The sequence below is a fragment of the Solanum dulcamara genome, chromosome 10 (genome assembly GCF_947179165.1).
Source record: "Solanum dulcamara chromosome 10, daSolDulc1.2, whole genome shotgun sequence".
Classification (NCBI taxonomy): domain Eukaryota; kingdom Viridiplantae; phylum Streptophyta; class Magnoliopsida; order Solanales; family Solanaceae; genus Solanum; species Solanum dulcamara.
In genome coordinates this window covers 4,022,992-4,166,217 of record NC_077246.1, presented here as the reverse complement: position 1 = coordinate 4,166,217, position 143,226 = coordinate 4,022,992, and the positions used below count along the sequence as shown (strand labels likewise).

Sequence of the window (143,226 nt, the reverse complement as noted above, 5' to 3'; positions counted from 1 at the left end):
AAATCTTTTTCCTTTTTATATTTTTTAAAGTTTTAATGATTTATCTTACCACTTATAAACTTTTTTTTTTAATTGGAGCAGGACAGGGGCGGATCTAGAGGGTAGCACGGGGTTTACTCAAATCTCCACGGCAAGAATCAATTCACCATTTCTTAGTAAGTTACATTAAGAGAGCATATCGCACAAGTCAATCTCGCTAAGTCCTTGTGAGATTTTTGGATTTCTTGTTCTTCTTTGGGTTACGACAATCCATAAACTTATGTCCATTTTTTCCATAGTTGAAACAATTGTCCTTGAACTTCTTCTTATTTGGATAATTTGTAGTTCAGAAATTTCTTCAAATTGGCATCTTTAGTTTTGTATTTTTTTCAAACACATTCTTGAGTTCTTTCAAAGTACAAACATTACTGTAGACGTTGTACATATGATACTCCAACTATTTATTATTCGGAGCATTTTACGCCAAAATAAATAAGTATACAAAAACTAACGAGCATAGTCAGTTTATTAATAAAATTAAATAAATTTGTTTTTTTTCTTTTCTAAAATCGACCACATTCCTCGATTTTTTCAATCAAGTATCGATCAACACATTAAATGAAAACTAATGAATTGACTGACCATGTCTGTCGATTTTATGTTAATATAGGTCTAGGTAGATGTAATCATTGATTTTGAAACTTTGGATACATTTATATGCCTATTTTGGTGTTGGTTTCCTCTTACACGATTGTGAGCCAGGGTCACAACACAACTACAAAGGTTAGACTCATTAATCATCAAGAACATTAGAGAGGATGATCGCGATCGCGAAGGGCATTTTGGACAACTGTCTGGTCAAGTCTTGACCGCAAGATGTTATCAAATTTGAAAAATTGTTAATCATGAAAACTGAGAATTTTATACTTAAACCTTATTGAATTGACGTAAAAATTAAATTTTCATTATTAAATTGGACTCCATAGCTTAGGAGCAACACATTCACACAATCAATTTCGATATCGGATCGTTGACCTGAGGGACGAATTTGAGTTAACTTTGATACAACATATTGAATAGAGGCTATTGGAGGTCATTTGATATTTCAAGAAAGGTTTTGCATATAGGTTATAAGGCAAGTGCGACTTAAACTTCTTACATACTTATTTTTCGAAGTCCACGATTTAGAAATTGAATTATTGAACTTTCAAACATTTTGTGTTGTGGGAAGAGCGTGTATTTGGTCATGTATACTATTTTGTGATAAATATATTGCGATCTTGAATTGTTTTTGTATAGATTCTAGCTCTAGTATCGCAACGATTTCTCTCTCTTTGATTTGATTTGAAGCAGTTGCTAATTTCAATTGAGGTAAGTCAATATAAGGTCATTAGACTTTTTTCGTCAAATTCATAGGTCATTAGACTTTTTTCGTCAAATTTATTCTCTTATTCACAAATTATAAATTTAGCGATTTAAAAGGTAGTTACAAAATTGACATGAGTAAGAAAGATCATAAGTTCAATGATCATATGAAAAATGAACTTGAACTTACGATAAAACTCAACAATTAATTAATTAAGAAGACGAAGAAGCAGCAGGAGCAGCAGCAGAGGCAGAGCAAACGGCCGGGATCTGCTTTCCCTTTAAACTTGGCTTAATATTCTCACAATTAGAGTTTGCTGGTCCTTCTTTACCACTATATGAAATGTCAATGTCTCCAACTTCAACACCTTCACATGGTATAGCTTTACTGCAAAGTAGTGATACTGCACTTTGAGTTCTTGATGTACCTTTTATGTTTTGGAAAGTCACCTTGCTAATCTTCACTTGTGAAGGCAACTACACAAAAAAAATAAAAAAAGCGAAAAAGATGAGTATGATATATGAAATCTTGGTGCAACGATAAAAATTCATTGTTGTTGTTGGTACGTGTGACTAGGAAGCCTCAAAAGGTTTTCTATTGTAAGAGCTAGGAAATCCATGATTAGCTCAACCACCCCAACACAGTAATAGATAATTATAAGTGCGCGATAAATACTTACGGCTTTGTTGCATTTTCCACTTGGGCAATAAACTTGATCAATGACAACAGGGTTGCTAACATTTTGCACAATGATATCCTCAAAATGTATATCAGAGACAACACCAGGATGAGAAGCAGGCCATGTCTTAATCCTAACACCATTATCAGTGCTAAGGAAAGTGCAATTCTTAACAAAAACACCAACAACTGGCTTTTCATCAGGATTTCCACCAAGGCTACCAACACTAATACCATGACCAGGTCCACAAGTGACTTTAGTGATGTAAAGTTGTTCCGTTTCATCTCCAATGGAGATGCAATCATCTCCAGTAGCAAAGCTAGAGTCTGTAACATTCACAGAGCTTGACCTCGAGATGTGGATACCATCAGTGTTAGGGCTGTTGGCTGGAGCACTGACGTTGAAGTGCAAGAACGTTAAGTTCTTGCATTGGTTAACGTTAACGTGGAATGATTTGCTGTCCAATGTTGTTATGTCCTTGATTATGGAATTTGTGAGGGAGTTGAAGCTCAAGTTCTACACCATATGTAAATATAAGAAAAAAGTAGATTTTTCAGAATCAGCAGATTTTGAAAGTTTGATCAAACAGAAACGGGTCAGATAAAACTATGTTAACTTACATTGGGAAGCTTGTTGCACTTTTTGGATTCCTTGCATTCATATGCATCTTTACCTTGACCATCAAGGATTCCACCACCAGACATTGTGAAATGATCAAGTTTGTTGACTGTTAACCATTCACCAACCTTGATTTGGTTAGGGTCTGAAGGGGCTTTCAAAGTGGCTTGGATTTGAAGTTCAATAGGGCCTTTGCATGGTCCTTCTAGTTTCACTTGGTTCATTTGGAATGTTCCCTTTGGGATTACAATGATGCTTGGACTTGTTGATTCACATGCCTCTTTAAAAGCTTTTCCCACTGCCTAAATAACAAAGTAGAAAAACAATTGCAATTATTGCTTCTTTTTTTTGGTTTTGTTTCAATGACAAGTGGTGTTCGATCAGCTTGTACACATTTTGATTATTTCATTGGCGTATGCTACATTTCACTAGTACAAGAGTAATTTTTTCTTTTAAGATTTAGGTAAATGGAAAAAAATCATGTATTATCTTTTTCTGATGTAACTTTTTTTCTTCTTGTCAACCTAATGTCTAGTATAGCTCGACTTATCCAGATTCACAGTAGAAATTACTGTTCTCAATTTGAGGGTAAAACACTCTTTAACAAAGATGACTCCATGTTTTTGATGTTCTTTAAATGTAAACCTAGATATGTCATGATTTTCACTCCATTTACCACTAGACACAATAGTGACGGAGTTGGAAATTTTAACAAGGAATTCAAAAAATTACAAAAATATAACATGTGGGATCTGAATAAGCAAATCTTGAACCCCTTTCATGCCACTAGAATGTTTTAATCAACTATTCATGTGTATACAAATGAATTCACTTTCATTCTTTATAATTTTCCGACGAAAGAAATTTAATCAAATTATCTTATTATATCCATCTAGCTCCGCCCCTGGCTAGGTCACACCCTTCGGTACAATAACATGCTTATATTATACATCCTTTTTCACCCCAAATAACATTTCATCATATTTTTTTTCTAAGGTGAAAGTAGTTATATAGGTTAGAATCAACAAAGATAATGAGAGAAAAAAAATATGTATGACTTACCTCACTAATATCACTATTGGCATTGGCACCATATTTAGTTATATCAAAAGTTGCATTTTGAGATTCCCCAAATTGTGCTAGAAATAACACACCCAATACAATATGAACCAACTTGAATTTCAAATCCATCTTTTCAAACCCCTCCAACCTTCTTTTTTTTTTTTTTTGAAGTTTTTTGGGTGGTATACTTCAATGTCTTCTATCAATTTGTAAAAGTGAATGTTGAAGCCCTTTTATAGTGTAATTGTTTTTAGTATAATTGAAACTTTCCACCTATTTTAAACCATTCCTTGAGTTGCGGAGAAGAAGTTGGAAATAATTAGTTGTACATGGTACATGTTTTTTTCTTGTTTTACTTGGTCTAGTTTTCCTTACAAATTAAAGAAATAATTAGTGCTTATACATATACGTGTTTTTAAAAAAAAATTGAAGTCGCCCGACTAATTTGGATTGACACCGAATGAGGATATTAGAAGAAGAGTTTTTCTCGAAGAAAAGGTTTTACAACCTTGTTTTCGGATTGCACCGTTCTCTAATATTGTGAGCTAGTTCTTCAGTCTGTCGTTTTAACTTTTTTCAGTACGCTCACTAAGAATAATAATAAATATAAAGTATAATTTACTAAGTTATTCCTATTTGTTAGATTTTTCTTAAGAACGGGTAAATATTAAGGAGAATTAGTTCTTTAATGTTGAAGGTTAATGGTGAAAATTGACAACTTTGGTCTTCATCATAAAATGACACTTATTTTGAAATAATTTTTAAAGCTAAAACGATATTTAAAATGAGACGGATGAGAGGTATGATTATAAATATTACTCCTTTTGTCCAAAATACACGTCACTTTTCCGCTTTGAGAGTTAATTGATATTTAATAAATTAAATTAATTTAATATTTTAAAATTAAAATTTAGATATTTATAAATTATATTTTAATATATTTGATTTTTTTTTACATAGACCGTTAATTAAATAAAACTTAAAAGAAAGAGAAACGAGTCGTGGCAAGATTATATCGACTTTTCTTCCAAAAGTTTTATGGATAAAATATCCATAAATCAACGTGATTCATACTTCAACAATATGAAAACAACTCTTTGTCCTTTTGTAAAATGAAATATGCATGTGATAAGTGTCCAAATAAAAATTTTATACGAATTTTAAGAAACAATTAAAATGTTATCCTTATAATTTGAACATATCATCTAAAAATAATTTTTAATTTCTCTTTATCACCATACATAAACTCAAAAATAATAATCATGTTATTCTACTTGCACAAAATAAACTTTCAACGAATCGTGGCGGATTCAGGATTTTAATTAAGGAGGATTTGAGATATAAAAATATAGTGTTTGAGATCTCAAGGTGAATTTTGAACCTCTAAACCACTAAATCAACTTCTAATCTTGTGTTTATGAGATTTAAAATATATATATATATATATATATATATATCTAAAAAAAGAGCTTATATATATATATATCCCGTCAAGGGGAACCCCGAACCCATTGACACTACTTGGTTCCGTCATTGTATGGACCATCAATGGATGACTGAGATTCCTTCAGATTTAATTAGAGGTTTGAGTTTAAATTTTCAAAATATATAATTTTGATATAGAATGTTTCCCCTTTAATGGACTCTATGTAAAACAAATATAAATTAATTGAATCAGTAAATTTTAAATATTATATTTTATAAAATAGACAAATATGATAAAATAAAAAGAAGACAGTGATAGGTTTTGGTGAATTTGCGTCTATTTTTAAGAATTTACAAGTTACCAAACGTGTACGTTTGTTTCAAAAGTAGAACATTTTTTTTTTTTTGGAAATTTCTTATTAGTAGAACTTTTTCTGCTAAAACGTAATGAGAATTTCAAATAAAATTTTCAACATTCCGCTAACATCTATAAATAATAATGATCAAAATTCAATTTATTAATAGTGTTTATAGAAGCATTTTTCAAGATACAAGTGTAATATATTTGAAATGGGGTATAAATTAATCTAAAGATATTCTTAATAATAATATAATACTATTCATTTAAATTAAAGTTCGTAAAAATTTTCAAAAAAATCTCATATCATTAAAAATATATACATTTATATGTAAGATTTTATTTCCACGCGCAGTAGTCTCTTACTTAAACTTAACTAATATCCTTTTTTTGAACTAAGTTTCATTTGATTGATTACAACGATCGATCTGCAAGTCAATTTCTTAAATCCAATATGTACTACCTCATATGAATGAGGATCTACGACCACTGAAATCTATTGCTATCTTTTTTTAAGTGCGCCACTTTTATATTTATTTCGTTGAATTATTCGCTTTAATATTCAATTGTTTGGCTATGCCAATCAATTCAAGATACTTTTAGCATGAGGTAATAAATTATTCATTTTGATCTAAGGTCGGAATTAGTTAGCACTAGTTACAGCAGTGAACAGAGTGAGCTCACTCGGTAACAAACTCAATTTGTTCTCTCTATAATCGTTTTATTACGTCAGAATTACAGATATCTAGAAGGATATTTTCTGCGGTGGGTCATTTCCACTTGTTATTCCTTTGTTAGCGTTGAGGTAGCATCTCGAAACTTCAAGAGCAACAGCAACAAAGGCCAAGGAAGCAAGAAAAGCAATTGCCTTGAAGGTGTTCGACGAAATTCTTCAATGAAATATTGCTTCATTAAATGCTATCATTTTTGGGTTTTTGGCCCAAAGATTCGTTCAACCCAAGATCTGCTACCCACACAACCCAAAGGTCGTTGTCAATAACATCTTGGCAAGACGACGTGGACAGTAACTCCGAGTGAACAGTAACTCCAAAGTGAACAGTATTCCGACGTGAACAGTGTTTTCCGGCGGCAACCAGGTTCATTTCAACTGGAGTTGGTACCTCCGGTTTCCATACCTTTCCATATCTATTATTTGCTCATACAATTGTAATTATATTTTGCTGACTTTAAACCTTTGAATAATTTATTTGAATAATTTATTAGTTCATACGCATTTTTATGGCTTTGGATAGTGATGTAGACTAGGGTCATGTTCTCGCTCAGGGACGGAGACGGGGACGAGGACGGAGATGAGGGTAAGGAGGGGTAAGTGGGTTAAAGGAATGTCTAGACTGAGAGTAGGTTCTTGGAACATTGGGACGTTGACGGGAAAATTCATAGAGCTAGTTAAGATTCTAAAGAAGAGGAAGATTAATATAACTTGTGTACAAAAGACTAAATGGGTAGGTTCTAAAGCTAAGGAGGTAGACGGGTATAAGCTTTGGTTCTCTGGTAGATCGAAGTATAGAAATGGGGAAGGCAATTTAGTAGACAGTAATTTAAGGGATCAGGTGGTGGAGGTTAGGAGAGTCAATGATAGGATGATGTCGATTAAGGTGGTCGTTGAAGGGATCACATTGAACATTATTAGTGCTTATGCGCCGCAAACGGGCTTAGGCAAGGAGGATAAAAGACGCTTTTGAGAGGATTTGGACGAGTTAGTGGGAGGCATACCACCTACTGAGAAGTTTTTCGTGGGAGGGGATTTCAATGGGCACATCGGGTCTATTTTAGGAGGGTATGATGATGTGAATAGAGGCTTTGGCTTCGGGGACAGAAATGAAGGAGGAGTTTCACTTTTGAATTTCGCAAGAGCTTTTGGGTTGGTGATAGCCAATTCGAGTTTCCCAAAGAAGGAGGACCACTTAGTAACCTTCCAGAGTGCGGTGGCTAAGACTCAGATAGATTTTTTACTCCTTAGGAAGGATGATAAAGGTCTGTGCAAAGACTGTAAGGTCATCCCGATCGACAACCTTACGACCTAACATAAGCTTTTGGTGATGAATTTAGGGATCAAGATGACGAGGAAGAAGAGGGTCGGGGATGACCGACCTAGGATCAGATTGGGGGAGTTTAACCACGGCTAGCGCTCTGGAGATGGGAGACAAATTGAAAGATATGGGTCCTGGGATAGTAGTGGGGATGCAAATACTATGTGGAATAGGACGGCTAGTTGTATTAGGGTTGTAGCAAGGGAAGTGTTGGGAGTCTCGACAAGTATCCATGGCCGGCATCGAGGGTACTGGTGGTGGAATGGAGAAGTGCAAGGGAAAGTGGAAGCAAAGAACATAACGTATGCGAAGTTGATAGAAAGCAAGGATGAGGTGGAGAAGTGGACGATTAGGGAACTTTATAAGATAGCGAGGAAGGAGGCGAAGTCGGCGGTTTCGACTACAAAAACGACAGCTTTTGAACGCCTTTATGCTAAACTAGAAGAGAAAGGCGGGGATAGGAAATTGTTCAATCTAGCCAGGGTGCGAGAGCAAAGGGCACGCGGTGTGGAGCAAGTGAAGTGCATTAAGGACGAGCATGGAAAAGTATTGGTAGAGGAGACCCTCATTAAACAGAGATGTCAGTCATACTTCCATAAACTCTTGAATGAAAAAGGGGACAGAGAGATTGTATTGGGAGATTTGGAACATACGGGGAGGCTTCATAATTTTGGGTATTGCAGAAGTATTTCAGTCGAAGAGGTTAAGGGTGTTGTGCGTAGGATGCGCTGGGGAAGAGCGACCGGACCTGACGAGATTCCTGGGGAATTTTGGAAGAGTGCGAGCTCGATAGATTTGGAGTGGATGACTAGGTTATTTAATTTCATCTTTAAGACAACAACGATGCTTGAAGAATGGAGAGCGAGCGTAATGATCCCTCTATACAAAAATAAGGGGGATATCCAGAGTTGCAACAACTATAGAGGTATCAAACTTCTAAGTCATACTATAAAAGTGTGGGAAAGAGTGGTGAAGATGAGGGTTAGGAGAGGCGTGTCTATTTCAGAGAACCAGTTCGAATTTATGCCGGGACGCTTAACTGCAGAAGCCATCCATCTTATGAGGAGACTGGTGGAGCATTATAGGGAGAGGAAGAGGGACTTGCATATGGTATTCATCGATCTAGAAAAGGCTTACGATAAAGATCCACGAGAGATACTATGGAGATGTTTGAAGGATAAAGGTGTACCTGTGGTGTACATTAGGGTGATCAAGGACATGTATGAGGGTGCCAAAACCAGGGTAAGAAAAGTAGGAGGGGACTCAGAGCACTTCCCAGTTGTGATGGGGTTGCATCAAGGATCAGCCTTTAGTCCGTTTTTATTTTCCTTGGTGATAGATAGATTGACGCGACAAATTCAAGGTGAGGTACCATGGTGTATGCTTTTTGCGGACGACATAGTCTTGATCGATGAGACTTGTAGCGGATTTAGTGCTGGAGGATTGGAGACATACCTTGGAATCTACATGGTTTAAGCTGAGTAGGACCAAGACAGAGTACTTAGAGTGCAAGTTCAGTGAGACACCTCAGGAGGTTGGCGCAGAAGGTGCCACCACAACTTAAGGGAAAGTTCTACAAAGTGGTGGTTAGACCGGCTATGTTATATGGGGCGAAGTGTTGGCCAGTTAAGGTCTCTCACGTTCAAAAGATGAAAGTAGCAGGATGAAAATATTGAGATGGATGTGTGAACATACCAGGAGCGACAAGATTAGAAATGAGGCTAATCGAGACAAGGTAGGAGTGGCCTCGGTGGAAGACAAGATGCAGAAAATGCGACTGAGATAGTTTGGGCATGTGAAGAGGAGAGACACAGATGCCCCAGTGCGGAGGTGTGAGAGGTTGGCCATGGATGGTTTCATAAGAGGTAGGGGTAGGCCGAAGAAATATTGGAGAGAGGTGATTAGACATGACATGGCGCAGTTACAACTTACCGAGGACATGACCTTAGATAGGAGGGTGTGGAGGACTCATATTAGGGTAGAAGGCTAGTACATAGTCTCGTTATTCCTCTGTATTAGTAGGCGCATTAGCGCACTATAATTTCTTGTGCTTTGACTTCTGTTATTATCTTTCTATTATTTTCTGTACTTTGATTACTCTATTTTATCTGTGTCGCTTTCGTTATTTGCATTATTCGTTATTTGCTTTTCCATATTGCTTTGAACTTCTTAGCCTTATCTGACCTTTTTTTATGCTTGTTTTGAGCCGAGGGTCTCTCGAAAACAGCCGTCCTACCTTGATAGGAGTAAGGTCTGCATACACTTTACCATTCCCAGATCCCACGTTATGAGATCTTATATGTAGTTTTTCAATATTTTAGTATCACGTGAATGGAAACTTTTTTGCACATATTATTCACATCAAATCAATAAAAACAAGACATATGTCTATTAAATACACATTTACTACTTGGTCATAATTAAACAATAAAACTCCAAAAAAGAACAACAACTGGTTTTTCGAATATCAATGAGAATAAAACGAGAATGAAGGAGGAGTTGTTGGTGCTATTAATTACTAATCGCAATCTGATGATTTGACTCATACCTCTTGTACAGGGTGGTAGGGTGGTTTGGTACGCAGAATAAAATGGAATATTTGAGTATTAAATTTGAGATTAAATTGACGGTAGCGTTTTGTCAGAGAGATTTTTTTAGAAAGATTCTTTATTGGTAATTCAAATAAATTTATCTAGAACCAAATATAGTATAATTTAGTTAGGAATCAAACACAATTTAAATCTAATCTCAAACAAATATCCACTTGAACCACCTCTGCGACGTAGTCACAATCATCCTTCATCGAAAAATTATGCAAAATTTTGGCTTAGCCACCGTCCCATTACGATTCTTCAGCTTCTCATAACATACTCGACACGTTTAATTCTTTCTTTTTTTTGTCAATGCATTATTCTTTGTTAGGCCTTCTAAGAAGAGAAAACTTGTTATGCAGAGGAGCCTGTGTTAGAATCTACCCGAAAAGTAGGGATATTTGGAACGTATATCAAAATTGTTTACTGAAATATGAAGGCACGAACCTGCCAGAGGGGTACTAACAACAAATTGGAATGTTTGGTTATCAGTCGAGATCAAATTGAGGATTCTAGATGTGGACTTTTAAAATTGAAGTGCTTACTTGACCCAAGTATCCCCTTCAACTATAACCAAAATTGCTAGAACACATCTTAACTATACATGGGTCCTATTACCCTCCTGGATTATTTTAAAGTGTAATAAACACACCCTTTAGGTGGCACAAAAGAAGTATAAAATCTGACTAATTTGGACACATGTCCATTTTCATTATTAGTTAATACACATAAGTAGTTAACATTAAAACTTAATTTATATCTTTTTAATTAAAATTTCTTTCTTTCATTATGAAATAGAGCCCAATTTTATCATTTCTAGAAATATAAATATTTTTTTCACAACATACTTAAATTGTTGGTGATTTTTTTCCAGATATTTCATCAATTTGTATAATATCGAAAGAATTTTTTTTATTCTTTTTCTTTTTTACTCAAACACTTAACATGAAATTCGATTTATTTATTTTTTGCATATTAGAAATTTAGTTTAGGCAATATATGGTGAGCACAATTTAAATTAATTTTTTTTTTTGGATTTGACGATTTTTAATATTTTTTAGATCTGATAATGCGCTAACGTGGCACTGACATGACGCTGATGTGGAGGCGAGTGTAAAACACCTCTCTTCATGTGAGTGATTATATAGGTTTTAAGGTGTGTTTATTACACTTTGAAATAATTTAAGGAGGTAATAGAACTCATATATAATTAAAATGTCTCCTAGCAATTTCAATTATAATTGAGGAGGTAATTGTATATTATCCCATTGGTTTTTTGGTTTTGTTTTAATCCAACTACCAAAGAGTACACATAAAGTGCATTACTGAACAGAGTATCACGTATGCACAATAGTCCTTCACATTGAATTCTAACATATAGTTTGCAAAAGGATTGCTGATTTTCCTAATGACCTCTTCTTCCACACCATGATCAGAAAATTCAAGAAAGTAAAGTTGATTATTATCCACGTAAAAAATAAACACAAATTCACTTTCTAATAAATTGAGGGTATAATAGGTGCACGAGACAGGTGCAAATTCACAAGGATAGGATCAAAAGATAGGTTGTAAAATGATTTTCGAAGGAACATAAACTGAATCAGTAAAGATGTTATGAATTAAAATCAAAACAAATTTTCAACGACATTTGAGCTTTTTTCTTCTATAATCCAAATATCTTATGAATTTTCCAAATCCATAAACAAAACTACTATATTCCCAAAATTCTACTGATTCAGAGAGCTCTTCCCAGTCCCTTGTAAAAGGATTATACACATTTGTGCACAAGACTCTTGAGTTGTTTTTTCTAAACAAAACTACTATTTCAGAGTCAATACAATTGAATTACATCTCACAAATTTATTTGGACTGTAACAACATGATGTTATTCCTCCTGTATTAAGGTTTGTAAACCAGAAACTATAAAGATGAAAATAAAAAAATAGTATCCGAGTCCGCAGAATTCACTGTGTGTCCTTAAGGAATTTAATCTCTTCACTGTACCCGAGGTTATGGATTATTTTCTCTCAAGATAAAACGGATAAACTATTAAAGAAGTAGCGGTACCTCAAACTTCAATAATTTCAGCGAACTCAAAAGGCAGTAACAAAATCACACAAAGACTCAATTTTATTTGTAAGAAAATATATGCAGAAGAGGAAAAAATTCAATGTTTAAAATGAGAGAAAAATCTTCTATTTATAGACAACAAAGGTGTGACACCCCAGAAATTTTTTCGCAAAGACTCGAATATTTCTTCACGTGTGGATAGACTCGGACCGGAGGACTTTTAATTATACACATGAGTTAGGATTAATTCCTAAGTATTTGAAGTGTGTTAGATGTGTTTAGAGGTCATAAGGGATCTCTAACACCAAGTCGAGTCCAAAGAACTCCAATCGATTAAGTTTTCGGGCGAGTTGGTATAAGGGTCAACTTCAAACGACCATATCTCCTAGTATATAAAGAACTGGGTGGCCCACGACCTACCAAATTAAAAGTCTTTGAGTCTTCTTTCCAACGCCATCAAGATTGCAATTTTTGAAGTTTGGAGTCAAAAGTTATGGTCAAGCCTGGGCGAAATTTGGGCTTGGCGCTCCAGTGGTGCCCCACGCCACTATAGCGCCAGAAAACAGCCTCAGTAGTTTGGGGCTTGGTGCAATGCGCCACTAGTAGATGTACAGTATTTTAAGTCTATTTTGGCTTGGCGCTGCAGTGGCGCGACGCGCCACTAAAGCGCCATCAAGACTTTTGCCCAAATTTCCAGATTTTTGGAAGAGGGGCAACTTGGACTTTTTTCAAATTATATATACACCATCCTTGAGCATTTTGGACCATTATTTTCAGCTTCTCTCTCTCTCTAAAAAGCCCTAGAAATTTTCCATCTCTTCTTCTTCTTCTTCTCCAAATCCTTCTCCAACAAAGGGTGCCTTCAAGAGTTTCAACGATTCAAGTCTCCCATTGAAGACCCAACAACTAGGTATCTTCAAAGTCTTCATAAGGTATGTAAGGCTAACCTAAAATATGGATTTAGTTCTTCCATATGCCCATAGATGTGTTGGATAGGAGTTGTGAAAGAGTTGAACCTTCTAAGAAGGTTTTCTTGAAAGTTTTCCTAAACTATAGAATGTTTTTAAGTACTATTAGTTGATTGATGTTTTTAATGACTTGAGTTACTAAATAGTTATCTTTTATATTATTGATTTCAAATGTACCTTTGTATATAGATTTATAGATGTTGACGATATTCTTGAGTTGAGTTTTGTTGAGAGTATGGATTCATGTTTCATTCACATGAACCCAAGATGAGATTTCTTTGGTCATAATTTATCTTGAGTTGAGATGGATGGTTTTGTATATATGTGTATTGATTGGAATGAAAAGAATGAATTGGATAGTTAAGAATGTCTTTTTGCTTCTATAAATTGAACATAAGACTAAAATAAGAATTTTGGAGTAGATGTTTGACGATTGATGTGATGATGATATTTGATAATGATGTGATGATGATGATAATGTGGTGATGATGTTTGATGACGATGTGAATAATGGTATTTGACGATGTTGTGTGATGAAGTGGATTGGAGTCTAATGTGATTTTGTGGTATGTGATGTGCATAAATTGAGTTGATTGGAGTCTTACGAATATTTTGAAAATAAATAATCTTTTGAGAAAGAGTTTTAAATAAATATTTTGTGAACATTTTTGCATAAATTATTTACACGCTATTTTGAGTTTTAAAGGATAATTATTTTCATCTACGATTTAAAAAGAGTTTAAGCATAATTTGAGTTGGAGAAGTCTTTTAAATATTTTTGAACATGAGTATTTGGAGTATAAATGAGTTGAGCATTATTTTCCTTAAAAATGTAAATTTTGAGATTTATATAGATTTTTAAAGAGAAGAGTCTGATGATTGGAGATGAGTCGATTTGAAAGAGGGTCCAATGAGGCCAGATTTGATTGAGTTTTGAAGAGAGTCCAATGAGACTAAATGAGTATTTTAAATATTTTACTCACTTAATAGCTATGCGTGTATTGAGTCTTGGGAGGAGTATTGAGCACCGAATTGAGTAAGAGTATAGTCCATACTCGAATCTCATAAACTACGCTGCCAACGTAGGAAGGGATTGTACCGTGTCGGATGTTTCCCTATTTTATTGTCCTGAAATGATAGGACTTGATTGATTGACGGATCCATGATTGGTTTGAACTGTTCATACCTTGGCAAGTATGAGCGGACGGAGCAACGGTGTGACTCGTTGTGCATCACCTATATATAGGTGGTGGGATTATTGTCGGTTAGAGAAACTCCCAAATTGAGTGGTTTGTGCATGATATGATTGGTTTGATTGAGATTGGTTGACGATTGAGTTGGATTGAAAAACATTGCATAATTTAACTTGCATATTTATTGAGTTGAGTCCTTTGAGTTGATTGTTGAGTTGATTTTATATGATCGGATTAGGTGATGTGCGATGAATTGGATTATATGATATGTGATTGGATAGTGTACGATGGAAGGGCATATGATTGGATTGGATCGGATCGTATATGACCGGATTAAACCGATTGTATATGATTGGATTGAATCGGAGGATATACGATTTGATTGAACTATATTGTGTATGATTGGATTGGATGGTATGATGTGTGATTGGTCTTTGTCTACAAATGTATTCTTACTTTAGACTTATGACGCCTTATTTGAGTCTCTCTTATCTTTTGGATTTGAGATATTTGGACCGATGATATTCTTCCTTGAGGTATGTTTCATTCTGCCATATTACATACTCGTACATTCCACGTACTGACGTCCATTTGGACCTGCATCATTTCATGATGCAGAGACAGGTTTAAGAAATCGTCAATAGGAGCATCATTGGGGATCTATTCGCACTCAACGTATTGGTGAGTCCTTCTCTACATTCGGAGGACACCGTTTATATCATTCTTACATCGAGTTAGCCCTTTTTATTTTGGTTTGAGGTAGCCATGAACATGTCATTGGCACCAAATAGATAATAGTGATAGAGGCTTCATAGACTAGATAGTGATGGGTCGATTGAGTATTTTCTTTTTTTGAATTATTTTTATCGAACTATTTTAATGACAAACATCGGAGTTTGATTTGTTGGCTCATGGCCTTTCTTTCTTGAGTTAGAGCGTTAATTTGGATTGCCCGCCAAATTATTTCTTTATTTTTAAATCTTTCGCTGAATGAATGAATGAATGAATGAACAGACGTGTGATCAGGCTATGTAGTTCGCTTGGAAGCCAGAAATAGTTTCTGAGTGTCGGTTACGTCTAGGGTACCCTCTCGGGGCGTGATAAAAGGGTAGTGTGAACAGGTGCTTATTGTGGCTTATCGGAAAAGTCACAACACTTCACAAAAGTCACAACCTTTCAGAAAAGTCACAACTCTTCAAAAAAGTCACAATTTTTTTTTTGGAAAAGTCACAACCTTTCGGAACGGTCACAACCCTTTAAAAAAGTCACAATCTTTTATTTCTCATTCACACATTTAAAATCCAACATAACATACCTATGTAGTTCCACAAAGTGTATTCTAAGAAGGTTAGAGTGTATGCTGACTTTACCCCTTGGTTTAATTGGACTAATGTCTCAAATTTATAATATAATCCAAAAAATCCAATAAATTGTTAAATGCCAACCAATAACGATTCTCTATATTAAGTCTTGTCTGAATATGGACTTGTCAAACTTGAAAGATCAGAGTTGAATGGCATTATGATCTTTAACTTGACTTCAGTTAGTAATTATGACCTCTAATTTTATTAATGCACAAGTAGATATTTTAATTATCCAAAACTGAACAAATAGATACATTTGTCATGCATGATAATTTTGTGTCCTACATGGCGTCCTACGTGTATTGCACCACGTAGGACATGTATGTCTGCTTGTTCAATTTTATACAAATTTAAGTGTCTACTTATGCACACTCAAAATTAGAGGGCATAAATATAAAATGATGACAAGTTAAAGGGCATATTTATGTATTATGTCGAGTTGAATTGGTAATGTAGAGGCAAGAAAAATAAATGGTATTCGGAAATTGAAATTGTGTATAGACATGAATACAAATTAGAGTTGTTTTTGAAATTTTCTGGGTGATTTGAAGCGGAAAATTGTAACAAAGAATTTATTTTTTCGGAGTTCTCTGAATTCCGAGCAAATTGTAATAGTTCTATGTGCAAACAAAATAAAATTCTAAAAAAAGTGAATACTATCCTTAGACAAAGGGCACTTAAGATATAATAAATCAAATTTTGGATGTACTAGAACCCCAATAATTCTTAACATTATTAGCCATCTAGTTAAAAATTAATTAGTTTCAACCATGTAGCAATAATTTATAGAGTAATTTATATATTCAGTATGTAATCAGTGTATATATTGATCATGCACATATTAAATAGTAATTAACATATATTAATTATAAGTGGAATTCATCGGCATTCTGCTAAAGTTACATTTTTTTTATCCACCTCAGTAAGCTTTTCATATTTTAATTGCCTGTAATAGATTCCAATAAATGTTTTGAATGTTTGTGATTGCCTTATTTATTTGACCAACAATGATAGCATATGAGTGCTTCCATATTTAAGTCTAGTAAAAATGTGATTAATTCTTTTGATCAAAATCCAAAATTAATCAGAGAAATTCAAATATACGATTCTTCATCATTTTCAAATAATATTTATCTAACAGATTTCATGAATAAATGTTTTGAATATTTGTCATTATTTATATGACCAACAATGATAGCACATGCATGCTTCTATATTTAAGGCTAGTAAAAATGTGAATGTTTCTTTTTGACCAAAAATTAATTAGAGAAATTCTAGATTACGATTCTTATTCATTTTCAAATACTCCCCCACGTCTCTTTTTACTTGATAAATTTTAATTTGATATATTTATTAAAAAAATGATTATTGATATGATGAGTTTATCATTTTATTCCTGTTAATTGATAGGTCCCAAATTTTTCATTAAAGATTTTCAAGAAGTTCTACATTTTTCACTTAACTCTCTAAATAAATTGAGGGTATAATAGGTAAAAAAAAATTATACTTTCTTGATTTATCGAAAATAAAAAATTAAAAAAAATCAAATTAAAAAATATTTAATAAATAAAATGGAACGGAGAGAATCCATAATATTTATCTAACAGATTTCAATAAATGTTTGGAATGTTTATCATCATTTATTTGACTAGCACATGATGATTCCATATTTAAGGCTAGTAAAAATGTGATTAATTCTTTTGACCAAAATTAATAAGAGAAATTCTAAACGATGCTTATTCTTTTTGAAATAATATTTACTCATATTAATTGATCAAATTTATTTTGTACGGTGTTTAAAAAATTATAAATAAGAAGATAATCTTACTAATCCATTCCTTAAAAAAATTTCTTGGGAATTTTATAAATAAATGTGAACATTAAAAAAATTAAGGGTAATATAAAAAAAATAATTAATATTTTTTTGATTTAGTAAGGTGAACAACTATTTTTAATATACTAATCAACTAGTATGGAACGGAGAGAATATGTTACCGATTTCATGGATAAATGTCTTGAATGTTTGTCATCATTTATTTGACCAACAATGATACCACATGCATGCTTCCATATTTAAGGATTAATTCTAGATTTGACCAAAATTAATTAGAGAAATTCTAAAATACGATTCTTATTCTTTATGAAATAATATTTATCTAACAGATTTCATCCCCGCCCTCATTACTATATAAAGGTTGATGCTTCATTCATATCGACCACAACGAAGGAAAAATGAAGTCTTTACATTCATATTTGCCCATAATTTTCCTTGTTTTCACTGCATATTCATGTTTATTGGTACATTCATTCAATGTATCCATTTCCAATGAATTGATAGCTTCTTTAGGAACAGCTTGTATTGTTGACAATGCTGATGCTGGATTAATCGAGATTAAAACTGAAGATATCTATGATTTTCCATTGAGTGCCAACGCTAATTGTAACTTGTCTTGTAGTCCCTTAGGATTAAATGGAACGTTTCTTTTGTTTGATCTCAATAGAGACTCAGAGAGATGCGCCAATGTTACATGTGATTGGCATGTAAGGATTGATGGATTGTTTCTCAATATTAATGGCAATCTAGTTCCTCAGTTTCCTTGGACACACGGACAAAGATTGATTTAGTGAAGTAATCGTGAATTTTGTAGGGTCAGTTATTTTTCTGAACTATTAATAAGAGAATAATTATATAATTCGTTTGATTTTTTAAATAAAAAAGAAAGATGGATTTATACCTCTTTTCTTTGTTTATATTTTTGTTTTTTAAAGTATTGCATGATTTGATCTATATATATATATATATATATATATATATATATATATATATTGACCCCCGTAGAAATGTAAGATAGTCAAATACTATAAAACGCGTAGTCAAAAAGGGAACAAAATGCATAGTCAAAAAGGGAACAAAACGTGTTTTGAACGCGCAGTCAAAAAGGGAGGTCCAATACACGAATTTTACGCGTTTCTAGTTTCCTATAAATAGAGGGTTTCTTTCCCTCATTTAGATTATCCTACAAAAAATACAATCCAAAAGAGTAAGAACACAAAGAGAATTATACACCAAGATAAATATTGTAGTCTTGAATGTCCTCTTTAGTGAGTTGTTCCTTTTACAAGAGAGAAGTGTTAATTGTTGTTTTCTCCTTGTATTTGAGAGCAGTGTACTGCCATATTATCATAGTAAGATCCTTCTACCCCGTAGTTTTTCTGCTCTAACTGTTTGAGGGGTTTCTACGTAAAATTCTCGTGTCCAATTTATTTTCATTATTTATTATCATATCAAATTTTAGTTGTAGTGTTTTCTCCCCCAACAGTGTATCAGAGCCCTTAGTTATTCTGTCTATTTTATGCGAAAGTACTATCTGTGAATAGTAAATTTTTGTGAATAGTAAAATTCAGTGAAAAGTACTATTCATATGAATAGTAAATTTTGGTGACGGTACAGTTTGTCATGATTATTCAAAAAAATATTCAGAAATAATCTAGAAGGGTGTGTAGCAAATAATAATGTCGAGTACAACAAAGTTTGACGTTGAGAAATTCAATGGGATTAATTTCTCATTGTGAAAAGTGAAAATAAGAGCGATATTGAGAAAAGATAATTGCTTAGCTGCAATTAAAGGCAGGCCCACAAATTTTACTGATGACAGCAAGTGGAACGACATAGACAGCAACACAGTTGCTGATCTACACTTGACACTAGTTGATCAAATGTTGTCTAGTGTGGCTAAAAACGGACGACGAAGAAAATATGGGATACTCTTACGGGATTGTATGAGGCCAAGTCTTTGCATAATAAAATCTTCTTAAAAAGAAGATTGTATACTCTTCGAATGGCAGAGTCCATGTCGGTTACTGAACACATCAATACTTTGAATACTCTATTTTCACAACTTACAACAATGGGTTGCAAAATAGAGGGGACTGAACGTGCAGAACTTCTACTTCAAAGTCTTCCTGACTTGTATGATCAACTCATCATCAACCTGACAAACAATACGAATAGTCTAGAATTGCAGTCACTGTCTTAGAAGAAGAAATCGACGTAAAAATAAGGAAGAAAGACAAGCAAGTTCACAGCAAGCTGAAGCTTTAATGATGGTGAGAGGAAGACTAATGGAACATGGCCCCAGTGGGAGTCACAATCATGGTAGATCTCAATCAAGAAGTAAGAAGAATATCAAGTGTTACAACTGTAGAAAAAAAGGGTACTTTAAGAAAGATTGTTGGTTCAAGAAGAAGTGTGAACACCCTGAGTCATTAAATGCTCAAGGGAATGTTGCAAGTACCTTGGATGATGTCGATATTTTATGTAGTGAAACAATATCAAATAATGAAGGCAGAAAAGGTTTCACTGATATCTGGACATGGACACAGGAGCAACATGTCACATGACTTTTCGGAGAGAATGGTTTCATCAATATAATCTTATCTTAGGAGGGTCTGTGTTCATGAGAGACGATCATGCTTTGGATGTAATTGGTATTAGGTCCATCAAAATAAAGATGTATGATGGAACGGTACGCACCATCCAGGAGGTATGACATGTAAAAGACTTGAGGAAGAATCTATTGTCTTTGGGACAATTAGATGATAATGAATGTTCATATAAGACTCATGGTGGAGTCATGAAAATATCAAAAGGAGCTCTTGTAGTGATGAAAGCGGAAAAACTTAATGCAAATCTATATGAGCTTAAAGGTGAAACACTCCAAGAAGGAGAAGCATCAACCGCGTCAGCAAGTTCATTTGAAGAATCAACGATGATGTGGCATCGTAAACTTGGTCATATGACAAAATAAAATTTGAAGATTCTTGCTGAGCAAAAGTTTTTTCCAGGGCTCAAAAAGGTTTCACTACCCTTTTGTGAGCATTGTGTTACCAGTAAGCAACGTAGACTGAAGTTTAGCAGTTCCTTTGTTGAAAGCAAGGAAATATTAGATCTGGTCCACTCTGATGTCTGAAAAGCACCGATGGAGTCCATAAGAGGAGCAAAATATTTTTTGTTATTTATCGACAATTACTCTAGGAAAAGTTGGGTGTATCCAATAAAAAAAAGGTAGATATTTTTCCAATTTTCAAAGAGTTCTAAGCGCGGGTGAAACTTGAATATGAGAAAAAGATCAAGTGTTTGAGGACAGATAATAAAGGAGAATACACTATAACACTGGTGATGAATTTTATAACTTCTGTAAACAAGAAGGTATTAAAAGGCAGTTCACAGTGGCATATACTCTACAATAAAATAGAGTGGTAGAGAGGATGAGCAGAACCTTGTTGGAAAGGACAAGAGTTATGTTGGCAACTGCAGGGTTGGAAAAACCATTCTAGGCAGAAGCAGTCAAAACTGCATGTTATGTGATCAATCGGTCACCATTAACCGCAAGTGATCTGAAAACGCCAATGGAGATGTGGACAGGAAAACCAACTGATTATTATCACTTACATATATTCGGAAGTCCTACTTATGTTATGTACAACACCCAAGAAAAATCAAAGTTGGATCTAAAATCCAAAAATGTATTTTCTTAGGATATGCTGATGGAGTCAAGGGGTATCGCTTGTGGGATCCCACTGCCCGCAAGGTGGTAATCAGCAGGGATGTTGTGTTTGTTGAAAACAAGATACAAACAAAAGAAGCTAGCACTTCAAAACAAAAATCAGAGACTACCACAGTTGAAGTTGAATAAATAGAAAAAGCTCCAGTTTTTTCTGAGGCAACACCAGAACACAAAGAACAAGAGCAAGATGAGATCAATACTCCACAAGTTCGACGATCAACTAAGAAGAGAAGAGAACCAGCTTGACACTCAGATTATTCTATGAAGGGCAATGTTGCATATTGTCTATTAACAAATAATGGAGAGCCTTCAACTTTTCACGAGGCTATGAAAAGCCAAGAATCATCTCTGTGGATGGCAAAAATTCGAGAAAAAACTGAAGCTCTTCATAAATATAAAACATGGGATCTTGTTCAATTTCCACAAGAAAGGAAGGCCATTAGAAACAAATGGGTCTACAAGATCAAATGCAATGGTAATGATCAAGTGGAAAAGTATCGTGTAAAATTGGTGGTGAAAGAATTCGATCAAAAAGAAGGTATAGACTTCAACGAGATATTTTCTCCAGTAGTTCGACTCACAACAATTTGAATGGTCCTGAAGATGTGTGTTACATTTCACTTGTACTTGGAGCAGTTAGATGTCAAAACTGCATTTCTTCATGGAGAGCTTGAAGAAGAAATTTACATGCTCCAACCAAAAGGTTTTGAAAAATAAGGAAAAGAAAACTTAGTTTGCAGGTTGAACAAATCTTTATACGGTCTCAAACAAGTGCCGAGATGTTGGTATAAGAGATTTGATTTCTTCATTATAAGCCTTGGATACAACATACATAGTTCAGATCCTTGTGTTTATTACAAGAGATTTGGTGATGACGATTTTGTTATTTTGCTATTGTATGTTGATAACATGTTGGTAGCAGGCCCCTAAAAATATCGTCTCACACATTTAAAGGCTTGGCAAGGGAGTTTGAAATGAAGGACTTGGGACAAGAAAATAAGATTCTAGGGATGCAAATTCACCGAGACAAAAATAATAGGAAGATTTGGCTTTTTCAAAAGAACTACTTGAAGAAAATCTTGCGACGCTTCAAGATGTAAGACTATAAGTCAATTTCTACCCCACTTCCTATTAATTTCAAGTTATCCTCAAGAATGAATCCTAGCAATGAAGCAGAGAGAATGGAGATGTCTCGAGTACCATATGCATCAGTAGTAGAAAGTTTAATATTCGTCATGGTATATACAAGACCTGACATTGCACAAGCAATGGGAGTGGTTAGTCGATACATGACTAATCTTGATAGAGACCATTATAATACTGTTAAGAGAATCCTGAGATATGTCAAGGGTACCTCAGATGTACAATATGTTATGGAGGATCAGACTTTACCGTTAAAGGTTATGTTGATCCAGATTATGCAGGTGATCTTAATAAAAGCAAGTCCACCATATGTTATGTGTTTACTCTTGCTGGAGGAGCTGTAAGCTGGGTTTCAAAACTGCAATCTATCGTGACTATATCTATGACAGAAGCAGAATATGTAGCAACTACACAAGCTAGCAAAGAGGCAATATGGATGCAGATGTAACTGGAGGAGCTTGGGCACAAATAAGAGAAGGTTGCTCTATTTTGTGACAGTTAGAGTGCTTTGCATCTTGCAAAGAATCCGGCATTTCATTCAAGGACAAAGCACATACGAGTTCAGTATCACTTTGTTCGTGAGAAGGTGGAAGAAGGCAGTGTGGATATTCATAAAATTTACACTAATGACACTTAGCAGATATATTTACAAAGTCGATCAACAGTAATAAATTTATATGGTGTCGATCTTCTTTTGGCCTAACAGAAATGTAACATTGCAGGAATTGGGTAGAAAGGATGGTGTGAAGACTTAATTGATTCTCAATTAAATCTTCAAGTGGGAGAATGCAAGATAGTCAAATACTACAAAATGTGTAGTCAAAAAGAGAACAAAATGCGATTTAAAAACGTAGTCAAACAGGGAGGCGCAATATGCGGATTTGTAAGAAAGAGCATCTTTGCAAATTTGCAAAAGAATGAATAGGTTAGGGTATAAATTATAACAAATTCGAATTCCTCACTATATTAATAAGAACAGGACGGAACACAATTACATTTGCAGTTGTAATACTTAAACTATTGAATAATAATGAAAATATTAAAATTACAAGTAATTAAAAGATAAAGATAAAAATGGGAATGAAGATGGGAGGAATCAAGCTCTTTACTCAACAATTAACAGTATGCCTTATCCCTAAATCACATACAACACCTTTCATAGATCCCGCTGAGTTTGTTGTAAATCCTAAAATTGAAGTCCAATTTAATTTGAAATCTAACACCCAAATTTGAAACCATGGATGTTTTTCAAACGACAAAATGATTTATTTTTTTCAAATATAATGTATTTTAATTTTAAAATTTAATTTTATGTACACTAAACAATAAAATAATTGATGATCAAGAAGGGGGGGATTAAGGATATGAAAATAGTTTAAACTTAAACAAGTCAAATTGTGTAATTGCGTTCAAATTACGCCCATACTTATTAACTAATTATATATAAATAAATACTCAACAAATTCTGATGCCGTGTTAGGACAACCCAAAGATTCCATACTCTATGCCAAATTCTTGATATATCTAGTTTGCTTTAAAAATTCTTATTTTTCTAAAGACTATTTTTAAAGGGAAAATACTTTAAAATCCCCCTGACTTATATTCCTTATGCTAATTTTATTGATGAAATAAAAAATTAAACTTTATGCGTTCTAAATTGTAGGAAAATAACATTGGATGTTAATAATTGGGTTTTGAATTTAATTTAAGTATATATTTAGTCGACTGACCCCATACCAAATCTTCTTATTTCGTCTTTGAGTTTAATATTTAAACTATGAGGGTTCACAATATCCCTAATTTACATTAAATTCATTTATGTGACCTAGTGGTCAATGAATTGAATTGAGAATTGTGAGGCCTCATGTTCAAATTTCAGTAGAGGATTTAGTGGCGGAGTCAGTATTTTCACTAAGGGGATTCGAAATATAAAAAGTAGACACATGAAGATGTTGAAGGGGGTTGAACATTTATTATATATAACTAAAAAATAATTTTAATCATGTATAAACGGTATTATTTTTCGTCGATGGGGGTTCGGATGAACCCCTTGGTCCTTGCTAGCTCTGGCCCTAGAGATAAAATAAAAACACTAGATAATTTCTTCCTCTCCATTCTAATTTTGGTGGATAGAGCTACCTGACATTTGATGCTGGTGCGAGGTAGTAGGTATCATGTGGAATTAGTCGAGGGGCACAAACTAACCAAAATATCAGTTTTTTAAAGGCGTTTTCGGGACGAGGCTAAGCATAAACGCGAATATGCTTTTAGTTGTCCAAAAGAATATGCTATACTTCTTTGTTTCGAAAACAAGAAGTCCATAAAACTCAACAACTATTATAGTTCTTTTGTCAAACATTTTGATTTCCTCCATTTCCAAATTCCTTCTACTTACCTTTGTGTGCCTAATTTTCTCTGTTTTATGGATAGACAAATCAAGAAACACAAATTTCAATCTGATCAAACTTCTCCAATATATGGATTTAATTCCCTACCTAAAGAAATTGTCCTTGACATAGCTTCAAGACTCCCCATAACATCTTTAGTCCAATTCAAGTTTTCTTGCAAATCATTTTACAACTTGTTACATGACATAGACCTTTTGAATCAACACATGTTTCGCGCATTAGAGACCGATCCTTGTATTATTATACACGCGGATTACCCTTTAATGAATCAGCTTTGCTTTCTTGAATTTTTCGATCATCGCGGTGTTGTGAGGAAAATCAGGACACCTTTTGCAAACACTGTGCCTGAATTTAAAGTAGTTGGTTCATGTCAAGGACTATTATGCATATGTGATTCTCTGTTTAGTGATGCACTTTATGTGTACAATCCTTTTACAAGGGATTACAAACAGCTCCCTAGATCAATCGAATTCGAGGTGCAAAAATTGGTTTTTGGTTTTGGTTTTAATCATGTTACCAAAGAGTACAAGGTGATCAAGATCATAAACTATGCTAACGTGTATTATAATGACCCTGGTCGTTATCGTAGGTTTCGAGTTCCTTTCTTTGGTAAATCAGATGTTCAAGTACTTAGTCTTGGTAGTAGCAACAGATGGAGGAGTGTTGGTGAAGTTGTTTATCGTTTTGATCAGAGTTCAGAAGGAATTATGTTGAACGGGAAGATGCATTGGTTGACTCGATTTGGTAAGTATCATGGACGTCGTGATAGGCTTATCATTTCGTTTGATTTGGCTGACGACGTGTTTGGTGAAGTACCAAAAGTTGATTTTAATGTAAAGCCAAGAATTGTTCAGTATCATCTAGCAGTTCTTGGAGATTGTCTTGCTGTTGCTCTAACTTTGCCTCACTATAAAGGGGGGGGATTTGAAATTTGGGTAATGAGAGAATATAATGTGAAAGAATCTTGGATGAAAGAGTTTAGAATTGGGGCTTATACACCAAATCCAAATTCTGTAACACAACATGTGCAACCATTGGTGAAAGTTTTATGTTTGTTGAAGAATGGAGAGATCTTGTTGGAGTACAAAGGTGGAAATCTTGTTTCATATGATCCAAAAAATCGTCTCTTTAGGACTTTAAGGTTTCAAGGGATGCCTAATTTGTTTCAAACATTTGTTCATGTTGGTTGTCTTAATTGGATTGATATTCCACCTCCTGATCTTTTACAAAATTAGATCATCAAAATCTACCATGGGAAGAACGGGTTCGGCAGAACCCAATAACTTTGGTCCAAACCCTGTACATTTGCTAATGAATCCATTTGAATATGTACAGAAATAGATCATCAAAACTTTTTTTGGGGTTCTTTCCAGGGGTACGATACACGCGTTGGGGCCTGACTAAATCTGAATTCACGTCGGACAGTGTGGTAAAGCGCTTCCTAAAAAGGCAGACTTCGTATCCAGATCATCAAAAACCTTCATTCAAATGCTTAGTCATATATGTTTAATGACATTTCATTTTGTTCTTCAATCTTAGTACTTTGTTGCTTTGTCTTCTGAATTAGTCAAGTAGTTGTATGTAACATACAAAAGAAGGTGCTGATTCAGTGAATGTTCAACGAATATGTGATCTTCTGAATATATCATTCTATGTTTAATATCAACCTTGAACATATAGTTATGATTGAGGCACCATAAAGAAAAGGTCGTTCAGAAAGTGTTGGGGGAGGAAGCACCACAACTAAAGTTTGATATGACAATAAATATGAAATTAAATTGGACACGAGAATTTTACGTGGAAACCCTTCAAACAGATAGAGGGGAAAAACCACGGGGTAGAAGAATCTCACTATTAAAATATGGAGTACACTTCTCTCTAATACAAGGAGAAAACAACAATTAACACTTCTCTCTTGTAAAAGGAACAACTACTAAAGAGGATACTCAAGACTAAAATATTTATCTTGGTGTATAGCACTCTTTGTATTCTTATTCTCTCTTTCTGGGATGATATAAATGAGGGCAAGAGGTCCTCTATTTATAGGAGCAAAAACGCATTTCTGTCAAAAAGTGAAAACGCGTTAATTTGTCAAAAGGCAGAAAATGTGTTTTCTGCCAAGAAGTTGCATCCTCCTTTCACCTTTTTCTGCCAACCCAAGCCACCATTTTTGACCTCCTTTTCACTTTTTTCTGCCAATCCAAACCACCATTTTTGACTTCTTTATTTCAGAAAGTCCCTCAAGGGCGACTCCCATACAATTTTTGCGAGAGCTGGAGAAGTGTCTATGGGTAAAGCACCATATCCACATCCAGAAATAAGTAGAAATGAAAATTTGTCTGTTTGAAAAGGTAACTTGAATTAACAGTCAGACTGTGAACCATTGACGCTCGTTAGGCCTCCCATTGATATTTTATCCGGTAATCTGTTTCTTATTGTAATAGTCTTATAGCTTAAAGGGGCTGCTTAGTGCTCTCTATTTTGTTTTTTTAACTAATTGGCAAAGTCAAATTATGCACATCAACATTAGCAAGTCAATAGACCCCAAATTTTGATCACTATTCATCCAAATATCCACCCGATAAGGTAAAATCATCGGTGGAGAAACACGACCAGTGAAGATTCATAAAGCTAACTGCAACTTGTTTAGCACTGAAACATAGTTATTATTGTTGTATTCATCAATATGTCCACCACATTGTCGTGCCTACAATGTAGAAAAAAGCAAGAGATCTCAAAAACTTCGATATTCTCTGATCCCCTTAAAGGATGTTAGATGACTTAAAAATTTTGTCAATTTTCGTGTTCATTCTTTAACAAATAAGGCAGGCTAAGTGTAGATTAATTATATTACAATGATAGTATAAAAATTATTTACACTGTCAGTACATGAAAAGCCAACGAAGACACTTAGCCGACATAATATACCAAACCCTTCTTTCCTACAAACATAACCTTTCAAATAATGCTACACTCCTCCATTTGGACACTTCCCCTTACCATTTTCCTCTGCAAAAAATGGTCATACTGTTTTCTAACATATGCATTCTAACATTTTCTTTTTTGGACTTTGTTCCTTAGTCGCCCGTTCGGCTCCCTTTCTACATCATGGATGAAATTTCAATAAACAAAATGCCAAAAACTAGTCATTTTCTTCCTATATATGCACATTTTAAGCCCTCATAACAAGCAAAAAGAAGATCTCTCTTCTTCTTCATTCTCAAAAGCATGGCATTATAGAAACTGCCCTTCCATATAGATTGTCGTGGCATGAACTAGTTTGTTTGCTTCAATTACGCCTCTAAAACGAGCTCCTAGTCCTTCATGGGAAGCCAGAATAGTTCTTCAGTTGCACTGCTACAAGAAAGATTCAGGCAATTAGAAAAATCAAAAGAGCAGAGAGAAAACAGAACAAAAAAATTGTTCTCACAGCCTCAAGGGATGACACAAACCAAGAATTATGTCCCTATCAAGCCAGAATTCACACGCGAACTAATATTTCAACCGGAAATACTGGAATCTGATCAAGATAAGCTCTTTCTTGAACTTAGTTTGAACAGCAAAAACACAGGTTTTCAAGCAAGAAAGCCTCAGCCTTCATGGCGGGCGTTGAAACCTAAATTTAAATATGAGAATCCTGAGGTTGATACTTCTCTCCATCTATAGTAGGCACACGATACTTTTTTTGCACGATCATATCAGTGTAGTTTAACTTGTTATAGCAAGTTCGTTACCATTTCTGCCAGGTTCCTAAGTAACGCTTATCATGGAGATTTACGTATAATTACCTTATAAGCGACACAATTCTGTAAATACTTTTTTGTACTGAGATTTCATAGAACTTAAGCTCGTTCATGTTGATATCCTACGGAAGTCTAGTTCCTATTGTTTTCTGGTAAACATCAGATATTATATGTTTCTGAATTACCAAAAAGCTAGTTCTGTTTCAAGTCATAACTGATTTCTTCACAAGCAATGTAGTTTTTATAATCCAATCAATACTTCCCCTGTTTCAATTTCTTTATCTGGTTTTAACTTGACACGGAGTTTAAGAAAGTAAATAAATTTTTGAATCTTGTGGTCTTAAACTAAAGATACGTAGAATATACCAAAATGTCGATTATAAACATGTCACCTGGAAAGTTGGAATTAAAGAGTTGCCAAAAAGGAAAGAAAAATTCTTTTTGAAACAAACTAAAAAGAAAAATAAGACAAACAAATTGAAACAGAAGGAGTAATTAGTTTGAATCATTCTCAAATGTTGGTGGTATGCATAGTTTAGAATGATTCTACAAAATTATAACTCTAAATTAGAGGAAGCTTCTAATAATTTTCTTTGAGATAGAGAGACTGAATTGAAAAATATGTAATAGTTGCTTTTGCATATAATATTACTAGCAAGTTCATATATAATACATAAAAAACATGCAGTAGCTCCACATTTTTTACAGATTAGAGAGTAGTAAATTCATTTTCCGGGTACAAAGTTTGTGGCGTAAGCCCAAGCATTGTTGGCAACTGGATCAGCAATGTGGTCGTAAAGGTTCTCAATTGGTCCCTTTCCAGTAACAATAGCTTGAACAAAGAAACCAAACATCGAAAACATAGCCAATCGTCCATTCTTGATTTCCTTGACCTTCAACTCAGCAAATGCCTCAGGATCATCAGCAAGACCAAGAGGGTCAAAGGCGCCTCCTGGGTAGATCTTGTCAAGGCCTTCACCTAGTGGACCTCCACCAATTCTGTATCCTTCCACAAACCCCATTAGCACAACTTGGGCTGCCCAAATTGCAAGAATGCTCTGTGCATGAATAAGGTTTGGGTTACCAAGGTAGTCAAGACCGCCTTCTGAGAAAATTTGAGATCCAGCCTTGAACCAAACAGCCTCACCGAATGTAACACCATTCTTGGAAAGGATTTCAGGGAAGACACATCCCAAAGCACCAAGCATGGCCCAACGGCAATGGATCACCTCAAGCTCACGGTTCCTAGCAAATGTCTCAGGGTCAGCTGAGAGTCCAGCAGTGTCCCACCCGTAGTCACCAGGGAACTCACCAGTCAAGTATGTTGGAGTTTGCTCAGAAAATGGTCCCAAGTACTTTGGCCTGTCTTCTCCATACCTATTTCATCAAACCACAAATTTTAGTTATAACATCTATATCATCAAGCTCTTGATGTACCAAATTACAATTTTTCTTTCTCCACAAATATCTTAAGTACTCCCTCGCAGAAATGCAAGATAAACTTGTGTTTATTAAATCTAATGTGACCTAACCTTTTATTCAAATTTTACGCATAATAAACGTTTAGTGCACTAAATTATCTTTATATATAACTACATTTTTAAGTCACAAAGTGTTTGACATAATTATGTCAAGATTTTGCATTGTAACCATTTCTTTAAAACTTGAAATAATAACATAACTAAATGAACAATGAATAATTCATTGAAAATTAGCAATATGACTGAAAAAAATATATATAAGAAATTAAGAAACTACCAAATGCTTTGTGGTGCACTTTTGACAGTACGTCTCATGGTGATACGTCCACCATCAAAGCTACCAATTTTCCTAACAAATTCATTTTGTGACCTAAGTGCTGTTTGGCCAGCAAATGCAGATTGTTGAATTGCAGAAGTGGCCATTTTTATCCTTTTTTTTCTTTTCTTTTCTTTGAGATGATGCTAATTTTGCAATATGAAGAAGTGTACTATATATTAAATAGCTTGGGAATGAAGGTTTTTATATGAAAATTAATGGATATTGAGAATCAAAAAATATACACCTAAGCAGAAGCTTATTGGTTAATGTATTTTGGATTTGGATTTCCCTTGTGATTTTTTAATAGTTGAAATAGTGAGGTCTTTGGTTTGCCACGTGGCTGTCAAATATCTCTTGGCTGAGATTGTTTCTTTCAGAATGGACCATGTTCGTGTGGATCGGATCGAGTTATCTATTATATAGTATATATTATTAGTGAAAGATGACAGATATTTCATAAAATCATTTGATGAATGTAAAAGTTAACTCAAACATCATAATTATTAAAAATAAAAAAAGGACCATGTTCACGTGTTCAATAAGTACGAAGCATACAAATTAGCAACAAACTTCATCGTTAAATAGCTCGAAAGTCATGAACATAACAAAGATTTTGTTAATATGTGAAGATATCCCCACCAGGGAAATGAAATTTATTTCCTGGCTAATAGAGTCCCCTCTTCTTCTTCTTTTTTCTTTTTTCTTGGTCTAGTGAGTTTTTAAAAATTAAAATTTTAGTTCTTCATGGATACAATAGAAAGATGTATTCTATACATATACTTCCACATAAAATTTGAACTCATAATTCTATTGTTTGAATGGTGAATTTTTTGATCAATAATAAAATTATATTTGATGTAATTTTTAAAGTAAAGTCTGAAAAAATTGATGTATACACAAATTTTACTTTTATTTTATAGTGGATTTTTTGATCATCAAATTATTTTATCATCGTAAATTAAAAAATATTCATTACTATAATAGCTGAATTGGTCAAAACAAGAGTAGAATTACATCAAATCAAATTGTCACGATGTCTTTAATAAAAATTAAAATTTGTAGTAACAAAATTTTATTCAAAAATCACTAGCCATAGGACACTATAGCAAATTATTTGCTTTTTTACTTATTAATTATTATATTTAATAATAATAAAAATAAGATTTGAGCAAATTGTGGGATCAATCTCCACCACCATGGCCCGACCCATGTCCGAAACCAAAACCACTACCACCATTTTGACCGCCACCGCCACCACCGCCCCCTCCTCCGCCACCGCCACCATTTGCACCGGATCCGTGACCCCCGCCATATCCAATGCCATAACCAAATCCGCCATCACTACCTCCACCTCCACCGCCGCCGCCACCACCACCGCCGCCGCCGCCAACAAGACCTCCTACAATTTGGTTAAATCCATCATTTGCACCTGATCCATGACCCTCGCCAAATCCGTAGCCAGCACCAAATCCACCATTACTACCTCCACCGCCACCACCGCCGCCTCCACCACCGCCGCCACCAAGACCTCCTAAAATTTGGTCAAAACCGTTGAAGTTGAGTAAATCCCTCCTAAGAAGCTTCCTTGCAGAGGAAGTTTGCACTAAAACTCCCAAAATAACAACAAACATCAACTTCCATGACATTTTTGCACCTATTGTCACCACTGCATAAAAAACAATTGCACAATTTTTAGTCACGGAATTAGAAATTTTTATAAAAAAAAAATAAAAAATATACAAAAATGCTATACATATTTGATTTGTCTTATATAAAAGATGTAGTTATACTAATATTGTGTACTAGATCCATCCTATCTATATGGTACATCAACAAGATGTTAGGAAATAATAGATTTGGGAAATAAAGAACGTTTAAGGAATTTAAGCCCTCATTATATTATTGCATGGATAATTTATAGCAGAAATAAACTTTAAATTCCAACAAAAACAAATTTATAAACATGTGACATCATAGACACATTCAGTGTAATTTTATAAGTGGAATCAAGAGAAAGAATAGTGTGTACTTGTTTTATTCCTATCTTGTAAAGATAGAAAGATAGTTTCTGATCTACAATTATCAAAAACTAACTGATACTATCATATATTATAAGAAAGAAAAGGAATTAATATGTATCTTACTTTGCTTTCGTGGTCTTTGTTTTGTGAGGCTGAATGTTGGAGTAGCCATGAAAATGTTAAAATATTAATATTTGAGGTATTATGAAAATATATCCATAGGAAGGAAGTTATATATAGGTACCTTGAAGCCTCAAGGTATTAATGGAATATTGGTAAGTTACTACTATTCAAAGTACAATTAATTAATATACAAACCTAAAACGTTAAATAAAATATAATAATGTGAATGTACGTAGGTGAACATTAATTAATTAAGATAGGGAATTATATCTAGCGTTTTGCTTTATTAATTGATAGTAGAAAACATTATTTGCATATTTGTATCCATTTTTTAAAACAACTATTGAAGTCTTATAATAATAGAATCACTTAGATAATCAAGTTAGCAAAAATGAAGTTTTAGTGTAAATTTTAGTGGAGTTAAGTTTTTATAACTCAAAATTCTAGTGTAATGGAAAATATTTTATTCATTAACTCAATTATTAAAAGTACCATTAATTGATTAATATTTACAAAATTAATTAATGTAGTTGACCATGCATCAATATAGGAAAGAGGGTTACTAAAGGAAATTGCATCTTGCGTTTTATGTTATTTATATCACTATACGTCTGTCTAGTGAAAATCCTCAACAGAAATAAATACAAATAATGGGGACTAAATTTTACTTTACCAATCTTAATGAAGTACGAAGCTCTATAAATTTCACTTAACTCTCTTAATCTTTTAAGTGTGAAAAATAATAGGATATTCGCCTTTTAAATGGAATAATAAACTCTCTTAAATCATTTGCCAAAACTAAAGCTACTTCATGTATTTTTAAAATATGTCAACGAAGACCTTCAAAAATAATTAGTCCATATGAATTTGTATGAATGGCATGGGGACAAAAATATGTAATATAAAAAATTGGCTGGTCAAGGTGAAAATAATAATTGACAAAAAGATCACGACATATTTAAAAATTCGAAGCTCTATATAAGGAAATTTCATGAAACAAAAAAATTAAAAAGGTACAAATTTTACTTTAATATTTTTTTCATATTTGGTTGGTCAAAATATTTTTGAAAAATCAATTTCTCTAGAAAAATCAAGCTCCTTAAATTTTTTTCCTAATAAAAATAAAGAAAATCAAGTTCTATAAGTGACATTTTGAGCACATTCACCGAACATTTTCAATTACCACCACTTGACCTTCCAACCCTGAACCACCACTCCCCACCCCTTCTCGCCCATATATAGTTTTACTAGATTATATATAAATATTTTTGTGATAATATTTTCTTGTTTACTTATCATACACTAAAAAATAAGTAAGAAACCCTACTTATTTTCCAACAAAACACTATTCACTTTGTTGTTTTCTTGAGAGAATAATTGTTGGTAAAAGTCTTCAACAGCTTTGCCTCAATCCAATCATCGTTTCTTGATTAATTATGTGGATTTGAAGGAATTAGACTATTTGATCTAGAGAATTCAGGTATTTCTCCTCACTCCTCTTCAATTTTTTGAGATCTCTCAAGGATTAGATTTGGCATACACAATTGAAATAAACAAAGTTTGATTGGCATAAGAATTTTGCATACCTAGAGTACATTTCAATTTTAGTCTCATCAATGAAAGATAGGTACTAGAGATATAATTTTCTTTTGTTACTCATGTGATGCCTATTAGATGTAACGAACAAATGCCACTGAATTGAGCATTCAGACGACAAAACTCAAACTAAAAGGATTTTTGATAATTTATTCATATATTTTTTTTTATAGTGATTTTTCGTAAAAACCGTTTTATCAAATAGCTAGCCGCTTAACATAAACTTACTTTTGGTGTATATGCATTTTATTATTAAAATAAAATATTAAATGCATATGTTAGTGGATATTAATTGTGGTAAATAAAAGATGATTATTAGTTCTTATAACTTATATGATCATTAGTTCTTGTAACTCTCATGTTCATTAATTTCATTATCCAGGTTAGTTATATATATAATCATGTTGAGTCGATTACTAATTGTGTGTAGAAGTAAGCACTCTGGCCATCACTTCAGTTAAGGGTCAATCGATGCGGCTGCTATGCACGTGTGTTTTATGTGCTCACTCTACACTTGTATGTGCAGGTGAGTTTACAAGAACTAGCGGGAAATGGAGGAATGACACGAGGTGTGCCATTTGGAGTAAGGCTGCATACAAATCATCCTACTCAGACTCCATTTGCAGGATTAAATTGAGTTTGTTGTCGTTGTTTCAAGAAACGTCTTGAGGTAAGAATCTATCTAACTACCTATCCTATTTATAAATAATTAACAAAATATTCTTTGCAACGACCCCAAAACTCAGCTTCATACGAAAAGATGTTTGTAACTCAAATAGGTACGTTAAATAGAGATACAGTTGCCTCAACAGTTAGTTAGAGACAAGTTCGAGTCTGTGGAGAATAATAACAAAGAGTGGTATCATTGATCAGAGACCAAAAAACAAATGACGTGCAGGATGTATATCCTTTGTATGGTGCTTACTGTATGTGTGTATAAGTTAAAGCTGCTTTCTCTAAGAAAATATTTTGGTGGAACGTTCACTTTTAATCTCTGAATTCTGATAACTAATTAAGTTGCCCAAGAACAATGTTTTTTATAACAGTTTCTTGTGAGATATTAATATGGCCTCAATTCTTGATTTGTGACTTTTGCCTTCTTTTAGACATAATGATATCAACATTATTCTTTATGAGTAATGATACTTTTTTGGTATTGCATTTCCACCATATCTTGGCACTAAAGTATTCTGAAATTCCATTTTTGATCTAATGCCAATGATACTTCTTTTTTCCTTCTTTGCTCCCCTGAAGAAAGTTGGCAAAGATCATCTACCTTTGATAGATGATGATGATCTTTTGAGGCTGACAAAAGAAAGTGGATATGATCCCATTCTAGGAAGGTATTGAACATTAGACTTTATGCGAGAGGATAAAGCTCTTGATCCTTTCAAGAATGTAATTATCCTTAATATTAAGGAGTCAATTTAGAACCTTTATAGTAGATTAAAAGAAAGAACAGACTTATACGAAAGTTTCCCAAACAAAATGGCTATTGTTGAGTCACCTATGAAGTACGTGAAAGAAAGTCAACAAAGGAGGCCAACAGAGTCAAAAAGGGAGGCCAGTAAAGTCAAAAAGGCTGCCTCCCTAATGACTTTGTTGCAGCCTTCCATTATTGAATTGAACATACGCGTTTTGAAAACGTGTAAAATAATTTTACGCGGTTTTATTCTCCTATAAATAGAGGGCTTCTTGCCCTCATTTAAATCATCCAGAAAGAGAAAGTAAGAATACAAAGAGAGTTATACACCAAGATAAATATTTTAGTCTTGAATGTCCTCTTTAGTAGCTATTCCTTTTACAAGAGAGAAGTGTTAATTGTTGTTTTCTCCTTGTATTTGAGAGCTGTGTACTCCATATTATAATAGTGAGATCCTTCTACCCCGTGGTTTTTTTCCCTTCTATCAGTTAGAGGGGTTTCCACGTAAAATTCTCGTGTCCAATTTATTTTCATTATTTTCATCATATCAAACTTTAGTTGTGGTGCTTCCTCACCCCAACAGTGGTATCAGAGCCCTCGGTTATTCTGTCTATTTTATGCGAAGGTACTATCTGTGAATAGTAACTTTTCGTGAATAGTAAAATTTGGTGAATAGTACTATTCACGTGAATAGTAAATTTCGGTGACGGTACAGTTTGTCACGATTGTTCGCAAAAATATTCAGAAACGATCTAAAAGGGTGTGAAGCAAATAACAATGTCGAGTACAACAAAGTTTGACGTTGAGAAATTCAATGGGACTAATTTCTCATTATGGAAAATGAAAATAAAAGCAATACTGAGAAAAGACAATTGCTTAGCTGCAATTGAAGGCAGGACCACAGATTTTGTTGATGACAGCAAGTGGAACGACATAGACAGCAACACAGTTGCTGATCTACACTTGGCACTAGCTGATCAAGTGTTGTCTAGTGTAGCGAAAAAGTGGACGGCGAAGGAAATATGGGTTACTCTTATGGGGTTGTATGAGGCCAAGTCTTTACATAATAAAATCTTCTTAAAAAGAATATTGTATACTCTTCGAATGCTAGAGTCCATGTCAGTTATTGAACACATCAATACTTTAAATACTCTGTTTTCGCAACTTACAATAATAGATTGCAAAATAAAGGGGACTGAACGTGCGGAGCTTCTACTTTAAAGTCTACCTGACTCGTATGATCAACTCATCATCAACCTAACGAACAATACAGACAGTCTGGTTTTCGATGAAATTGCAGCCGCTGTCTTGGAAGAAGAAAATCGGCGCAAAAATAAGGAAGATAGACAAGCAAGTTCGCAGCAAGCTGAAGCTTTGATGATGGTGAGAGGAAGACCAACGGAACGTGGCCCTAGTGGGAGTCACAATCATGGCAGATCTCAATCAAGAAGTAAGAAGAATATCAAGTGCTACAACTATGGCAAGAAAGGGCACTTCAAGAAAGATTGTCGGTTCAAGAAGAAGAGTGAAAACTCTGAGCCATCAAATGCTCAAGGGAATGTTGCATGTACCTCGGATGATGACGATATTTTATGTAGTGAGGCAATATCAAATAATGAAGGCAAAAAATGTTTTGCTAATGTCTGGATCATGGACACAGGAGCAATATGGCACATGACTTCCAGGAGAGAATGGTTTCATCAATATAATCCTATCTCAGGAGGGTCTGTGTTCATGGGAAACGGTCATGCTTTGGATGTTATTGGTATTGGGTCCATCAAAATAAAGATGTATGATGGCACGGTTCGCACCATCCAGGAGGTACGACATGTAAAAGACTTGAAGAAGAATCTATTGTCTTTAGGACAACTAGATGATAATGGATGTTCGTATAAGACTCATGGTGGAGTCATGAGAATATCCAAAGGAGCGCTTGTAGTGATGAAAGCAGAAAAACTTGCTGCAAATCTATATGTGCTTAAAGGTGAAATACACCAAGAAGGAGAAGCATCAACCGCGTCAGCAAGTTCATTTGAAAAATCAACGATGATGTGGCATCGTAAACTTGGCCATATGTCGGAACAAGGTTTGAAGATTCTTGCTGAGCAAAAACTTCTACCAGGGCTCAAAAAGGTTTCACTACCCTTTTGTGAGCATTGTGTTACCAGTAAGCAAAATAGACTAAAGTTTAGCAGTTCCTCTGCTAAAAGCAAGGAAATACTAGATCTGGTCCACTCTGATATCTGGCAAGCACCGATGGAGTCTCTAGGAGGAGCAAAATATTTTGTGTCATTTATCAACAATTACTCCAGAAGAAGTTGGGTGTATCCAATCAAGAGGAAGGCAGATGTTTTTTCAGTTTTCAAAGAATTCAAAGCGCGTGTGGAACTTGAATCTGAGAAAAAGATCAAGTGTTTGAGGACAGATAATGGAGGAGAATACACTGGTGATGAATTTAATAACTTCTGTAAACAAGAAGGTATTAAACGGCAGTTCACGGTGGCATATACTCCACAATAAAATAGAGTAGCAGAGCGGATGAACAGAACTTTGTTGGAATGGACAAGAGCTATGTTGGCAACTGCAGGGTTGGAAAAACCATTCTGGGCAGAAGCAGTCAAAACCGCCTGTTATGTGATCAATTGGTCACCATCAACCGCAATTGATCTGAAAACGCCAATGGAAATGTGGACAGGAAAACCAGCTGATTATTCTCACTTACATATATTCGGAAGTCCTGCTTATGTTATGTACAACACCCAAGAAAAATCAAAATTGGATCCAAAATCTACGGAATGCATTTTCTTAGGGTATGCTGATGGAGTCAAGGGGTATCGCTTGTGGGATTCCACAGCCCGCAAGGTGGTAATCAGCAGGAATATTGTATTTGTTGAAAACAAGATACATGCAAAAGAAGGTAGCACTTCAAAAGAAAAATCAGAGACTACTATAGTTGAAGTTGAAGAAATAGAAGAAGTTCCAGTTTCTTCTGAAGCAGCACCAGAGCACGAAGAACAAGAGCAAGCTGAGATCGAAACTCCAGAAGTTCGACGGTCAACTAGGGAGAGAAGAGAACCAGCTTGGCACTCAGATTATTCTATGGAGAGTAATATTGCATACTGTCTACTAACAGAAGATGGTGAGCCTTTAACTTTTCACGAGGCTATGAAAGGCCAAGAATCATCTCTGTGGGTGGCAGCAATGCAAGAAGAAATTGAAGCTCTCCATAAAAATAAAACATGGGATCTTGTTTAATTACCACAAAGAAGGAAGGCCATTGGAAACAAATGGGTCTACAAGATCAAACGCACTGGTAATGATCAAGTGGAGAAATATCGTACAAGATTGGTGGTGAAAGGATTCGCTCAGAAAGAAGGTATCAACTTCAATGAGATATTTTCTCCAGTGGTTCGACTCACAATAATTCGAGTGGTCCTGGCGATGTGTGCTACATTTGACTTGTACTTGGAGCAGTTAGATATCAAAAATGTATTTCTTCATGGAGAGCTTGAAGAAGAAATTTATATGTTCCAACCAGAAGGTTTTGAAGAATAGGAAAAAGAGAACTTAGTTTGCAAGTTGAACAAATCTCTATACGGTCTCAAACAGGCACCGAGATGTTGGTATAAGAGATTTGATTCCTTCATTATAAGCCTTGGATACAACAGACGTAGCTCAGATCCTTGTGTTTATTACAAGAGATTTGGTGATGACGATTTTGTTATTTTGCTGTTGTATATTGACGACATGTTGGTAGCAGGCCCCAATAAAGATCGTCTCACAAATTTAAAGGCACAGTTGGCTAGGGAGTTTGAAATGAAGGATTTAGGACCAGCAAACAAGATTCTAGGGATGCAAATTCACCGAGACAGAAATAATAGGAAGATTTGGCTTTCTCAAAAGAACTACTTGAAGAAAATCTTGAGACGCTTCAAGATGCAAGACTGTAAGTCAATTTCTACCCCACTTCCTATTAATTTCAAGTTATCCTCAAGTATGAGTCCTAGAAATAAAGCAGAGAGTATGGAGATATCTCGAGTACAGTATGCATCAGCAATGGGAAGTTTAATGTTCGTCATGGTATGTACAAGACCTGACATTGCATAAGCAGTGGGAATAGTTAGTCGGTACATGGTTAATCCTGGAAGAGGGCATTGGAATACTGTTAAGAGGATACTGAGATACATCAAGGGTACCTCAGATGTTACAATGTGTTATGGAGGATCAGACTTTACTGTTAAAGGTTATGTTGATTCGGATTATGCAGGTGATCTTGATAAAAGTAAGTCCACCACAGGTTATGTGTTTACTCTTGCTAGAGGAGCTGTAAGCTGGGTTTCAAAACTGCAATCTATCGTGGCTACATCTACGACGGAATCAGAATATGTAGCAGCTACACAAGCTAGCAAAGAGGCAATATGGATGCAGATGTTACTAGAGGAGCTTGGGCACAAATAAGAGAAGGTTGCTCTGTTTTGTGACAGTCAAAGCGCTTTGCATCTTGCAAAGAATCCAGCATTTCATTCAAGGACAAAGCACATACGAGTTCAGTATCACTTCGTTCGTGAGAAGGTGGAAGAAGGCAGTGTGGATATTCAGAAAATTCACACTAATGACAACCTGACAGATATGTTTACGAAGCCGATCAACAGTAACAAGTTCATATGGTGTTGATCTTCTATTGGCCTAGCAGAAACGTAACATTATAGTAATTGGGTAGAAAGGATGGTGTGAAGACTTAATTGATTCTCAATTAAATCTTCAAGTGGGAAAATGAAAGACAGTCAACAAATGAGGCCAACAGAGTCAAAAAAGGAGGCCAACAAAGTCAAAAAGGCTGCCTCCCTAATGACTTTGTTGCAGCCTTCCATTATTGAATTGAACATACGCGTTTTGAAAACGTGTAAAATAATTTTACGCGGTTTTATTCTCCTATAAATAGAGGGCTTCTTGCCCTCATTTAAATCATCCAGAAAGAGAAAGTAAGAATACAAAGAGAGTTATACACCAAGATAAATATTTTAGTCTTGAATGTCCTCTTTAGTAGCTATTCCTTTTACAAGAGAGAAGTGTTAATTATTGTTTTCTCCTTGTATTTGAGAGCTGTGTACTCCATATTATAATAGTGAGATCCTTCTATCCCGTGGTTTTTTTCCCTTCTATCAGTTAGAGGGATTTCCACGTAAAATTCTCGTGTCCAATTTATTTTCATTATTTTCATCATATCAAACTTTAGTTGTGGTGCTTCCTCACCCCAACAGTACACTCTTGCTCACAAATCTGTTGTTCTAGCTCAGAATAAGCTATCTTCGAGAAAATAGGGGTCCCGAACGGGAGAAGAATAAGGCAAGCTTTCCTTTGACTAGTTTGTGATTTTTTCTGGGGAATTTGCTTGTCAACGAAATTCCACTCATAAGTAGGTTCATATCGTGATATAAGTTTCATTTTCCATCGAGAGGTTATGATACTGGTGACGATTCATATTCTTCTCCTTGGATTATGAAATAATTCAATAGCTCAGGGCTCCCTCACTGTATTCCAAGGCAAGCTCCTACTACATCCTATTATTCCTGATTTTCCTACTGGATTTGAGCAACTTGAGTATGAACAATGTATCTCTATGCCCCTCGCTTAGCCCCGCTCTTTAGTTTAGGATGGATCCAGACTGGACTAAGCTTGTGTTGGGTTTAATTGATAGGTTGAATGGGAAATGAAGGGAAAAAAAAGTGGAGGGAAAATGATTTGTTCTCTCTTGTTGTATGAAATAAGCATTTGTCCCACATAGGTGGTGGAAAGGAAAAGTCTCCTACTTAAAAGTAGAAGCACTCCTCCATATTGCTAAAGGGTCAAGAAGAGGGTCTCCCCTCGCACCGTCGTCGTCGGCCGCTCGGCTTCGGCCTTCGGCAATTGATATGATTGATTGATAATATTAATTAAAAATTTTGACCCGTGACCCGGCCCATTTCTTTCTTTTCCGGATTAATTTAAAATATTTTCCTCCATTTTCCTAACGGATTTTTTGAAAGATTGCAACCTTGTCCGAAAAGTTGCAAACATTTTTTCAACGGGCAAACATTTTCCCAACAGGTGCTTTTTTTTAAAAGGTGCAAACCGGCTATATATATCTGTTAATCCTCAGAATGCTCCATACGAAAATTCTGATAGACATCTTCTTCTTCTTCTTCTTTTCTGCACCTCTTAAAAACTCGTGTGATATACTGCCTTCGAGTGGTTCGCAGACACCAGAATTTGCAGTACCTCTATTTTGGTGAGTAAATCGTTCTATCTTGGGAGGAAAGATTCCAAAACCTCGGGTACGTTGAGGGAAATAATTTTCTTAAGGACACACTGTGTATTCAGTGGGCTCGATTTTTGTTCTGACATTAATTTTTCTAGTTACTATTATTATTTTCAGTTTCAGCCCAAATTCTGTCTTTTCTTACTTTCAGTAGTTATTATTACTGTTTTAATATTTACAATACAATTTACTATCAGCTTGAAGATCTAATTAAGGACTGAAATTGAAAATGCCATAATTGGCTTCTTTCTTCATGTTCTCGTGAAAGTAAAACTGCAATCCATCAAGAATTTTCGTAAGTTTGTGTCGTAATAATTAATACAATACAAAGTAATTAAATTCACCAGCTCCCCATCCATGAAACTTCATATCGTATTTCTTGTTAAGTCCGTAGGGATCACTAATTGGTTCAAAATGGAATAAGTGACTTATTTGTGCATTTTATCTTGAATAGATGACACATTTATCATAAAAAAAATAAATTACTACCAATTGTTAATAAAACAAATCTCTTCTAACCTCGTTTAGTTTAATGATGTAAACGTTAGCTTCACTTTCAGAAGGTACAATTACGATGTTAATATCAGCAGTGGCAACGACTTTGGTAGTAACTAATCCTTTCTTCTTTCCAGTTCCAACATCATTCTGCAATTCAAAAAATATTTTAAAATTTCATTTCTAAGAATGACAAGTCTATAAACAAACTAAGAGAATCACTAGTGTGTCAATATTCAGCCTACAATTAATTAAAAGAATATACAAAACTGAAGTGTTGGCTTTTCTTTTCACTAACCTAGAATTTTCTCTTATAGTCGATGAATTATTTTTATTTATATCTAATATAAAACACTGTTAATCTCACCCCTCACTTTGTCAATCATTTTTTTAAAAAAAAATAACAAGATTTTAAATATTAAATCGACCTGGTAATCCAAATAAAAGAGACCATGCATGTTTATAAGAATATTTTTTATATACTCAAAGAATTTCTTATTCTTATCAAATAAATTGAGAAAACGTTAATCTCCCTCAATTGAATTAATATTTCATAAAAGGAAATTAAAACTAAGAAATTTTGATTAGCTTTCGCTAAATGTTCAAACATACCAAAAAGTTGGGTCACGGGGTGAAAACATATATATATATATAAACATAATTTATTTGATAACCATAGGTCTAGCCAAAATAAACGAATTAATTTTCTCTCTATATATATGAACTATATGAGGACAAAATTCAAATGCCGTCAATACCAAGTGTAAATAAATGCCCAAACTTCTCAAAATTTCAGTACAAAAAGCTAAAGGTTTTTGGTTATGCAAGTTTTTCCTACATAAAAAGCTAATTAGATAAAATAATTTTCTTTAGAAGAAAAAAAAATTTAGATAACCCTTTTTTTTTGTAAGAGAACTTCTCTAATATCCAAAATTCAGAAAGAAAGAAAAAAATCTCATAAATCTTTTTCAAAAAAATTGATCAAACAATCCATGCATCTTAAGTAAACACAAAGCACCATTGAAAGAATAATATCAATTAGAAGGAAAAAAAATTAAGGCAACATACCATCATTTGAGTATTATTAATTATTGAAATTGGTGTCGTATAAGGAACTATGTCTCGACAAGTGTTCATTTCATATGAATAAGCCGTGTATGCAAGAAGATAGAGATTAGACATCTTTATAAGAAACAAAAAAAAAAACAATAATAATAATAGTTGAGAAGTAGTGTGGTTTGAGGCTGAAATATCGAGGACTATATATAGATAATTAAATTGAGAAGATGGAAAGTAAATTTGAAGATAGATAAGAATGAAAATAATTTTTAGCACTTTTAGAAGAAAAATAATCTCATTCGTGATATTTGGTCAACGCTTATTTAGTGTTTATAGAAGACGAAATGGCAGATGTCCCAGTTTGATTAAGTTTATGTGGCACTAATTTTGCTGAGTCTAATAAAGTGCGTAGTTATACATAGTTAAAAGTGAGGGAATCTGCTTTATTCTTTGAACTTTTGAACCATATATATAAATAAAATGTTGATTCCTTAGGCAACATTTTGAACTTTCTTGCTTATAAGAAGATAAAAATATCACCTTTGAGTTGTACGAAATTAGAAGAAATTGAGTTCTTCTGCAAGATTTTCCTTTAAAGATAAACCGTTTAAATTCCCATCAAATTAAGTTCTTCTAAAAGATTTTCCTTTGTGAATGATCTTAATGAGATTGAAGGTATAAAAAAATAAGACGTAATATCATTAGTGGCAGTGAATTTTCTGGTCATTCTGCCTTTGTAGAATGTATGTTGCATTTTGATCAATGGATAATGTTGTTGTTGTATATTAAAAAATATTCATTACTATATAATAGTTGATTTGGTCAAAAACATGAGTAGAATTACATCATGTCAACATATCTAATAATCAAAAAGTTGGCACTAGCAAAATGTTTATTCAAGAACCATTGATGAAATAGCATATACATGAAAAATAGTGGGATCAATTGCCGTCACCACCATGGCCCCATCCTCCTCCGGCACCAAAACCACTACCACCATTTTGACCATCACCACTTCCGCCGCCGCCGCCGCCACCTCCTCCACCACCGCCGTTTGCACCCGATCCATGACCCTCTCCATATCCAATGCCAAAACCAGATCCGCCATCACTACCTCCTCCACCACCACCACCACCTCCTCCACCACCGTTTGCACCAGATCCGTGACCCTCGCCATATCCAATGCCAAAACCAGATCCACCATCACTACCTCCACCACCACCACCGCCGCCGCCGCCGCCGCCACCGCCAACAAGACCTACAATTTGACCAAATCCATCACTTTCACCCGATCCATGACCCTCTCCAAATCCAAAGCCAGCACCAAATCCACCATCACTACCTCCTCTACCTCCGCCGCCGCCGCGACCACCGCTACCTCCACCAAGACCTCCTAAAATATTGTCGAATCCGCCGTTGAAGTTCCTTGCAGAGGAAGTTTGCACCACAACTCCCAAAACAACAAGAAGCATCAACTTGCATATCATTTTTGTATCTACTTTTAGCACTGCACACAAAAATAGCATTTTCTTCTCAGGATTTCTGTTAGTTCTAACAAAAGAATTGAATTAAATTGAGGTATCTGCTAATTTTAAAATCACCTATACTACAACACAAAACTTTTCGTTAATGATAAGGGAATTCAATAATGCAATGTGTATAAATACAAAATCATTTTATCTTATTTTACTCAATATTATTTCACAACGAACGAGATTCGATTAAATCCCTTTCAATAGTTTGCTCCACTTTCGACAACCACAACAAGAAATAAATTTTAAGTGACTTTTTTTGGCAACTCATGCAGTCACCAATAAAAGTAAGAGTTTTTGCGACGAAATCGCCACAAAATATGGAAGCTAACACTAGTCATTATGACTTCCATTGTTAGCTCAAATCATATACACGTTGTTTAATTATTTTCGTTTAGAAAACGATCTAATTATCTTGAATTTAGACTTACTGCAAAATAGCGGATGCAGTAATATTACGTAATTCGTATTGAATTCTTCAAAAATATATTATTTTTAGAATATCTGACATGAATTTGTTAGTATTTTTTAAAAAGTTCAAGCAACATAAATCTATATATCACATCAAGAAAGAAGGGAAGAGGAATGTATCTTACTTTGCTTTTGTGGCCTTTGTTTTGTGAGGCTAAATGCTTGAACAGCCATGAAAATGCTAAAATATTACTTAGAATATTGTATTAATACTTAAGATGCTATGAAATTTTAGAATAGGAAGGGGTTAAATACTATGGGTAATGGCATGGTTAGTGACTATTAATTGGAAGTACAATTGATTAATCTATAAATGCTTGCAAACCGTAAAATAAAAAGTAAAAAAAATGAAGTGAATGTATGTATAGTTGAACATCAATAAAGAAAAGGAGTTACTAAAATTATATCTTGCGTTTCTAGATATTTATTGGAAGTAGAAAAATAATACTTCCTCCCTTTCAAAATATTTGTCGTGTTTTTCATTTACACGTTCCGTAAATATTAATTAGGATTTAGGAGGGGTATTTAACTAATTTATATTTCTAAGATATAATATTTTTTAATTGAGGTGATATTTGTATTCTTCTATGATCAAAGGGTAAAATGGGAAAAAAATCTTGAACTTATAAAATGACAAATACTTTCCCTTCATTCACTTTTTATTTGTTCACTTTGGACTTTGCACATTTCATAAGAAATAATGACGAATATGAGTATTTTATCATAATATTTATATTAATTGATGAATAGTTTTAAGTCTTGAAAAATAATGTGAAAAACAAGTACTTAATATTGAGGATAAAATAGGGAAAAGTTTTTCTTTTCTTACTACGTTAAAAGTGACAAGTAAAATTAAAAATCTATTTTTAAAATAATGAATAAGTAAAAGTGAATGAAGGGGGTATTTTGAGGCAAATATTTTTAATAAATACAACAAATATTTTGAGACGAATCCGAGGGAGTATATGCATTCCATTTTGAACTTTGAAATCTTGAAATCCAATGACTTAATTACTCGAAAGATGATCAAATATTCAAATTCCATTATAAATTATGTAAAAAAATAGAGTCTTGAAAAGTTAAAATTCATTTTTTTCTTTCGAAACTTATATAAGTTATAATCTCAGTATCTATGTGGGATAATGAAATTATTTTCGATAGACCCTTTTATCAAGAGACCAGCTACCTTTGTGGAATAGTAAAATTATTTCCGGTACATCCTCTGATCAAGAGACCAAATACTGTAATCAATAATTCAAAAGTTAACTCCCCACAAATTCTTTAAATTGTTGGAGTAAATTGTAGTTTAATTCTTGTATGATTTCTCATTTACAACCAATGTTTAGATATTAAATAATCTAATATTGTAAATTTGCAATTGAATTTGGATGAAGGTTTATCTTGGTTGTCCAAAATCCCTAGTTCTTCCCTCTTTATAATTATTCCTCATGCAAATTTCTTGAAATTTTGTTGGGACAACTACTTAAAATAGGCATTTCCTAGCGAAAACATCAATCAAATATGATCGACTTTAAATAATTATTGATCTTTATTAAAAAAATTGACTGAATTAATCTTTTTAAATTACGTAATTATAAAATCGACCAGAGGTGTATAGATAGCCTTTGATGCTTGTTGTAGTTGGTTTAAAGCTTTTTGTATTTTAATTTTTACTCTTCAACAACATTAATTTTGTTTTCTTAGTAACATAAGTAACATTATATCAAGCATTATTATCAATCTCTAATTATCAAAAAGTTTAATTTAAATTAGCAAAATATTTACTCAAGAGCCATTGGCCATATATATATATATCAAATTGTTTGCTTTTAATTTGCTTCACTTATTACATAAAAGAAAAAGAAAAAGAAAAATTAAGCTAATGGTGGGATCAATTGCTACCACCACCTTGGCCCCATCCTCCTCCGGACCCAAAACCACTACTACCATTTTCACCACCACCGCCGCCTCCGCCACCTCCACCACCGCCACCACCACCATTTGCACCTGATCCATGACCCTCGCCATATCCAATGCCACTACCAAATCCTCCATTACTACCTCCACCGCCGCCACCACCGCCGCCGCCACCACCAACAAGACCTCCTACAATTTGGCCAAATCCATCATTTGCACCCGATCCATGACCCTCACCAAATCCGAAGCCAGCACCAAATCCACCATTACTACCTCCACCGCCGCCGCCTCCTCCACCGCCGCCGCCAAGATCTCCTAAAATTTGGTCAAATCCACCGTTGAAGTTGAGTAAATTGGGTAATATTGGATTGTCAAGAAGCTTCCTTGCAGAGGAAGTTTGCACTACAACTCCCAAAATAATAAGAAGCATCAACTTGCATGACATTTTTGCACCTATAATTGTTAGCACTGCAAAAAAATATATATATTGCAAATTATTAGTTTTTTAAAATGAGACGTATTAAACCACAATGAAAAGTATGGCGTAAAGTCGAATCTAGAGCGAGTTCAATAAGATCAATCGAAATAGAGATGAATTTAGAATTCGAAAATTTGTTAAGTTCAACCTTTAAGATTTGGATACGTACTTTTGAAATCATATGTTCAAATTTAATATTTATTGGAGAAAGGCTACATTAGCCCTTAAACTGGTGAAGCAATTGGATGTCCAACTCATGATAATATATATGACATAACCGATCAATAGATACATCTTTGTCATATAATATTCCATGTACAACAAACTAAATAGATATCATATTCATGAAACACGATTAATTCACTTTCAAGATGTCTCGATGGTGAAATTTCTGTTAAATAGTGTAGAAGTTCGAGTCCTCCTCAAATATTATTGAGCATTCTCAATAAGAGAACTCCGATCAAATCGATACATATTGGGGGAAAAAAATACTCATACATACATGTATATTTTCTATATGTACGTAGATATATTATACTCATTATGAATTCACGGACTATATCATATCAAGAAAAAGGAAGAGTATATATATTTCTTACTTTGCCTTTGTGATCTTTGTTTGGTGAGGCTGAATGTTGAAGTAACCATCAAAGTGCTAAACTACTACTTTAGATTGCTTGTAAAAACATTTGAGTTACTATTAAAATTAACCTGAACATAAAGAGGTTAAATACTATAGGTAATGGGCATGGTTAGTGAAAATTTAACCATTAATAAACACTTGCAAAACGGAAAATTAATTATAAATTAACTGAATGTACATAGTTTAACATCAATAAAGATAAAGAGAGTTATTACAAAAGCATATTATATCATGCGTTTGTTATTAAGAAGTTATTTGCTTCACAAAGATTATTTTATTAAAAATATAATACTCCTTGGGTCCCAATTTACATAAAATAGTACAGATTTACATAAAATAGTACAGATTTCGAGAGTCAAATTTCTCTACTTTAACCGTGCATTACAATTTTAATGTTTATTTTTTAAAAAAAAATAATGTACATATTTAGAAACTATATAAAAAGTACTAAAGTCGTATGAATAACAATTTCAAATATTTAAAGTAGATATGAATAAATTACAGTAAAAGATAGGGCTGTACAGGACAAACCGATAAACCGCACCAAACCGACAAACCGAACCAAACCGGAAAAAAAACCCGACTAGTGGTTTGGTTTGACTTGGTTTGGTGTTTGAAAAAAAAAACCGACCATTATAGGGTTGGTTTGGTTTTAACTAAAAAAAGTCAAACCGAACCCAAACCGACCCAATTATAGATATACTACTTTTAAATTATGTTATACATAAAAATATTTATTAAAATGTAATTTATAAATATTTTTTAAAATTTTTTCATAATTTTTGTTTTCTTTCTTACATTTAGATTTGGACTTAAGTAGCCCATCTAAATAATATAAAAAAAAACTTATCTTATAAAGTTAAAACTTCAAACAGTGTTGTGCCTCAATCTTATATGTTGATATTTTGTAGTAGAACTCTTTTTAAGAAGCACTGCTCTGTGCTTTTTATTAGATACTATGAGAGACCCAAAAAAATCCGAAAAAATCCAAAAAACCCGAGAAACCCGAAAAAATCCGAAAAACCCGAGAAAAATTGATATCGAAAAACCCGACTTTTATTGGTTTGGTTTGGTTTATAGATTTAATAACCCGACACAAATGGTTTGGTTTGATTTGTAAAAAATTCGAACCAACCCGGTCCATGTACACCCCTAGTAAAAGATATTCTTGTTTGATCCTCGAAATCTAAATTATGTCGTATAAAGTGAGAAAGAAGAAGTAATTAAACTTAAAAATCTTAAAAGTTTTATCCCCCATCGCCTCACTAGCCGACTTTGTCCTTGCTATTTTGAGGTCATATCTAGTATCCCCCATCATCACTAGCCGACTTTGCCCTTGTTATTTTGAGGTCATATCTAGTATTCCAAGTCGTGAACACAAGAGAGGGAGGGGAAGGGAGGCTGGAGAGAGAATCAAACATGTAATAGCAGCAGGAGTTCACATACATTCAATCTGCAGGCAGGTAATTGTCTAGTGCTAAACTTACAATTCAAGTTTAGAAACTATTAAAACATTACACATTGAAATTTACATAAGAGTCATCTATTTTCTTGATTTGAAACTATAAACATCACAAACTAAAATCAAAGAGAAAATGTAGAGACTACAAAGTTACGTATACATAAAATGCTTGGGCAGAAGAGGGGGAAAAAATTACAAGGGAAATAAGCAGAGGGAAGCGATTTTCCACTTCTCTCCTCTATATATATTATAACTAATGACACACACAGATGGCGTAGATGGCGTTATCAGTGTCTTAAGGTTCCAGCTTCAGTGAAACCACTCTACACTGCCTGTTACGCTTGGCTGTCTTCATGAACACTACGGAGAGACAAGACGGGGCCCACCATGGTCGCCGGAATTTTTGCTCTCCCTTTAAGCAAGCCACTGAAGACATGAATTTGAATCAATAAAGATAAAAGGAACTATAGGACAGCAACAGCAGATTCACTGGAGTATTTCAATAGCTTCCCATTATCTCGAGAAAAAAAAAATGAAGCATCACTAGCTATGATTTTACAAATCTGTTTAGATGTACTTAGTAAGGTAAGAGAGTTTTAGAGAATGTCGACAGTGCTTGACGTGACGATCAAGACCAGATGACAAAATGTGTGTGCAAAATCCAAGGAATTCAAAACAGAATACATATAACTAACGAGGTAGAGGAATATAGCGCCATGGAACCATCACACCGTATTGGCAAGTGAATAAGTCCCAACTTCAAGTTTTGCAAAGGGGTTTTTTCACAAACAAAGAAAACACGAGTGAGTCACCAATCAAAGCTGATTAAAAATAACATATAACAAAATGTAATCATATTTCTGGAAAGTCGGACAAAGAAAGCTATCAAACTAAGAGATATGGTTTCATTAGTGAGCCAAGAGAGAGAGATTATAGGAACCTTTTATCCGCCTCAACTCCTTACACAACGTTATGAAGTCTCCCCATTTCATGTGGCATCTTCTTATAAACCGGAGAATCTGTTCAGTCGTGAACATGGACATCCCCTCCAAATACTCCCCATTAACACCATTTTCTTTGAAAATTTGACGATAGCTGCCAAGATTTATTTCTTCTAACCATAAACCTACATCCTGGCAAAACAATAGCGGTAACAGAATGTCAGTCATTGTTACGTTCCCTCGTGAACATATCTTATTCCTCAACCTCATGTTTTTTCGTCTCCCTCAATTAACACCTTAATCAAATGGATAGAGGTCAGAGAACATAGGATAATAAGAATTTATCGCAAATTACAACTATCCCACTTAAGAATATGAGGCTCCATTTTTCACCCAAGGGTGCGGCCTTGTGGGCTAATGGCCAATGAAGCGGGTGATAACGATGAGGTCTCAGGTTCAAGAGACAGCTAGCCTTGGTGGATAGAGTGGACAGTGTTACCGGTCCTTGTTGTTGGTGGGAGGTGTCAGGTATTTGGTGGAATAAGTCGAGGTGTGCGCAAGCTGCCTCGGACACCGCAGTTATAAAAAGATATCAAGCTCCATCTTGTAATAGTGAATAAGTATGCCAACTTATCATACAAGGCAACTTGACAGAAGGAGGGACGTCTTCGCAAGCAGGTTATCTAAAACTACTAAATAAATTTTTTCACCTAATAATTACATGAGCTCAAAGCATTCAAAGTATTATCCATTCACTAATTCTTTTAGGATTTTGAAGAACACAGGGAACAGATGCTCCCATAAATCAGTCACTGGTTCCTCAAGTCATGGATTTGACATTAGCCTTGGCATATGTCGATGGATTTGACTCTGTTCCTCAATTCACAAAATATCTAACTAAAATGTCATTCATATCAACTTCAACTCATCAGTCTATACACACACTAGAGATAAATTGTTAATCCTAAGCAGTAGTAAGAAGAATGGCATATGTCTGCTGTAGCTCTACTTCACATGTGATTACTTGCTGATGAGCTAACTTCCTCAAAAGTCGACACATCATCTACAGCTCATGGATGACGAATCGACACAAAGTCATCTAAAAGGAATTAAACACTCTAATAGGCGGAGTCAACCAAATAAGCAATCAATTTTTTTACTTTAAAAAAAAATAAAAATTCTCAAGTATATTACCTTTTTGCAAAAGACACGAAAGCCTGTTGACCAGGTCTTTGCTAAACAAAATGAAACAAAAGAAGAGTGCAAAAAGAAACACGCATTTTTCTACAGATAAAAGAATAAAGCACACTTGCAGAGCAGATAGACTTTGGTTGTTATTCCCTATCTAGAACTTCTTCCACTTTGCAGATTAGAATGCTTTCAAGACCAGAGGCAAAGATATGATTGTTTGAAGGACCCGATAATAGGCCATGAGCTTCAAACCAAGGAGCTACTGACAGAGAGAGTTTGACTCCGAGGAAGGTGGAAAGGGAGCCAAAAACAGAGTGCTAAGCTTGTGCATGAACAATGCTTAACACCTCACCCCCACCCCCACCCACACACATACAGAGAAAACTCGAGGGGAAAAAGAAGAAAGGAGGGGAAAAAACTCATTTTATGATTTAGTTAATCTCTCGGGAGAAAACCTTGTTTAATTCATCAGTTCATCTCTCCACTTTAGCCCTCTTATGTCAAATTTCCGTGCAAGTGTACTTTTTCAGTTTCTCCATCATAACCACGAATTTTTGTTTCTTCCTCCCTCTATGAGAACTTATTGATCAATACTATGTTTCTTTTAGTCTTATTCTGGTGCATCTGTCAGATGGACTTGTTACGTGAAGTTGCGAAACGAACATTGAAAATTCATAACTGATTTTAGGGAACCTAAACAAAAGTCCTCAAACTAACTAAGAAAAAACATTTTATACAGTGGCCACACAGGTTGCAAAATGAGACACTGAACAGAAAGATGTAGCATGTAGGATACTGAATTCACCACAACAACATAAAAATGGAACATGCCATTTACTAAAAGTCAGATAAAAGGATTTGGCAAAGATGCTAGATTGAAACTAAGCCAAACTTCCCACATCTCAGAGATTCTAAGAATTCCCACTGAAATCGCGTGGAGTTTGTAAAATATTTTTCCTTTTTTTCTGGAGAACGAATTCCAATGGATGGAACTTGCACTTTTGTCAAGTCGCACAAGTGAAGGCATTTTTGTCACTCAAGAAGGATATGCCAAGAAACTTATCAACAAGTTCGGGCTGAAGCAAAGTAAAAAGTGTGCTACTTTTGAGATAAACACAAGGTTAAGGCGTGATGAAGGCTCACTCCTTGCAGATCCCAAGCCTTTTTGAGCTCTTGTTGGAAGTCCTCTACATTTGACTATTACAAGACTAGATATTACCTTCTCTGTTAAGATATGTCAGCAGATTTATTCAATCATTAAAAAAGCCTCACCTGAAAGCTGCGAAGAGGATTCTGAAATATAGATATGGCTTTATTTTTTCCTGAAGAAGAATGATTTAATATTAACAGATTATACTGAAGCTGATCTTAGTGGCGATTTGGATGACTGAAGATCTATATCGAGCTATATTGTACTCTGTAGAGGAACAGGTGTTTCTTGGTGCAACAAGAAGCAAGACTCAATCTTTATCAACTACGGAGGCGGAATATAAAACATCAATTCTTACTACTCAAGAATGTGCCTAGCCCCAAAGACTTGTTGAGGGCTTGCATCTATCTATATCAAACCCAACTATAGTTTTTGGAAACGATCAAAGTGTCAAGCTTGCAAATAATCCGATATTCCATGCAAGAACTAAGCACATTGAGGTGGAACATAATTTCATCCGAGAAAAAATTCTTGATGGAACTATTAACACTTTAGAAGTGCAGTGTCAGGAGAATATTGATGACATATTCACCAAGTCACTTCCTAAAGCTTCTTTGAGTTCCTCACTGTGGAGCTTGGAATAATTTCCAAATAATCACTTTAAGAGGGGAGTATGAAAAAATTAAAGTTGATCTTCTGGAATATCATAGATTTTTTAAGTAAAGTTTCTAGAATGACCTAGTGTAATATCTTGAAGAAATATCTAGATCTTCTAACGTCTTGCTAGGTTAAGTAGATCATTCTTGTAAATATATCTAGAATAATAGCTAGAACCATCCATAGACAAGTATAAATGGGGGTGGTCTTGTGCATTTGTAACCAAGCCAATTTCCAAAAAGCTTTCTAGCATAACCATGTTTTCCTATCCAAAAACACCCTTTTCTTTCAAAGTGGTCTCTTTAGTTGAATCCTCCAACCTTAATTATCGATCTTGAGCAAGCAGAAAGTGCTTTCGTCGCTATTTTCTTTTTTTACTTGGGTTTGATGCACTTCAGCCGATGGTCTTTCGGAAACAACCTCTCTACCTCCACGAGGTAGTGGTAAGGTCTGCATACATTTTACCCTTCCCAGACCCCACTTAGTAGGATTTCACTGGGTATGTTGTTGTGCTAAGTTCATGAAAGACTCTTGAATAAATACTCTTCAAATTCACTCTTGAGCTCCTCATTTTACACCTAATCGCGCACCAAATGACCTCCAGTATAACCTTTCTATATCCCATACCATCCATTGTTCTTGAGACTTATTTTTCATTTTTTTTCCAGGCATCATGTTCTGGGCAACTATTAACAGTCAAGATTTCTAATCCCTAGAGCCGTAGGCACTACAGAGAAAAAAAAAGCTTCAAATACTACCCAGATCAAAACTTCAACACCATAGTCAGAGGTGATGATCAAAAAGTTCATTTCTCGACCACACTCACAAGATTCGGATAATCAAGAATATTATCATACACCCCAACTCCTAGCAATACCCGAAAACACAATCGAATATTAAGAAAAAAGGCATCCCACATCAGAAATGAGAAGAACCCAAATACAAGAAATGACCAATAAAAAAAAGCAGCACCACACAACAACAATATACCCAATGTAATCCCACAAGTACAATCTAGGGTGGTGCCTCATGAAGTAGAAAGGTTGTTTCGATAGACCCCTCGACTCAACTGAAGCATACAAAAGAATAAAGTAAGGAAGGCAAAAGCGACAACATACAACAACAACATCCCAGTGTAATCCGACTAGGTGGGGTCTAAGGAGGAGAGTGTGTATGAAAGACCTTACCCCTACCTCGTGGGGTAGAAAAGGTTGTTTCTGAAAGACCCTCAGCTCAAGTAACTCATAACAAAGCAATGTTAAAAATAACATACAGACGCAAAGCAGAGACAACAAAAAATAACAAAATCATTACATAGCATTAAAAAAAGACACCACAACAACATCAAAATAATACGCTAAACCGAAGCAAAGAACAACAAGTATTAATAAAAATCGAAGGGCAAAAAACTACGAGATTAGTGCTAATTCTACTGAAATGCACGCACACAACACTTAAACTACCTACTAACCTTCTACCTTAATCTAAATTGCACAAACTCTTCACTTTCAATACTACACCCGTGTCAAATTCTCCAAAAATACACTACTTTTAAAGAAACCAACACACACCCATATAAACATTTTTGAAGAATCCGAGCAACATAAACCTTAATCCTCAACGTCCAAAAGCAGTAAACTCACAAGATCTACAAGTGCAATTTTGATAAATGCAAATAAAATAAAATAAAAAAGTACCTCAACTGTCCAAATAAAGAAATCAAGTGGTTCTGGTGGCTTTTCTTTGCTTATTATCATCTCTCAGTATCAAAATACAACTGAATTGAATTTTCCTAACATTTAAAAAAAACAAATAAAATCATAATTTCACCCAAAACAATTAACAAAATAAACAAAATCTCACATATAACAACCCACAAATTACTTACCTTGTAATGATAATTAAATGTATTGATTTAGGGTTTTAAATTTTCTACTGAAAAGAGAGAGAAGGAAAAATTCAGTTAAGTTTTTTTTTTTTTTTCTTGCTTTTTTTTTACTTTAAAGTTCTCTTTTTTTGTAACTATGTGGGCCCTATATGGGACCCATTTGTTTGTTTTTTATGTTATTTGCGGAATTATATGTTTGTGTCGCTTCCTTCTACTTCCACGCGATTTCTCTCTGAGGATATACCACGTGTATTCTTAAGAATATTGCAGCTAAAAATATTTTCTTCTTTTATTTTTATTTGTTCATTAAATAAAAAAATATTTTTTTTATTTTAGCATATTGAGAAGAAAAAAAATCAAGACTTTTAAAAATGTTAATAGTCATGAATATTATGATAAAATATGCATATAACATGATAACATATCATTTATTATTTTTTTTAAAAGTACAAAAATAAAAGTGAATAAATAGAATAATTATATGTGCCTTTAATTTAATTTTTATATTCGTAGCAGTATATATTTAATGTATAATAGATATATAATTGATGTATATTGTATTGAAATATCTTAAGATTTGAAAATTCTCGAATAAGATAACCTTTCGAATTACTACCAAATCTACTAACATGTAAGATATAATTTGATGAACTGAAACATCTTAGTAGTTTGAAGGAAGAAAAAAATAAAAGTGATTTTCATAATAGTAGCGAGTAAAATAAGAGTAGTTTAAATCGAAAAAATGGTTATTGTGAAAAAGAAATACAAGTGTCATCCTACTAGGCGAAGCAGCTCAAATATTATTAAAAATTTTCATATCTATAAATATTAATATTACTTAAAAAAATACTGTCTACGCCACTGTGACACACAATCTAGACAAGTATCCCATACTGAAAGATCTCAAAGATACGTACTGTGAACTTAGACAAGTGTTGCATTATCCCAACAAATAATTTTATATATAAGTAAAAATGAGATCATGTCAAAAAATAAAAGACAAGAGCATCAAATCATCTCATACATCTTATCTGAATTATTTCCCTAATATAATAAAAGAAAGTTTGTGAATAGTTACATAAGTTAATTAAATATTGTCCAAAGTAAAAATGAAGCAGTTTAATGCACAAAGTATTTTGCATTAGCAAAGTTCCGCACCTTACATAGCGTGATATAGACAATTTACCTAATATAAGTATTATAAGTAATTATTTTTACAGCTCGAACTCATAAATTATAGATTATACGTAGATAACTTTATTGTTGCTCCGAAGCCTCTCTCTGTATTGCTCAAACTGGGATACTTTACACTTCTTGATCCCTCAATTATTGATAAATTTTTATTTTAATCCTTCTAATATCTTACTAAACACATTGAACCTTTAATTAATTAAAGTATTTTAAAAAAAATCCAGGTCTTTTCAATAATTTCAAAAATCGACTACAAAAAAAACCCAAAAAGTTTGAGTTGATGTGGTTTTTCTTAAATAAATGAAAATGAATAGCAAACAACCCAACCCAATCCAAAACAGTCACACCAGCCTATCCAATCCACATCCTGACTTGACATTTATGCAAGAGCCTATTTTCGTAACTCGAACCCTAACCTGCTGATTATATGATAATAACTTTATCAATTACGTCAAAACTCTATTTTGATATAGTATGTAAATTTTTTAAAATTTATGGGTCATTTATCATGTTAAATTTGTCTATTGAACTATGTGTATACATATACTCTGATGTGATATTTTGTGAATTAAAAGCATAATTGGAGATCAATTGTAAAATGTATATCCTTTTATGACTGATACCTGAGTCGGCTTGTGTGCACTTGGACTATTTCATCGAGTACCTGCTTCAAGTATCTGAATTTTGTCCTCTAAGTGATAAACAGAGAGAGATAAAACCATCGATTCTATTTTAGGACCACGAGAAGTGGCAACGGGCAAGTTATCAATCAATCAACTATACCTCAATCTCAAAACAGTCGGGGAGGAGTGACAAGTTAGAAAGAACAACATTTCATTATTAAGATACTTTCCAAGTTTCAGGCTTCCATGATATGTTCCCTGTCATCACTCAATTCTGATGTAAAATGCATCTGCAAACTAGTTACAGAAAAGCTAAAACAGCCTGATCAACAGTCAATAATTTGGTTATTTATGGTAAAACCTAACATTTGTTTCCCGTTTGCTAAGAAACATAATTTATACAGTGAATCTACGATAACACACCTCCATCGCCAATAACGAGTTAAGAAGTGTACCTATAGAAATGTAACCTTCTTTTCTCCCCTTCTGGAAGAGAATAACTGAAGAAATTTGTGAGATTTGAAGACAAGTGCTGTAGGAACTCTACTTCTGGATAAATTGATTGCTTTGCATCAGATGGTTGATATTCAATTTGCACCAATATGAACAGCCATGTCAAGTCCAACATGTTTGTTTTCACCCGATTCAGGTATGGACTCTCCGACATGTTTGTTTCCACCTGATTCAGGTATGGACTCTCCAACATGTTTGTTTCCACCTGGTTTAGGTATGGACTCTCCAACATGTTTGTTTCCACCCAATTCAGGTTTGGACTTTTCAACATGTTTGTTTCCACCCGATTCAATTCTGGACTCTCCGACATGTTTGTTTTCACCTGCTTCAGTTTTGGGCTCTCTGATATGTTTGTTTTCACCTGATTCAGATTTGGACTCTCCGGCATGTTTGTTTTCACCTGCTTCAGTTTTGGGCTCTCTGATATGTTTGTTTTCACCTGATTCAGATTTGGACACTACGACATGTTTGTTTTCACCTGATTCAATTCTGGAATCTTCACGTACGCCTGCTGTACCGGTATCAGGTGCCGCTGAAATTTGGCCTATAGCCTTAGAAGTTGAGAAATCATGGACATGATGTCCTTCATATGTTGTAATGACCAATTTTGGATCATGGGATGCCCTCTCCACATGCTTCTTCACAGGGCAACCAGCAACTGAACATCTGTAGTAACTCCTACAGATGGAGAAGTTGGCATTAGAGAAAGAAAAAGCATTTCAGATAGAACTGGAGGGTTGAAAGCTGACAGACATGTTATCCAAAATACGAAACAAGTAATCAAAGCAACACACAAAATGGAAACCTCACGGGGACTACAAAATATCAAAAATTAGTTACTAGGTATGTTGTTGATTACTGGTTGAATTTATACACTTCAGTAGTGTTGAAGAATCCCACATCGGATGAAAAAGGGATGGGTGGTCACCTTATATGGCTTTGGGCAATCTTCCCCTCATGAACTAACTTTTGGGGTTAAGTTAGGCCCAAGATCCATTTCTTTACATGGTATCAAAGCAAGGTCCATCCCAGTTATTGTTTACCGATGTTAGGCCGTATTGAATTGCCCACGCACCAGATGTCTAGTCCTAGGTGTAAGGTGAGGTGTTGAAGAGTTCCGCATCAGATGAAAAAGAGATGGGTGATCTCCCTATATGACCTAAGATCCATTTCTTTACAAGTAGACAGGCCGAATGTTAAATTTCAACAATTATAGCAATTGTTTGCAAGCAATGATCCATTTAGCAACCACTCATGTACTATAATCACGCTCATAGATCAAAAGCATAGTTCATATTTTACAGGAACAGAAACTATTCGACTCATGCCTGACAACTGTTGAATTCTCTTTGCACCTTATCAATCTAAATAAAGGAGTCAGAACAAACATGGTATCCATAACTGACTGCAGAAATAATAATTTGCTGGACTACAATTAGACATACAAATGCGCAAAACTTTATGGTAAATCCATCTATCCAGATTATCAATAATTGCAGATAAAGAAAAGGAAGTGAGCCAAAAAGGAAGACCTTTTTTCCACCAATAGTCTAGTTTCCTAACTTTACTATCAGTGACAACATTACACGTATCATGAGATTAGTATGTAACAGCACTGCAGCAAAATATGTCGAGGATCAAAAAAAGATAGTGAGGAATGATAACACCTGATATTCAAAAGTATTGAAAGAAAGAATCTTCAGGCATGGGTATTTTGTGCATATATGTTTGAAGTAATAATTATATGTACCTCGGGTTTGGATTGCCTTTTACAATTTTTTGCCCATATTTGCGCCAGCGCTGACCATCATTGATTATATCTACTTCGCTCATGGTCTGAACAATGTGTCGTGGTTCACTATGGGACTTAACAGGTGGAGTATAATCTGTAGCTACTATGTCCTTTTTTCTGTTGCAAAACAATCACACAACTATTAATTTTAAAAGAGTATCTAGTACCTGAAAACACCAAAGACAAACACAGCTTGGGCTTCAACATACTGTCTTTTTGAGTCTGGAACATCATCCTTATCGACCTCATTTTCTAATTTATGTTGCTTCAAAGGCGTAACCTTCACACCACCACAAGCTGATACAACGTCCAACGCAAGCGGGACTTCTGATGGCTTACTAGGTTCACATGTTTCTCGGGGCGTAGTAGATTTCTCACCTTCAGCTGATAAATGTCACTTGTAAAATTAGTAAAGAATCTAGGTCAAAGAAACTCATAATTCACTAAGCAATCTTGGGTACCTTCTAATGCAGTGATAATTGGAATGTCTTGTTGTATCATTTGCAAAGGGAGTACCAACTCGGGGGACATCTGGGGAACACTTAGAGTTTCCGGATGTTCATGCTTCCCAATATAGTGGATATCTGTAATATGCCCGTCATGTGATCTCTCCACTTGCTTTTTTGCTAGACAATTAGGGTATGTGCACTTGTAATAACTCCGAGTAAACTCATTTCCTTTCACAAGCTTCTGACCATATTTTCGCCAGTTATATCCATCTTCTGATGGTTTTTCAGGTGCCTTACTGAGAGTCATTCCTTGATCAGACGTCAAGCCATGGACACTAGTGTCTGGGTTCCGCCTTGGTTGCAACTTATCCAAAACTTTCTCACGCTTTATATGATAACTAACTCGTTGTTGATCAGACTGTGATACAAAAACCTCCATGTTCGAAGTTTGCATTTGATCTGAAGAATCTGAAGCCTTACCAGATAACATGGAAACCACTTTGTCTTTTACACTAGACTCTGATCCACGTGATTTTGCATCTGAGTCCTTTGGGAAGCTAGAAAGTTGACTAGATCCGGATGCATCAGCCTCACTTTTAAGACCCAGTTGCTTCTGCACATTTTCTGACTGATTCTCTTGTACTCTAGAAAGAGAAATAGCTTCTTGATTGGATTGTGACATATTAATCCCTTTATCACATTGACTCAGCCTCTTCTGCAGCTCACCAGAAATCGATTTGCTGGTTGTCTCTTTTAACTCTGATTTGCTAGTTGCAGGGTCAGGGTCCGGCTTCTGCTCTAAACTCTCGGAGAAAACTTCATCTGTTGCCTCTTCTTTAGGGGTACCCATTATCCTGCGCAAAGACGGTATTTGAATCATGAGTACCAAATTATACACACTTTTGGGAATAAAGTACAAGTATATGGGCTTACAAAATCATATTCCAATTATCGTGCTGTGAATTTTCAAAAAGGTAATTAGCAGGAATATAGAAGCTGTGATTTAGTGGCGTACATTAGGGTGATTAAGGATATGTATGAGGGTGCCAAAACCAGTGTAAGGACAGTAGGAGGGGACTCAGAGAACTTCCCAGTTGTGATGGGGTTGCATCAAGGATCATCCCTTAGTCCGTTTTTATTTACCTTGGTGATGGATGGATTGACGCGACAAATTCAAGGTGAGGTGCCATGGTGTATGCTTTTTGCGGATAACATAGTCCTGATCGATGAGACTCGTAGCGGAGTTAACGCTAAGCTGGAGGAATGGAGACATACCTTGAAGTCTAAACGGTTTAAGCTGAGTAGGACCAAGACAGAGTACCTAAAGTGCAGGTTCAATGAGACACCTCATGAGGCTGGCGCGGAAGTTAGGCTTGGTGACCAGGCCATCCAAAAGAAAAGTAGTTTCAAGTACCTTGGGTCAAATAATGAAAGGCAATGGGGAGATTGATGGTGATGTCACACATCGTATTGGGGAAGGGTGGATGAAATGGAGGCTCGCTTCCGGTGTGCTCTGTGACAAGAAGATGCCACCACAACTTAAGGGTAAGTTCTACAAAGTGATGGTTAAACCGGCTATGTTATATGGGGCGGAGTGTTGTCCAGTTAAGGTCTCTCACGTTCAAAAGATGAAAGTAGCCGAGATGAGAATGTTGAGATGGATGTGTGGGCATACCGGGAGCGACAGGATTAGAAATGAGGCTATCCGGGACAAGGTAGGAGTGGCCTCGGTGGCAGACAAGATGTGGAAAATGCGACTGCGATGGTTTGGACATGTAAAGAGAAGAGATGCAGATGCCTCAGTGAGGAGGTGTGAGAGGTTGGTCATGGATGGTTTCAGAAGAGGTAGGGGTATGCCGAAGAAATATTGGGGAGAGATGATTAGACAGGATATGGCGCAGTTACAGCTTATCGAGGACATGACCTTAAATAGGAGGGTGTGGAGGACCCACATTAAGGTAGAAGGCTAGTACATAGTCTCGTTATCCTTCCCTATTAGTAGGCGCATTAACGCACTATAATTTCTTTTGTGGAGGACTTAGATTAGGATAAAATGTTAGGTGACTTAATCTTACACCACAGTAGTTGTTGTTCTGCTCATTGTTTATTGCCATTTGATTTCTGCATTGTATTTTTGTTTATAGGTATGGGGCCATTGTACTTTGATTATCTTATTTATTTATAGTAGTTATTGCCTCTTTCTTCCCGTACTATTCTATCATGACTTTCTCACTTTTGCTATTTCTTGATTTCATCTTGTTTTTGATATGTTTGTCCCTATCTAACCTTTTATCTTATTTTCCTCTCTTGAGCCGAGGGTCTTTCGAAAACAGCCGCCCTACCTTTCAAAGTGGGGTTAGGTCTGCGTACACTCTACCCTCCCCAGACCCCACATGGTGAGACTATACTGGGTTTGTTGTTGTTGTTGTTGTATAGAAGCTGTGATTTAACAGTTCAACAGTTGTTGAATTTGGATCTATTTGTACATGAAAAATAAATAGTTCCAAGGACATGAGAACAGAAGAACATAGCAGTTCATGGGAAAGGAAGCATTTTGTTGACAGTTACTGACCGACAAGTTGAGCGACTTGGGTGCGGGTACCCGACACGGAACCGAGGGTCGGATTCGGCAAAATCTAAATTTTAAGATTCGGGGGTACGGATCCAGGTATGGATACAGGTGCTAGGATTTGGCTAAAAAAAAGTCAAAATTATAAAAATAGAGCTATAAAGATATTCTAAATTGTCAAAAAAACAACATGCTAATAATTGATTCAGAAATTGTTCCTCTTTTCTATGAGAAAGAAACATTTATAAATAGAAAATATTGACCAAGAGGAAAAGCTAAAAAAGACTGAACGTATGTCATTTCCCATGTCCTAAATCTGTTTTATCTTTTATTTTGAGAAATCAAAATCTCAATTTCCACCCCCACCCCCCAAATTTGTCATGGACTCCGGTCAAAGTATCCGATGTGGGTTGACTGAATCCCACACAAATCCTGCATTTGCACCCATGTCGTGTCAACACGGGTTCGGCAATAAAAATGATTCTGCACAACTTAACTGATTGATATATATAAGAGTGAAATTCTATATATTCAGATTTAAGTTGGTCCAGACAAATAAAAAACAAAAAAAATGCATAAGATATCTATGTAGTCACATTTGCCTATGGTGCAAGCGTGTTTTACACATTCAATTGTGTCACTACTTTTTTATTTCGCGTGACTACCAGATACATGTCATTTGGTATGTAAGATCAACAAAAGGCTAGGGGAAATTGTTGCCCAAGAAATGGCTAATTTGTGTTGAAAATTTTGAGAGAAAACACAATGAATTGAAATTAATGACACGGCAAACTAGGAAGTAAACTGCTGAAAAGGAAAGAAGAGAAAGCTACCTTCATTTTGCAATCTACAAACTACACTTATTTCAATATCTGGACTTTTTTTCTACTTAATTTCTCATTACTGGAGAAAGTACCTTATTTAAGCGCAATGACAATGATTATTCAGGTGAGAGTCCCCATTCACCAAACCTTTACAGGAAAAAAAAATCACAATATCAAATTGGGCAGAATTGGAAAAATAAGCCATTTCTAGCTGTATAATTAAATTAGGATAAAGGGGTAAAAAACATAGATAAGATAATAGTTTGAAGGGTTTAAGATGATGAGATAGTAATATATGTTCATTTTTTAAAGGGAAATAGCAATAAATATTATTGAAATCACCATCTACAAACACTCAAGGGCATTCTTAGTGGTCAATGATGTGGTTTGAGAACCATGAGGTCTCAAGTTGGAATCCCGACAGAGACAAAAACACTAGATAATTTCTTCCCATATGTCCTAGCCTTGTCCATGGTGGAAGAGTTAGTTGGTACTTGTGAGCAAGCTAGCCCAAAGGCCATGGTTATCAAAAAAAAGATCACCATCCACAAGCCTTGTGTAGATGACAAATGTTCTAAACTGTCAAAAATAATACTCTCTCCATCTCATTTATGTGAAGGTGTTATTGTTTGGGGAATCAAAAAGTTTTTTCTTTAACTATAATTTTCTCAAACTTCTTTAAATATTCTGAGTCAATAGCTATGTTGACTTGTAGTATCTTTCGTGTAGTTTTCAAATATGTAAATTTTATTTTTTTTAAATTGAATAAACCAAAAGTAACATTTTACTTTACCCAATCATGGGAATATCATCCATGCTCCAAACTATGACCCAATAAACTATTCAAAATCACACATTTCTATCTTACAAACACATAATAACCAATCAAGACCTCCAATTTTGTGACACAAAAACTAGCATATTTCTCAATTGTTGTGACAAGGAGGATGACATTTGATTCTTAATGTATATTTGTATTTCTTTAATCATAACAACAATGAATACTGCAAACCATGCCCTAAATTTTCCTTTCTGTACATGTTTCCTCACCTAGAAAGGAAGGTATACAATTGAAAAAATAATTAACATGTCATGCAAAATATGTAGTTTATTTCTCGCTCTCTTTTCACAAGTCCAAAGCAATTTTTGTATTATATCTTCGCTATATTTTATGTGTATAAAGGAACAGTTAGTAATAATTTGTAACTGCTTTCCGGTGATAGTACTGACATTTGTAGACATACAACTTAAGATATTACTTGAACATTTCCCCATCGCTTAACACAAACAAAAGCAATGGTCCATCTTAATTCTAGATCAATGAATGTGAAATGCTGAACTATTCCCACTTAATAAGTGAAGCCACGAGGAAGTTCCAAGGAGAGAAAAGAAAAGAAAATGGATAAATTGGGGTGGTATGACCATCTAAGTTGTTGTTATGCATTTGGAACTTACTAAATAAGTTGGTTTCTTAATAGTTATAGGAGGTCGATACAGAATGCCATTTTCAGAAGTTATAAACATGAAAAACTGTGTTGTTCTATGACATGTCATTGACGAGATAACTAAGCTTTACGCTGTTTCTTTTGGAAATGACAAGAAGGACTTAGAAATCTAGAAATTCTCCTATATGGCACCATGAACACGGCGAACCAATTAATTTTCATGATCATGCGAAGCAACACGTAGAAATCTTGGGACACTTATCGGAATTTCTATTTAGCAATGACTACATAGTTTATGAAGAAAAATTGGGTTTTCACCACAAAAACCTTATGCTCAACACCTTCTTGCTAGAGTCTTACCAGCAACTTAAAAAGGGTGCAAAAATCAATTAGGAAGGAGAAAAAATTAGCACCATAAACATAGCAAATTTTAAATACGGAGAGCGACATCAAGTACTCACTAAAGCACTAGTCTTTAATCACCATAAGCTCTAGAACACAACTAAACTCCCCAACACTCCAAAAGAACGTTAGAAATCCAGAAACAGTAGGACAAAAAAACAAAAGAATTGAAAGTCAAACTGAACTACCAAAAGAAAAACCATCAATTCAAAACCACAAATTCACAAAATAATAATCCCTAGAATGTAACTAAATTCTCGAAATTCTACAACACTCAAGAAACCATTACAAACCCAGAAACAGTAGCACACAGAAAACGAAAGAACTGAAAGTTAAACTGGACAAAATCTCGAGGAATCTTAGTAGCTCAGTTGGTTGGTTAGCTACCTAAACATTCACCTTGTTGGTGAGGTTCGATTCCTCATCTTGTAACCCCCTTCCCCGTTTCCCCTCCCCCTACCTCCCAAAAAAAAGCACAAAACCCCATCAATTCAAGACTCCAAAATTTCTACAACACTCAAGAAAACATTAGAAACCCAGAAACAGTAACAACAAAAAGCAAAAGAATTGAAAGCCAAACTAAACAAAAACACCCATCAATTCAAAACCCAAAATTCACATTATAACAATCCCTAGAACATAACTCAATTTTACAAAACTCTAAAAAACATTAGAAACCCAGAAACAGTAGTACAAAACCAAAGCAAAAGAATTGTTTTTTTTTTTTTGTAAAATCCATCAATTCAAAACCCCAAATTCACAATATAACAATCCCTAAAACATAACTCAATTCTACAAAACTCTAAAAAACATTAGAAAACCAGAAACAGTAGTACAAAACAAAGTAAGAGACTTGTTTTTTTTTTGTAAAACCCATCAATTCAAAACCCAAAATTCACAGTATAATAAGCTCTAGAAACATAACAAAATTCTACAACACTCAAGAAAACCTTAGCAATAAGCCCAGAAAAGGAAAAACTGAAAATCCATACCTTCTTCTTCTTCCTGCTTAATTTTGCCCCAATTTTCACCTGGGGTTTGTTGGGTCTTTATTATCAAGCAACAGAGAAACTCAAAAGGAGGAGCTGTTCATTGACTTAGACCAAGTACTACACATAACACAGCTAACCAAAAACCAAAAAAAAAAAAATATTACTTGTAATCAAGAATCTAAATTTACTTGTTCAACCTTCGGATTAGAGTGAAGTCAGCCGTTGGATTTGCATAACAAACTTTTTGGAAGAGAAGATTGGAGGGCGTGGCGTAGGGGTAGGGGGTGAGGGACCATTGAAATTGGGAAAAAAGCAAGTTTTTTTTTTTTTGATTTATGAAAGTGAATTCTATTTATAGCTGTTTGGTTTGACTTATATTTAAACCACTCATCAGTTGAAAACTGTTTATAAGTTAAAAAAAAATAAGGTTAGGCCAACTTTTTTTTTTTTACTTATAAATTATTTTCTACTTATAAACTGCTTAAAATAACTTTATTCAAATAAATTCAACTATTTATTAGAGATTATTTTAAGCATAAAATAACTTTAAATTAATAAATCAAACACTTTAAAAAAACTGAAAACAACTTATAATTCAATTCAAACGTTCTCTTACTACTATTATTTCCTAAATGGGATTTCCCTACTAGGGACACATGTCGTATGTTCATTGGAACAGATTACAGTAAGAAATATTTAATTTTTTTTGATTTTTGACTTTTTCCTTTCAACTATTCCTTTTTGACTTCTTCTTTATTTTAGAGTAATGGTGTTTTAATGTAAGGTTGGTTGTAGTCAACTTTAATTAAGTAGGGATTATAACATAGTTGTTAGTTATTCCTCTCTTTGAACCATTTTACTTCTTGTATTTTTGTTTAACACGTTTCTTCAGAAATAATATAGTTGGACTATTATATCGTTAGTTATTTAAGACTGTTTAGTAATTGATTAGAACTATGCAGATATTATTGATGCACAGATTATTTTATGTAGAATTTAGTTTGTCATATATTAATGATTCCGTACTTATCTCATGTATAAATAATGTATAGATCCTCTCATAACTTATACTCGTGCATTGATTTATGCGAGTTCTTAAATTGTGAATCAAATATTGTATTAATTTTATAGATAAATAACTTACCTCATAATCAACTACCAAAATGTAGAATTACTTATGCAGAATTTAATATTTGCATAACTCGCCTCCAAATCAGCTGCCAAACGACTCCTTAAAATATCAATCTCCTTTCAATAAATACATACTATCACTATTCATGTGTCTTATCCATCGATAACACATTCAATTAGGATCTGAAGCAATTAATTGTGGTCATAGTTATTAAAAAAAAAAAGGGCAACTCGGTGCACTAAAGCTTGCGCAGGGTTCGGGGAAGGATCCGACCACAAGGATCTATTGTACGCAGCCTTACATAGCATTTCTACCAGAGGCTGTTTCCAAGGCTTGAACCCGTGACCTCCTGATCACGTGACAGCAACTTTATCAGTTACTCCAAGGCTCCCCTTCGTGGTCATAGTTATAATGAAAGTGAATTAATATAAGCAATCACAATGTTGAAGTATATGTACCTAATTTCAGTTTTCTATTTTTAATTTTATCACCCTCTATCTAGCTTAAATTTTGTAATTACCTTACACAAACTTTTTCGTTCATTATGCTATCGCTCTTGGTTTACATATACATTGATCTCAGCAAAAAATGTTTTACATGCACGTGGTATAAATATTGCATTGAAATCTAGAACCAAGATGGTGTTAGTTAAACTAAGCGCAGGGAAAAAGAAATAGTTATATTTCATTAGTTACTAGATTGTTCGGACTTTTCAAAAAATATTGTCGTACTTATATTGAATCCTTCAAAAATACAATATCTTCAAAGGATTTAACATACACCTAACAATATTTTTGAAGAGTCAGAACAACATAAATTAGCTCTAACCTATAGGGACTCCAATAGTTGTAACATCGATTCAGCCACATTTCCTATTTCCAATCTACACCAAAAGTAAAACAAAAAACCCTCAAAGTTAGCTTTAACAATAGGGACTTGTCACTTGCCTTGAAGCAGTAAGTATTTCCCATTTGTAATGTAATGTAATAGTCTACGATACCTAAATCCCTCTGTTCTAACATTTACTTGCTCCAAAGGAGCACAAACTAAGCAAAACAACATGATCCAGAAACCAATATTCCAAACATAAGATAACTGAAACAAACTGAACACATGGAAATATATATATACACACACACCAGAATTGTTACTAAGCAACTACTGGTTTCTCTGGAACTCCTTCAACCTGCACTTGATGAGATTCGAGGACCTTTTTTGCAGCTTCTACAATGGATTTGCCATTGACATAGTGTTGTCGACAGACAGGCATATACATATTAGCACCACCTATAAGCTCCTTCTGCATCTCGTCTGTTTTTCGCAAAGTAAAAAATGCACGTTTGCCACATAATTCACATCTCGCTGTCAACTTTGTAACAGTATCTGCGATTGGAATAATATCAAGGACTGACCCAAACTTCCTCCTGTAACAAGCAAGCGTGAATTGTCATCAGAATAGAGTTTGTGCTAATTATGACACTCCAAATCTAATGATAGAAATAAACTAGTGGTTAAAACTCAACAAATACCTTAAGTAGTCACCATCTAGGCCAGCAACAATTACAGTTTTCCCATCAATATCAGCAGCATTGCAGCAAAAGTCATAAAGGTCATCAAAAAACTGAGCTTCATCAATGCCAATCACATCCACCTGCTAACGAATAGATTCGATGAGGAATAAAACCATAGCTAACCAGAAATGAACAGCAAAACAATGAACAGCAAGAATTACATCTTGATTATTAGCATCTTCATCATAAGCTAGACAAAGTTGTTCTTTCATAGCATCGATAGCTCTGATCCAAGAGATTCACCTTGTCTATATGCTCAACTCTTCCCCTTCCCACTGGATTTTTTTGGCTTTGGTAAATCCTGACCCCCCAAACCTGCCTCTTACAATAGTGATCCTTTAAGCTTTATTCCCTTGGACCTTGGTGACTTGAATGCACGACTTTACAGTTATAGGTGGAGAGTCCTCACTACTAGGCTAAAAGACAAACAAAATTCCAATAACAGTTTTTCCATGTTCCTTCCCTTTCAGTAAAAGAGTGAAGGGAAAGAAACCCCATAGTCATAGTACTCCAAGAATTTCAAATTAATGCACAAAAGTCAACCCTTTCTTTTTTACATCTCAACATGGTTGCAACCACAAAAGAATTTGATCACTCTTACCAATTACCATATCAAAAACATTTTCAAGACTTAAATGGAAAATAACACAAAGGGAGCCTTGAACAACACAAAATACTATAATTCATCCATTAGCTGACCTTTTCACAAATTTTATGAATGGAAATTGGAAAGTTGTCTCTATGTAACCTATATGTTACTGGTTCGAGTAGTGAAATTAGTTATTAATGCTTGCATCAAGGTAGGTTGATAGTTGACTACATCACACCTCCTTTAGTGCAAGCCTTCCTCTTAACCTATGTAAACACCAAATACTTAGTGCACCAAATTGCTTTAAATTATATCTTTACATGATATCAGAACTAGGTTCATCCTCATTTGGGCTTCCGATCCACACTCCAATTAGGTTTGGGCATGAAGAGGGGTGTTAAACTAGGTAAAAAGTCTCACATTGGTTGAGAAATGAACTAGTGGTATCCTTATATGAACTTAGACAATTTTTCACTCATGAGCTAGCATTTAAGATTAAATTAGGTCAGGTGTCATATCTTTACAGAAAATAACACACTTGACTTCTAAGATCACAAGTCTAGAATATCAAGAATAGGTACAAGTCTTATTTCTTGATGTGAAGGTCAAGGAATAGAGCAGAAGGCCAATAGGTAGTTGAGTGTTATTGAGTCCCTTTATCAATATTGTTATTATTACTCTACTGTCATATTCTTCAATTTATTTTCTTAATTATTTCCAACATGACTTCTTTGATATTTTATTTGCTTTTACATACAGGTAAAGCACAAAGAGAGAAGAAAAGGACTGCACCTTTTCATAGGCATCTGGACCAAATCTGTGTTTGAAAGATGATAGATCAGGCAATGACCAACATGGAAATTTTGTCCCATCATGTGTCACGACTGCATCTACTGCATATCTTGTATCTTTATTTGACTTGATCATCACCACATTTCTAGTTGAAGAATACAAATTATATCACAAAAACAAATATGGAAATTAATCACCCGAATAGGCAACAAAGAAAATACTTCTACTTTTAACAGATCAACAGTCAACACTTGAAACGTCTACAACAATGTTATCACCCATCATCCACCTAACAAAAAATATCAATTGTCCTAAAGAGAATAATGACACATTAAAATTTGAAAACTTACGTAAATCTCACTAATTTAGGAGCTAATTATTTAGATATACTCTAATTTACAATATTATATATTTTATCAGATTTTGATGCATTTAGATATATATATATATTATATATATACTACAACATAAAATTGGAACAATAAAGAGCAAAAGTTTCCTTATTAAAGGAGCTACTACTACTATTATTACTACAACCCAATTCTAAACAAGTTGGATCCAACTATATGAATACTCACTCAAAGGTTGAATTGGGTGTTGTGTAACTAAGTTTATCTAAACTCAAAATAATTTAAGCAAATCATAAATTTATATGTAAAAATATACTAAAATTGCAACAAATAATAACTCTAAATCCATAATTTTAAAAAAATATAATAGGTTCAATATTTGAAATCTTAAACATTTAACATTCAACTCATAGAGCTTGAATCCTAGATCAGCACCAACCAAGTTACTCCATCTAAACTCATCTCATGCTAATGTCATCATTTCCAATATTCTAAAGTGGGAAATTCAACATGAGATTTTTTTAAAAAAAAAACTACCATAACTTTAATTTAAAATTACAAGATTCAAAAGTCTATTTTTATTTATTCAACATGTGTTCTAGTCAAACTAACACTTAAATTAAAACGGGGAGAATATATTCTAAAGACTATAAAAATAAAAAGAAGTTGGTACCTGCCCAATTTGGATTCAGAATTCACCCGACGAAGAAGAGCAGTAGTTTTACCGGCGAACATAGGGCCAAATATTACATGGATTTCGCCAGAAGAAAGATGATTATGCCCTCTTTGATCTGATCCATTGGGTACGGAAATTGGGTTTTTGAAGGATGATGAAGAAGAAAGAGACATGGTGAAGAATTGTCAAATTTTTTGAGCTAAGATTGTAGATTTGTGAGATGGGAAGATGAAGAATGGATTTTTTTTCAAGCTATATAAAAAGAGGTTTGGTTTTGAATTTTTGAATTTTTGAATTTTTGGGAGGAAAGGGTCAAAGGTATATGAAATTTTCGTTTATTAATTTGGGGGGAAAATTGAAAAATATTCAACTTTTCGGTTTTAGGTGTTGTTTGGTTGGAGGGATTAGGAGGGTTATTCCGGTTAAGAATTTGAGATTATATTTATCTCATATTTAATTGAAAGTATTAGTTAATGGGTGTTTGGCCATATTCTATTGTGAAATTTGAAAGAAAAAAAGTCTTTATTTTTAAATTAAAAAAATGATATTTGATTATTATAGTTGTGTTACGCTAAGAATATAAATTGTGTTGTTTTTAATTTTTTGTGAATATTTTGAAGTGAAAAGGTGTAGACACCTTTTTATTTTTTTTGAAAAAATTGAAATTAATCTTCAAGTTGAATTGAAGTTGAATTCCAAATTTCACGAAGGATCTTATTCTTGATCTTAGTAATTTATGTTGTTTTATTTGGTGTGTACTTCTTGTTATTTTATTATAGTTATTTTTGGTTATTTATTTTTTTGAGTCGAAAATCTGGAAGAAACGTATCCACCTTACAAAGATATGGGATAACGTTTGAGTACATTTTATTCTTTTCATATTCCTCTCGTGGATTAAACTCTTATGTTATTATTGTTATGTTTAATTGAAAATATTAGCTAAAATTGATATTAAATTCAGGTCTATAATCTGCATAATTTATTTCATTAAAAGGTGGATAAGTTATCCTAAGTTATTATTTTGTTTTTAGTAACATGATTATAATCATGTGATCTTTTGGTTTCAAACCAAACGACCCATAAGGATAGTTGCTGGATGGTATTATAGTTAGTCACAAAATCATGAATAAATAACTATAATGTTTGATTGATAGCATAAAATGATAAAAATGAAATAATCATATATAATTAAGAGAAAACTACACAAAATGGTTAGGGGAGTAAATAATTTACTTAAACTAGACCTATCACAACTTATTTATCCTGATTGGATCAAAGGTCCAAAATAATTACAGCACTACTTCGCCCCTTCTTCGTCCATGTATGTTTTCGCGTGACTTTTATGATACTGTCAGAATATATATACTATGAAGGTATCAAGAAATAATTGAGCATTATTTTTACTGCAGTGTTTTCTGTTCATGATACTGTCAGAATATATATACACTAATATATACTCTAATGGGGCGGAGTGTTGGTCAATTAAGGTCTCTCACGTTCAAAAGATGAAAGTAGCCGAAATGAGAATGTTGAGATGGATGTGTGGGCATACCAGGAGCGACAGAATTAGAAATAAGGCTATTCGGGACAAGGTAGGAGTGACCTCGGTGGAAGACAAGATGCGAGAAATGCGACTGAGATGGTTTGGGTATGTGAAGAGAAGAGATGCAGATGCCCCAGTGAGGAGGTGTGAGAGGTTGGTCATGGATGGTTTCAGAAGAGGTAAGGGTAGGCCGAAGAAATATTGGGGAGAGGTGATTAGACAGGACATGGCGCAGTTACAGCTTACCGAGGACATGACCTTAAATAGGAGGGTGTGGAGGACCCACATTAAGGTAGAAGGCTAGTACATAGTCTCGTTATCCTTCCCTATTAGTAGACGCATTAATGCACTATAATTTCTTTTGTGGAGGACTCAGATTAGGATGAAATGTTATGTGACTTAATCTTACACCATAGTAGTTGTTATGCTCATTGTTTATTGCCATTTGATTTTTGCATTGTATTATTGTTTATAGGTGTGGGATCATTGTACTTTGATTATCTTATTTATTTATAGTAGTTATTGCCTCTTTCTTCGCGTATTATTCTATCATGACTTTCTCACTTTTGCTATTTCTTGTTTTCATCTTGTTTTTTATATGTTTGTCCCTATCTGACCTTTTATCTTGTTTTTCTTTCTTGAGCCGAGGGTCTTTCGAAAACAGCTGCCCTACCTTTCAAGGTGGGGGTTAGGTCTACGTACACTCTACCCTCCTCATACCCCACATGGTGGGACTATACTGGGTTTGTTGTTGTTGTATATACTCTGATGGTATCAAGAAGTAATTGGACAGTTTATTCAGTGATTAGTTACTTTTTGCTCGTTGATAACAACACAATATATATATATATATATATACTCTAAATGTATCAAGGGCGGTTAAGCATTTTCACTACAATGTTATTCAGATCTTGATAGCTTTGTGATATTGTCAGAGTATATATATACTATGATAGTATCAAGAAATAATTGAGCAGTGTTTTTTCCTTTATGATACTATCGGAGTATATATATATACTCTGATAATATCAAGAAGATACGCAAACTCTTTCGGATATGAAAATAATGGGGTATTCAATGATAAGTAGTTTTCCTTTTGGGGTATAACAATAATTATTTCTATAATTAATGTAATATTTGGTTATTGATGTTGAATAATATTTATAATAATTATATAATTTTAGAATAGAAATACTTGTATCATCAACATTTTGTCATTAAACGTGTCTCGACCGGAATAACAACAACAACAACAATATACCCAGTGAGATATTGGGAGGGTACAATATACACAAACCTTATCACTACCTCATGAATATAAAAATGTTGTTTCCGAAAAACCCTCGGCTCAAAAGTGTTGACCCCAATCGGAATGATTAATCTAATTCACACCTTAAGGACACCTCTGTGTGTAACTTTAGTCTTGGTTTATGAAATTAGTTAATGTCCAAAACAAGTAAAAAAATTGTAACTTCAAATTTGAGTGTGAATCTTGATCATTCATATCTCGGTCATTGAGTGTATTACTTTTTAGTTCATGTGCATGTGGTAAGAAATATATTATTCTCTCGTAATTGCTTACGTGATCTAGAACTTGTCCAGTTAGTTTATCACCGCAATTATCAGGATTAGGTTGAGGACATGATCTTAGACTTTGTTTTGAGACTGGACTATTTTTTGAACCTTCTTGGCATATTTGTGAGTTGAGGGTGTATCAAAAATAATTTATGTTTATTCTGTCATTTCTAGATATACTTGTAAAATTACATTAGTATCTTATTATTGTTTTTATTTAACCATCTACTATTTAGAACTTACGATCTATTATCATGATGTCCAATCCAAATATCAAGAGTAAAAAAAGTTGTTTGTATTAGATGTTAGCATCAAATCAATAAATGTATGACATGTGTTTGAACATATGCATTTATCACTTAATTTAGTTAATAAATACATAACGTTGCTTCATCAAATTATTTTATCATAATAAATTAAATTAATTATATAAACATCTAATACGATTATTGATTTGCTGTTCATCCATCCACCACATTTCTTGTCAAGCAACTAATTTCAAATTGAGGTTGAAATAATACACATAAAATTGTAAATCAAATATTGATTGATTTACTATTCAATCATAAACTATTTGCAAATTGCACTTCGCTCAAAGTTTATTACAAAAAAAATTATACATATTTTTTTTTTTTTGATATGGTCCAATTTTTTTTGGTCCAAAATGAAAAGTTCCTTTTATTATTCTCAACTCCTCCATCTATCAAAACATCACAAACCAAAGACCAACAAAAACTTCAGAAACTCAAAACAATTCTCCTCTTCTCTTTTTCCTTCCACATTTCATCAATTTTTCTCAGAAAAAGTATATATATAAGGAAGGAAATTGGAGGACTAGCAAAACCAAATCCTTTAGATCAAATCACACCAAGAAATTTCTCTCTCATTACCACATATATCTTCTTCTTCTTGTTCTTAACAAAAAAAAAAAATTGAAAACTTTAATCCAAAAAAATAAAAAAAATTAGTTTAATCATCAAAATCAAAACTTTTTAAAAGGGTTGAATCAATCTGTTATTGTTATCATATGGTGTAGAAAATCTTGATTTTTTTTTTTAACAAAATCTGGAAAGAAGAACAGTGGGAACAGAAAAGTAAAGAGGGCAAATATAGAGGAGGAAGAACATCGCCCTCGGTTCTAGTTACTTTGCCTCCTCTGCGGATCTTCTTGATTTGGTTGATTTCTCATATGGGTTTTGTTCAATAGGCAGATTCTTGATTTGGGTATTTGTTAATTTTTTTTCTGAAAAAAGTTTGATGAAACCATTTTTCATTGTTGGGTTGTTGTGTTCTTGATTGATCGTCTAAGGATCCGTTTACGTTTGATTGAATCTGATAATTATTTGATCAGTTTCAGATTATTGTCTGTCTCTGAAGCTCTTCATTGTACTTCACAGTAGAAAGGTATGTCCTTTACTGTTTTGGCTGCTCATGCTTAATCTTTATTTTCATTTTATCAAGGAATGGATGTGGAATTAAATGCTGTATTGTGGATTTACTTTGAGCTCTCTCATTTTCTGCAAAATGGGTTTGTTCTTATGATGTTGTAGTAAGAATGCTTTGTCATGTTTTTTTTTGAGCTGAGGTTCTATCGAAAACAACCTGCCTTCCAAGGTAGGGGTAAGGTGTGTGGACACACTATCCTTCTCAAACTCCACTTGTGTGATTAAGATTACATTGGTTATGTTGTCGTTGGGTTGTTCCTATGAACAAATGGTATTTTGTTTAAAAATCCTCTTTTTGGAGGCTTGAAGTCGCGTAATGTTGAATGGAAAATTTTGGAAATGAGTTATTTAGGATTCTTCATTTTGGTATTGTAGGAAAATGCAAGTTGATCTCAGTAAGTTATTCGTTGGTGGAATTTCATGGGACACAGACGATGAGCGTCTAAAGGAGTATTTTAGTACTTATGGGGAGGTTGTAGAAGCTGTAATTATGAAGGATCGGACTACTGGTCGTGCTCGTGGTTTCGGTTTTGTGGTCTTTGCTGATCCTGCTGCCGCTGAGAGGGTAGTTAAGGAGAAACACAACATTGATGGCAGGATGGTAAGGTCTTTAAGTTGGTCAAATCTTCACAATTTGGTTTTATTTTATCAGAACAACGCGTAGCATGACAGTGTTACAAAGATATAACCAAAACAATGTACTAATATTTAACCAAATGCTCTAGGCCTTCATGGTATTTTTGATTTTCTCAAGCAATGTCGATTATTAATATTACTTCTATAGCATTTTGTCATCAAAAGTTTCTGCTCTTCTACTTTGATCTGAACTTAGAGTGTCAAAAGTACACAACTATCGATCTTTAGTTACTTCATTTACCCGAGATTTCTTACCATCCTCATTTTACAGGTTGAAGCAAAGAGGGCAGTTCCACGGGATGACCAGAGCACGACAAGTAGAAGTAGTCCTAGTCTTCATGGTTCTCCTAGTCCTGGTCCAGGACGTACAAAAAAGATTTTTGTTGGAGGTTTAGCATCCACTGTTACTGAGACTAACTTTAAGCAGTATTTTGAGCAATTTGGAACAATCACGGATGCAGTAGTTATGTATGATCATAACACTCAAAGGCCTAGAGGATTTGGATTCATCACTTATGATTCAGAGGATGCAGTGGATAAAGTCTTGCTCAAGTCTTTCCATGAGCTGAATGATAAAATGGTTGAGGTCAAGCGCGCTGTCCCCAAAGAGTTATCCCCAGGTCCTAGCCAAAGCCCACTTGGTCGGTACAGCTATGGATTAAATAGGATGAATAACTTCCTTGATGGTTATGCACAGGGATACTCTCCAAATACAGTTGGAGGATATGGAGTCAGTATGGATGGTAGATTTAGCCCCATCACTGGGAGTAGGAGTGTCTTTACTCCATTCGGTTCTGGTTATGGTATGGGTCTTAACTTTGAACCAGGCCTGAACCCAGGATACGGGGGAAGTGCAAATGTTAACAGTAGTTTAAGCTATGGACGGGGACTGAATCCGTATTATAGCTCAAGCAGACTTGGTGGTGGCATTGGGTTTGATGGAGGAAGCAGAGGAGGAAACTCTTCTTTCTTAAACTCAGCAAATCGCAATTTATGGGGTGATGGAGGACTGCACCATGGGACGAACTCGACAAGCTCTAGCAACTTTTTAGTACCTGGAAGTGGGAACGTTGGAGGAGCAAACTTTAGCAACAGTGGAGTTTGGGGTTCATCAATTTCCTCTCAAGGCGGAGGAAATGTTACAAGCAAAAATGGAAATCTTGGTTATGTGAATGGAGACAGCATATATGGGTTGGCAAGAGGCTATGGCAGAAACGTCACAAAGCGCGGAACCGCTATGTCTTCAGGATCCAGGGGTAGTTATGATGGGGGAGCTTTAGCTGATTTCTATGGTAGTGGTTTGGGATATGATGATCACACTTGGCGTCCTTCAAATTCTGAGCAGGAAGCAACCAGTTCTCTTGGTTATGGACTAGGCAATGGACCTTCTGACATGTCACCTCAAAGTTCTTCAGGTTATGTTGGTAGTTATGGAGTTGGAAAAAGACAACCAACTAGAGGTAAGCTTCTCATGGTTAAGATGTTGTCTTCTTGTTATTCTTTTCATCTTTGACAAGTATAACTCTCATATGATCATATGATATAAGCTTCTAGCTACCTGCATCAATGTTAAGTTCTTTACGTAGAGTAAGATTGTGCTTAAACTTCATCTTTACGCCCTTTACTTTCCATAGAGAAAAGAGAGGATATGTTACTGTCAAATTATGGTGATTAGAAACTAGAAGAAACCGTGGAAATTGATCAGGAAAAGCCAGAATGGAATCATGAAATAGCGATCCCACAGTTATCCCATCATCTTTTTGGCAATTTCCATTTATTTGGGTAAATTTTATTCGTTGTTGGTTGTACCCTATTGTTTTAGAATTCTAGTTAGTCTCTTGCCTTTCTCAATCCATATCTGGCAGATAAGAAATACTATTTTAGGACAGTATTTATAAAGTTGGGTTCCCAACAAGGTTAACTTTAACAGTGTTTATTTGCTAATTTGGTTGTTTTCTTTCTTTTCTGTAACTTAAGCCTATGATTTTCTTTATCTGTCCTAATTGTAATAGCTAGATGAGTATAATCTCCACATGCGTCAAAAGCGTCAAAAGATAGAGGCTTTTTTGGATCAGAAAATATTAGTGAATACCCCATTGTCCGAGTCTAGTTGTATGTAGTCATTGATGGTTTGGAGGTGATGCTTATGGTCTAAAGTATTTATTTAGATAGTGTACTTAATTCAGTAACTGTTCCCACAAAAAGAGGGCGAAATAATTAATGTACATTACTATCTATACAAATGATATAGCATGTGGGATCGAAGACCTAACAGATAATTTAATAGAATCAAGAAATTTGAAATCAATTTGTGCTATTTAGAAGAAATATAAAATATTGATCAGATCATAAACAATTCTTTTCATGGGAAAATTGAGGATATTTTTTTTTAAACTTGTTTTGGTTTGATCATAATATCTGATCTTTCGTGTAAGTATGCTTATTTAAGAAACTTTGCCATGATTTTGTATGCGTTCTCTAACTCCAATAGATCAGAAGTCCTTGCTTTCTGTTGCGCCAACTCTCTTTGGAGTAGAGACTATAATTGATGAGTTAAAACAGCCCTCAAATTGCCGTATGGATATAATTGATTCATGCATTCTATAACATCTCTTCTCACTAATTGAAAAATACAATAACTAAACCTCAACCATAAGCTCGTTGGGGTCTGCTACATGAATTCTCACTATCTAGTTTGCTCCATTTAGACGTGTCTCACTCCAATATTCAATATATTAGGTTCTTTAACCCTAAAAGTTCTCTTCATTTTCTATTGGCATACAATTTCTCCAACAATATTAAAAGGACTCATGGCAGATATTGGAATAATGGTAGTGTACCACTAAGAGTGGTCTTCATCTCAACTAGTTGGTATCACATATATGGATCGTATTCTATTTTTCGTTAAGTCTGCATGAACTCCAAGGGATTTTAGGTCTTTCAAGACTTCCTTCTTTGTCATTTTAGGTGTACTTCGTCCCTTTTGAACATTTTCAACCATCATGATTTCACACTTACAAACCGGTGCATGTGGAGGTCTGTGTAGAACATGACTATACCATTTTAAACAACCTTGTCTTATTTTAATCTTGTATGATTGCACATATCCTGTCGTTTGCATTTCTGCAACACCCATATTTTGGATATATTGGATGTAGAAGCTCAATATTCACTTACCATATAGCATTGCTAACTTTACAACCATTCTAACAGGACTTGCCTTTTACTTTGATATGTATCATTCTATTGCGTAACACTGCTAGTACTTCTCCATTTACTGTTCTTTTGTAATTTTTATTATATCTTCATCTATCATGCGCTGCATTTAAGCACTGCAAACTAATCTCACTTCAATTCAACTCTTTGTATGCTGGATTACCCATATATTTCGCTGTGACATCATTTGGAACAATTTCTCACTTCTTGTTACACGTCCTTATATATCCTCTCAAGCTCCCCGTCCTTGATGCTAACTTCTTGGAAATTGTTCCTGCTGTTGGAAATAAAATCAGGGAGAGCATTGTAACTGCTCTTTCGTTCATTGGCAAATTTTTTGTGTGAATATCGCTGGAAATTACACAAGAAAATTGCCATTTTGATTGGTCCTCACACAATTCTTCCCACTGGACCACTGTTTTCTTTTTATACCTCCTGTAAAGCTCTGGAAAATCACTGTGAAGTCCTTTCTGACGCACTTAGAACAGCACGATAAGGACTGCATTATTGGGAAATTCTAATCCACCAGCAACACCATTTATTCCTATAACGTTAATTTACCTAGCCTCTCTTTAGAGCCTAATGAAGTCCAACCTATCCACTAACTTCCCTGCCTGCTATGTGTAATCTTATCAATCAACACTTCTGCTTTGGTTTCTTCAAGACAAACGATAGATGATCTCTACCTTTTGTTACTGCTTTTACAACTGCTCTTTGAGACATGTCAATGCTTTTTATTGTATATCGAAAGGTTGTTGATGTTCGTGTTTGACATCTCTTTCTCTGATTCCATTAGCGCTCCTCCCATACCTTCATAATTTACTGATGATATTAGACTGCCTAACTTCCGACCTGTTCCTCCCCAAGGACAATTTCTCCATTTCTAAATGCCTTCTAGAAGGGTAAATAAATTAGCCAAAGGTACAACAAATTCTTTGGACCCTAAAGTGGTTAGGTTTTTCCGCAATTGCCAAATGGTTGCAGATTAGCACATCTGTGCCCTTTCGTGCTTCCATTTCTGGCCTGATATTTGCTTTGGTTCTCACCTAGTTCTGCTCATACAGTGTAGCAAACATGTTTGGTAGGTTCCGAGTCAGAAAGGTGGTCCATTTTTATCTCACTGGGCTTCACGACCTTGATAAAGGTTGGGTAGCCTTCATGGTTTGTTGTCTCCTCCTCTACTGGTCACAAGCACTGACCTTGAAAGGATCGTTGTGCTAGAAATGAGACATTTTTATTTATCAGAAAATATTTCTGAGGCAAATTAATGTCTAATTCTTTCTTAAGATGAAATTGTTCTTCTGTGGGTAAGGCTATGGGAATTTGACAAAGCTTTTCGAAGGACAACATGATGATTGTGATCACTGAAATGTTTGAAAAACATATCATCTCGAGTTTCTTTACTTAATTTTCATGTATTCTTTGTCTACTGGGAACCTCAGTGCTCTTTTATGGCAACTTGACCAGAAAATATATTTGTGTGGCATGAGCTTCAACCAAATAGTTTTATCCGTGTACTCTTAGCTTGTTTTATTACACATGATATTTTCCTTAAATCTCCTCGCCGTCCTCTCTTTCTTCTCAAAGATGTATGTACATTTGCAATTCTTCGAGTTTGTGATGTAAGATAATGATTAGTTTTAATCTAATGTTCTTCTATTGATGCAGGAATCGATGGCTAGGAGAATATCACGAACCAAGGCTCTTATAGTAGGCGAGTTTTTTTTCCCGTCGAAGTTGAATCATTAATTTTGAATATTTCCACAAATTATATGAAGCTGGAGAAGTTATAAGAGTTGGACTTCCTTTTGTATGGCACTTGGAATGCCTGTTTTTTGAAGGTCTAGAGATAGAACTTTGCAAGGCACTTTGTTTTAAAAGGATATTTTTTTGGAGTTATGTTTTAGAAATTTCCTCTTTTCTTTTTTTCCCCTTCCAGTGAGGTGTAAAATCAAATTGCAGCTGCAGCAATACATACAAAGGAAATAGACAGGTTTTTTTGCACAAAATTTTTATATTCCATGTTTTTGCTGTAAATGCACTGAATGCTATGTAATGCTTTCTCTATTATTAGCTATGTTTTGTTACTTTTGTTTGTTCTTATTCTTACTGTTTTGATATGGATACTTGAGCTGTGGGTCTTTCGGTAACCTCTCTACCTCCATGAGATAGGGTAAGGTCTGTGTACACTTTACACTTCCTAGATCCCACCTGTGGGATTTCATTGAGTTTTTTTTGTTGTTTTTGCTGTAAACATAGCTGCAAATTTGCAGATACTTGGCTGCTGTCATTTGCTTTTTAGTTCCCTTAAACATGATTTTGCTTTTCATTTGATTGTATTACAATGTGTGAAATCAAACCCTCACCAATAAGGTGAGAGTTCGGGTAGCTAACCAATTTAGCTACTAAGACTCTCCTTTGGTTGTTTCATTTACTTTGACTATCCACACTATTTTTCTATTAATACAATTTTTTTTACTATTATTTTCATCATTGTTTTTTACTTTTGCTATTCTTTCAAACCTCCTCTCTAGTCGAGAGTCTATCGGAAACAATTTCTCTACTCTCAAAAAATAAGAGTAAGGTCTGCGTATACCTAGACATACCTACTTTCCACATGTGGATCTATATTGGGTATGTTGTAGTATACTGAGAGCTTTTGCGTCCTTGAGTATGAGTACTTTTATTAGCTCTTAAGTTATAAGTGTGCTTTGAGTATATCATATTATTAGGTCATCTAATTAGTAATTGTAGTGCAAATGACCGTTTATAAAAAATGTTGATCGATAACTTAAAGAAATAAGATAAGTAACATGCCATTACGGATTAAACTATCATGATAGTGTAAAAAAGTTTTATTCTTTGGTCGATGATTCTTAACATTCAGTATTGTTATCATTAGATCGAGAGAAATCTTAAAAATGACATCAAATAACACACATACAAATCATTTGAAAAAATATCACCAAGAGGAAAGGGTCAATATTATATCTATCAAAGTAATAAATGTAAATGTCAAGATGGCCGAGTTGGTCTAAGGCGCCAGTTTCAGGTACTGGTCCGAAAGGGCATGGGTTCGAATCCCATTCTTGACAAATAATTTTTACAATTATTTTTACTTACGAATCTTTTTTTTTTTGGTCATATCTTTAGCTAAGTCTGCATTGATGTTTGCTACCAAAGATTTATAAGTTTTTCGGAACAACTTCCTTCTATGTAATTTTGGTCTACCCCGTCCCCTTTTTTAACATCTTCACTTAACATAGTTTCACACCTACATAGCAATATATTTGTAGGTCGATGCATGACATATCCAAACCATTTCAAGCAATCTCTAATGTTTTATCCTTAATGTATACTATTTGGACCTTATGGCAAATATGGTCTTTTTTTTTTATATAATTCTAATCTTGTACGACCATATATCTATTTTAGCATCTACATCTCTGTATCATTTTTATCCAATTGTATTAGAGGACAACAATTTGCTGTAAATTCATTATAGAATAAGAGCCCCAGAGGTAACAGGACTTCCGCAAAGTACTTACTTGTGTGTAACTAAAAATACGAAACAAATCATACAAATAACAAGATTCAATTTGTATATAAATCGCAAATGTAACCAAATAACAAATCTCATTCCTCACATAACACAATCAACCAAAAAAATGTATCAAAAAGAATGCATTGTACATCAAAAACCATTTAAAAAAACAGATGCAAACATAAGTTAAACAACAAAATTTTACAACAACATCAAGAATCCACCAACAATTGCCAAGAACAAGTGATTCAACATGCCCCAACTCATCATCCTATGAGAAGACGAACGCGATGAAGAATCCTGAGATGATGTTGCTAAATTTTTGCCATGATCAGGACTATCAGCATCCGGGGCAATGTCTACTACTGGTGCTGGTGCTGGTGCTGATGCTTGTGTTGGTGGTATATTAGTCCCAAAAATTGCTTCAGGAAGTAAAATTTTGTCCACCTGATAAACACCAACCGGATAAGTAGCAAGAACTGCGCTACTAACTTTAGTATTAGTCCATCCTGAGCTAAGATGAACGGTCTCTGATACATAAGTGAAGTTCAATGAATACAATTCTCCTCCAGCAAAAGTACTAACAGGGCTAATTTCACTAAGGTTCTTGAAATCAGCTAAACTATAGTAATGTGGCAATGCATGAAAAAGGCAAAGGGATTTAAGTTGATCAACAGTAAGATTCGAAAGAGACGGTTTCTTGAGTTTAAAAAAGGCTGAGTCTTTAGGTACAAACAATGTGATTCCTTCTTCTGTGTTGTTGGCTTGTTCTTGGAACGTATCGATGACTTTTGTGGATACAAGGTACTCGAGGAACGTGTGGAACGGGCCAGCAACCGAGAGTAGTTCAGTTAGGTTTGTGTATTGTGGAGCTGGTGCTCGTGCTGGTGCTGGTGCAGGAGATTGAATTGGTGATCCAATAGTTTGGCCATTTACTGAAGTTGAAAGGGCTAACAGCAGAGTAATGACAAGTTGACAACAATAGAGTAGTACATTTTCTTGAATTCTGATTATAAATTGGCCCTGGAAATTCAAGATTTATGGATCAATCACTCAAATTTCAGTTAATCAAACATAAAGTTTGGATCTTTAACAAGAAAGAAAGAAAAATAGGGAAAACTTCGAGTCAATTTCACGTATGGTCGTTGAACTTTATTCAAAATGACAGTAGTGACAAAACAAAACTACTTTTGTCAGGTTAACATAAGCGGATCCAGGTTTTAAGTTTATAGATTCTGAATGACACTTTGTTCTGTTTATTGGGTTCTGAATAAACTGTTTATACAAATATTTTGAGCCAAGCTACATGATTTTGCCGAACTTGTAACTTTTATTGTGGTTCTTCCCCTAGGGTAAAGTAAGTAAACTACATAGATTCTTGTTTTGATCAATCGAAACCCCTTCCCTACGTATGGATTTTATTAATTCACATATGGTCACTAAACTTTACCCGCTATAACAGTAAAGAAGTCCATTTTCTTGTTCTGATTATAAATTGACCCTGGAAATTCAAGATTTGTGGCTCAATCACTCTCAACAAATCAGACACAAAGTTTGCATCTTTAGCATGAAGGAAAAATAGGGAAAATTTGGGTCAATTTCACGTGCAATAGTAGTCACAAGACTATTTTTTGTCACGTTAAAGTAACTAAACTATCTGTGGCTATAATAGTAAAGTCACAAAACTATATTTTGTCAATGGTTCTAGTAATTGAACTCATCTTTCCAACAATACCATGGTGTCCAGGTCATGCTTTCGTCCATCTCAACTAATTCAATGAGATGCGTACTACCTCCCACCAACACAAAACACAATATAACAATAGTCACATAATTGCTTTTTGTCGCGTTATAGTAACTAAACTACGCGTGAATTCATATAATTCACATATGGATATCAAACGTTACTCACTGTAACAGTAAAGTCACTAACTTTTTCTTTGCACAATTAAACTCTTATTTAAGAGTACATTATCTAGACACATTTCCAGATATAACCTATGTTGATTGTACTTTCTAAAAATATTGTCGCATCCTTTATAAATAATACACTATTTTTAGAGTATTTGTGTATCTAACAAACACCTAATGTCATTTATGAAGAGTTCGAACAACCTCCTAGTATCACTACCCCAATACACAAATTTAAAGAAACACAAAATGAAATGTAACTGAATTATCAGATTGAAAAATGCAAGGACAAAAAGACTGATAATGAAAGAACTGACTTGACAATAGAGTAGCTCAGAGAGAGAGAGAGAGAGAGAGAACAAAAGGTTTAGGGACAAAACTGAAGATGAAAAGAGAGAGTATATATAAAGAGAAAGGTACAATTTTTACAAGTGAAAGTGGCTTATGGTGAATGATAATTGTAGGAGTAGGTTCAAGTTTTTTTTTTTAATTTGGGGTGGGGGTGGGGGCGGGGGCGGGGGCGGGGGCATAATACATAAATATATAATTAAACTTGCTCTTACCTGTCAAGTAAATGCTTCAATTTTGAGAATGCAACTAGAGACGTCTTAACTTGGTCTCAACTGTCAACTAGTCACTCTCAACTCATCTCTATTGTGTCTTGTGGACACTCGACACTGATGTGACACATAAATTTTAGAAGTGTCTAGATCGATGATCATTTTGTAAGTTGGAATATTCAAATGACACAATGGAGACCAGTTGAGGTATATAGATTTGCATACAATATACTCAAATATGGAGTATTTGATTGTCAGTTGAGTCAAGTTAAAGTGTCTATTTATGTATTATACTTCTTCTTTTTTTAATTTTCGCCTTTTGTCTGATACTCACATTAGGACCCCGACTAATACGACTATGCATTGCGTAAGATTTAAGAAAACAATACTCTCTTTTAAAACTTTTTTCATTTCAATGTTCAAACTTAAAATCTTTAATTAAATCAGTAAAATTTTATTAATAGGTTCAAGGCTTTTGTTTGAGACTATGATTATTTCACTTTTGTGTTTCTTCTCTTGAGGCCTACACAAGTGCCCACTTGACAGGGACTTTGATAATATGACGTTAAGAAAAAAGAGTTTTGTGTGCTGGCCTATCTATCATGTATTCTTAGTTTAATTTATTTTTGGATGTTTCTCCTAGGTTCTCCAATTTGTAAAATTGTACTTTAACCATATATTTATTTTTCAATAAGCCCTTTCTACTATCGATGTTCGAAATTTACTTATTCATCAATTAATTTAAATATATATCGCGTAAAATTATATAGAGGGAATCATTTTTTCTATTAAAATTTTTTTTATTTTAGAATTTAAACTCGAGACCTTCTTATCAAGGTTGATGGAGACAACTGTAGTAGTTCTCAACATGGACAGGCCAAGGGACATTTTGATCAAATAGAAACAAGAGATAAGTGTCAAAAACACACCTAAACTTTTCCCTTTTCTATTCGATGTTCTCCATTTGTCATAGTCAGGGGCGGAGCTACATGCAGCCTAGAGGGTTCATCCGAACCCCCTTCATCAAAAAATTACACCATATGTATAGAATCAATTTGTTGGTTTATGATTATATATTTAATAATGAATCCCTTGAACACAAGCCAAAGACTTGGTCCAGCGGTAAAGGGGTTCACGAATTTGCTAATTTTGGTGCCAACTCTGTGGGTTCTAGCTCGAGAAACAACATTTTTTTACATATTTTAGTTTCAACCGATTTTTATTTTTATTTGCTTAATAAATGAAACGTTCAACCCCAATATTGTAATATTAAACTGAATTATGTGTTTAATTATGTTACATAAATATTTTAGAGCACAACATAAAATGAATTACACTTACAATAATTTTTTTTCTATTTTTATAAAATTAAGTAAAAGTTATAACTTTTTTTGAGTTTTCATATTTAAAATTAAAAAAAAAAATCTCTCATATTCATTTAAGTCAAACATTTAATTTTTATTTGATTAATGAATAATACGATTATAAGTAAGATTAAATAAATAAGATTGAATTTTGGAAGTATTCTCATATCCTTCTACTGCAGATTAGTGATCACAACTTAAGAAAAAATATGCCTTTAACGTACAAATCAAGAATTAAGAAAATCCTCATTATTAAACTTTCATTTAATTACTTATCTTATTTTAATATATATTTTTGGATAGTATAATCTTTTGTGTTCCTTATTTAGTTTCAAAAATTGAATAATGTATATATACAACAATGACGGCGACAGAACCCATAATTAAAATTTTAAAAATATATTTTCTCATATTGATTTTAATATTATGTTAAACGTGTTCTTTCTCTATTTTATTGTTAGTATTGAGCTAAAGTTGAATTTTATCTAGTTGCTTATATTTGATCCGACCCGTTCATATATGACCCGATTCGACCCGCTTATTTGTAGACACTATTAGCGTGCTTACTTAATTTTTTGAACCCCTTCGATGAAAATCCTGCTTTCGCCACTAATCATAGGATCTGACGTGATGAATTTAAATTCGTGTCAATAAATCTCATTTCAAAGTAAAACATTCTTTACCAAATACTATTTCATTTCAAAGCTCAAATAAAAAATCTCTAATTAAAAATAAATATATATTTAATTATCATCACACTATAACTTTTGGTGGTGGATCATTTATAATTTAACCCAAAAAACAACAACATATAATGATGTTGTTTTTACTTTTTTTTTTTTAAAAATAAAATAAAATTAGGAGTCTTAGCTGGAAACACCTGTATTTGGTTTGGATCTCATAACCATGGAAGGAAATTAAAGTACAAGCAATGATTTACTTTAGTCAAAATCCTTGAGTTAAAATTGCTATAATATTTTCCATTAACCTTAGAAAATTGCTCTTTTTCCTTAATATGTCTCTTTTGTTATCCGAGCTTTGTACTCTCTTTATTTGAAAATATTAATTATCAAGTTTTTCATTTACATGTTCCTTTAAAAAAGATTAATTAGGAGTATTTGACTATTTTATCATTATTTACGTCTTAAGATATACTTTAGTTTTATGGGTTGGTAAGAAGTCAGCCTTGTTTGTTAAGATGAAATTGGAAAAAAAAAAGAGAGTGCTCGACCAAAACAACGACCAACAAAGATCGTAATTACATAGATAACTGCTCCTCCCCTTCTCCTTAAGGCTTCTCTCTCTCTCTCTCTCTCGAATGTATGCCCGGTTTTTGTCGAATCTTTTTGATCACCTTGAAAAACAAATTAAAATTCCGTCTTGACATGATAAATAGTGATGCCTACCTGCAGAGTGTATTGCAGTGTTTGTAGTTTTCAAGAACAATTACTATTAAAGATGAAATAAAAAAAAAAATTTATCTTGAACTTCGACAAATATTTTTGAGACAAATAATTTTAATAAGGAGGATAAATATTTTGAGACAGATAGTTTTAATAAGAACGACAATTTTTGTATATATTACTAGTAGTTATTATTTGTGATGAATAAGAATGTGGCATTGACTACCCAACTAATGCACTTAAATTTGGGAGAAATTGCTATATATACAAAATAAGACACATAATTATCAAGCATAGCATGAGTTTCCGTTTATCAAATATAGCAAGTTTTTTTTCTTTTCAAAACGGATAAAAAATCATGTTTCAAATCTCACTCATGATTTTAGTAAAAAATTATATAAATTTGGTATGAAATACGTATATAACTGTATAAATTTTATACAAGTTAAGTTTTGGAAAAATATATGTAATTTTGTGTATAAAATATGTATATAAATTGTATCTATAATGTGATTACGATAAAGTATATAAAAATTGAATAGATTCTGATAAATTATATATGAAATTTGTATTAAAATTGTTGGGCATTAGATAGAACAAGATTGTTGGGCCTAATTAATATGTTTGTGTTGTTGGGCCGTCAAATCTTGTTGGCCCAGATTATTCTCCAGTGTTTTTTGCACAAATACACAGTTGTCTTAACTATCTTCAATTATTCTTTTATGGAAAAAATACGCGAATTGACAAACATTACTTGTATATTATATAATATAGCTATGTTTCACATAATTATGAATTGAGGCTACAGTCTAATGAAATTTTCTATTATACAAATCTAGAAGCTCATATACAAATCTGGAAGTGAATTTAGGGGCTCATATACAAATCTCTAAATCAAATTTGTATTTTCTTTTGTATTTGTATATTTTGGGTCTCATATACAAATCTCTAAAGGTTTGTATTTGTATCTCTAAAATAAATTTGTATTTATATATACAATCTCTTTGAAATCTCAATTTGTATAATGCATACAAACGGGAAAACCCAATTTATATGATACAATGAGATATACAAACGAAAATTGGCATAACAACTGGAACTATAGCTATGAAATGTAATTAGACAAACCGTAGCTAAGGAGCCTAATTATATTTCAAGTCTTTGATATTTTTGAAAGTTCCTCTTCTTTTATTAATCCATCTTTGTCTTCACTTTTATTTTATCTTATATATATTCTATATTTTTATTAACAATATAATAAATTGATATTAACAAAATATTTTAAACAATATATCTAGTGATGACATAACAAAGAATGTCACGCTTTCAAAAGATCACAAAAATGCTTTATAAAGGTAGTGTTTCTAATATGATAGAACTTAATGTGCTTGCAATTGTAAAAACTGATGTTATTATTGAATAATATTAAAGTATAAAAATATGTCTAGCACAATTACAAATGAAATGACGTTTTATTGTAATATTAATAATGATTATAAGTTGTTTGTTGAGTTGTTGTCATCGTTAAATTTTAAATAATTAAAGAAAATATTAATGTCAAAACAATTAATATCTATCTTCTTGTAACTCTAAAAACCACTGTCTCAACCACAAACATTGCTATTCAAACAAGATTAACATGGTTGACGACATGACTCTAGTACAAAAGAATTGTCGACAATTATATGTAGTTTTATTTGAAAAGCATTGTGAAATAAAGAGAAAGAAAGAAAGAGTTTATGGTATTTTGATATTCCATGTTCACCATAGTATGAAAATACCTAGAAAAGTAAAGTACAATGCAATGTTCTAAGAAAGATTATTATATACGATAAAAATGGAGGAAATACAAAGAAAATGTTAATTAATTTGCTAGAGAGTGACAATAGATGGCTTGATTTGGATGTTGTTGGATTGGATGCATTTTATTCCATATTTTTACTTCCGCTGCGTATTGATCGGTTCGGTCGACATGCTAAAAAATGTTATAAAACCATTAAGATATTGACTTATCGGTTTATCATATTGTTATCGATTCGATTATCGGCTTAACCTTTAAGATTTGATACAAAAAAACATTGAAAATCACTTAGCCATAAGGTGACAAACCAAATGAACCATACACATGACTTGATAGATTGCATCTTGCTAAAAAACAAACACTGACAAATTGTAGAATAATCGAGAGTTGAGATAGCCAGAAATAAAAGTATGAAACTGAACCCTAAGACAAAGACTTATACACCTAATTGTATAAATATAATTTTATTAATTTATTATCGGATTATAGATCAAACCATTAAGAAAAAACCTCAAACAATTAAGAAAAAACCTCAAACCATTAAGAACTAATAACTCGATGTAATGACCCTAAAGGTCATTTTTGGAAATTTTTATAAAAAAACTATTTTACCCCTCCCGATAGTTTTTTTCGAGTCATATTTGATTGATATCAAATGTCGGTTCCGTGGTTTTATTGAAAAGTTGAGATTTTTGGTAAACTTTAAGTTTTAAAGGTTTAGAATGACTAAAAAGTGGTATTTGAGGTCGTTCATAGTTTCGAGTCTCAGAACAAAATTCCATCGATTTCATCAGTTCTGGAATGTTGAAATTAGTCTAGGAGAGTTGACAGAATCATATTTGGGGTCATATCGTGGATTTGAGGGGTTGAGTTGGAAATAGTTGAGATTTTAGCCATAGTTTTGACTTTGATCAATATTTGAGGATCGGATGTTCGGAATTGAATTCCGACGACTTCATTGGATTCAGATGATGATTTTAGGCCTAGGGAGAGTTCCTGTGTATTTTTCAGAAGTTTCGAGGGCGTTTTGGTCTTTTGAGGCATAAAGTTGATTTAGTTGCTACTTTTTAGTTTTTCGGGTTGAGAAGACCTCAAAATCAAATTCCGATGATTCCGTTGAGTACGGAACATCGATTTTTGTAGGTTTGCATATATGGTTTGTCTATATGGGGTTCTGAACGAATTTTGAAGGGTGATTCCGAAAAATTGAAATTTAGAGGGATTTAGTGTGTTTCTACGATCTGGTGCCTGAAGGTCCTTCTCCGCTTTCGCGGAGACTTGCCCGCGTTCGCGGAGGCTGGTCCGCATTCGCAAAAGGGCGATTGTTCCTTATCCGCGTTCGCGGAAGGACTTCTGGTTAGCTTCCGCGTTCGCGGAGAGCAAATGACCCCTAAACAAAGACAAAATCGGAGTTTAGTCTATTTTCACCATTTTTGGTGTTTTTGGAACTCAAGGAGACGATTTTCAGAGGAGATTTTGTGGGAAAACTTTGGGTTAAGTGATTCTAACCTCCAATCTTGATTACCCATTGATTAATTTCTGTGTTTAACATGGAATTTAGGGATTTTGAGTAAAGAAATATGGGGTTTCAAGAACTTAGATTAGTTTTAAGTTTTGATGATTGCGAGCTCGTTTTAAGTCCAAATCCACTTTCATTTTCACTAGTAAATCTCAAATACTTTGAGGATGTTTTTTATGTAAAAATTTCTGAAATTTTCTGTTCATTCGGAATTGAGTTTTTCGGGCATTTTGGGTCAATTTCAGCCCGATTTTCAAAAATATGATATTTATATCGTTGGTTCCGTATTTTGATTGGAAACTTGAATTTGTATAGATTGTGGTGAATTGGAGTGCATTCAGAAGGAAAAAGCTCACGTGGAGTGACTGATCGCGTGTTGGCTCACACAAGTGGACTCTTAAAACTCTATGAATCTCTTAGAATTCTCGAATATCCCGTTGTAAATGTGTTGGGTGTAATGGGGATGAGGTTACAGATTTAATTATGATATGAAATAATCTAAATGAATCGACAGGGTTAATAAAAGACGATGTGTGATTGTTGAGTATTGAATATTATATGCTGTAATCTAGATATCTATGTGTATTTGATGAAATACTTGATAGTCTAATTGTGATTGCGGTTTGTCTAAATTGACTATTCTTCATTACTTGTGTGAGCATGTTGTTTGCATTGGTTCTGAAATACTATGATGAGAGGTATATGATTGTGAGATCGAGGTCATTTCCGACGAGATTATATTGTCGATGTCATTTCCTGCGAGATTACATTGCTGAGGTCATTTCCGATCAGAGATTATGAGGCCGAGGTCATTTTTGGTCAGAGTTTATTATGCCAAGGTTTTTGCCGGCAAGTGCACACATGCATGATTATTGAGTGCGCATATACATATTCTGCATATCTGTGTTGAAAGTTTGATGCCTATTTCTGACTTGTGAGTATTTGTACGATATCTCTTGTGATATTGAGCTGTGATCTGAATCTTATTTGAACTGTATAGTATGAACTGCTAGGTTGGGCTGATTTCTATTCAGGTTTTAGTTTGGACGTTCGGTTGGGTTGGAAAGGAGTTCGTGTATTCTATTAGATTTACTTAGTTTTTCTAGTTAGCTTGCTGGATACCTAGTTGTTTGGTACTCGCCCTTGCTTCTACACTAGTGTAAGTTCTGAGCCTAGACTTTGTTCATCGTCTCCTTCTGATCATTCGAGGCTTCCAGGAATTTTGGGAGAGATAGCTACTAACATTCAGCATACTTTCAGATTTTTTGTACTTTTATGCTTTACTCTACTTGAGAATTGAAGACATATTGAGACTGTATTTCATTTCAGTTTTGTTTTTCTTTAGCGGCTTGTACATGTAACAATCAATTTTTGGGGGTAACTTAAGTTGAAAGACTTCCACTTTTATTTATTGTTTACTTATTTAGAATGTTTCCGCTTTATTTATCAAAATATTGAGATTTAGGCTGACTTTTTCGATGGGAAAGGAAAGGTGTCATCACACCCAGAATCGGATCGTGACACTCAAAATCGCTAATCCATTACCGTTAAATCAATAAAAAAAATTTGATTCAAATTATCGATTTCGGTTCGATTTTGAACAAACTTAATTTTCACTATGTAAAAAAAAGTATAAATATCTTCATATACTAATAGATTCATGTCACAATATAGAATTTGGATTCCTAGGAGTTGATCAAATACATATAAGTGGGGGTAGAGAAAAGAGAAATTGGAGGAAAGTTATAAGGTGAGTAGTCAAACTCTTATCAATAAAGTGAAAACGCAATTAGTTAATCAATTATGTTACTAAGATTTCGATCATACTAGTCATGACAGGCCTATACTATTTTTAACCACTACATCCTATATAAATTCGAACTAATTAAAATCATTATGAGAAGACTATACTTCAAGATTTAAAAACATAAAATTACATCTTTCTTTTTTCCTTCTTATTTTCAAAAAGATCAATAGCGTTTCAACTTACCCTCCAAAATGACTCGATCACTCAACCTAAATTCATCTCTTCATATTAATTCTATTATATGAGGGGGAGTGTGAGGAGCTTGGGGTCAAGCTAACTGCTTAGTCATCCCAAGCTCCTCACATAGTTAAATGTTTTATTTTGTGTTTTAATGATGAACTATCTGATCATTTCCACTATTTATATTTAGTAATTTCATTTTAATTTATTTGTCTTACTTTCATTTTTAGTATGTTATATATTTAAATTACGAAAAAATTATACTATAATTTATAATAATTAAAAAGTTAAAATATTTTTAAAATATATTAAACTTTTAATTGACTCTCAAAATTTTATATCAGGCGCATAAATTGGGACAAATGGAGTAACATATATTATTTTTAAATTACATAAAAAAAGTACTGTAAATCACAATAATTAACAACTTAAACTATATGAAAATCAGAAGATAGCCACATAAACTGAGACAAATGGAGTAACATATAAATTGAGACAAATGGATTAACATATATTGGGCTACTTAGGATCAGAGAATTGTCCAACTTGTCCTTCTACTTCAATTTCCTCTATTAATTATATTTACTACCTTCTCCGCTTTAATTTATTTATCTTACTTTCCTTTTAATATGTTATATATTAAAAAATTATAAAAAAATTATATTATAAATTATAATAATTAACAACTTAAAATATTTTAAAACATATTAAAAAGTTGGTTGACTCTCAAAATTTTATATGTATTTACATAAATTGGGACAGAGAGTTTGAATTTTACATAAAAGTACAATATATTACAATAATTAACAATTCAAAATATTTAAAAATTTTATAAAAAATTAATTGATAATCTTAATTTCTCTTATGCCATATAAATTGAGACAAATAAAATAATATATATTGAATCCGTGTTTGTGCAGGCGGTTGCATCTAGTATATTTTAGAAGTTAAAATATTACTTTTCCTAATTGTAGATGTCGGCATTTGACTTGGACTATTTCATGTCAAAAGGTGCCACTTACGCGTATCTTCAGAAATTATTTTTTTAAAAAAATAATTGAAAGTCAAAAGAATAATCATATTATTATTATTATTATTATTATTATTATTATTATTATTATTATTATTATTATTACTTAATACTTCATCCTCCAAATTTCCAGCAAGATAATTATTTTTTTCCACTTTTAAATATCATCGACGCCATTGAATATGCAAAAATAAAAAAATAAAAAAATTCCCCACCACCATTATATTAACTATTGTTCTAGACAATTCACATTTAAATCTCTTATAATTTGACCATTATAATTTTTTTTCTTTAATAACTGTGGTGTCTCGTCCCAATTTATATGATGTAGTTTGTCTACGTCTTGCAATGTTTCAAAACAATCCTCAACATGAGTAAAATGTTAATTATATCATTAAATATTGGTCAAACAAAAAATGTATCATTCTTTTTTAGACTGACTAAAAAGAAAAATATATCATGTAAATTGATACAACAACAACAACGGCAATATACCAAGTGAAATTCCACAAGTGGGTCTGGGGAGGGTAAGATTCATTCTTTTTTAGACTGACTAAAAAGAAAAATATGTCATATAAATTGATACAACAACAACAACGACAAGTCGACAATATACTGAGTGAAATTCCACAAGTGGGGTCTAGGGAGGGTAATATGTACGCAGACCTTAACACTACCTCATGGAGATAGAGAGACTGTTTCCGAAAGACCCTCAGCTCAAAAGTCACAGTCCCAAGTAAGAGAGAAAAACAATATATATATAGCAAAATGGCAAAAAAATACGAAAAGGGATGCAAATTTTATAAGACAAAAACAATAACTATAACAGAGTAATGTGATAATCAAAGACAATAACAACACAACTATAAAAGCACGCTTAGATCTACGACCACCCTAAACCGACACACGGCAATACAACATTTTGTCCCTACTAGTGTTCTACCCTAATCCGCGATCTCCACTTATTTCTATCTAAAGTCATGTCCTCGATCATATAAATTGATACAAAGAAAGTTTTAGATATAGGTTCAATCAAGCTAAATACTTTCGATATGAAGCAAGAATGTATAGGTAAAAGGCCATTGGATTTAAATAATATTATACTTTGATGCCATAATTAAGTTGAATCCGTAGAGCTAAAATTTCTATGGAATGATATAATATGTACTGCCTAAACTAATCAACTTCCTTTAAGTCAAAAGAAAATGATGATTTAAAAGATTATTAATATAAACTATATGTTAAGGAATGCACATTTATTTTTCACTTAAAATATTGAGTAGACCACTAAAAGGTACAAGTACGATCAACCAATTAAATTAAAATTTCTATACTGATTCTTCAAAATAATAAAAAGGACCTAGAAGTCAACATGAGAAAATTCAATGTCGATTAATCCTTGAAGAGTTTAGTCAAAAAAATGTTATTAATAATAATGAATTTCAAACGTTGTTTAAGTAGGCCATTTATGTTCTCACCAGAAATATGTACTCTGTCTTATTTTATGTGACACTATTTGACTTAGTGCGATTTTTAAGAAAAAAATGAAAACTTTTGCAACTTATGGTGCAAAACAATCCTTAGGTATCTCATTAAGGGTAAAAAAAAAAATTAAAATTAAATTATTTTTAATTATAATAAAATAATATTCTTTTTAATTGAGATGAACTAAAAAAAAATGTATCATATAAAATGGATCACATGGAGTAATGTAAATTAAGTGCCCGTTAGGTCATGAATACTTTTTATTAATATTCCAAAAAAACAATTTGGACATAGAATTAATTAGCACACTTTATATCTCCCAAATGGCCACCGAACATTTTCAGTTAAAAATTTTAATGAAAAAAATAGTGATCTTTTAGTAGCAAATAAAAGAGCACAATAATCTAGTGCACAAAATATGTTTTGTTAGCATGGTTTGGAGAAGGATTGTATCCCAAGAAATATGATATAAATAGTCTATCTTAGTGCAAACATTATGATTATTTTCACGGCTCAAATCCATGACTTATCGATCATACGAAAATAATTTTAGCATTGCTCCATAGCTCTCCTTTCACATTTTCTATTACTAAAAAAATATATATAATGTTTAAAATTTAAAAAGAAAATTATGAAACCATAAAGTCAATACTCCATTTTGTGTGTGAATTTATTGATCATATTTTCCATCAAAAGTGGCATGTGGACCAAACTATATGTCCATTTATAAAATCCACCAAATGCTTCCACTTTATGTCTTTTCTATCAATTTCTACACTTAATAACACATTCATAAAATTCAACATCCCTCAAGAAATATAAATAAAAATCCATCAAATCTTATTTTTCAATATTCTCAAAATTAACATTCTCAAAAAATGATGAATATTTTTCATTTCATATTCTTTTTTCTTCTTGTTATTACTACATCTTCAAGAATTCAAGCTCTCCGGCAGCTGCCGGAGCATGTTTCCGGCACGCCGGCGGCAAGAAAATCACAAGTTTTTCGACCTATGGTGAGTGCTCCGGCAGCTCAAGATTTTGAGTCATTCAAGAGGAGAATTCCCACTGGATCAAACCCTTTGCATAACAAGAAGAGATAAAGATTATCCCGATCAATTTACGTGCACCTTATTTGTTTCACATACGAGTATCTGCTACCTTCCGTTAACACAGGTTTCAAATAACTATGTTCAGCAAGTTTCCAATGAAGTAACTCTGTTTATCAAAATTTTTGCAGATACGAATAAATCACCTAACATTTTTTTTATTATTATTATAACAAATTAAGCTCTATGCTTTTATATTTTCTTGTTTAATTTGAAGGGCTTTATTTGAGTTTCATTCGTTAATTTTGTACAAAATAATACAAGGTTAAGCTTATTTGTAGAAAAGTTTGATGAGTTATATTTAATTTCTTGCAAAGGTATCGGATTTTAAATACTTTTATAAGAAATATTAGGAGTTCTATATTTCTTAGATTGCTTTGATAATGGACGTTTGGAAAATTTTAAAAATAATAATATATTTTGCAGGTAGATGATTATCTGATACAACAAGTTACCATATATTGTCTAAAATATATACAAAAATGAAAAATACAATTAAACTTTCTAAAGTAAAATTAAATTTATTTTTAATATCGAAGTTTCATAATATGAAACGGAGGGAGTAGCAATAATTATGTTAATTGGACTAATTCTATTTTTTTTTAATAAAAAAGAATGAGCAGTAATAATTAATAGCTGTCTTATTATTTCTATTTTTTTCACTTGAATGTCTGTTCCTTTTTCTGGAAAATAACTCCACATTTATGCACCAAGGCTGTACTGGTCAAGTTGTTACCCCATCCCCTCCTGTCTGCCTGCCCATATATCCAATAACACCAGCGGGTACAATAGTTTTTTTTAAAAATAAATAGTTAATATTATAGAGTTTCAGATAGTATATATGAGTGAAACTTTGAAATTTCATGAAAACAATTATATGTTTTCCAATATATGAGTTGAAAAGTGGTTAGTTGTTGGCGCATCCCTTCATGTCCACTAACCAACAATCACAAGCAGATTGATGCACTAAAAATAACGTTTACCGGCCACTTTTTGGTTGTATTTTTAAAAATAATCGTCAATTAATGGTATTGAATTTCAGATTCCACATAATTTTGAACAACGTGATAAAATCCTGGAGTTGCACATATATATATGGAATTCGACACTCTATGGCAACAACTATTTTTCAATTATATGAACGGAAAAGTGAAATTCGACACTCTATGGCAGAACGACTTGATGCGTGTGTCTAATTTGTTGTGTGACAATAATCGTCGAACCTAACATGTGTATGTTGTATATACACTTTTGAAAGCTTATTCGATCACATATAAGTACTAGGGTTTACGTACATCCTCGTACATTATGTGAAGTGATATATCCAATCGATACATCGCGTAAAAGTGATGTATCTGACATCCTGATACATCAAGCAAAGTGATATATCTGATCGATACATCGCGTACAATGATGTATCAGAAAATACGAGAGAGTAAGGACTATTTTGATCCATTAAAATTGCCCGTGGAATAGTACTATTGCAATTGGAAAATATGAATGGTTACATTCTCTGTGTATTTCTAAAAAGTTGGAAACTATTTATATGATTAAGTTAATATGGTAAGAGACAAGTGACAAATGATGTTAATAGATCCTTATGATTTAATTAGCCAGAGTTGTAAAAGAAAATGGGCTGCAAAAGAAAGGAGGATGCACTAGATAGTATCCTACGAGACCAGCTGGGACGAATTTAAAATTTAAATTTGATTAGTTCATCTTTTAAGATTTTTAATGTCGAACACTAATAAAAATAGGCCAAAGATCGAGGGTTAAACGGATAATCTCAATTTTCTGACTAAAATCTACCAAAAATTGATGGATTAAACTATGTAAAAAATTTGGTGGGTTGATTTTTTTTTTAAAAAAGGCCAAATATATAGCTCAAATTTATTAATGTTGTTTAGTACTTCAACAAATTATAAGAAAATTAAAATTGGATTTAGTTGAGTGAATTAAATTATGACTTATTATTTAGCTCATTTGCAGTGCCTAGCCCAACTAACTTTGGTAGAAATAGTGTTCGCGGTGAAAGATATAGTCCAAGAAGCTTCAAATTTTACATCTTAAAGTTTCACCTGTAAAATTTAAACCTCACAATAGTGACACTATTTTTCCATTACACATCTGAAAAAATGACTATTTGTGAATTTAATCATAATTTTTAGGCAAAGTTAGATAATGACCCAGCTTTATTGATCCACCACATATTTTATTCCCTCTTAATTCAATTCAATTCGTTCATGTGACACTATTACATGTAGTCAAGTTTGTTGTTACCAATACAATTTAATTATTAATTAAATGTGGAAATGATGCAAAATGTTAAAAAAGATTAGAACTTACGATCAACATCATGAATACCACTTTGAATGTCCTATGTTCTACTTATTATGTTTTAATGCACATCATGTCGTAAAATCATTTGTTTTGTATTACTTGTTCACAATTCAAAGAAAGGATTTACTCATTTACACAAGTGAAATCTCACTATATTAGATTAAAGGAAAAAAAAATGAAAAAACATGTTCCTTTTTGAAGAACTGGCCTTGGAATAAATATTTCAAAAAAGAAAGATTTTTCAGAAGCTGGCATCGCTGCAGTGAGCAAACACGAACAAGAAAGTACACCCACAATCTGATTTGTGTACTTTCTAGTTCGTGTTTGCTCCAGAAAGCTAACAAGTAGGCACAAGAAAGCCCCTGTGTGCTCAGTAAAGTCATCTAACAACACCACAAATGCAATAAGAAATAATAACAATCTGATTTGAAATAACTAAAACAAAACAACAGCCATCATCCATGGAGCAAAATTGAGATTAAATTTTCATATAGAACGTACATATACAGCTTATAAGCCAAGTGTACTTACAATTACACCTGACACAATTAAAAACGAACTTTCCAATCCCAAAACAAATAAGAAAACATAAAAAAGTATACAAGCAGAAACACATTATATACTTTGCATGCAGATCTTCCTAAACCAGCTAATGTTGTATGGTTCGGAGTGTCGGCCAATCAAGAACTCTCACATTCAGAAGATGAAAGTGGCGGAGATAATGTTGAAATGAATGTGAGGGTATACTAGGAGAGATAAGAGTTAAAAATGAGGAAATATGAGAGGATGCGGAAAGCGAGGTTGAGAAGGTTCCAAAATGCCCCAGTGCGGAGGTGTGTGAGGTTGACCAAAGAAGTATTGGGGAGAAATATTTAAACATGATATGATGCAGTTGCAACTTACTGAGGATATGCCCTTAGATAGGAAGGTCTGAAAGACATGAATTAGGATAAAGGGCTAGTAGGTAAGAGTATGTTAATACTAATAGGTAGGAGTGTTTTGTCTTGTTGCCCTTACTAGTAGTCGTACGACTACTCTTGTACTTTCTTGTTCTTCGAATTTTGTGACTATCTATTATTTCGTGTAGTTTATTTGTTGTAGTACTATTATGTTCCAATATGTAGTAACAACTATCTATTGTCTATTGTACTTTCATAATTCCTTTTCCAAGACTTTTTGCCTTGAGCTGGGAGTCTATCAAAAACAACCTCACTACCACACCTCTAAAGTTCTAAGGTAGAAGTAAGGGGTGCATACACTCTAACTCTACCTTTCCGAGACCCCACCATCTAGGACTATACTGAGTATGTTGTTGAGGCAGATCATCCTAATATTAGAAAGTTAAAGAGTATGTTGTAGGTTTGGGGTGGGGACAATAGACTTTAAAAGTACTTTGTAACCAACATTATTCAGCATTGGCCACAAGATGCAGCTAACACACGCTACCCCCAACAGTTAACTGCGCAAATGGCATGTAATCTTGAAAATACATGCCAACTATAGCTAAGAGGAATCACCAAACCGAGACATCAAACTATGAGCCTGTTTGGATTGGCTTTTAGCTTTGACTTGTAAGTTAAAATTTCTAAGTTATGACTTTTGACTTATTTTAAAGCATTTTAGCTTAAAACCAAGTGCGTATAAACACTCCACAAGTGCTTAAAAGCAAAGCCAATGCAAACAGGCTCTATAATTGGTTGAGATCAAGGCACCTCTAGGAAGCCCAAAAAACTCGGGATCTATACTCTAGGAAGCAATCCCCATAGATCTCTAACAAGCACGCACCATAATCTACAGGAAGTTAAAAAGATCAAGAATCTACCTTATAAAGAACTCACTAGATAATGATACCAACCAAACATCTAAGAAACCAAGCTTACAAAAGATACATGAAAGAGCTCCAAAAGAGTAAGGTTCTAGCTAATTCATAGTTCACAAAAAAGGAAAAATGTCTAAACTAAAACATCGGGTCTCAGGTCCCACAATAGTAAGAGCAGGAACAAACTAGGGTTCTCCCAATCTTCTAGACGTTGACTCCTTGCTAGCGCTCCCATATCTACTCAACTCTGAGCCAAAGATGCATTACCATGAGCCTGAATGCAACACCTAGGAACTGCTTAGGAAAATCTACCTGCCATAGGGATGGTAACGGCCGCTGCCACTATAGCCTGTCCTACTTCCATAAAGACCTCCTGGTCCACCATAACCAGCGCCAGGGCCAGAGTCATAACCAGCACCGGGGCCAGATTCATAACCAGCGCCAGCGCCAGAGCCAGCGCCACCATAGCCCCCATAACCACCTCCACGGCCATATGCCGCCATTAGTCCACCGCCACCATATCCACCAGCACCTCCACCATACCCGCCGCCATAAGAGCCATAGCGACTAGAATAGCCCAGTGAGGGATCTCCTCGATAGCTACCAAATTCACCTCCACCAAAGTCTCCATATCTACCACCGAATTCACCACCACCATATCCATAGTCACCAAACCTACCACTCATACCTCCAGAAGACCTATAAGAAGCAGGGCCAAAACTGCCACTGCCAAAACTGCTATATGAATTGCCAAAGCCTCCATAACTATCATTGTATGCACGTCCCCTAGATTCACTACCATATGCAGGACCAGATGCTGGGTTTGAGGGTTTCTTTGGTTCTGCCTTCTTGATCTCAACCTACAATAAAGAAGCAGGTTAACCTAGAAGATCACCTATGCAATAGCCTGACACAGCTGAGCCCTGAAAGAAGCACACTGCATGAATCCTACAACTTTAAACTACGACACCTGAGAGACATTCTGCGAAAAGCTGAACAAATAATACTGAAATTTGCAGGATAAAACCAAAGAGAAATATTGACCTTTCACTATTTGAAAGACAGTTACATCCCAACACATCTGACCTCTTGGACAACCATTGAATAAAACTCACCTGGTTACCCAACATATCAATCATATTTCCCTCAGACAGCAAATTATCAACTACTTGTTCCTCATCAAACACAATAAATCCAAACCCTCGAGACCGCTTAGACACATGGTCCCGTATGATCTCGCAGTCGGTCACCTTACCATACTTGGAGAAGAAGCCCTTGAATTCATCTAACCACGAAGAAAAAAGAGAAACAATTACATACATGAGAAGCTGGATAAAATCTGGCACAAAACTGCAGTATAAAGCACATGGTGTTTAACACATTTCTTGAAAAGAAAAATAAGTGATATTTCACCTTCATTCATAGTAGTAGGAATGCCGCCAACAAAAACCTTCTTTGTTTTGAAATCCTTCGATTCAGCAGATCCTTTAGGAATGGTTCTTTTGATCTCAACCTGACAAAATGTAATCTAGTAAGTTCAAAGCCATGATGCATGCCACCTAACACAGCAGGTTTTTACTTAAAGCAGATGCTTAGAGAATATGGTATCTACTAGAAATCTCACAATACAAAGTATACTATGATCTTTAGTTACACATATACATTACCTACAATGCAAAAACTACAATATTGTTTCTGCTAGAAATCTCACAATATCAGGAATACTATGAACTTCAGTACAATTATACAATACCAACCAAACTCATAATAATCTCAAAAGAATTTTACGAGTCAACATAAATTGATGGTTTGTTAGAAACAACCACAAAAAGGAGAATTTCTCATGACAATCATATATAAAATTTCTGGTAGCTCCTTTCTCCAACCCTATTTGACAATAATCAAACACAGACTTAGTATATACATTGAAAGTGAAGCTAAGCCACTCACTTGTTTGTCATTGATAATATGAGTTTCAGCAATAACAGTGTCAACGACAGAGGGATCTGCATAAGTGATGAACCCAAAACCTCTAGGTCTACCAGTATGTCTATCCTTCATAATCACTGAGTCTATTATCTCACCATACTTCTCAAAGTACTTCACAAATTGCTCTACAAACCCAAATTAGAAAAAACAGTTAGAAACTTAGAATATCCTATCAGCAAAGAATAATAAAATTAAATACACAAACGTCAGCTTATCCTTCATAAAAAATTAACAATATACAAACATGTGGCAGAGTTTAAAACTAACCTAATGTTGTCTCCTTCGCTAGACCTCCAATGAAGATTTTTCTGTTCCATAGAGAGAACAAAAAATACAAAATTAATACACACCACAGTCACATTGAATATAACTTTTTCAATAGCAGAACAATAAAAAACCTAGACTACACAATCTGGGCAGATAATTTTTGCAAAAAAGCTGAATTTGATTGAGGAAAAAGATTAAAAACGAAATTTTGAAATTGAAGAAGTGTTCAGGAGCTTCTTTTCATCTAAAAACTCTTCTTCCATTCACAAATCCTTTCGATAAAAAACCTTTTGGGAAAAATTAGTTTGTACAAGTTATATTTGTTTATTCCTAGTTAATTTATGAAGATCTGTCAGAAAAATAAGATCTTTTTGACAAAAAATATGTTGGAAAAAGAGCACCCCTAAATCCCAACTACTAAAACCAGCAAAAAAAATGTTTTGAAAAGTCAAAAATAATCTTATAAACATTAAGAATATGCACATAAATCCTTTCGATTATAAACCTTTTGGGAAAAATAGATTGTAAAAGTTATATTTAGTTAGTTCTAGTTATTTTATGAAGATCAGTGAGAAAAATAAAATCTTTCTGAAAAAAAATGCGGGAAAAAGAAACACCATAAATCCCAACTTCTGAAAACAGTAAAAAATGCTTCAATTGTTGTAATAAAACAAACCCTAAATCCCAACTTCTAAAAACAACAACAAAAAAAATTGCTTCAATTGTTGGGGAACCCCCCACCCCACTCACACACCCCACCCCTAAATCCCAACTCTTCTAAAAGAAGAGCAAAATTGCTTCAATTGTTGGGGAAAAAGAAACACCCCTAAATCCCAACACTTCTAAATAATGCTTCAATTGTTGGAATAAAACACAACACTAAATCCCAACTTCTAAATAATGTTTCAATTGTTGGAATAAAACACAACCCTAAATCCCAACTTCTAAAGAAACAACAAAAAATGCTTCAATTGTAGTAAAATAAAAACACCCCTAAATCCCAACTTCTAAAAAAACAGCAAAAAATGCTTCAATTGTTGGAAACAAAACACAACCCTAAAATCCCAACTTCTAAAAACAAAAAAGAAGCTTCAATTGTTGAGGAAAAACACAAACCCCTAAATCCCAACTTCTAAAAACAGCAACATCAACAAAAAAAACTTCGAAAAGTAAAAACAAATCAGACGTATAATTCAATAAAATTTAAAGAATAAAAGCTCATAAAAACAGATATGGAAACGCTACCCTGGGCTAGCTCCATCGCCGAAATCGTTCTTTCTGGAACCCATAGATAGATCTCAAAGGGAGAAAGCGAGAATTAGGGTTTGTAATTTGAGTTGCTCGAAGCCCAAACGGAGAGAGAAAGATGTAATCCCCTTTCTTCTGTGCTTTATATAGAGAGAGATAAATAAAGAATGCGGATACTCTTACGCTTTCTTGAATTGGTTAAGTTTTCAATATGTATATGGGCTTTCTCATTGGGTTTTTGGATGTGCAATTTTGTATTCTTGCCCTCATTTTGTGTTCTTTAAAAAATAATCTATATTTAGAGACATGTATATAGAGATATTGATATATTATTGTTCTTCAAATTGATGTACAAAATAAATTAGTTTGATTCACTATTTGTAGAAGAATAAAAGTAATTATGCAGTTGTTTGATGTTTGTAAAGTTATTTACAGTCTGCTCTATGAGTTACTTTAGAAAGTTGTTTGTAAATCTGCTTTAATGGAGTTGTTTATATAGCTATTTACAGGTTACTATGTATTTAAGCTATTTTAGGAAGCTTAAATAGTATGCTAAATAGCTTGTTATGGTTTGATTCACTATTTGTAGAATAATAAAAGTTGTTATGCAGTTGTTTGATGTCTGTAAAGTTATTTACAGTCTGCTCTATAAGTTACTTTAGAAAGTTGTTTGTAAAGATGCTACAATGGAGTTGTTTATATAACTATTTACAGGTTACTCTGCATTTAAGCTATTTTAGGAAGCTGCTTGCGAAATTACTTCAAAGAATTCGCTTACAAAGCTACTTCTAGCCTACTTTGTAATTAAGTTATTTTAGGAAGTTGTTTGTGAAACTACTTCAAAGAAATTGCTTATAAAGCTATTTGCAGGCTACTCTGTAATTAAGCTATTTTAGGAAGCTACTTGCAGAACTACTTCAAATAAATTGCTTATAAAGTTACTTGCAGACTATTCTGTAATTAAGTTGCTTTAGGAAGTTATTTGCAAAGTTGTTTATAAAGTTACTTGTAGGATACTGTGTAATTAAGCTACTTTAGAAAATTGCTTGCAAAGCTACTTTAATGAAGTTGCTAATACAACTACTTGCAGGCCACTGTGTAATTAAGCTATTTTAGAAAGTTGTTTGCGAAGCTGCTTCAAAGAAGTTGTTTATAAAGCTATTGTAGGCTACTTTGTATGTAAGCTACTTTAGAAAGCTATTTGCAAAGCTACTACAAAGAAGTTGCTTATAAAACTACTTGCACGTTATTTGCACGCTGCTGTATAATTAAACTATTTTAGGAAGCTACTTGCTAAAGTACTTCAAAGAAGTTGCTTATAAAGCTATTTGTAGGCTACTCTATAATTAAGCTATTTTAGAAAGCTATTTGCGAAGTTGTTTAAAAAGTTGCTTATAAAGCTACTTGCAGGCCACTTTATGATTAAGCTACTTTAGGAAGCTATTTGCAAAGTTGTTTTAAAGAAATTGCTTATAAAGATACTCGCAGGTTACTCTGTGATTAAGATACTTTAGTAAGCTACTTGCAGGCTACTCTATAACTAAGCTACTTTAGAAAGTTTCTTGCAAAGCTACTTCAAAGAAATTGTTAATAAAGCTACTTGCAGGTTACTGTGTAATTAGGCTACTTTTGGAAGCTATTTGCAAAAGTTGTTTCAATGAAGTTGCTTATAAAGCTAATTGCATACTACTCTGTAATTAAGTTATTTTAGGAAACCACTTGTAGAACTACTTCAAAGAAATTGCCTATAAAGCTACTTTGCAGGCTACTCTGTAATTGAGTTGCTTTAGAAAGTTATTTGCAAAGTTGTTTATAAGGTTACTTAAAGGATACTGTATAATTAAGCTACTTTAGAAAATTGCTTGCAAAGCTACTTTGAAAACGTTGCTTATACAACTATTTACAGGCTACTCTGTAATTAAGTAATTTTAGGAAGATGCTTCTGAAGGTACTTCAAAGAAGTTGCTTATAAAGTTATTGTAGGCTGGTCTGTATGTAAGCTACTTTAGAAAGCTATTTGCAAAGCTGCTACAAAATAGTTGCTTATAAAGCCATTTGCACGCTACTTGCACACTATTATTTAATTAAGCTATTTTAGAAAAGCTACTTCGAAACTACTTAAAGAAGTTGCTTATAAAGCTACTTGCAGGGTACTCTGTAATTAAGCTATTTGTGAAATTATTTCAAAAATTGCTTATAAATCTACTTATAGGTTACTCTATGATTAAGCTATTTTAGGAAGCTATTTGCAAAGTTGTTTTAAAGAAGTTGCTTATAAAGCTACTTGCAGATTACTCTGTAATTAAGATACTTTAGGAAGCTATTTGCAAAGCTACTCTGTAATTAAGTTACTTTAGAAAGTTGCATGCAAAGTTTATTCAAAGAAGTTAATTATAAAGCAACTTGCAGGTTACTATGTAATTAAGCTACTTTAGAAAGCTATTTGCAAAAGTTGTTTCAATGAAGTTGCTTATAAAGCTAATTGCATGCTACTCTGTAATTAAGCTACTTTAGGAAGCTGCTTACAAAGTTGTTTCAAAGAAGTTGCTTATAAAGCTACTTGTAGGTTACTCTGTAATTAAGCTACTTTAGAAAGTTGCTTGCAAAGCTACTTCAAGGAAGTTGATTATAAAGCTACTTGCAAGCTACTATGTAATTAAGCTACTTTAGAAAGTTATTTGGAAAGTTGTCTCAAAGAAGTTGCTTATAAAGCTATTTGCAAACTACTCCTGTAATTAAGCTACTTTAGAAAGCTATTTGCAAAGTTGTTTCAAAAAAGTTACTTATAAAACTACTTGTAGGCTACTCTGTAATTAAGCTACTTTACGAAGCTATTGCAAAGTTGTTTCAAAGAAGTTGCTTATGAAGCTACTTGTAGGCTACTCTTTAATTAAGCTATTTTAGAAGTTATTTTCAAAAAAAATTGCTTATAAAGCTACTCTGTAATTAAGCTACTTTAGGAAGCTGATAGTATAGCTACTCTGTAATTAAGCTACTTTAGGAAGTTGATAGTATAGCTACTTGTAAGCTTTTTGGGGAAGTTAGTTGTAGAAGTACTTGCAAATTAAGCTTCTTCAAGAAGTTGTGGGAAAATGAGGTCCCTTGTGTTTTGTTGAAAGAGTTTTAACCTTTGTTGAGAAGCCATCAGACACAATTCTAACATAAAATAAAAAATTATTGTTATTAAGTAAATAAATCAAAGGTTGGTATATAAAAAGATTGATATATTATTTTAGTTCAAATTAATGTACAAAATGAATTGGTTGAATTTTTATTTATGAAACAAAATGCTTTGTAAGTTGCTTGCAAAGCTACTTTAGAGAAGTGGCTTGCAAAGCTACTTCAGAGAAGCGGCTTGCAAAGCTACTTCAGAAAAGTTGCTTGCAAAGTTACTTATAGGGTTGCTCTATAAGTTACTTGTAAGCCTCTCGAGGAAGCTGCTTGTAGAGTTACTTGCAAGCTATTTGTGAGTTGTTTGTAAGTTTCTTTAAGAAATTGTTATGGTAATAAATGAACATCTACAGTTAAGTATATTTATAACACTCTCCTTTGAATGTTCATTAACAAATAATGTGCTTTATTAAATCTTATTATAAACAATCACGAAAAAAATTCAAGTGAAAAAAAGAGTACATATGGTTAATAATATGCATTATTAGTTGCTTAATTAAAAATCTTATTAGAAAAATCCATAAAAGAACCTTGATAAGAAAACAAATACAACAGCGTATTTTACTTTAGGAAGCTGCTTGTAAGCTTTTTCAGGAAGCTGATTGTAGAACTACCTGCAAACTATTTATGTGTTGCTTTTAAATTACTTTTAAAAAATGTGAAAATAATAAATAATCACCAACAATTAAGTATATTTTTAATAACAAATACCTATTTTTTAATGTGGCGATAAAAACTATTTTAGATAAAACACGAAACACTCCAATATATTATACTGGAATTTGAAATATGTACAAGTAAAACTCTACTATATTATTGTATTGGAGTTCACATGAAAATACTAGAGTTCAGGAAAAAATGTTGGAGATGTTCAACATGTTATAATCCCTACCCACCTCATGTCCCTAATGGTAAAAAAAAAATCCATATCCGACATAGCATAAGTTCTGTAGTCATATCTAATTCGATCGGTATAAATTTAAATTTTTTTTTGTCTCACTCGATGTAAAATTTGTAGGAATAGGTTGCCTTTTATGGCATGATTTTTTTATCCTGAAATTAAATTCCTGCCTCGCTCGACATAAGTTTTACAAGAACTATATTATGCCTTGTACGACATAACTTATGAGTTTCAAACAGTACTTTTGCCTAGACCAGCATAAATTCTCTAGAAATTAGTAGAATAACTTGAGTTATATTATAATACAAACATATAAACTTACGCTAAGTAAAAATTATTTGTTATTTTAGTGTTGGAAATATTTTTGGCCACTTTTTTTCTTTTTTTATTGAAAGTGATAAAAGACAAAAATTAAAACCATAAAATTTGAAGTCAAACCGCTTTTATTTAGACACATGTGATGGTTTTGAAGAGATACAAGTAGCAATTCTCGAGGCCCTCCTTGGGGAGTAACAAACTTTCTTATTACATATCTGTGTTATTAAAAATATGTGTCTCAATGTACTTGTTAATTTCAAAATCAATATGAAATTAATTAAATTTTCTTCATTTTACCCTTTGAATTATTTTTTAAAAAGGTAAAAATATTGTAAAGTTAAAAAACAATCTCAATTGCTAATTTTGATAGTAATAAATAAGGCTGGTATTAAGAAAACTTAAGGGATAAATTAGTAAAAATGTTCTTTTTATTTATGATTTCTTAAGAGGGGTGTAAATAAAAAATAGACAAGTAATATAAGACGAAGGGAGTAGGGTTGTTTATCTAATGGATAATATTGCTAAACGGTTGGCTTATCCGTTATCAGTTTTTAGATGTACTAATTCCCTAGCCAATCGATAGAATATCAGTTGATTCGGTAATGGATTAACAATTATCGAACGGTGTATCGACTAACCGCTATGGTACCTTCATTTTCAATAAATGCACTTTACGAAAAAGATGACTTATTTTTACCATGACAGAAAAATAGTAGTACCAAAATGCTAACACTTGCCTCACAAAGCCAAGAACAATGTTAAAAATACTTAACACTTGTATCGACATATATTTTAGTGTCAAGTGTACTTGTTACAAAAATTTAATAAGCATCTTATTAGCCTTTAGGGTTAATAATCAATATTATATATTCTTTATTGGTTTATTTAGCGAGAGTATAGAGTAAAAGTGTAAGTATGGTAACTCTTAATAGATTAACGGTTTATTAGATAAGAAAAGTGAGTAATCCACCTTCTCATCGATAAACCATTAATTATAAAATTTGAATCCGTTCACTAATTGTTTATTCGATAACCCAATATCAATAAGTCATAAGCCATTTTGTTGTTCACTTATCAGTTATGGTTCAATTTTGTTTCGTTAAAAGCATCATTACTCTAAATAAAAAAATAATAAAACTTACATTAATGTTTTATAGTTTCGTTTACCCCGTCTAACTGTTAACTTTTGCTTGTTAAAGTTTTTGAATAAAATATTTTGTAAAACGTTACTCATAAAAACATTGATTTTGTTTCATCAAAAAATTAAAAGACATCAAGATCACTTTCATATTATTCTTAAGAATACTTAAAACATGTAAGTTTTATTATTTTCAACATAAACAACCTCTTGTTCCTCTTTATAGCGGCGAAGCCAGAAATTTGGTAAAGGTTGTTCAAAATTAAATATGTATTCATTATAAGCTAACATTTAACCTCTATAGTATACACCACATAATTTTCCAGCGAAGGGTGTGCACTGGACCAACCTTGGCCTAAGGTGGCTATGCCCATGCCTCTTTATAATCTTTCCTTGACACTTTGGTGCTCAGACTCTTCAAAATTGATGACAGGTGATTGTCCGATCTTCTGAAGAGTCAGAGTAACATATCCAGACAATTTCACACAACCTGCCCATGGAATCATTGAGGAACAGAAATGAGAACCCTGGTGGATAGAAAGTCTCTATGTAAATTGTGGATAGAAACAAGAAGATATGAAACAAGTCAAGTTCAAGTAAATATACTTATTGTATATTTCCGGAAATAATTACTATGCCATAGAAGAGAAGACCAATAAAGAAATAGAAGTAAAAAGTAAATGGCCTATTTTTAAATAGAGTTCCATAAGTTGTTCATGATTTTAGGCAGGGGAGGATCAATGTTATGGTACCGATTCATCTGTATCCCGTACTTTCGACGTAAAATATAAACTTATGTATAAGAATTTACTAAAATTGCGACAAATAGTAGATTTGAACCCATAACTTTTAAGATATAATGCGTTCAATACTGAGAATTTTATGGATTAAACTCATAGAATTTAAATTCTAACTCCGCCTCTGAATTTTAGGGGTTATAAGTAAACACATTTTGCTGCAGTATTGTAGAATGGCATCTGCCATGCTTGACATACAAACAAATTGCAAACAACAAACTTTGGCCTGCCTCTATGTGCCAAATTCTAAGGACTCATCTAAAGAAAATTACAACATTATTCTTTATGTCAGAAAATACATACATAGATGCAAGCATGCATATTGAGCTCCTTGATTTCATCAAACCTTTAGAAGTTCAAACTATAAGGACTAATCAATCTCATGTTCTAATGCCTCTAGCATAAGGTGTTGGAATTCACACTATTTCAATCCTTCCTTAAGATGTTAAACAAACTCTTTGGTGGCAAGAAACGGATCTCGGCGGCCAAGGGGAGAACTAATCCTTCCCTAGGCCGGCATGGTCGGCCTAAATACGCCTCGTTCTGCATGCCAGAACGGTCGGATAACCCTCCCTATGGCTTCCACGGTCCGCCTAAGCCAGTCTCATTCTCCGTGCTAGAACGGTCAGATAACCCTCCTCTAGGCCGCCACATTCCGCCTAAGTCGACCTCGTTCTTCGTCCCGGGACGGTCGAATAATCCTCCTCCCGATAACCACTATCTGCCTGAGTCGGCCTCGTTCTCTATGCCACGACGGTCGGATAATCCTCCTCTCGATCGCTATGGTCTGCCTCCGCCTGAGTCGGCCTCGTTCTTCGTGCCAGGTTGGTCGGAAAATCATCCTCTCGACCGCCACGGTCCACCTAAGTCGGTCCCGTTTTCCATGCCGGGGCGATTGGAGACCCGACCATCGGCGTCGGCCTTGAAGATCATCCATGCAGGTGGGAGTGCTGAATACTACTACATGGCAACTCCTGCAGCCAGGATTCTTGAAAAATACCCATCTTTCATACTAGCCAAGCCTGATGTATTCAGAAAACCATGGGATTCAGTAGTCCACCAAGATGAAATCCTCATCCCTGGCCAAAAATACTATCTTGTCCCACAATGTACCTTAAGAAAACTAAGGAGAAGAATCAAGAAAAACAATCATTCATTCATTTCACAATCCTCACAAAATTCAACTAAGTCACAACACATTACAAGTATTATCAAGACTAAGACAACATCTAGTGATAAAAATAAGGTGCGAAATCGTCGTGTGAGGTTCTTTGGGATTGATTGTAAGCAAGATTCATCATGTTCACTCTCGTTGGAGATGATCAACAAGGGAAATGAAGAGGAAGATCATGGGAAAATCTTGAATGATCCACAGAGAATCATCAAGGCTAATAGGAATGTATTAACATGGCAGCCAACACTTCATGTGATAAATGAGAAGTGATAAGCACTATACATACTACTATGGTACTGAATCCAGATGAATAAAGACTTGGCTATAAGTTGTATGGTATGCTATTTTCTTCTTGTGTTAGTACCAGATTGACCTAACAACGAGGGCATCCTACGTGCAACGATAAAGTTGTCTTTATGTGACTCATAGGTCACAGATTCGAGCCTTTGAAACAACCAGTAATGCTTGCATTAAGTAGTGTGTCTACATCACACCCCTTGAGATGTGTCCCTTCTCCGGACCCTATGTGAACGCCTTTGTGCACCACATTAACCAAACTCAGAGATTCTTATGATCAACTCTGTTTATTGATGTAGTTCATATGTGATATGAACTCATAATTAGTGGCAAATAAGCATTCTTCAGATATTGTAATTGTGAATGATACTAAGAGAAAATGGGCGACTGTAATCCTTTATAATTTGAATTAAAAAAAATGATTCCACAAAGATCTCTTACATATAAATATAAAAATCTCTTGTAAAATAACACATGTCTAAGCTCCAATCATCATTGTCATTATTGTATAACTATTTAAGTCTACGCACTAATGTGCCTTGAATGATCTACATCTATAGCTAGATCTGGTGTCATCTATGAGCAAGCAGAAACAACATTATTAAGAAACAACATTTTTAGCATAGGAAAGTAATAGTCTATTTTGATTTTATTTCTATTTCATAACATTTGATAACAACCCCCCCCCCCCCAAAAAAAAAAAAAAAAAGAAGAAGTTTTGAAGGACAAATTGGATAATAATAAAATGTTTAGGGGCTGAGTTTACAATCCCAAACAAGAAATAGCTCAATTAGACTGTTTCCTATCACTAAAATATTCAGTGAAGCAACCAAAATGCGCCAAGTGCGTATAACACCAAAATCCAATAAATCTGACGGTATAAATCAAATTCTCACATCACATGCGCATTTTAGCAAGCACCCTTGTAGTCACTCATTATGAATCTTTTGCATTTGACTCCAGAAAATGAGGAAATCAAGCACCTATTTTTGTTCCATTTTTTTGTAGGGACAAAAGGTGGAGAAATAATGGTAGAATCCATTTTGAGCTAAAAGGGGTTCGTAATTAAGATTCAAGATTCATGAGGTAAATAAAAACAAAGCTTCTGTTATGTATAGATTTTTCATCATTTTCACCATTAACAAAGCTGACCCTTAATTCAAGATTCACTCAGATCTGTGAATTGTTAGCTTTATTTTGTTAGATGAAACATTTTTCAAGCACCCTTTACTTCTATTTGTGGAGTTCTGTTCTTATATATTACATATTTTGGAGATTTCTGTGTCTTTGTTAATTGCTTGTGGTAATAGTGATTGGAATTGTTGGCTATATTTTGTCAAATGTGGCATTTTTCGAGCACCCTTTTGCTTCTGTTTGTTGAGTTCTACTCTCATATGTTACATATTTTTTTTTAAAATTTTGTCTTTGTGTTTAAGAGTTTTTTGTGAATTGCTTGTGGTGGTAGTGATTGGAATTGTTGGCTTTGTCTTATCAAATGTAACATTTTTTGAGCGCCCTTTGCTTATGTTTGTTGAGTTCTACTCTCATATGTTACACATTTTAATGATTTTTGTGTCTTTGTGTTTTAGGAAGAAGTGGACGTCGCATATTAGTGTAGAAAACTAGTAGGGTAGAGTGTTGTCTTGTCTGTAAAGGTACAGTGCTTGTCATAGGACTAGTCGTCCCCTTATAGGTCTTGCCATATGTTGTTTTAAGGTCATGCCATATGTTGTTTATTGCATTTCAATTATCATATTATTTTGTTGTTGCTATTGTTTTTTTCTCTTATGCTTTTGCCATTGTTTTCTTCTTCTTTTTTCTGGACTTGATACTCTTGAGCCAACGGTCTTTCAGAAACCGTCTCTCTACCTCCACAGAGTAATGACAAGGTCTGCGTACACTCTACCCTGCCCACACCCCACTTTGTGGGATTTCACTGGGTATGTTGTTGTTGTGTTTTAGGATTTAGAGGTTTTGTGAATTTCTTGTGGTGATAGTTATTGGAAATGTTGGATTTATTTGTCAATTGTAACATTTTTTTAGCGGCCTTTGCTTCTGTTTCTGAGATAGATTGTCAATTATAACATTTTTTGAGCGTCCTTTGCTTCTGTTTCTGGAGTTCTATCTCATATGTTACATATGTTAAAGATTTTTATGTGTTTTTGTATTAGGATTAGAGATTTTTGTTTATTTCTTGTGCTGATAGTAATATTTTGTGAAATTTAACATTTTTTGAGCACCCTTTACTTCTCTTTGTGGGAGTTATGTTCTTATATGTTACATATTTTAAATATTTTTATGTGTTTGTGTTTTAGGATTTAGAGGTTCGTGAATTTCTTGAGGTGACAGTGATCTGAAATGTTGGCTTTATTTTGTTGGTCAAATGTAACATTTTTCGAGCACCCTTTACTTCTCTTTGTGGGAGTTATGTTCTTATATGTTACATATTTTAAATATTTTTATGTGTTTGTGTTTTAGGATTTAGAGGTTCGTGAATTTCTTGAGGTGACAGTGATCTGAAATGTTGGCTTTATTTTGTTGGTCAAATGTAACATTTTTCGAGCACCCTTTACTTCTCTTTGTGGGAGTTATGTTCTTATATGTTACATATTTTAAATATTTTTATGTGTTTGTGTTTTAGGATTTAGAGGTTCGTGAATTTCTTGAGGTGACAGTGATCTGAAATGTTGGCTTTATTTTGTTGGTCAAATGTAACATTTTTCGAGCACCCTTTACTTCTCCTTGTGGAATTTTGTTCTTATATGTTACATATTTTAAAGATTGTTGTGTGTTTGTGTTTTAGGATTTAGTGGTTTTTTTAAATTGCTTGTGGTGATAGTGATCAGAATTGTTGGCTTTATTATGTCAAATGTAACATTTTTCGAGCACCCTTTGCTTCTGTTTGTTGAGTTTTGATCTTGTATGTTACATATTTTAAAGATTTTCGTGTCTTTATGTTTTAGGATCTAGAGGATTTTGTGAATTTCTTGTGGTGATAGTGATTGGAAAGAGTGGGAAAAATGGTGGGTCGATCGCCAAGTTTTCTATCCCGGAATGGAAGTTTCAGGCCGGAAAATTTGGGGCAAAATGCATTGGCAATGATAGGGAATCTCTGTTTCACTATATTTGTAGTTGGAGTTTTGATTTTCACTATAATGGCTGCAACTTATGAGCCTGAAGATCCTTTGTTCCATCCTTCGACAAAAATCACTAATTTCCTTTCGTCTAAATCCGATGCCACATTTAAAGCTGATGACACTGTTATGAAGACTGGTGAGGACTTTATTGGTGCAAATCAGACTGCATTTTCTACTTTTATAAACCTAACAGATGTCGACGTTTCGCTAACAGCCAATGACATTGGCACTGAGAGTGATCCTGATTGTCAGGGGAAAACTGATGAACCAATTGATTGCACTGATCTAGACGTGTTTCATATGTTGATGAGGGAAGCCATTGAGAAGTTTAAGGATATACATTTTTACAGATTCGGGAAGTCAGTCCGTGGATCGAATGATAGTTCATGCCACATGGCTTGGCGGTTTAGGCCTAAGGACGGAAACACGGCTGCATTTTACAAAGATTACCGCGAGTTTGTGGTTTCTAGGTCGGAGAACTGTACGCTTAGTGTGGTGAGCATTGGTGAGTATCATACTGGTGGGAATGCTCGGAAAAGAAAGAGAAAGAACTTAGGCGAGGGGTTTGAGAAGTCTGCGAAGACAGGGGGACAAAATATTGCTCTGCCTGAGGTTGGTGAAGCTGTGAACGACTCACTTCCCGTGGTGGAATCAGAGAGTTCTTTCAAGCGCGGGAAGTATCTGGTATATCACGGAGGTGGAGATAGGTGCAAGAGCATGAACCATTATCTCTGGAGCTTCATGTGTGCGTTAGGCGAGGCACAATACTTGAACAGGACCTTAATAATGGACTTGAGTATTTGCTTATCCAAGATATACACTTCATCTGGCGTAGACGAGGAAGGAAAAGATTTCAGGTTTTACTTTGACTTTGAGCATTTAAAGGATTCAGCATCAGTTCTTGATCAGGAACAGTTTTGGGCTGATTGGGAAAAATGGCATCAAAAAGATGGATTATCTCTCCATCTTGTCGAAAATTTCAGAGTTACACCAATGAAGTTATCTGGACTGAAGGATACTTTAATCGTGAGGAAATTTGGAAACGTTGAGCCTGATAATTACTGGTATAGGGTATGTGAGGGTGAGACAGAATCTGTCGTTCAACGGCCATGGCATTTGGTATGGAAGTCAAGACGTTTGATGGATATTGTTTCAGCTATTGCTTCTAGGTTGAATTGGGACTATGACTCAGTTCATGTTGTGAGAGGCGAGAAGGCAAGGAACCGTGAAATGTGGCCACATCTTGCTGAAGATACTTCTCCAGACGCTCTTCTATCTAGTTTGCAAGAAAAGATTGATGATGGAAGGAACTTATATATCGCCACAAATGAACCAGAGACATCTTTTTTCAATCCTTTAAAAGATAAGTACTCTACACATTTCCTCAGTGACTATAAGGATCTGTGGGATGAAGGCAGTGAATGGTATTCAGAGACAGCAAAGCTTCATAACGGAAGTCCTGTCGAATTTGATGGTTACATGAGAGTTTCAGTTGATACCGAAGTTTTCTTGAGAGGTAAAAAGCAAATTGATACATTTAACGATCTCACTAAAGACTGCAAGGATGGTATCAATACCTGCACTTCTTCCAGCTAATCAAAGCTTTACCACTGTCGCGTTGGGATAAATCTTCCGATATTTAGATTTCTTTTAGTTTCTTTTCTGGAAAGTAAAATTTGTTTCATTAGTTAGTAGCATCTCAGATTTTGTTATAGGCATCCGATAAATGCTTGTATTCCTTCATTTGGTAATTTTATCAGTTTTTTTATGTTTGTTCCTTTCTTGGATTGCTTTGTTTGAAACATGAAATTGTTGTTTGATCTCATTAATTCTTCTAATGTGCTGATTAAAGTTGTTCTTTGCAGTTATATGTATTGCTGGAAGCTTATATGTTTCTGTAATCTCACAAGTAACACTGAAAATGCTTGACATATGTTGAAATAGATGGCATATGTTGACATATGTTGGTTTCTTTATATGATTTTGAATGATTCCCGCGTCTTCTTATGACATTTGAGGTTGAGTTAGATGCAAAATTCATAATAGATTTACCTAGACCACATCTTCTCATTTCATAAGGGATTGTCTCATAGAGTTCAATATCCGCTCACAACTCATGGTCAATATGAGCTATAAAAAAAATAGGGGTAGGGAAATAGGAAATGGGGGAACGGATTACAAGGTGGAATTGAACTATCACCAGCAAAGTAAAAATTCAGATAGTCAACCAAATGAGTTAGTAAGATTTTTCTATGAGCTTGAAACTTCCTTAGTAACTCTTGGAACTTCTTTGTAATGACTCCCTTGCATGCCTCATTTCAGAGGAAACCTCTAAGTGGCTCTATTTCACTATATTTCATCCATATCCAATGCCTCTAACTCTCTGAAGTGGTGGATTTTAAGTTGTAGCTAAAAAGTAGTAATTTTCCTTCCTGGCTAAGGCCGTTTAAAAATTGCTTTAGGTCATAAAGTACTTGAATACAATAATTATGTCTCAATTCAAAGTAAGTTTGGATTAATTATACTAGTTTGTATTGTTCATATTAATTTGTTTTAAGTGTAAAGTGTACTTAGATCAACACGGTCCAACATATTTTATATTATAAAGATTCAAATTAATTAATTTATATCAATCGTCGATCTACTGCATTTCCCTTTTTTATTCAAACTTAAGATAAACAATATGAGCAAAGCTCGATCCGATAGAATTTGCCTGCCTAAATCAGTAAAAAATTCAGTGTCTTTTCGAGTGAGATTAATAGAATTTGTTTGACTGAATAGTAGTTCAAGATCTACTTCAATCTATCAATATTGGGAACATAATTAATATATTTTAGAAAAAAAAGTTATAAAGGGTACAATTTAATGTTCCAAAATAATAATAAATAAATAAATAAATAATAAGAGTAAAATAAGGAAAAGTGGTGGCGTAGAAAAAAGAAAAGAGATAAACCTCAAATCTAAAGCTAAGAAAGAGTCAAATACGGGAAGGAGTTAATTTTATTTTTTTAATTTCTTTTTTTGAGATTAATTAACCCCCAAAAAAAAATCCTAATTAAACAATGCAAAACATTTCTTTCTTTCATATATAATATTACTCATCCACTTTTAACCCCTATTGCATCTTATATCATTATCCAGTCTTTGCATTTTTTCAGGTATTAAGTCTTTCTTCTCTTTTTTAGGAATCCAGTTTTATGTGTTGGTCTTTTATTTATTTTAATTTGTTTTTAAAATTTGTTTCCCCTCATAAATTTCTTTTTGAAAAGGGCTTAAATGGAGTAATATATAGATCATGGAAATTCATATAATCAATTCCAATTTGCTTGAAACTGAGGCGTAATTGTTGTTGTTATGAAGATCGGAGTTAGATCTTTATAGAAAAGATTGAATGACATTTATGATCAATGAAATTCTTCATATTTTTTAGCATAATTTTTCATATTTTCTGTCTTTTTTAATTACATTTCAAAATAGGATTTAGTATCTGATGAATTGAATGATTCCGGTATAATAAATGAAGAAAAAAAAAGTCTTTCCCTAAATTCTGCATAGAGTAAACCCATGCACCTTTCGGGGGTGAGCAAAAAGCCTTTCACTATATTGTGGTATGAACTCGAAAAATAAAAATAAAAAAACATATCCTCTTGTTCACAAACATCAATCTCTAATTTTGAGACATGCCTTATTTCTGTGACATAGTAGGGATTTCCACTAAGGTTCTTCAAAATATAAAGAAGTAAACACACGAACAAGCAAAAGGAGTTTCAACGTCTACGATATATATATACATAAAACAAATAATTTCATCCACAGTATAAACAGTGTAATTTTTCGCCCCCCTCGGCCCTACCTGGCTTTGCCCATGGTGGGGTGATTTTTGTGTGCATAAAGTGTGAATCACAATGAACTAGGATGTTTGATTCAAGAATCAAGATTCCAGCTCATATTTTCCATACAGAAATTGTTGTCCATACTAATTCATTTCTTCTTCTGCAGATCAATCTTCTTTAGGATGGATGAACAACCACAACCAACAATGGCTCAACAACCAATTGACATTGCACAAACTAGTAAAAAGAAGTTAAATCTACCACATATATGTCTAGAAGCAATGAAAAGCTCACCACCATTGTCATCCTCCACGCCTTCTTCACCGACAACCTTAAGGAAGACATCAAGTGTAAAGTACAGTTGTTTATGCTCACCAACCACACATGCAGGTTCATTCAGGTGCAGATACCATAGGAACTCTGGCCTGACTCGCACCAGCATGTCCGTTGGCTCGAAACTCTCTGAGCTTGCTGCTGGAAAGTGACTTTAACTAACTTTCTGAATTCATAGCATAGCTTCAACAGTTAACGCTGTTTTCAGATATGAAAGTATTAAGCATACAATAATTATTCTTTCATAATCAGTTATCTTTTTATACTTGATCATAAAAACTGTGATAATTGATAAGTGTGGTTGTAAATTTATGAAGGATAATGATAGGTTGCTGTGTATTGGTTGATTCTTGGTTAACTGTTGCACATCTTTCGCAGAGCAACACTTGTTGCCCCTTCACTAGAAATTATATATATATATATATATATATATATATATATATATATATATATATATATATATATATATATATATATATATATGTTAAATCCTCTTGGCTTCTTACTATCCATAGATGAAAAGTCCAAAGAGCGCAGACTAGCCACGGTTTGGCTAACTACGATGGAATAGAGACTACTTTATATTTGACTAACCTTAGTGAAAATCCTTACTCTGCTGTTGCACCCCACCTCACCACTACGATAACCAACACAGGAAAGAAAGAATTGATATACCTTAACAAGAAGTTTGAGTTGAGGAATAAAGAATATCATGGGAAGAGAGTTTTTTCCTCCTCTTGGTGTCAGCAGTTGACATCAACAACAATATACCGAGTGTAGTCCGACAAAATGGGGTTTGGGGACGGTAGAGTATACGCAGACACCCTTTACCTCAGAGGTACAGAGGTTGTTTCCGATAGACCCACCCTCAGCTCAAGGAAAACAGTCCAAAAGCAGTTCAGAAAAAGAATAAACAGAAGTGAAAGCATAACAAAGCATTCTGAACAATTTACGATAAGAAAATAGGAAGCAACTTTGTTAGTACATATTAAAGAAAGGAAGTTTGAGAGAAGAACTATTTTTATGACCAAACTGGATATGCAAAGAAAGAGTTCTCTTGTATCTTTCACATCATTCAGCTTTATTCTATTACAGAGTAGACTTCAGTTTTCTTCATTCCCTTTTTTTCCTCTTAAACAAATTCTTTCACTGCTCTCACACGAGAAAAGAAGACGAAAGATAAGGATACCAAAGCTTAAAACCAAAAGCAAAAGTACGAAAAGAATGCATTTGTAGCTTAGGGTCGAGATAACCACTTTTTTCAGTTAAAATAGTCTAAACAGAAAGCATCTATTCAAGTTCGTCGTTGCAATAGGTTCTCCTTTACATTAAGATTTTATGACGCTTAGTTCTAACTTCAATCTTGGAGAAAGGTGAGTGGGCTAGTATCGGGCTCGGACCAACGTAAGTCAGTAGCTACCCGAAAAAGGACCACTCAATCCATACTTGAACCTGAACTTTCTTTTCTGTCCTTCCTTCTTGATCTTTTTCTGGTGATTTTTCATGTAAGTAACCTATCGGGATCCTACCCCACAAAGGTAGGAATAAGGCTTGCGTATATCCTACCCTCCCTAGACCCCGAATGTGGATTATGTTGTTGTGAGATTTGAGATTTCACCTCACTAACAAACTGAAATAGTTGTTTAGTTGTTAGTAGAAGTTGGAACATAAGAGAGCTTTGAGTAATGTATGTACAACAATGTATAAGTTCTTGGTCATACCAAGAGAAACCCGTCACTTGGAGAGGACGAAAAGCATTACAAAGACAACAAGCTACAGGACTACACCGTGTACTAAAATGTATAAGTTTTTGGTCACACCAAAGAGACCCGTCACTCTGAGAGGACGCAAAACATTACAAGCACAACAAACTACAGGACTAAATCATGTACAACAATGTATAAGTTTTTGGTCACACCATAGAGACCCGTCACTCTGAGAGGACGCAAAGCATCACAGATATAACAAGCTAACAGACTACAACACATCAAAGATCAAGCATCCACATACTCGGCCTGTACATTACTAAGCTGTACATAATAAAATCCTCAAATGGATGAAGTGGCACCGTAAAACATTTAATCTCACATTGGACATGCATCGTCCTCTTCTTGTTGAGGCATCAAGTAATTTCTGCAAAGAGGACAAGTTACATGCCAATACCTGAGCCACTTCTCGAGACACAGCTTGTGGAAAACATGACCACATGAGAGACTGTTTACCCCTGCATCAGGCTCGAATTTTGTCAGGCACACAGAGCATTCTTGTTCAGGGTGGTTAGAGATACAAAGTGAGTCATAACGAAATGCAGGTGTTCGGCTTCTGAACTCCTCCATGTATGATTCTGGTGGGCTTCCACGGCATTCATCTGAGGGTCCTTCAATAGAATAGTCTTCCCATGATGCGATACGGATGCCAATCACACGAAGGATCGATTGGAGTATCTCCTTGATAATGGATATGGATATGGCTGTGTTTACTAGAATCGCACCGAGTAATCCTGCATCTGCTGGAGTCGGATATTGTGACAGGCCCATAGTGGATTGGAACCTAGATAGTGAATGAATATAAAGACCATTAGAGAAGAAACATAGACTTCAAGTAAGATTAAACTGCACCACCAAAAATGATATAATAGTGTAAACACCATAGGAAAAACTCATTTTTATAAAGGTACAAGATATAAACCAATTTTTTCCATCCGCCTAAGCCTTGATCGATAGAAGACCCAATCTTGTGTTGGTGTTTAGCAGCTACTTGGCCAAATAGTCAATGCGCACACAAATTGACCCACACACCATTATAAGAAAATCATTTTTCAGAATTTTTTTTCTAAATATTTGACACTAGCTGGTTTCTTCTCATTTGCCTAAACCTTGGTTGACATATTTACAGACCGTGTGCTGTTGGAAGGTAGCAGGTACCTAGTGGAATAGTCTAGGTGTGCACAAGTGTTACAAAAAAAAAAGTCTTTTGACACTTTCGAGGAGCACCTAAAACGATTTCTTGATTCTACAACCAAAATAGATAAGTAGCTTGGTCAGAGGTAGTAATTGGTTTGGTTGTGATACTTTCTTTGAGGTAGCAAATGTGGTAACTATTGTACATTACTATAAATCATGTCCAATTCTTTTCAAGATTGTCCATAATTTTAGAGCTTCAACACATTAACTTAACTAATCAAAGAGAAAGTTGGACAAACATAAAATCAATGACTGAATAATCTCTCTTGGCAATCAAAAGCCAAGTGATTGACACAAAAGTTTACCTAGTGTTGAAATGATGATTATTTCTTCAAAAAGCTTTTGGAAGATCTCAATATTACTGGATCTGCACAGAAAAAAGAAGCAAACACATAAATTAGTTACTATGAAGAAAATTTGCAGGTCAAAAGCAATGAGTCAGTAAAAAAACAATAAAAACAGAATCCAAGTTAAGAAATGAAAACTGAAACTGCATAAACTTAATTCTTATCAAACAGAAGAATCCCAATTTATCCAAAACCACCAACTTTTTTCATAAAGATTCCAACTTTGTGCCATTTAACAACAAAAAAAGACCTGATTTTTATCTATTCATAGCTCAAAACACTTATGGAAAACCAACCCCTGCCAAATTTAGCTAATTATTGGGAGTGGGGTTGGGGGGGTTGGGGTGGGGTGGGAGGTGTAGACATCAGGTTTCCTAACACCAAAGATAAGTTCAAAAAACTAAAAATGACAAATCTTTTCTGGGGTTAGGACTTCTGGACATTTTTTCTTGATTTTATTCCAACCCTGTTGTGTTTTTTCAATAAACACCAAACAAGATACAGCTACATGTAATTACAGCATTCCACAGAATAAAAACTTGGGATTATTGAACAAAATGTAAAGATCCAAGATAATATCAGTCATTTCTAAGTTCCAAGAATCATCATTTATCATTATAGAAGTATAAAAACAAAAAAATAAGGTGAGCCAAAATCAAATGAAAGCATAATCAAGGTGAAAAAAGGACAGAACCAGAAGAATCATCACAAATCTTGAAACTTGAGATCTGTTTAAAGATCATACTCAACTTTCAAGCATAAACAGGTGAAAAAGATTGCATTTTTTTTCACTAACCAGTAAAGAAGTAAGATTGTGAACCAAAAAAAGAGGAAACATAAGCTCATATAATTGAAAGAAAGAAAGAAAAGGGTACCTAATAATATGAAAACTTGACACTTTTTGTATACAATTTTTTTTTTTGTAATATTGTAAGAGCAAATGAGACTTCAAGATTTTGGAAGAGAAAGTTGTTCTTTTTAAGGGTTGATGTGTTGGAGGAGATTCATAGGATCCCAAAGGATTGGGACAGTGTTTGATAAAGCTAATGATGTTCACCTCCAAAGACCCCTTCTTCTATTTATAAAAAAAAATACAAAATCAAACCCTCTACTCCAAGACCACAAATTCTCCTAATTTCGAATTCGACCTCTCAGAATTTTTTTTGATAGGAAGCTTTACTTTTCAAATGGAGCCTAACACAATATGAATTTAGATTAGTCAAATTTTAATACAATATATCTAAACATCTAATAGAAAATCAAGAAAAAAATACCACAAATTGTTTGTCTGTTTGCTTTCCTCCATCTCTTTTTGTCTTTATGGAAAGTGTATCCTTTTATCTTCTTTCCTTCAATATTGGTAATATAATCTTTGGTTTCATAGGATAATAAAAACGTGACATATTTAAGATTATAAGTTTGAAATGTATTTTTAGTTGCGTGGTTAATCTATTTTTATGAAAAATATTCAAACTTGCTTTTGAGATGTTTGACTTATCTAATATTTGTTATTTATTTATCTTTCAGATTATAAAAGTCTTATACATATGTAATTTCATTACGTATTTATTTTTTTCTCTAACGATTATCTAACTTGACTTTGATATTTGCTACGATGAAAGCACATAGACAAATTTAAAGAAAATTATCCCTAAACTATCAAATTGATCTATGTATATTATTCGTACTAATTTAAAATATGTTTATGAACAATCAAAAACGTTTAAATTTACACAGAAATAATTTAAAAGGTTCAAATATATTCTACATGTACTCTATCGCATCAATCAAATCAGATCAATATCTCCACAGTGAAAAAACATTAAGATGAGCATATGACAAAAATATAAAATAAGTAGCAAACATTGTGAATATATTTTTTTTAAAAATCCTTTAAATAACATACTCAATTAAACATTATCATATAAAATAAAACAAAGATATTTACAATCAACATTACTCCAATTGAATCTTTATTGAAAATAAAGATATAGTCTTTCTCTATTATAAGTAACTCTTTAGACACCAACGAAAGCGATAGTGAAGTTGTAAGTACTTATTTATTCTTAATTAAAGATATTTGGTTTGAGTTTTCTTGAGTATGAAGTCGCTTAAGAAGCGATTCTTTTCAACACAAATTTAAATTTAATTGAGCTCCAATGTGGATAGCAGATACTAAAATGAAAAATGAAATTAAAAAAACAACTCTTTAGCTCTTTGGTTTTCCACATCATTTTCCACTCAAATGTTATGCTTTTTTTTCTTTTCTTTTTTTCCTTTTCTTTTTTGGTCAAACAACAAAAAAATTAAAGAAATAATAAAATTAGACCAAACTCATATTTTGATGAAATTTGAATTTATTTTTTAATCATTGGACTTGACTTGTTGAGCACTAAACAAAAGTTTCATTGGCTCATAGGCTTATCTTTACAATTTACATTATTGCTCAATATTTTGAGAATTTTTGTTAATGATTGGAACTTTTTTTTTAATTTAATAATAAAATTGTCCATTTCTTAGAACCAAATTGGTAAAGTTGTCTTCCATAATCATTCCAAATTCTGATTAAAAAAATTTTAATTCTCGAATTAGAAACTTTGTTGACTTAAGGCGGAATTGCTAACAATACTTCATGATAATAAATTCATTGAATCTTACATAATGTTTAAAGACGTTAAATAGAAATATTTAATTTACACCAACCATGAGTGTAACAGTTATCTTTTACAATATTATTTTATTACAACAATTAAATTTTCATCTGATTGAAATTGATTTTTCATGTTACGTTATATTATATTGTTACTATAATAATATTTTATTATAACAATTAAAAAATATTTAAAATTATTTTTCAAAAAAAAGAATCTTCTCTTCCTGATTCTATCGAACCAGTTATATTATATTTTTACTATAATAATAGCAGCTAAAAAATATTTGAAATTTTTTTTCTTTTGAAAAATCCATCGGCCAAGATATTATTCCTCCATTAATCTCGAAAAGAGATCGTTTTGGATCATATCTTAATCAAGATATATTTGTTAAATCCATAAATAACGTTGAAAGTGTTTGGATAAAATTAAAAAATGCTTATAAATACTTATTTTAAAGCCACACCCCATCCCCACCTTCTTTCTTTGCTTCATAGTGCAACATGTGGACTATTTGGTCCATTTTATTATAATGTCATCAACTACGTGTCTATTTACAAAAGGAACCTTCACATAATGTTAGTGTATATATGCCTTTTATTTACATCCTCTTTTTTCACTTCTTTAGATTCTTTATCCTCCAATGATTCCAATCAAGAAATGAACTAGTAGAAGATAATTTCCGATTTCCAGGATTTCAATATGATTTTTTTTTTTTTATAAGAGATATTTTATTTTAATAGATTAAAATTAAATGAATTTCAACGCAATTGCCAGAAATCGAATAAAAAATTGAACAAATATAGTAAAGATAAAGTTTTATCATTTGTACCAAAAGATGCTACTATATATGTGACCAAATAAATTAGCCATCTCATATTTATTATATAACTTGCAATATTATTTCATTTTTAAAATATAGTAAAAAATCTTTATATAATATAAGACTTTCGATGAAACCTATAAAATTAAAGATTCTGAAGATCTTTTCTTTCTTTCCACGAGAAATTAGCGACAAACAAAATTTTTCAGTTAAACAATAAAAATTTCATACTAATTTAATTTAATTACGAATTAGCGTATATATAAGAAAATTCAACTAGCTAAAGCTATTTAGCGACTGATTAACTGAAAATTATCGACATATTTTATAGTATTGTCTAAATAGTGATCTTCTACTTCTTTTCTTCATGCACATTTCTCTCTCTCTATATATATATAAGCTCAAAGAAGATAGACTACATTATTTGAAGAAACTCCAATCTTAGAAAATTGATAGGTATCTTACGAGTGTGAAAAAGCTTATTCCGTCCCATCAGAAAAAAAGTATCTAATAGTAGTATGTAGATACTAAGAAAATACCTGATTAAAGATTTTTTTTAAGTAATATTTTCATGAAATAAAAAGTTTGTTTATGTAATTCTTGTCAACTTCAATTACATTCATAAAAGAAATATATATATATCCTCAATAATCATGAAAGATATTCATTAATTTCTAGCATTTAAACAATTGGGACCCAATATTTCTTTGTTTCTACTATCACGTAAAAGAACACTGTGTGTCAATTTTAGAAGAAAAAGAACTTCCCATAATGTTGTTTTCCAAAGAACACCCCCACATACTCTTCACTATCTTTTATACAAGTGGCAACAAGAGATTTGTTTTTTAAAAAATAAATAAATTAATAATATGAAAATATGGAAAAATGATAACATTAGTCATTTCACTATATAGATATGAAGAGTAACAAGTCAAAGTCTCCATCAACTCTTTGTCGTTCAAAAGGTGGAGGGGAAAATAATTATTATTATCTCAAAATTTTCACATCTTTTAGATTCTTTATTCCACAATGATTCCAATCAAGAAATGAACATTTATCCTTTTGTACCAAGAGATGTTGTGTCTACTGTCTAGTACTCCCAACTCTGTCCTATTTTATTTATAATATACTATAGGTGTTATACTTTTATTATTTGAGTTCAATGTATTTAAGCCTTTTCAAATCTTATTTAGTGGGATCTCACTGAATATATTGTTGTTGTTGTTGTTGTTGGGTGTTACACTATTAAAAACAATGCAAACAATTGAGGAACGTCTATCGGTTAAAACTTAAAACCTAGCAAAATTTGATAAATTCGACAAAGTCTTTTTTTTTTACACAAATTTAGAAGAATCGATGGATCGTCTCAATTAACATCTAGTTAATATCAATAGAGTCCACGTTGGTTTTTTTTTTTACCTTTTTTCAATAAAAAGTTATATTTATATATTTTATATAACATTCAGTGGTAGTACATCGATTTTTTTAAGGAAAAACTTAAAAAAACTATTGATAAACTGATGGAGTCCCTCAGTTTTTTCTCATTCTTTTAGTGGTGTTATCTGAAGAGTTAAATATTTTTAAAAAAATTATAATCAAAATTAAATATTTTGACCTCATACTCTGAATTTCCTCCCACAAATTGGAATTGAGGGAGCACTATATATATATGGACAAACTTAGCTCATCCCAATAAGTATTTGTTCTATTATTAATTTAAACATGGAGATTATAATTAAAAAAAAACATATCTTCTAGTACAACAATATACTAGAATGACCAAGATAGCTTTATAATAGATTAAATAGAAAGGTGGTTTTATTGGATACCAATTGGATCTACCACACTGTGTAAATTAAAGGACCAAGATAGCTTTATAAAGTTCAAAGTTTATCAACTTGCGTTACAGTAGAATCGTTGAAATTTTTTTATTCTTACTTAAAATTTAAATTTAAACTTTAAAAAAGAAATTATGCTAGAATTATCATCTCCAAAAATAAATTTTGTAACGCATGAATTCAAATACCAACATTGCATAAATAAGGATAAATTCTCTATCGAACAGTCAAATATATAAGTTTTTTTTTTGTTTATACAATAAAATTATATTTGATCTCAACAATTAATAGAGAATTTAAGTCATATTACAAAGAATTCATCAAAACTTTACATCAGCATGATGACTAACCACTTTTGGCTGTATTCACAAAAATATCTCATCGTTCTTGGAACTCTCTAGAGAGTATTTCAAGAATCTTATGAAACCGTTAGACTTATATTTATAAAATCCACTTGGTGATATTATTAAAAATAATAATAATATATCTAGTATAATTTATAACTAGAGCTTTTTGGTCATTAAATTCGACAACGTTCACTCTTTCATCTTCAGCTGCTTTATATACTCTGCACTCTCATAAAATAGGATTTTATTTTCCTGTTATATTGTTGAGAAGAATATGGTCATATTGAAACACTATCGCATAAACAAGACGATTTTCTTGTTAAATTCTTTTTGCGGTTCAAATATATAAAGTCTGTAAATAAATGTAGACTTTATCTCTATTTTTATAAGTCACAAAATTGTTTTTGATTAACTCTCGCATTAAAAAGAAAATATTCGATATAGAATTGTGAAAAAAAGAGACGATAAGTAGCAAAATTCAAACAAATACGTTTATTATGTACTTGTTTTTGATATTATATTAATTATTTTAAAATATTTAATTTAGAGGTAATTTATACTAGTATATATTTTAAGTTGTGACACAATACGCGCAGATGTGAAGACATCTTGTCATGACAAGTGCCACGTAATTTTAGAGTTGAATCGGAAGAGTCAGCCTGTACGGTAAGGATTTTTATGTGTGCGTATTATTATTAATTAGCAACCTACAAAATTAAAACAGTTTCTCTGTAATCAGTCATTTATAATATAAAATAAATTATTTTCGTTTTTGATAAACTTAGCAATGACTAGAATTATACTAATCCTCCTATTTAACAATACTCGATCATATTCGAGTACCTCATATCTTTTTCGGGATGTTTCAAGATTCGATTTTTTTAATATAATTTTAACGAGACCTCACACAAATAGAATTCAGTATTTCTTTATTGATGGCTAACCCAGGACTGTCTATCATTTATTTCTTTTGATTAATCGAATTATATATATTATTCAAGAGCTTAAATAAAGAGGGAAATACTTAAAGGAACAAACTATCAGGCCTTATCTTATATCTTACCTCAACAAAAAAAATTAAGGAGAATAATGATTACATACCTTAAGGCTGATTGAAACTTTCCTTTTTCCTAGTCTTCATTAATTACCTCGATAATCCTTTTTCATCGCTCTCCAGTAACCCATGCGTGGTACTTATAAAATGTCACCCTAATTATATTGCGAATCATTCAGGTAGACTTCTTAAAGAATTAGAAGGCCTAGTATACTGCGATGTATGATTTGATCGAAATTCTAGACACCACATCAATTAAAATTTACTAAGTATATATACCTAAATAATATAATTTGTAAGAAACAAATATATATATATTAGAATCGCTTGAGAATAATGAAAAAAAATAATTTGGAACAGGAGATAAAGCACAATATATATGGTTTGAGAATGCAATTAAATAATAAAAATGTATTTATTGTGCTAGTTTAATTTTTTAGATGAAATGATCATATAATTCAATACTATATTAGAGCAAGAAGAAATCTTAAGATCGAATCTCATCAACACCCAATTTTTTTTTACATACATGTCCCATAAAAAATAATTAAGCTCACGCATGAGTAAGCATGACGAAAATATAATTAAAATAGTATTAAAAATGATATTATTCATAACCGTTTGAGATTAGATTATATCAAAGCAACAATAGATCTTAAGATCGAATCTCACCATCATCCAATTTACTTATTTGCTCACGCGTGAGTAATCATGATGAAAATATAATTAAAATAGTAATAAAATGGTGTTATTCCTAATCGTTTAAGCTTAAATTATTAATTTATTACTCATATATCAGTCGACTCACGATAAAAATTGTAGAAAAAGATTTGTTTTCGAACTTTAGAATTAAGTCATCATTGAATTGTACTTTTTCCATAAAAATTTTTAATTCAAATTATTAATCAAATCTCAAAACAGTTACGAATTAAGTATCAAATAAAAAACTAAAAAATATATATATAGGAAGTTACATTTGTCGTTACACAACAACCAAAGAAAATCAACATAAAATTTTGAGGAAAATGCATATTATATTATACTATACTATAAAAGAAGTTAAACCAAAATCTCAAAAAAATTAACTTTTAGCCAAAAGTTCCGTGAACTGATTTTTTTTTAAAAAAATAAAATTGTGATGGACACATACTTTTCATATGATATTCACGTGTCTTTACCTTTGTAATTATTGGCCAATTTTGTTTCTTTATTAAAGCTTAGCTATTACAACAATTTGTCCTCATCTACCATAATAAATGAATAAATAAAAGGGTGAATATAGCAGAAAAATTTATATTTGGTATGATATTCAATATTTGTTAAAAAAATATATAGTTACACATCGAGAATTATTTTTTTCTATTCCTATTAAAAAAGTCATTTTCCTAATTTGTAAATTCTAAGAAATTATAAAACTGAACTCATATAGCAAAAAGCAGAAGTAATGAATACATCTGTTCGGATTCATTCAAATCCTATGTGAGATTAGTCAAATATATCATATGAGATCGATAAATAAACCACGTAAAATTTTGATAGTGTCATTTTTTTCCTATTCAAATCGATTGAGTTATAAACTAATTAGTTAATGTTGGTATATAAATTAGTTGTTTTATATCATGTTTGTTTTTTGGTGCAGATTTTAATATTAAAAATTAATGTTATATAACATAGTTATAAGTTATATGAAAATTTATATGTTATTTTATATGTAATAGAAGGTAGACCAAGTATAATACAAATATATATATATATAAGAGTAGCTAAAGATAAAAATGCAAATTCCTAAAACTCAATTCTTGTATCTCTATTAGTCGTATAATAATTTTTATATTATATAATATTTTTGAAATAATTCGTATTACTATGTCCCATATAACTAATTCACGTATTACAATCAGAAAAATTAAAATAAGAGGCATGAACTATTTCTTCTAATTTACTTATTTTTCAAATTTGATAAATGTTGGTTGATTATATATGATGATATGAGTACTCATTGTATATTTCACCTATAATTTTTCTGGTCAACATTTAAATTTGGTTTTATCCAAATCTTTTGATTCTTCTCAATTTTTTTTTATGTGTTTGACTGTTGCTGAGCTGTTTCTAGTCAATGTTTTAAATTTGATTCTATTCAAAAATATTTGATTGACCTCAATATTTCTCACTTGACTGATTATTGCTGAGTTGTTTTTGGATATTAAATAAATCTCTTTATAAGGTAATTTTAATGTCCCCAATTTTCCTCTTTTAACATTGGTTTCGCTATAGCATCCGCCACATTATTTACATCAAACCAAATGACCCCTATTATAATCAAGATTAAGCTCCAGTTATTTGAAACTTAAAAATTTAAGTTTTTGAAGTTATGGTATTTAGACATGTATTTTACTTTAAAAAATTAAAGCTTTGTGAGCGAAAAATCTCAAAATCAATTTTGAAACTTGAAAACAAATTTTGAATGATCTAAAATCTAAGGCAAACAGATACTTGAAAATAAAATTTTGAAATATGATTCAAAATTTATGGGCAAATATTAATTAAAGGACAATGGACAATTTCTATTTAAGCATTATTGAAATTACACAGTATGGAATTATGAATTAACAATATAACAAAATTTCATCTCAATAAATCCAAATGTTTTCTTTTCCAAATTTTTATAGAACAACTTTACCTAGCTAGACTACAAATGATGAAATTTGATAAGCCACCTACCCACCCAACAACAACAACAACAATGAACTAAGTTAGGAATTTCGCTAAGAATACCCGAAAATTCATATATAAATATAAAAAGTCATATTTCACCTATATATGCAATATATAGATAAAAAAAAATATTCAGTTGTCCACCATTCGATGTACGCAGCTATCTTTGGTCAATTTACAAAGCATTTTGTTATAAACGAAATCAACTTCGATGAAAGTTCAACTATTTTTGAGAAAAAACAGAAATCGCAATTAAATTCTTCAATTTTTGGTTGATCTGCAGAAGAATTTCCCAAAGAAAATTGTGGGGATGATGAAGTACTTCCATCGAAAAATTCTGAATTTTTGTACTTAGGTATCTGAATTGGTTGATTTTTCAGAAGGTCACTGAGGCTAACATACTTATATTCCACCATTATTTCCTTGGAATTTTTTTTTGGTGAAACTAGAACTTTTATTTTTCTGAAGAGAAAAGAAAAATAGTTTTTGTGCATTGAAAAAATAATATATGGGAGGATATATATAGCACAAAGTACAATAATTATGTAAGATGTTTGTAATATGAGTCTAGATTATGTGACATCTTTTTTTCTTGGGATAATAGTGGATTAATTACTTACTTAATTAATTATAATTTTAAAGGAATCACTCCATACAGATTAACTTCTTTATAAGAATTTAGTTTATCCGAAACATTTGTTACGTACTTTTTTTTATAGTGATGAATATTGTTATACACCTAAAATGTATAACAATTGGCATTTAGATCTTATTGATTGTTATAGACGAAAAATATACATATTTTTTTAAAATTTATGTTGTAGAAAATAATAAATTATTTAATTTTATAATATCAAATGATAGTAATAATTCATTAATACAAAATCTTAAAAGCTTTTTTTGGTTTCCATCCGATATGTACGCACATTGGAGTCCGATTAATTGGAATTTTCGCCGGATAGGGCCCCATTCCACTAAAGGATGTGGTGCAGTGGATGAGACTGCTCCTCAAACCAGAGGTTTCGAGATCGAGCCATGCGTACGGAAAAATTCTTGGTAGGGAGCTACCGGTGTCCGGTACCCACATTGAAGTCTGAATAATCCGAATTCGACCCGGATAGGGCCCCATTCAGGGGGTAATGCTCCCTAAGATTTTTCCATACTCACGGCTCGAATTCGAGACTCCTGATTAAGAAAGGAGTAGTCTCACCTTATAAGCTAATACTATTGATAGGTTGGAATGTTTTGGGGAGAAAGGAAGGCGTAATTCATTTTTTCTCTGGGAACAAATTAAAAAGAAAGTGTGATACGTACATTAGGACAGAGGAAGTAATAGATTGTTTTTATTATTATTGGATAATATATATATATATATATATATATAGTTGAGTAAGATTTTTATAGAGGGGTAATCGTATAAAGAATGTACCATTATAACGATGAACGTTGTTGTTATAGAATGACATTTCTTCACTTTCTATTTCCCCGCATAAGGCAATGAAATGGACTATTCTGATCCTTTCCTCGAAAACGACTCCAAATAAAATGTGTTTGTTATCGTGAAATAACATTATAAAAAAATGGATTTTAACTTGTTATAGAGAGGTGTGGCTGTCATGGCCATAAAACACGATTAATTTCACGTACAATCAATAAACGAGTAAAATCAAATATGATACAACATCCCTACTATGCATGACTAAATTTCTTTTCTATTGATTAAACCTCCCATGAAAAAAGAGTTGTTCGCAGTGTATACTCAGTATATAACCTGTATATAACAAATATACTATCAGCATATAATGTATACACATTGATTATACTAGCTAAAAGTAGTAAAAAAAAATATTTGTTGTTGTGACTTTGTTGGGCTTATTGTGCAAAAATCCCAAAAGTTATTAGAAACTGTTAATGCATTATCAAAAATATGCGGCATATATAATTGGATTTCAAGAAACAATAAGATTAAAAAAGGCATCCCTCCAAAAGAGGGTCACACCCCAAGAAATGTGATGTAAACAACCTACTCTAATGTAAGCATAGATGACTATTTCCGCGTCTCAAACATATGAAGAGACAATAAAATGATAATATACATTCCAATGTGATGCCCACAGTTCCAAAAACCACAATTTGTGTTATTACAGAGTGATAATAATATTAAACTTCTCAAGACTCTAACTGCTACATATTTTATCGGTCGATTTACGCAAATAGCCATTTTAAGGCCTTGTACATAGAAGATGGCATTTTTTTTTGAAATTAGACCAGTGGTCTGAAGTTTAAAATCCAAAACTACTATTCAAACCACAGGTCTAATTATGAAAAAAGTGGCTAACTTTTAAATACAAGGCGACAAAAGTGGCCACCTGGTGTAAATATCACCATTTTATCTTGCAACATAAATGAACTAGTTTACAAGAGCAAGCTTTCGTCTATCTCGATAACTCATTATAGCATTTAAATTCTACACACTGACCATAATATACATGATATGTTAACATAATAGCCGAGGAATTCACAATCTCCGGACCTAAGTTCACGTGCAGCTAAGTTCGTCAGTCACCTAGTTAAGAGTTGCAAGAACAGAAGCTCAGAAAGTCCCAGCATACTCGTGGTGAATCTTAATCACTCTCCTGAAAGAAGGGTGATTGTGTGGCTCCAGAAATGGCAAAATCTAGCTTCTCTGCAGAATTCTTTAGTTGATAAAAATGAGGCACAATGTATATGCTTTGAGCTTCGTTGCTCAGAAACGTCGTGATCCCCTGAGACAATCATACAATTTGTCATTGCAACTACAAGTATGGTATTCTTTCATCCATTTGGAAGAAACCTCAAATCATTTGGTCACAATTTAAAACGGATTGTTTGTTTCCTTATATAGTTATATACAACATACCCAGTGAAATCCCATAAGTGGGGTCTGGAGAGGGTAAGATGTACGCAAACCTTACCACTACCTCATGGAGATGGAGAGACTGTTTCCGAAAGACCCTCCTTATATAGTTATATATATGATAAAAAAGTTTACCATCAATAGCTTCTGGTCGGGAGAGGATCATAGTCGTAAGCATCACCAGCCTTAATAAACCGTCCCTTCACACGCCTTCTGACGTCAGCTCTTGCCTTGCGGGAAACATATCTCACTCGCTTGTCAAATCTATTATATTATAAGAAGACAGTTAAAGAAGGTATTGGTAACCTACCAAATCGAAGAAAACTTCATGAACCATGGTGTACATAAGCTCAATAAACAAGATATCTCAACTAGTTCCAAGGAACCAAAGACATTAAGAGCGGTATCATTTCTCGTTTCAATGTGATACGGTAACACAACTGAACAGAACTAGAGATGCTACTGAGACGTGCATATCAATGATTAGTAAACAAGAACTTACTTCCTTGTCTTCTTTTTTTCCTTGTAGCGCAACACAGCATTGCTCCTGCTAATCGATGGCGATGAAATTTCAGGACATGGAGGACACCATGGTGGCTCGCCCATCAGGAGCATCGGGGAGACTCCACATTCTTGGTGATCTCCAGCACTGCATTCTCCACCAGTTTGGTTGGAAACTGAGAGGCTAGATTGTCTAGCAAAGTAAAGGATAGAATCCGTCTTGCAGCTCATCATGGAATCTGCAGATGCTGCATCGCTACATGTTGGCTGCACTGTATTTACCCACGCAATTGATGATCCCTGGTAAAGCATTAACATATTTAGGTTCATTCATGTTTAGTATGACTGGGGTAACACTTTCCCAGCAAGATCAAAGAATAATAACAGATGACATGATAAAGAGCATCAGAACACAAGAAGACGAATATAGCGATATATACCGCTCACAAACAGAGAGATGTTGGAAGAAAAAGACGGAAAATAGACGTTCTGCACTACAAGAAGGAATCAGTATTTGTTTTGGCATCTAGGACTAGATCACTGAGGGTCTATCGGAATCAACCTCTCTACCAGGCTTCACAAGGTAGGGGTAAGGCTGCGTATACACCACCCTCCCACTACCAACTTGTGAAATTACACTGGATATGTTGTTGTCGAATCTAGTACTAGATCCTGCTAAAGGTTGGTGAAACAAAAAAGATAAGTCATCCAGCAGCAGAAGGAATGTGTCGCAATTAAGAAGTCAGATTACTCGCAAGAAAAATTTACTACTCTTCAACTGTCAAACAAATCTAGATGAAAAATTACAAATTGCCTCTCTACCCCACAGATTGCATACACTCTACCCTCCCGAGACCCCACTTATGGGATCACAGTGGGTATGTTGTTGTTATTGTATTAGTACAGTCTGTGCCAGCTCTGACTATAGAAGTCTGAATATCGTAGTAACTTCCCAGCAGACATTTTCTAAACATCACATTGCCATGTTATTAATTCCAAAAAAAATTAAAAAAATAGCAATGAATAGAATTACATATCTAAGATGGTCCTTCCTACAGATACATTGTGAACCCTTACGTGCTAGTTCAGCAAGTTGTCCATTTTCTGTTTCTCGGCTAACTGACTTCCAACCCCTTTCTCTTACTCCTCTCCCTCTCACAAACTAAATGGATCACCCACACAATAAAAACAGAAAAATACAGCTAAAATGCAATGCATTCTTCAAACACTCTACATAAACAACAAATGGTAGAATTTTTATGACAATATGTAATAATACTCTTCTGTTGTTGCTGTATGTAATAATAACTCTGAAAGTTTTCAAATGCTCTATTGATTTGTCTATGATAAAATAGAGGGAGCGGTTGTTGAAAAAATATAGCAGCAGTAGTCGTCATTCCTGTATGTGTACATATCTACAGGCCCGAAGAAAATTTCAATGTCCATTGATGATTTAAATGTTTAATATTTGTTGAAGCAAATGTCATTTCCTTTTTGTAACTGAGACACAAACCTATCACGTGCTGACACAGTGAATTCATTAAAAACATCAAAACGCAGCATTTGACATCAAAAGTTTCAGAAAAAGAGAGATGTAGTCTAAAACCTGCTACAACATATAGCATAATAGTCCAAGCATTGACCTACCATGATTGAAAACATCCAACAAAATTAGTATTATGTAAAAGGAGTCCGACTATTAATAGTACACGGCTACAATAGATATAAGCTTCCAACTCTCTATACCTGAAATCAGTTGCTGGGACCATCAATCATCAGGAACTTGGAAGGTTTTGGACTACATATATGTTGTAATTGGTGCATCAGTCGCAGGTCCTAAAATTTTAGCTAAACTATAGGAAACTCTCCTCATGCAACATACTACTATTTTTTATTTTTTTTAATAAACCGTGGTGTTTGGTCCAACTTGCACGCACCTCGACTAATTCCACGGAATACCTGCCACCTCTCACCAACAACAAGTACTACATAACTCTGCAAAATACTACTGTTTTTGCTTTCAGCACTGTTTCTAGTTCGTTATACTATTCATTTCAACTGTTCTCCCAAGGCCCAGATCCCGTCCACATGGCTAATACCAGTCCAATAAAGGCTGAAAAGCTAGAAGCTATATCCAACGGGTACTATTAATGTCGATTGCGTAAGTGGGAATTGATCCATTTAAGTTGCAAATACCAATCAAGTGACAAATATCAAAACTAGCAGAAAACTCAAAAGAATCTATCTACCTCTTATCTCTATATTGTATATTTTCCAGCTAAATTTATGATAATTCAGCTACCAGAACCACATTCTGTTCGGGTATTGATCACGCTATTCAGAAGTTTCAGTCCTTCCATCCCAGATCAATTTCTTTCACTTCAACCTAACATTGACAGTCGATACTCCAAGTTTATTGGGAATATCCCAATGGTGTAATGCCTTTGACAACTCACAAGACAACCAAGATCTTCAACTTGGCTCCTAAAGGTAATTTACGGCTACCAGTCATACAATAAAACAATATGGCTTTTTGCCACTGGGTGACTAGGGATGAGACCAGACCGACCATTGTATGGACACACCAGTGATTAGACTAGTACTCTCCCCCTTCAAGAAATCTATAAAATGGTTCATGCTATAAATTAATGAAGACTGGTCGTCCCCAGCCCCTGAAAGTTCATTGTGCCATTCTCTCTTTCCTTTTGGTCGCAAACAAAAGAAGGCGCAAACTAAAAAACTACAATAGAACATTACACATTTTGTGGACATCCTTCCACATGAAGAGAAATGTTTTTGCTAAGTAGTGTAAACTGTCAATGAAGAGAAATGATTATACTAACCAGAGATGAGGAGAGAAAAAGTCAAGTAATTCATAAGTTCTTGATCTAGCTAAAAGTAATAGGTGATGGCATGCCATCCCTGTAAAAAAACTAATAGTCAATGAAAAGTATATGGCAGTTGAAGTATATGCAGGAGAAACAGTGTTAACGTGATATAGTTAATCCGCAGACCCACCTCGGCAGCATTGGCACCCCGGCAGCTGGAGTCGGCACCTTTTATGTCCTTCATTCCAAAGAAGCAATCAAGATTTTCATTCTCAAATAGCTCATCCGGATAATTGAGAGAATCACCAAATAGCTCTTCATAATTCTCAATACTCAAGTCCACCGCATCCATAATGAGATTATCACAATAAGGATCCTCCTCAAATAAACTAGAGCCTTTTGCTTCCATATAGCAACCCTGAAAGTTAATAAAGATAATAGCTCATGAAAATTCTCAAAAGTGCCAAAAGGAGAGACAATCATGCTTCAAGAACAGACATTTTTAGTCAACCACTTCCCTCCTTCCCCCCACCCCACCAAGCCGTCGGGAATCAGGAGCAGAGTTGCTAAGACTGCTTATATGGCAAAGTGATATATGAGGCAGGATACTAGGATGTAAATGCAATCAAATGCTAAATAAAGCATATGGAGTTCTTCTGAAGATAGAAGAGAACATCGGAAATTAGAGTTTATCTTTCCTCAATCATTTCGACACTCTTAGAACTCTAACTAATTTCTTGTGTAGTGTAACAAAAGAACAGTGCACTGCCAAATCCAAAATGAAGTTTTCAGGGCATCCCTGAAGAATAATCGTTGCAAAACAACCTCGGGCTTTAGGATCCAGCAGCGCAACACTAACAAAGAGTAGGGGGGGGGGGGGGGTTATATCAACAGTCAATTGTCATAGTTTCATCAAGGACACGACACTAATGTCTTCTAGAAACATGGGAATCAGTTCCACAAAGTTCCATTCATTATCAAAAAATAAAAATAAATCAGGCAGCATTTATTCACTTCTACCAAAAGCATCGCTGAAAACTTAGATTACCTTCGACGAAGATCCAATTGGCGGTTCCACATTATGCAGTTTGTTGTCAAAAGTAGGCATAGACGATTCCATTAAAAAGTTCGATTTGTCTGAAATATTCATGTCATTCTCTTCGACTGCCGCACATTCATTTAGTGAGTTGTCCTTCCCTTGAGGACCTTGACCATCCCTAAGGAGGTTATCATTGATGCTCATTGAACCCATTCTCTGTTCACAAGTATCACCAATTGAAGGGTCATCTAATAGAAATGACCAGATATTAGAAAGTTCAGCAGCGGAAGGACATCCCGTATAACAACTAAGTGCTTGCCTCTTGTGCATTGATGAACCTGAACTAGAACTAGCATGACCTGACCAATCACAGTTCTGGCAAAGAGATGTTCTCTCCTCAACACATCTAACAACAGCTGGTTGTGAATTACATCTTTCACATATAAGCGTCCTGGAATGACGTTGCGAAAGGGCATTTGCAGAATGGACATTTCGATCACACGACAAACATAAGCAAGCTGCATCAGACCGGCAATATACAATTGATCTTTGCTCTCCACAGTATTCACATATATAACCCATAATTTCTTTTTTCCCGATTATTCTAGACCAGAATCAATCTACTGATCTTTAGCCTTCAAGCAGAAAGTTTACAACTTTACGTGACAGAAGATGATTTGCTCAACTGATTTCGTTCTCTTCTGCAAGAAGGAACAAGAATCTGCATTATCAAAAACTAATGAGTAAAAAAGATGCAATTTTTAGTACAGTACAACTCTATCCTTCATATTCAAATATCTTTTCCCCACCAAAATAAGAAAATTCAACTTCTTTCATGAATTCAAGAATTCAAATTGGGATCTTGGTCAGTAAAATAATACTTTTAAATACAACTTAAAAGAGAATGGAAAAAGAAAAATCAACTATGCTACTTTTGTCAATAAAGGAAAAAAGTGCTACAAACTAGTTGAGAATCAAGCATCCAGACAAACAGTGCAGAACTTTCAGAGTCACAACTTTCTTTCTTTCTGAGCATCATTATTATCTACCACAAAAAACAAAAAAAATGACATTTTTTTTACTTATTAAATTATCTTAAGCTAGAGAGGATAGCAATTTTAACAAGAAGGGAAAAAGAATCATCAAAAACAAAGAGATAGAGCTCAAGACAAAGCATAGAGAAAGATCTAAACAATAGAAGTTTGAGAAACTTCAAAAGTATCAACAACCCAAACACAGATTCAAGAAAAGCAACCTCAAAGAACTCAAAAAAAAAATAATTTTTTTACAAATCATTCAAGAAACAGAACCCCATGTCAAAAGTAGGACTTGCAAGCAAATATTAAACAATGGAAGTTTGAAAAACTTCAAAATTATCATCAACAACACAAACAGATCAAACAAGAAACACCAACACAGATTCAAGAAAAGCAATCTCAAATGAACTCACAAAAAAAAAACCAAAAAAATCAGAACTTTACAAAACATTCAAGAAAGTAACTAACTTTACCTGATATAACCTTGAAGCTGAGCAAAAAAAAAAAAATCAACACAACAAAAGGGAAACAAGTACAGATAACCCCTTTTACAGCAGCTTTTTTTTTCTTTTCCAAAGGTAGAAGAAAACCCCAATCAAGAACTATGCCTTTCCAAAATATCTTTCTCTATTTGTGTGTGGGGGAGTTGATTTTGGAAGTCTCTTTTTTTTTGTATGTATAGACTGATGAACTGTTGAGTCGTGATAATATCTACAAATAAAACAATATTAAAGTTGATAAAAAAGTGCAAGAGAGAGAAAAGGAAAGAGGGGTATCTTGTGGGTCCTTGTCCTTTTCATAAAAAGAAAAAGTTAGGCCCTCTCACCACCCCTCTACCCGCCCTCTCCACTCCCATTTGGTGGAAAAGTGTGTGATGTGGCACCCTGTCTTTCCTTGATATTTTTTTAGTTTTGAAAAAAATAAAGTTAAAAGCATTTTTGGCAGATCTTCTTATGAGTAATTTAGATATTTTTAGAGAAAGATCTTCTTATGAGGAACTTGGATATTTTAGAGGAAAGTATTTTGAAATATCTCTTTATGATCAATTATAAATTAAAAATAACACAAATAAAAATTGTTGTAGAATGATAAATATTTATTTATTTTTAATTATAGGTTTTAGATTTGAGTTCGCTTTTGTCAGACAGCATTTTACTCTTTATTGTAGGTCTTTTCGGCGCGAATCCGTATTTAGACAGACTCTAATATGGATATTGAATATCGGATGAAAATTCAAAAAATAGAACATAATTTTTTTTTCAAATTTTTTATATATAAAATTATCAAATTTTCAATAGGTGTAAAAATGCTATAAGAGCCCGTTTGGATTGGCTTATAAGTTACTTATAATTTGTTTTTAGCTTTTTTGAGTGTTTGGCTAGCCAACATAAAGTAATTTTGTGCTTAAAATAGGCTCTAATAAATAGTTGAGTTTGTTTAGATAGACTTATTTTAAGCAGCTTATAAGTTGAAAACAGCTTATAAGTTAAAAAAAATAATTGGGTTGCACCTGCTTTTTTTTTTAACTTGTAAGCAATTTTCAACTTCTAAGTTACTTAAAATAAGTTCATCCAAACAGGCTCTAAAACTAATAAGGGTTATTCAAACTAATGCCCATATCTGGATGTTGTATTCGACTTTTGCCCGTGAAATATGT

General features: G+C 33.5%; 15 protein-coding genes and 1 non-coding gene across 23 annotated transcripts; 4 read left to right on the top strand and 12 right to left on the bottom strand.

Moving 5' to 3' along the window:
* Positions 1–1,388: 1,388 nt before the first annotated feature.
* On the bottom strand, positions 1,389–3,889 carry LOC129871186 (polygalacturonase-like). Its single transcript, XM_055946066.1, has 4 exons — positions 3,705–3,889; positions 2,645–2,944; positions 2,025–2,540; positions 1,389–1,821 (listed from the first exon to the last, which is right to left on the bottom strand). Exons 1-4 carry the CDS (start codon positions 3,831–3,833, stop codon positions 1,558–1,560), a joined length of 1,209 nt encoding a protein of 402 aa, XP_055802041.1. The 5' UTR covers positions 3,834–3,889; the 3' UTR covers positions 1,389–1,557.
* Positions 3,890–25,105: 21,216 nt separating this feature from the next.
* Positions 25,106–26,077, top strand: LOC129870993 (F-box protein At3g07870-like). The gene has a single exon (XM_055945859.1). It carries the CDS (start codon positions 25,106–25,108, stop codon positions 26,075–26,077), a length of 972 nt encoding a protein of 323 aa, XP_055801834.1.
* A 3,116-nt stretch (positions 26,078–29,193) lies between these two features.
* Positions 29,194–30,554, bottom strand: LOC129871155 (chlorophyll a-b binding protein 5, chloroplastic). The gene is made up of 2 exons (XM_055946040.1): positions 30,344–30,554; positions 29,194–29,962 (listed from the first exon to the last, which is right to left on the bottom strand). Exons 1-2 carry the CDS (start codon positions 30,487–30,489, stop codon positions 29,311–29,313), a joined length of 798 nt encoding a protein of 265 aa, XP_055802015.1. The 5' UTR covers positions 30,490–30,554; the 3' UTR covers positions 29,194–29,310.
* Positions 30,555–31,494: 940 nt separating this feature from the next.
* LOC129870031 (putative glycine-rich cell wall structural protein 1) lies at positions 31,495–32,590 on the bottom strand. The gene is made up of 2 exons (XM_055944608.1): positions 32,530–32,590; positions 31,495–32,051 (listed from the first exon to the last, which is right to left on the bottom strand). Exons 1-2 carry the CDS (start codon positions 32,576–32,578, stop codon positions 31,567–31,569), a joined length of 534 nt encoding a protein of 177 aa, XP_055800583.1. The 5' UTR covers positions 32,579–32,590; the 3' UTR covers positions 31,495–31,566.
* An 11,751-nt stretch (positions 32,591–44,341) lies between these two features.
* Positions 44,342–44,887, bottom strand: LOC129870992 (putative glycine-rich cell wall structural protein 1). Its single transcript, XM_055945858.1, has one exon. The coding sequence runs from the start codon at positions 44,885–44,887 to the stop codon at positions 44,342–44,344; it is 546 nt and encodes a 181-aa protein (XP_055801833.1).
* Positions 44,888–47,294: 2,407 nt separating this feature from the next.
* On the bottom strand, positions 47,295–47,765 carry LOC129870990 (putative glycine-rich cell wall structural protein 1). The gene has a single exon (XM_055945856.1). It carries the CDS (start codon positions 47,763–47,765, stop codon positions 47,295–47,297), a length of 471 nt encoding a protein of 156 aa, XP_055801831.1.
* A 2,078-nt stretch (positions 47,766–49,843) lies between these two features.
* On the bottom strand, positions 49,844–55,819 carry LOC129871024 (uncharacterized). The gene is made up of 4 exons (XM_055945890.1): positions 55,731–55,819; positions 55,540–55,634; positions 50,844–51,036; positions 49,844–50,329 (listed from the first exon to the last, which is right to left on the bottom strand). The coding sequence occupies exons 2-4, from the start codon at positions 55,597–55,599 to the stop codon at positions 50,199–50,201; spliced, it is 384 nt and encodes a 127-aa protein (XP_055801865.1). The 5' UTR covers positions 55,600–55,634; positions 55,731–55,819; the 3' UTR covers positions 49,844–50,198.
* Positions 55,820–57,870: 2,051 nt separating this feature from the next.
* On the bottom strand, positions 57,871–66,824 carry LOC129871023 (probable WRKY transcription factor 3). 4 transcript variants are annotated; one of them, XM_055945886.1, is made up of 6 exons: positions 66,531–66,820; positions 63,784–63,838; positions 60,311–61,152; positions 60,059–60,233; positions 59,808–59,966; positions 57,871–58,735 (listed from the first exon to the last, which is right to left on the bottom strand). In XM_055945886.1, exons 3-6 carry the CDS (start codon positions 61,146–61,148, stop codon positions 58,132–58,134), a joined length of 1,776 nt encoding a protein of 591 aa, XP_055801861.1. In that variant the 5' UTR covers positions 61,149–61,152; positions 63,784–63,838; positions 66,531–66,820; the 3' UTR covers positions 57,871–58,131. The 4 variants fall into 4 exon arrangements, with proteins under 4 accessions (XP_055801861.1, XP_055801863.1, XP_055801864.1 ...); XM_055945888.1 differs by lacking the exon at positions 66,531–66,820 and adding an exon at positions 65,926–65,949; XM_055945889.1 differs by lacking the exon at positions 59,808–59,966 and having other exon boundaries at positions 60,017–60,233; positions 66,531–66,824.
* Positions 66,825–68,577: 1,753 nt separating this feature from the next.
* On the bottom strand, positions 68,578–71,924 carry LOC129870505 (thymidine kinase-like). The gene is made up of 4 exons (XM_055945316.1): positions 71,638–71,924; positions 70,615–70,759; positions 69,192–69,313; positions 68,578–69,086 (listed from the first exon to the last, which is right to left on the bottom strand). The coding sequence occupies exons 1-4, from the start codon at positions 71,811–71,813 to the stop codon at positions 68,813–68,815; spliced, it is 717 nt and encodes a 238-aa protein (XP_055801291.1). The 5' UTR covers positions 71,814–71,924; the 3' UTR covers positions 68,578–68,812.
* Positions 71,925–75,426: 3,502 nt separating this feature from the next.
* On the top strand, positions 75,427–82,142 carry LOC129870339 (heterogeneous nuclear ribonucleoprotein 1-like). The gene is made up of 4 exons (XM_055945079.1): positions 75,427–76,162; positions 76,579–76,804; positions 77,111–78,299; positions 81,724–82,142. Exons 2-4 carry the CDS (start codon positions 76,583–76,585, stop codon positions 81,735–81,737), a joined length of 1,425 nt encoding a protein of 474 aa, XP_055801054.1. The 5' UTR covers positions 75,427–76,162; positions 76,579–76,582; the 3' UTR covers positions 81,738–82,142.
* A 927-nt stretch (positions 82,143–83,069) lies between these two features.
* On the top strand, positions 83,070–83,150 carry TRNAL-CAG (transfer RNA leucine (anticodon CAG)). Its single transcript has one exon. It is a non-coding gene; the product is annotated as a tRNA-Leu (tRNA).
* Positions 83,151–83,749: 599 nt separating this feature from the next.
* LOC129870989 (fasciclin-like arabinogalactan protein 7) lies at positions 83,750–86,434 on the bottom strand. Its single transcript, XM_055945855.1, has 2 exons — positions 86,405–86,434; positions 83,750–84,622 (listed from the first exon to the last, which is right to left on the bottom strand). The coding sequence occupies exons 1-2, from the start codon at positions 86,432–86,434 to the stop codon at positions 83,801–83,803; spliced, it is 852 nt and encodes a 283-aa protein (XP_055801830.1). The 3' UTR covers positions 83,750–83,800.
* Positions 86,435–101,961: 15,527 nt separating this feature from the next.
* Positions 101,962–105,581, bottom strand: LOC129870553 (heterogeneous nuclear ribonucleoprotein 1-like). Its single transcript, XM_055945372.1, has 6 exons — positions 105,429–105,581; positions 104,184–104,224; positions 103,878–104,041; positions 103,341–103,440; positions 103,043–103,212; positions 101,962–102,787 (listed from the first exon to the last, which is right to left on the bottom strand). The coding sequence occupies exons 1-6, from the start codon at positions 105,470–105,472 to the stop codon at positions 102,236–102,238; spliced, it is 1,071 nt and encodes a 356-aa protein (XP_055801347.1). The 5' UTR covers positions 105,473–105,581; the 3' UTR covers positions 101,962–102,235.
* An 8,533-nt stretch (positions 105,582–114,114) lies between these two features.
* LOC129871183 (uncharacterized) lies at positions 114,115–118,238 on the top strand. The gene is made up of 2 exons (XM_055946063.1): positions 114,115–114,313; positions 116,191–118,238. Exon 2 carries the CDS (start codon positions 116,248–116,250, stop codon positions 117,958–117,960), a length of 1,713 nt encoding a protein of 570 aa, XP_055802038.1. The 5' UTR covers positions 114,115–114,313; positions 116,191–116,247; the 3' UTR covers positions 117,961–118,238.
* Positions 118,239–122,213: 3,975 nt separating this feature from the next.
* Positions 122,214–125,188, bottom strand: LOC129871474 (probable E3 ubiquitin-protein ligase XERICO). Of its 4 annotated transcripts, none has more exons than XM_055946392.1 (3): positions 125,115–125,188; positions 123,799–123,860; positions 122,214–123,080 (listed from the first exon to the last, which is right to left on the bottom strand). In XM_055946392.1, exon 3 carries the CDS (start codon positions 123,065–123,067, stop codon positions 122,615–122,617), a length of 453 nt encoding a protein of 150 aa, XP_055802367.1. In that variant the 5' UTR covers positions 123,068–123,080; positions 123,799–123,860; positions 125,115–125,188; the 3' UTR covers positions 122,214–122,614. The 4 variants fall into 4 exon arrangements, with proteins under 4 accessions (XP_055802367.1, XP_055802364.1, XP_055802366.1 ...); XM_055946389.1 differs by lacking the exon at positions 125,115–125,188 and adding an exon at positions 124,716–124,902; XM_055946391.1 differs by lacking the exon at positions 125,115–125,188 and adding an exon at positions 124,637–124,699.
* A 10,149-nt stretch (positions 125,189–135,337) lies between these two features.
* On the bottom strand, positions 135,338–142,269 carry LOC129870838 (zinc finger protein CONSTANS-LIKE 9-like). 2 transcript variants are annotated; one of them, XM_055945713.1, is made up of 6 exons: positions 142,043–142,269; positions 140,542–141,253; positions 139,684–139,911; positions 136,667–136,965; positions 136,300–136,428; positions 135,338–136,033 (listed from the first exon to the last, which is right to left on the bottom strand). In XM_055945713.1, the coding sequence occupies exons 2-5, from the start codon at positions 141,112–141,114 to the stop codon at positions 136,302–136,304; spliced, it is 1,227 nt and encodes a 408-aa protein (XP_055801688.1). In that variant the 5' UTR covers positions 141,115–141,253; positions 142,043–142,269; the 3' UTR covers positions 135,338–136,033; positions 136,300–136,301. The 2 variants fall into 2 exon arrangements, with proteins under 2 accessions (XP_055801688.1, XP_055801689.1); XM_055945714.1 differs by having other exon boundaries at positions 140,542–141,233.
* Positions 142,270–143,226: the final 957 nt, after the last annotated feature.

What these genes read in the sequence shown, in the direction of transcription:
- LOC129871186 (XM_055946066.1), bottom strand. Translation starts at nt 3,833, where the DNA reads ATGGATTTGAAATTCAAGTTGGTTCATATTGTATTGGGTGTGTTATTT. An exon ending in CCAATAGTGATATTAGTGAG is followed by an intron (nt 2,945 to 3,704) that starts GTAAGTCATACA and finishes TTTGTTATTTAG; the next exon opens with GCAGTGGGAAAAGCTTTTAA. An exon ending in AGTGCAACAAGCTTCCCAAT is followed by an intron (nt 2,541 to 2,644) that starts GTAAGTTAACAT and finishes CATATGGTGTAG; the next exon opens with AACTTGAGCTTCAACTCCCT.
- LOC129870993 (XM_055945859.1), top strand. Translation starts at nt 25,106, where the DNA reads ATGAATCAGCTTTGCTTTCTTGAATTTTTCGATCATCGCGGTGTTGTG.
- LOC129871155 (XM_055946040.1), bottom strand. Translation starts at nt 30,489, where the DNA reads ATGGCCACTTCTGCAATTCAACAATCTGCATTTGCTGGCCAAACAGCA. An exon ending in AGTGCACCACAAAGCATTTG is followed by an intron (nt 29,963 to 30,343) that starts GTAGTTTCTTAA and finishes TTGATGAAATAG; the next exon opens with GTATGGAGAAGACAGGCCAA.
- LOC129870031 (XM_055944608.1), bottom strand. Translation starts at nt 32,578, where the DNA reads ATGGCTACTCCAACATTCAGCCTCACAAAACAAAGACCACGAAAGCAA. An exon ending in ACAAAGACCACGAAAGCAAA is followed by an intron (nt 32,052 to 32,529) that starts GTAAGATACATA and finishes TTTTTTATGCAG; the next exon opens with TGGTGACAATAGGTGCAAAA.
- LOC129870992 (XM_055945858.1), bottom strand. Translation starts at nt 44,887, where the DNA reads ATGATATGCAAGTTGATGCTTCTTGTTGTTTTGGGAGTTGTGGTGCAA.
- LOC129870990 (XM_055945856.1), bottom strand. Translation starts at nt 47,765, where the DNA reads ATGTCATGCAAGTTGATGCTTCTTATTATTTTGGGAGTTGTAGTGCAA.
- LOC129871024 (XM_055945890.1), bottom strand. Translation starts at nt 55,599, where the DNA reads ATGATAATAAGCAAAGAAAAGCCACCAGAACCACTTGATTTCTTTATT. An exon ending in TCTTTATTTGGACAGTTGAG is followed by an intron (nt 51,037 to 55,539) that starts GTACTTTTTTAT and finishes TTGTTTTGCCAG; the next exon opens with GATGTAGGTTTATGGTTAGA. An exon ending in GGAGTTGAGGCGGATAAAAG is followed by an intron (nt 50,330 to 50,843) that starts GTTCCTATAATC and finishes TCATGTCTTCAG; the next exon opens with TGGCTTGCTTAAAGGGAGAG.
- LOC129871023 (XM_055945887.1), bottom strand. Translation starts at nt 61,148, where the DNA reads ATGGGTACCCCTAAAGAAGAGGCAACAGATGAAGTTTTCTCCGAGAGT. An exon ending in GTTCCAGACTCAAAAAGACA is followed by an intron (nt 59,967 to 60,058) that starts GTATGTTGAAGC and finishes GTTTTGCAACAG; the next exon opens with AAAAAAGGACATAGTAGCTA. An exon ending in AAAGGCAATCCAAACCCGAG is followed by an intron (nt 58,736 to 59,807) that starts GTACATATAATT and finishes CTCCATCTGTAG; the next exon opens with GAGTTACTACAGATGTTCAG.
- LOC129870505 (XM_055945316.1), bottom strand. Translation starts at nt 71,813, where the DNA reads ATGTCTCTTTCTTCTTCATCATCCTTCAAAAACCCAATTTCCGTACCC. An exon ending in TCTGAATCCAAATTGGGCAG is followed by an intron (nt 70,760 to 71,637) that starts GTACCAACTTCT and finishes TTCTTCAACTAG; the next exon opens with AAATGTGGTGATGATCAAGT. An exon ending in GTCCAGATGCCTATGAAAAG is followed by an intron (nt 69,314 to 70,614) that starts GTGCAGTCCTTT and finishes ATTCGTTAGCAG; the next exon opens with GTGGATGTGATTGGCATTGA.
- LOC129870339 (XM_055945079.1), top strand. Translation starts at nt 76,583, where the DNA reads ATGCAAGTTGATCTCAGTAAGTTATTCGTTGGTGGAATTTCATGGGAC. An exon ending in ACAACATTGATGGCAGGATG is followed by an intron (nt 76,805 to 77,110) that starts GTAAGGTCTTTA and finishes CTCATTTTACAG; the next exon opens with GTTGAAGCAAAGAGGGCAGT.
- LOC129870989 (XM_055945855.1), bottom strand. Translation starts at nt 86,434, where the DNA reads ATGCATAGTCGTATTAGTCGGGGTCCTAAT. An exon ending in GTATTAGTCGGGGTCCTAAT is followed by an intron (nt 84,623 to 86,404) that starts GTGAGTATCAGA and finishes TTGAATTTCCAG; the next exon opens with GGCCAATTTATAATCAGAAT.
- LOC129870553 (XM_055945372.1), bottom strand. Translation starts at nt 105,472, where the DNA reads ATGGGTTCCAGAAAGAACGATTTCGGCGATGGAGCTAGCCCAGG. An exon ending in AGCGAAGGAGACAACATTAG is followed by an intron (nt 104,042 to 104,183) that starts GTTAGTTTTAAA and finishes TTGGGTTTGTAG; the next exon opens with AGCAATTTGTGAAGTACTTT. An exon ending in TCCTACTACTATGAATGAAG is followed by an intron (nt 103,213 to 103,340) that starts GTGAAATATCAC and finishes CTTCGTGGTTAG; the next exon opens with ATGAATTCAAGGGCTTCTTC.
- LOC129871183 (XM_055946063.1), top strand. Translation starts at nt 116,248, where the DNA reads ATGGTGGGTCGATCGCCAAGTTTTCTATCCCGGAATGGAAGTTTCAGG.
- LOC129871474 (XM_055946392.1), bottom strand. Translation starts at nt 123,067, where the DNA reads ATGGGCCTGTCACAATATCCGACTCCAGCAGATGCAGGATTACTCGGT.
- LOC129870838 (XM_055945713.1), bottom strand. Translation starts at nt 141,114, where the DNA reads ATGGGTTATATATGTGAATACTGTGGAGAGCAAAGATCAATTGTATAT. An exon ending in GGGGTGCCAATGCTGCCGAG is followed by an intron (nt 136,966 to 139,683) that starts GTGGGTCTGCGG and finishes ATGCTTTACCAG; the next exon opens with GGATCATCAATTGCGTGGGT. An exon ending in GAAAAAAAGAAGACAAGGAA is followed by an intron (nt 136,429 to 136,666) that starts GTAAGTTCTTGT and finishes ATAATATAATAG; the next exon opens with ATTTGACAAGCGAGTGAGAT.